The sequence below is a fragment of the Balaenoptera acutorostrata genome, chromosome 7 (genome assembly GCF_949987535.1).
Source record: "Balaenoptera acutorostrata chromosome 7, mBalAcu1.1, whole genome shotgun sequence".
Lineage (NCBI taxonomy): Eukaryota > Metazoa > Chordata > Mammalia > Artiodactyla > Balaenopteridae > Balaenoptera > Balaenoptera acutorostrata.
Window position 1 is genome coordinate 116,294 of NC_080070.1, and position 121,896 is coordinate 238,189.

General features: G+C 48.9%; 1 protein-coding gene across 1 annotated transcript; it reads left to right on the top strand.

Annotated features, from left to right (window-relative positions):
* Window positions 1–51,582: 51,582 nt before the first annotated feature.
* Window positions 51,583–121,687, top strand: VIPR2 (vasoactive intestinal peptide receptor 2). Its single transcript, XM_057550567.1, has 13 exons — window positions 51,583–51,764; window positions 54,147–54,246; window positions 76,974–77,081; window positions 80,928–81,025; window positions 98,654–98,751; window positions 108,668–108,809; window positions 113,080–113,230; window positions 113,878–113,938; window positions 114,869–114,938; window positions 115,495–115,586; window positions 118,934–119,063; window positions 119,143–119,184; window positions 120,377–121,687. Exons 1-13 carry the CDS (start codon window positions 51,702–51,704, stop codon window positions 120,548–120,550), a joined length of 1,329 nt encoding a protein of 442 aa, XP_057406550.1. The 5' UTR covers window positions 51,583–51,701; the 3' UTR covers window positions 120,551–121,687.
* Window positions 121,688–121,896: the final 209 nt, after the last annotated feature.

The following is a 121,896-nucleotide window of genomic DNA, read 5'->3' on the forward strand; positions in this document are numbered from 1 at the left end:
ACAAGATGACCACTAGGCATGTTGCATTAGCATTGTGAAGAAATAGCAGGGTGAAGAGGTTGAGAGACCCAGCTGGGACCAGGGGGTTAAACTGCTCTAAATTCAGTTGTTTCACATATAAAGTGGAATTATTTTTTCAAGGCCTATTTCATAGAATCTTTTCAAATCAAGATGATAAAGCCAAGCAAAAAAATTAATATTGGGATGCTTATTATTAGTGACATAGGTCATTTCTATGTAGGGTAATTGATGGTGTCATGTTTGGACTAAAAATTCCACATGAAATATTAATGGAAACTCATGTTAAAGACAGAAGTGTTTAGGAAGGAGCACGCTACGTGACCTTTTCTGCGGATTCATCACCTTATAGAAGTTTCCGGGAAATACACTGTGAAAATACCGTTTCCTGGTCCCTTTAAAGTGCATCCCGGACAAGCAGCCAAGATGCAAACACTTCAGCTCTTGGAGGGTTTCACCACCCGTCCCCCGCCCCCGCCCTGCAGCTGGGAGGCAGAGAACATACATCTTTGCAGGTGGAGCCTGTGGCCTTAAGTCCCCCCCAGAAGGAAACAAAGTTGTTTAGAAAAACGGCTTCTCCAGGAAGGAGCTTAACCTGCCTTCATTTACAAGATCTTTCAGTGACACTCAGTTCTATATGTGTGACTCGACTTTTGTTGAATTTGACTAACATCTATCCTTCAGTTCCTACAATCCTTTCTGTTTACCTGGCAAGTTGAAGTATTATGTCTCATCATATCACTCATTTTAATTACATTGCATGGTGTGGCCTAATGAGAAGAAATACACATGATAGGGACCTCCCTGGCGGGCCAGTGGTTAAGACTTCGCCTTCCAATGCAGCGGGTATGGGTTTGATCCCTGATTGGGGAGCTAAGATCCCACATGCCTTGCGGCCAAAAAACCAAAACATAAAACAGAAGCAATATTGTAACAAATTCAATGAAGACTTTAAAAAAATTAAAATAAAAAAAAGTACACATGATAGAGCTTGATTTGTAGTAATGGCTGTGACTCATTCTCCTCAACATTAAACTAAGGAAATGTCCTCAGGACCATATTGCTGTTAGAAAGGAAAAAAATCACTGTGCAGGAATGCTCTGTCTAAAACTGCAGACGTTGTCCATATGCAGCTATTGAGAATTTGAAATGTGGCTAATCTGAATTGAGATGGTCTGTAAATATAAAATACATACATTTCAAAGATTCAGTGTGAAAAAAAGATTGTAAAATATCTCAATAATGTTTATATTGATTACATGTTGATGTAATTTGGATGTTTGGATTAAATAAAATGTATTAAAATTTTTTAAAAATGAAAAAAGTAAAACGGCTTCTCTGGGATTTGACTAGTGAGCACCCTTCACAGGGGTGGTCCTCAGCTAAACATCAGAGGCAAATTTATACTCACCTCACACTGTCCCATTGACACTTTTCTGTTTTTCACTGTTTTCCCACTTTTTGATGAACTTTCCCCTGCTTGACTACTTCAATTCCATGGTCTTCTTTTCCTGTTTATTTTCTTCTAGTTGAAACTTCAGTTTCTAACATACTCTCATTATTGTTTATGCAAAGCCTGCTTTTTTAAATTAATTTACTTAAATAATTTAGCAAATACCTATAAAAGAACTATCCAAAATAAAAATGAGGACATTATAAAACTACTACCTCTGCCTAACTAGCCCCCAATCCATTCTGCTCCTTAGACGGCATTATCTTGTGCTACTTGCCTTTCTGTCCATATATTCCTAGCCTATACACATGTTCCTAAAAATCATGTGGCTTCAGTTGTTTTTAATTCTTTGGGGATTTTCATTTAGCAATCAAAATCAAATCACTAGAATTCATACATCTTGTTACATGTAGCTGTGGTTTCTGATTTGGGGTGCTAAAAATAATTTATGTTTGAATATAGGACAATTTACCCATTTTCCTGTTGGTGGTCATTTGGGTTGGTTCCAGACTTTTGCTATCACGTGAAGCATTCTCATTCATGTCTTTTGTGTACACTGGCAGGGAACTACAAATGTTCAAACTGACAGTGTAAGACAAGCTACCTTCCACCCTCACCAGCCATGCGTACAGACCCTGTTGAGCCACATCTTTTCCCGCCTGCGGCATCGTCAGACCCATCACGTCACCTGCTTGAAGGGGAGCAGATAGTGATTTGCATTTTCCTGATATTGAGCCCCTCTTCATTTATCTGTTGGTTAGGTATTTCATTTTCTGTGAAGCATGTGCTGTGGCTTTTGGACAGTAAAAATTTTATTATTAGTCCTTTTCTTATTGATTTATAACAGTTCTTGGAATTCCAGATACTAATCCTTTGTTAATTATGTGTTGCACATATCTGTTCCCGTTTTGTGATATGTTTTCAATTTCCTTAAGGTAACTTGAGTTTCCGTTATCAACAACACTTGTGGACTCATTTAAGAAATCTTTTACTGTCCAGGTCTGGAAGATACTCATCTGTATTTTCTACTGGTGTCTCCCTGTTTTTCACTTTTTTAATAAAACTGAGCAGTACCACCACATGCACAATTTCAGCTGTTCCTCAAGTTGTGCACAACAGCAGCTGACGTGTTAGCTTTACCAAGGTCACCGGCTTTTAAAGCATTTTTCCTAAATGTGGAGTGGAATACCTGAATTCAATCATGTGATTTGACATACCAGCTTGTGGGTGAGAACGCTCTCTCACAGGGTTCCTTGCAATGCTCTTCTGTCTACTTGGGGAAAGAGACAGATTCCTTAGAACGGGCATCCTCAAAATGCACGGGGCACGTGGGTTCCCATGGTGGGTCTTGGGAGCGCTTGGTATGGACTTTATTTCCCTTGCACTAGAAACCTTTTTCTCAGAATTACTAAAACTGAATGATTTTCAATCATCCTACCCTCACTGCTCATGTTCCAAAATCAGCAAAATTCCTTCTTGCTGTGAAGAGCCTTTTAAAATATTAGAAACAAGGCATTATCTTGATTCATCTCAAAACCAAAATTAGTCTACATAGATGCATACCCTAACATTAGTAGTAAGTTTATTACAAAATGCAGGCAATTTGCACTGTGATTCGAAAGGAATAAATTTGGTTTCAGTTAGTCAAAGCTTTCCATTCTAAAAACAGCACACACATTGCTTTACTCACTTCAACCAGAAAAGTAATAAAGGAAAGGAGTCCAACTTAGTATCTGAATCTTCCAAATTCAATGACTGGAAAATGAAGGCAGATGGGTTGCACCTGGGTAAAGTATTCCTCAACCAGCAAACCAGGAAATTCCAGGCTGTGTCAATATTCACAAGATGTAAGCAGGAGTTCAGACAACCATGCTTCCCGGATCTCAGAAACACTTGTCCTCTCCCAAATAACTTAACATTTTTTGAAGTATAACACACATGGGAAAAGTGCATGAAACATAGATGTGCAGTCCAATGAACTATCACAAAGCAAACACCACCCACATAAAAAAATAGGACATTTGCCATATCCTGTGCCCTCGCCCAACCAGTCCTGCTCTGTTCCCCAAAGGGAACTGCTCTCTAATCCTAGCACAACAGTCCAGCTTTGCCTGGCTTTGAACTTTGTGGGACGGAACACCATGCATTCTTTTGGGTCTGGCTTTGTTGGCCCAAGTAGCGTCTGCTGTGATGATCAGCTCGGATCTCCTTCCCTGATTCTTCCAGCAGCTGGAAGGGCTGTCAGCAGGGGGCCCACAGCCATCAGCTCTGCTCAGGGATTGCTTGGCATGTCCAAGGTCACACCTTTTCCCCAGGGCACCTCACAGCCATTGATGGGTCCAGGTGGGGGTCAAAGCCCCAAATGAAGGGCCACTGCAAAGGGTCATCCCAGCCTCAGCATTTTCTGTAGGTTCAGCTGAGGCCTCTTTTGAGACTGTGTCCCAGTTCAGATTTGTCCTTTGCCCAATCCTGCCTTAAGTGAGGTGGAAATACCAGAATTGCCATGGAGAATGGTGAAGGAGGGATTGATGGGCTCAGAGAGGTGGGCTTGCTAGAGTGGAGAAGCACCCAGAGGACACACCACTGACCAAAGCAAAGTGGAATTTGCTGGTGGAGAGAAAAGTGGTGGCCCTCTGTGCAAGCTGGACTGATGGTTGCAGGGGCCGTAACTGGATGGGCTCTCTGATAGCAATGGGGTTACAGGGCCCTAAACAGTACAGACCAGGTGGCTTCACTTCACCTTCAGGAGTCAAGTGCAAGTATCTTAGTCTGTGACGAGGCTGGGGTGGCAGCCAGGAGGAGCCTGACCCGGAGAGGCTGTAGGGGGATTGTGGCAGAAAAGTGTCCCCAAGTGCAAAGTAGACAGGCAGTCAACAAAGGCACTAAACAGTCTGTATAATTGAACCAAGGATGTTCATGACCCCAGTGAATGCTTATGAACTCCAGTTTGGGGACACAAAACCCCACTATTTGAAGGAGTCATCAGGCCCACAACAGGAAGGAACCGGATACACTGTAGCAAGTGTACACGGTACTGATTTCCTTAGTCCTTCCCCCAAAGGAGCTACAGCCAATTACTCAGGTAACCATTCAGTAAGGAAGGATGGACAATGCAAATATTTCAAAGACTGTTGAACACAGCAGTCCAAGTTGACATCGGTACCCAAAGATCTAGAAAGTCATCGTGCCCCTCTGTTAAAATGGGGGTACACAGGGCCAAGTGATGGAGTCCTGGCTCAGGTCCAGCTCAGAGTGGCCCCACCAGATACCTGGACACACTTGTGGTGATTTCACCGTCCCCAGATGTGTTGTTGGAACGGACATTCTCAGGATGTGGTGTAACTTACACGATGGTTCTTTTTCTGCACAACCCTCTTTCTTTCCCTTTCCTTCCACGAATGCTGATACAAAGAATGCTCCCGAATAAAACCCCAGCATGTTCACCTCCAGCTTTTAATTATGGATTAAATTTCTTTAAAACTCTAGAGCTACCCAGGTTTTCTATTTCTTCTTGGGTCGTATTTTCTCAGTTGCACATTTCTAGTAATATGTCCATTCTATCTAAATTGTCATGTTAATCTCATTTATTATTTCTAGTGGCTTTTTAAAGTAAATTCCATGAAATTTCCCATTTAGACCATTACGACTTTTGCAAATAGTGACAGCTTTTTCTCCCTTCCAATCTGTATGCCTTTTACTTATTTTTAATTGCTTTATTGCAGTTACCAGTACTTTCAGTAAAATACTGAATTAGAGTGGTACAGATGGACGTTCTTGTTTTCTTTTCAATATTAGGAGGAAAACAATCGATCTTTCACCATTAAGGTCTTCTGTTCTTTATCAAGCTGAGAGAATTTTCTTCTGTTCCTAGTGTGCAAAGAATTTTTATCCTGAGTGGATATTGAGTTTTATCAAAAGCATTTTCAGCATTTATTGATATGATCATGCAGTTTTTCTTTTTTGTCCATAATACGATGTATTACATTGTTTGGTGCATTACTTTGATTGTAATATAATATGATGCATTACATTGTTTGATTTTTGACTGTTGAACAAGCCTTGTATTTCCGAGATAAACCTAACTTGGTCATCATGTATTATCCCTTTTTAAATATGGATTCAATTTACTGATATTTTGCTGAGGACTTTTGTGTGTATTCACGAGGGATATTAGTCTATAGTTTCATTTTCTTGTAATGCCTTTTTCTCATTTTGGCATCAAGATAATGCTGGCCTCATAAACTGAGCTGGGAACATTTTTCTCCTCTTCGGTTTTCAGGGAAAGAATGTGTAGAGTTGTTTGTTTGCTTGTTTTTCCTTTGAATGTTTGCTACAATTTACCAGTAAAACCATCTATGCCTGGAGGTTTTCTTTCTTGAAAAGTTGATAATTACAAAATTCTTTAGTAATATAGAGCTATTCAGATTATCTGTTTCTTCTTGAATGAGATTTGGTAGTTTGTATCTTTTAAGAAATTGGTCCATTTAATCTAAATTGTCAAATTTATGGGCATAGAGTTGCCTATAGTAGTCCCTTATTTTCCTTTTAATGTCTTCAGTTTCTTTAGTAATATCCCTTTATTAGTTTCTGATAATAATAATTTGTGTCTTTTCTCATTATTTATGGAGCAGTCTGGCTAGGGGTTTATCAATTTTAGTGAACTTTTCTCAAAGTATAAGCTTTTGAGTTCACTGATTTTCTCTACTGTTTTTCTGTTTTTAATATTATTGATTTTTGCTTTCATATTTATTTTTTTCCTTTGTCTTCCTTTGTGTTTAATGTTCTCTTTCTCTAGGTGAAAATTTTTCCTTTTTTACCTAATATGGATATTTAATGCTAGAAAATTTCCCTCTAGCCATTGCTTTAGACAGATCCCACAAGTTTTTACATGTCTTATTTTTATTTTCATTTAATTCAAAATATTTTCTAGTTTTTCAACATATGTTAATCAGGCCTAGTTTATTAAACTATATTCTAATATTTTTGGATTGCTTGTTCTATCAGGTACTGAGAGAGGTACTTGAAAATCTCCCAATATTATTACAGGTTTTGGGGTTTTTTGCTTTTTTGTTTTTGTTTAGTTTTGTATAGTTTTTCTTTATATATTTGAATCTATGTTCTTTGGGGCATACATATTTAGAATTACTAGAGTGTCCAGTGAATTGTTCTTTTATTAAGAAGTCTATCTCTTTATCTCAAGTAACGCATTTTTTCTTAAAGTCTACATTGATATACAGATATATAATCTTTCTTTTGGTTTATGTTTGCATCGTATTTTTTCCCATCCTTTTACTTTCAACCTGTTTTATATTTACATTTTATATGTGTCTCTTAGAAGAAGCATATAAGTTTTGGGTTTTAATTTTATTTTATAATTAAGTATTTGTTCTATTTACATGTAATTATTGATATATTTTAGTTGAAATCTACCAACTTATTATTTGCTGTCAACTTGCCTCATGTGGTTTATATTCTTCTTTTTCTCTATTCATGTTCCATAAGATTGATTATTTTTTGTTCTTTTCCTTTTTCCTTTTAACTATTAGTAGTTATAGATTCTACTACTATTCTCTTTCTGAGACTCTCAGAAAGAGAGAATCTCTTTTTGAGACTACTACAAGCATATTTTAATTAGAAAATTCAATTTTAAATTAGCATTTTTCTTCTTAAAATTTCAAGGAACTTTGAACACATTTAACTTCATTTACCACCTCACAAATCATATGTTGTTTATATCATGTATATTTTTTAAAACTCTCCATACATTATTGTTGTTGTTGTTACTTTATTAAATCCATCTTCATGCAGATTTACCACACATATTCACTCTTTTCATTGTTCTTTATTCCTCCCTGAATTTCTGGGATTCTATTGTCCAGTATCACTGTCCTCCTGCTTAAAATACTTAAACAGACTTTATATATTTCCTTTAGAGAATTAGCCCTTCTTGTAACAAAATCTCTCAGTTTTGCTTATCAAAAATGTTTTAATTTTTATGGGCAGAAGACCTAAATAGACATTTCTCCAAAGAAAATATACAGATTGCCAACAAACACATGAAAGAATGCTCAACATCATTAATCATTAGAGAAATGCAAATCAAAACTACAATGAGATATCATCTCACACCGGTCAGAATGGCCATCATCAAAAAATCTAGAAACAATAAATGCTGGAGAGGGTGTGGAGAAAAGGGAACCCTCTTGCACTATTGGTGGGAATGTAAATTGATACAGCCACTATGGAGAACAGTATGGAGGTTCCTTAAAAAACTAAAAATAGAACTACCATACGACCCAGCAATCCCACTACTGGGCATATACCCTCAGAAAACCATAATTCAAAAAGACTCATGTACCAAAATGTTCATTGCAGCTCTATTTACAATAGCCAGGACATGGAAGCAGCCTAAGTGTCCATCATCGGATGAATGGATAAAGAAGATGTGACACATATATACAATGGAATATTACTCAGCCATAAAAAGAAATGAAATTGAGTTATTTGTAGTGAGGTGGAGGGACCTAGAGTATGTCATACAGAGTGAAGTAAGTCAGAAAGAGAAAAACAAACACAGTATGCTAACACATATATATGGAATCTAAGGGAAAAAAAAAAAAGGTCATGAAGAACCTAGTGGCAAGACGGGAATAAAGACACAGACCTACTAGAGAATGGACTTGAGGATATGGAGAGGGGGAAGGGTAAGCTGTGACAAAGTGAGAGAGTGACATGGACATATATACACTACCAAACGTAAAATAGATAGCTAGTGGGAAGCAACCGCATAGCACAGGGAGATCAGCTCAGTGCTTTGTGACCACCTAGAGTGGTGGGATAGGGAGGGTGGGAGGGAGGGAGATGCAAGAGGGAAGAGATATGGGAACATATGTATATGTATAACTGATTCATTTTGTTATAAAGCAGAAACTAACACACCATTGTAAAGCAATTATACTCCAATAAAGATGTTAAAAAAAGTTTTAATTTTTAAATTTCCTTATTATTAAATAATATTTTTACTGAATATAAAATTTTAACTTGGCGCTGTTATTTCCTTTAGCATTTAGCAATAACATTCTGTTTGTTCTGGACTTTTTTTTACCTGAGAGGTAAAGTATCTTCTAATTATTATTCCATTTAATAATTGTCTGCTTGAAAGATTTTCTTTTTATCATTAGTTTTGACAAGTTATACCATGATATGTGTAAATGTGGTTTGGGGGGGGATTTATAGTGACTCGAATTTGAGGTTTAATGTCTTTTATCATATTTTGAAAATTCTCAGCAATATTTTTTCAGATATTTTTTCTGCTTCATTCTCTCTCCCCTCTCCTTCTGCAATTACAATTATAGCCATGCTAGATTTTTTTCACTATTTCCCCTATGACTCAATCTCTTTTTCTGTATTCCATCCATATTTTTGTTTCTTCATTCTTCATTCTATAAATTTTTTCCTAAACTATCTCCCAATTCCACTAATTGTTTCTTTAGCTCTGTCTCTATTAATCTCATCCATTGAATTTTTAGTTTTGGCTATAGTATTTTTTTGTTCTAGCATTTCCATTTGGTTCTTATGTCTATTTCCATTTCTCTGCCAAAATACCAGCCTTGTCTTTTATTATCATTTTATTAAGAATGGCTATTTTAAACTTGTGGGTCTGTAGCTATTGTCTATTATTTCTTTCATTTTTTTTCAATCACATTACTTGTCTCCTTGAGACAAGGTTTTTTTTTTTTTTACCGATGTATATTTTATATGGAAAAAAACAGAATGTTTAAGACCTAGGATGAAATTGTATTTCTTGAGAGAATTTTGTTTATTTTTAACAGTCAGCTAGGCTAAGAGCTTTAACAGTTCCAGATCACCTTAATGTATTTCTAAGGATTGAGAGGATTTGAATCTGGCTTCAGCCCTTGCAAGGGCTGGTATATTTCTGAATTTCTTTTGTACTAGGTAAATCCCTGATACGTCAGGTCCCTCATTTTCTTGGAAGAAGCTATATTCCAATTTTCATCCCTCTTTCCCTGAAAGGCTATGCTAAGCTTCTGAGCCTTTCATTTGCCTTTGCCTTTTCAGGAATCAGTAAATGTTTCTATAGGAAAAGCATCTTTGGATCACCTCCTTTTTCCCAATCTTGGCCCCATAACTTTGGTAGCTCTCTCAGGCCTTCAAGCAAACGTTTTTATCTTTGTCCAGCTTTTCCAGTTGTCGTCAGTAGCCTTTTTCTGAATTACCTAGTCTACCAATAACAAAAGCGGGATTCCCCCAAAATAACTTTTAAATTTAACTCAGGAAACTTCGAAATGTATTACATATTGATTATGTTAGTTATAAGATTCTGCATTAACCACACTGCAGAGGTGAAAAAATACAATGGACCTTGCCTTTTGTGACAGAGGTAGCCAATATTCATTTGCCCCTTCATTTTCAGGAATAGAACATCTGGCTCTTTTGCTGGGTATATGGCCACCCAAAATATAGCCTAATTTTTCAAGCCTTTCTTATAGCTGAGCATACTTGAGAAATGTTTGGTCAGTGGGATGTGTGTGTGTGATTTCCAGGCAGTGTCCTTAAAGGAAAGAACATGGCTTTCTTCATTTCTTCTGCCATGCTGCTGTCTGGAATGGAGAAGCAATGGCTGGAGCTCCTTTCAGCCACCTTGGATGATGGGACGACCTTGGTGATGGAAGTTCTTCAAGACAACACAACAGAATGGAAGGAGACTGGATCCTTGACACGATAGACCATTGTGCCAATGTTCAAACTGACCACTTCTGGACTTCTGGGATGTTACAGAGAAGTAAAGGTCTGTCTTATTTAAGCTTCTCTTGTTTTCTTTAACTTGTGGCTAGAATGCCCCCAAGGAGCTTATCTACATGCATGAATTAAAAGGAAACCTAATATAAGATAGCATGTGATGTGTGACAAATGGGTGATATAAATCATATGTATTATTAAAACTCACAGGAGGCAATTAGGGTCCTGTAAGTTACTTGAAGGTTTAGTAAGAGAGGAAGAATTTCAGTTTCACCTTGAAAGAGGGATAGGATTTACGTATGCACAAAGGAATGAATACAGTAATGAGCAGACAAAAGACATATTTATGACCAGGTAGCTGACCAAACTGGTAGAACAAACAACAGGATTCTAGCTGGGGAATGTGGCTGGAAGAATTGGTTGGTATGTGATTGGACAGACCCTTGAAAACAAGCCAAAATGACTGGATTCTATTTGCTGAAAACTTACAGACAAAGAACGAGCCTGATAAATATTTAAGTATTCTGAGAATTGAAGTCATCCAAGGACTGGTCCAAGCCATGAAATACCACCTGAGTCACCTTATTCTAGTGTGCTTTGCATTAACACACTTGTCAAGAGTTTGAGAACGGAGATAAAGGATTTCCAGACCATGGTGTGGAAAACTGCTCATAAGAATCCCTTAGAGCTGGAGAATGGCGAGGAAAACAGTCAGTGGAATCTTTGTCTCGGGGGAGTCAGAAACCAAATCAAAATTTTTGATGCAGAGGAAAATTATGATAATTTAAACATTTTTTTTCCATCCCTCCAACAGATTTTATCATTACACTGTCAGATGGGAAAAGTATTTGTTACAAAATTTTGATTTTTTTGCCAAGAAGGATATTTCATGAAGGGAAACCTGGCTTAAGAGATGCAGGCAGAGAATGCTCTGCTTATAAATTTTACTTTTTAGCGTGATGTCTGATTACTAGAGGCAACTGTGAAAATGGGGCCAGAAGAAAGCCAACTCTCCATATAAATATGCTAAATAGTTTCCACAGAAAATTTTCTTGCAGGCACTTTAAAAAAATTAAAAATTCACTAGGGGGCTTCCCTGGTGGCGCAGTGGTTGAGAATCTGCCTGCCAATGCAGGGGACACGGGTTCGAGCCCTGGTCTGGGAAGATCCCACATGCCGCGGAGCAACTGGGCCCGTGAGCCACAATTACTGAGCCTGCGCGTCTGGAGCCTGTGCTCTGCAACGGGAGAGGCCGCGATAGTGAGAGGCCCGCGCACCGCGATGAAGAGTGGCCCCCGCTTGCCGCAACTAGAGAAAGCCCTCGCACAGAAACGAAGATCCAACACAGCCATAAATAAATTAATAAATTAATAAATAAAATTTAAAAAAAATTCACTAGGAAAAAGTGGAATGTTTGTTGTTATAAAAAATATGAAAAAAGGCTGGTATTTGTGAAAAGGCCTATTTTGGAAATTATCACATCAACATAGGTAATGCTATTATTTCAACTGATTAGATTTTTCCCTTCCTCCTTAGGGACTACCTTACAGTTACACACCCAGACCTGCGGGGCTTTGTGTGTTGTGGTGTGGGTCTATGTGACGGAACAGAGCAGAGACCACAGTTATTTTCATGGAATTTTTGACAAGTATACAAAATATGAAAATTTTCACTTGGGTTATGAAGGGAATGTAATTTTGAACTCTATTATGGAAAGCACTACATTTTGAGGTAAACATAAATACCCCATCTTAAACTTACTGCCAACTTCTTCAATAAATCCAACCAAAGCAGTCAGCCGTCAGTTGAGACAGCCCATTTCCACCAGAATTCTCCCCTTCTTTTATTCCAGTGGATTTAACTGAGACTGTAGCTGCCCAGACCCCGTGCAGTCAGGTGTGGCCGTGTGACGGCTGCTTGCTGATGGAACGTGAGCAGAGGTGATGTGAACACCTGTGCCTCTGGTCCTTCACACCCACCCCCGACGCTGCTCCCACCTAGCCCAGCGGCTGCTGGAACAAAGCATCAACTCCACGCTTCCTTTTGCCCAAGCCCCTCACTTAGTGCCATTTGTTCTTCCAGGATCCGGGGCTGGTGGGAGGTTAGCAAGACTTCTTCCAGATGGAAGGAGGCCCCGGCTCCTCTGTGACACCTTCCTCAGGGAAAACGAGACATTGAAAAGGTCAGGCCTGCAAAGAGACCACCATCCAGATGCTTTAGCCTTTTCCTGGATATACAGAGTTCTCCAGAGTTATAACAGGATTTCTCCTCTCACTGGGGGAGCACTAGGGTCTGAAACGGAGGGGAAGGGTAAATCGAACCTAACACAGTTGAAAATGGCTTCATTTACTAAGCAGTATTCATTTCAGTTATTTTCACAAATAAATCTTTTAAAATTGTAAGTACCTGCTATGTTCTCTAGGTCCTATGTTGAACACTGGACATAAAAAGGTGAGTTATGTACGGAGCTGACCTCAAAATAGTAAGGTAGTTCATGACACAGTGTTTGGGGCTTGTTGACATCAGTGGGCGAGGAAGCACGTGTGCTGAGGAAGAGAAGAGACACTCTGGTTCCTCTTTAGAAAGCTCTGTTAGGAAGCTGAGGAGGAAGAGCTTGCAGGCAACTAGGTTGAGAGCACATTTGAGAATGTTTTACACTTGTTTGATGTCTTATTTATTCCCCCTGGGATGTAAATTATTTGAGAACATTAACAGCCTGAGGTAAAGAGCTAAGAGAGAAAGAAATGCTGAAGCCTCAAGAGAGAAGAATAAAATGAAAATGATGCCAGGAGGGAGGGGAGGTTATGGAATAGGTCAAGATTCCCAGCGAGCTCTGCGCACCCCCATCCTCCACGGGCGAGCTCTGCGCACCCCCATCCTCCACGGGCGAGCTCTGCACACCCCCGTCCTCCACGGGCCTCTGAGAGACTCGCTCATCAGCCAACTACAAATCCTGCGAGTTTACAGCCCTTTTGAGAATTGTAAAAATGGGGAAACTTGGAAAATGGAAAGAACTGTAAAAATGGCTGTTCTTTCAAGTTTGGTATCTGTGACCTCTTTCATGTTTACCATTGCTCATGAGATGGGACGGGTTAGCATAGGTAGTAAACAGCAATTCATATATTAATCTGGTTTGCCTGGAAAAATTCAAAAGTCAATGAGAACTTTATGAAAATCCTCCTATTTCAAAACCAAATCAGGGGACTTCCCTGGTGGTCCAGTGGTAAAGAATCTGCCTTCCAATGCAGGGGACGCAGGTTTGATCCCTGGTCAGGGAACTAAGATCCCATATGCCACGGAGCAACTAAGCCCGCACACCACAACTACTGAGTTCACGCGCTTCAACTAGAGAGAAGCCCGTGCACCACGACGAAAGATCCTGCATGCCTCAACAAAGATCCCGCAGGCCGCAACTAAGACCCAATGCAGTGAAAAAAATAAATAAAATAAATATTTTTTAAAAATCAAATCAATACTTGCTCTATATGTCCCTTTTTAGGGGATGGCAGCTTGGACACCCTCTACCACAGAAGGTCGACAAAGAAGGGGGAATGTGGTTGGAAGATACAGTGAAGGCGATACTGAAAGAACACCAGGATCTAAACTACAACCCAAGTTAGTCTCCTTCTGAATCTGGTTGGCTGAACAGCCCTTGTGTTTCATTCAATTTTCCTAACATAAATTTGTCAGGCGGTCTGTTCTCATTTTATTTCAGCCCATATGGTTTAAATAGAAATAGGATTCTCCTTTTTTTCTACATTTCCATCTAAATGAAATTCTATTTTTATTCAAGTGAAAATTTACTGGTGATCAGAGTATGTCTGCTCTAAAGATAGAGTTGACTGCCTAGAGATTCCATTGGTGGTCTCACCTTGGAGTGGAGTCTTCAGCCGCTGTCCACGTGAGACAGTGGGTTTCTGTTGAGGGGTTTCTGAGCCATCCAGGGCTACTCTTCAGTCAGACTTCATGGGTTGTTTCTTTTAAACAATTGGAAAACAAGAGGTCCTGGATTAACAAAACAAAATATTATATTGGGACCACTTGCTTCGTTAACTTTATGTTAACATTGTCTCTATTTTCTGATTCAGCTGTACAGTCAGTTTTCCTTTCAGCAAAAATGCTTTCTGTTTGCCATACAACATTGCATGGGGGATTCTCTGGTGGCGCAGTGGTTAAGAATCCGCCTGCCAATGCAGAGGACACGGGTTAGAGCCCTGGTCCGGGAAGATCCCACATGCCGTGGAGCAACTAAGCCCGTGTGCCACAACTACTGAAGCCCTCACACCTAGAACCCGTGCTCCGCAACAGGAGAAGCCACCGCAATGAGAAACCCGCACACAACAATGAAGAGTATCCCCTGCTCGCCACAACTAGAGAAAGCCTGTGCCCAGCAGCGAAGACCCAATGCAGCCAAAAATAAATAAATAAATAAAATCTATATTTAAAAAATCGCACATATAGTCAACAATAACGTCTTGTGCACTTAAAATTTTCTTAAGAGGGTAGGTCTCATGCTAAGTATTCTTATCACAATAAAATAAAAAACTTTAAATGTTATTTTTTTTCAACTCAACAGGAATTTCTACCCTTCTCTGTCTTTTTAAATTTTTTCAGAGTAAACTCAGGAGCAACACATAGTTTTAGCTTTTTTTTAATATTCTCAAATCTAAATTTTTTAACACTCTCAAATCTAAATTTTTAACTCTATCCTATGACAGTGAGATTTTGTACAATATCTTAATATGACAATTTCTTTAGTTAAGAAACAAGACCTTATTATCATCATTATTAATTTTATAGAATCACTAAGTTTCCTTATCTGCAAGTGAACATGCATTTACTTGGCGATTCCATGATGAGTGCCTTAAAGAAAAGCAACTGAAATTTTATGCCAGATTGGTAGGAAAGAAGAGTTACTTAAATATAAACTGTGCCTTTTGGGCCCATTATTCCTGCAGTATTTTCTATTTTACAAGCTCCATAGAATGCCGAGATGTGAAAGTGGCTGAAATGGGTTAACACAGGCTGAGGACAAGGACTGTCTTCTCCTCATTGTCCTTCAAAAGCCCTGATGCTTCCTACCCCCAAGGAAGCATAAACATAAGTGTATGTATGCAGAATAGGTAATTGGACCACAGGAGATGTTTCAATACTGGGGGGAAATCTATTGGTCCTCCCAAATCCCAATATTACTTATTAAAATAGTTTTTTGGTTAATGACACATAGCCTAATGACCACAACTTACATTTATTCAATTTACTCTGTGCCAGACAAGTTAAAGTTCTTTCACAAGTACTGACTTATTAGTTCTAGTTGAATAGGTAGAGTCCTGATGCCACAGAGTTCTCAAGTGTAGAGATGGAGACAAGACCAGAGGTCTTTCATGCTCTGCATGAAAAATGAGAGAAATGTAGAGAGACCTGAGGTGTTGGGACTGGATGGTGGGAGGGGCCGGGGGAGGTGAAGATGGAGCCCTGTGGGGCAGTGCAGACACAAAGCTCAGCAAAGGGTTTTTCGCTCTCCAGTCTGTGAAATCAGGATTGTTTATTTATGTTAATGGAGTGATCTCAAGGTCTGTTGGGGGGGGGGGGCATCTCGTGCTCACAAGGACCAGAAGTGACCTGTTGTCCAAGGGAGCTGGAGTGGCAGATGGTGGGCCACTTTGAGTTTTAAATGCTCTGGGCTCTTACTGTGCATCTCATATAATAAGCACCTAACAATTATATGCAGATAGAATAAATAAAAAGTAAACAAATCTATGAAAAGACTTAGGAAAATATATATCAAAACATTACAGACATGATCCCTGAAAGATAGAAATGTAGACAGTTTTAATTTTCTTTGAGTCTACCAAGTTTTCTGCAATGAACGTTTATTATTTTCACGATTAGGAAAAAAAAGATTTAAAAACAGCATAAACAACAAACTCATCAAGTGAAAGTAGCATCAGAGTAAGAAATGATGGCAGGCAGGGGGACAGAGGAGGCACTGAACACGCCAGACTTTTGAGCACAGGTGTCCTGAGCGTGCGGAGCTCTCAGGGCAGAAGCTCGTGCTGTGAGGCGACTGCTCCTGGCCAGGTGCAGCTGCTGGGCACTTGAAAATGCAGATGTGCTGTACATGCAAAATACACACCAGGCCTCAAAGAAAAAATGTAAAGTATTGTATTATGATAATTCCATGCGTTTATGCCTTCTTTAATTCTCTCAGCATGCTTTGTAGTTTTCACTGTACAAGTCTTTCACCTACTTGATTAATTCCTAAGTATTTTATTCTTTTTGATGCTATTGTAAATGGATTATTTTGTAATTTCCTTTTTAGTTTTTTAAGGAACCTCCATACTGTTCTCCATAGTGGCTGTATCAATTTACATTCCCACCAACAGTGCAAGAGGGTTCCTTTTCTCCACACCCTCTCCAGCATTTGTAGTTTGTAGATTTTCTGATGATGCCCATTCTAACTGGTGTGAGGTGATATCTCGTGGTAGTTTTGATTTGCATTTCTCTAATAATTAGTGATGCTGAGCAGCTTTTCATGTGCTTCTTGGCCAGCTGTATGTCTTCTTTGGAGAAATGTCTATTTAGGTCTTCTGCCCATTTTTGGATTGAGTTGTTTGTTTTTTTAATATTGAGCTGCATGAGCTGTTTATATATTTTGGAGATTAATCCTTTGTCCATTGATTCATTTGCAAATATTTTCTCCCATTCTGAGGGTTGTCTTTTCGTCTTGTTTATAGTTTCCTTTGCTGTGCAAAAGCTTTTAAGTTTCATTAGGTCCCATTTGTTTATTTTTGTTTTTATTTCCATTACTCTAGGTGGGTCAAAAAAGATCTTGCTGTGATTTATGTCAAAGAGTGTTCTTCCTATGTTTTCCACTAAGAGTTTTATAGTGTCCGATCTTACATTTAGGTCTTTAATCCATTTTGAGTTTATTTTTGTGTATGGTGTTAGGGAGTGTTCTAATTTCATTCTTTTACAAGTAGCCCTCCAGTTTTCCCAGCACCACTTATTGAAGAGACTCTTTTCTCTATTGTATACCCTTGCCTCCTTTCTCATAGATTAGTTGACCATAGGTGCGTGGGTTTATCTCTGGGCTTTCTATCCTGTTCCATTGACCTATATTTCTGTTTTTGTGCCAGTACCATATTGTCTTGATGACTGTAGCTTTGTAGTATAGTCTGAAGTCAGGGAGTCTCATTCCTCCAGCTCCGTTTTTTCACTCAAGATTGCTTTGGCTATTCAGGGTCTTTTGTGTCTCCCCACAAATTTTAAGATATTTTGTTCTAGTTCTGTAAAAAACGCCATTGGTAATTTGACAGGGATTGCATTGAATCTGTAGATTGCTTTGGGTGGTATAGTCATCTTCACAATATTGATTCTTCCAGTCAAGAACATGGTATATCTCTCCATCTGTTTGTGTCATCTTTGATTTCTTTCATCAGTGTCTTATAGTTTTCTGAGTACAGGTCTTTTACCACCTTAGGTAGGTTTATTCCTAGGTATTTTATTCTTTTTGTTGCAGTGGTGAATGGGATTGTTTTCTTAATTTCTCTTTCTGATCTTTTGTTGTTAGTGTATAGGAATGCAAGAGATTTCTGTGCATTAATTTTGTATCCTGCAACTTTACCAAATTCATTGATTAGCTCTAGTAGTTTTCTGGTGGCATCTTTAGGATTATCTATATATAGCATCATGTCATCTGCAAACAGTGACAGTTTTACTTCTTCTTTCCCAGAAGAAGTAAAAGAAAATCTTTTAGGATTTTCTACATATAACATCATAACATCTGCAAACAGAGATAATTTATTTCTTCCTTTCCAATTTGGATGCCTTCTATTTTTTTTTTTTTTCCTTATATAATTGCTGTGGCTAGAACTTCCAGTACCGTTTTGCTCACACATTCTTTTCTTGACTTTCTCCACATCTTCTTTTTGTTCTTTGAGCACCTTTAAGGCAGTTGTTTTAAAGTCTTTTTCTGGTGTATCTGCCATCAGGTAAAGGTACAGTACATTCAGGGATGGTTTCTGTTGATTTTTTTTTTTTCCCTTTGAATGAACCATACTTTCTTGTTTCTTTGTATGTCTTGTGATTTTTTTGTTGAAAATTAATTTGAATCTAATAATCTGGTGACTCTGGAAATCAGATTGTTTTCCCCTTCCCTAAGGTTTGCTTTTTTTGTTACTGTTTTTGTATATTGCTTTTGTTTGGTTTGCTTTGGTTGTTATAGGCTGTCTCAGTGCCAAAGATCAGCCTGAAGTGTAAACGTAAGATCTTCTCAGGTCTCTTCTGAGCCTGCACCTTTCCCAGGCATGTGTGGTCACTTTCTAACTTACCCTATATATGCAATCATTTTTGAATGTCCTAGTCTTAATGTCTGGTTCCCAAAAAGTGAAAAAGAGAAAACTGTTCAAGCCTTCAATAGGCCCAAGATAGTTACATCAGACAGATTCTGCCAGCGCAGCTGTGGTCTAGGTGGGAGAGAGACCCCTGGTGCTCCTGCTCTGCCATTTTCCCAGAATCCTCCTGCAGTCAGCTCTGATGCTTTCTGTCTTCCCAGGAATTTGTTAATTTCACCCGAGTTATCAGTTGCTCTTAGTACTTCCTTGTACTGCCTTTCATTTCATGAGGTCAGTAGTGATGTCCCCTCTTTCATTCTTGGTTTCAGTAACTGGAGTCATCTTTCTTATTCCCCTGGTCAGTCTAGCTAAAGGCTTGTCATATTGATATTTTCAAAGAACTGACTTTTTGGTGTCAGTGATGTTTCTATTGTTGTCCTTTTTTCCATTTCATCTGGTACTGCCTTAATCTTTGTCATTTCCTTCCTTCTGCTTCCTTTGGATTTATTTTCTCTTATTTTCCCAGTGCCTAATGGTGAAAGTCAAGGTTATTGATCTAAGATCCTTCTTCTTTTTTAATATAGACATTTAGAGCTATAAATTTCCTTCTAAGAAGCATTTAGCGGCATCTCATAAATTTTGGTATCTTGTGTTTTCATTTCCATTAATCTCAAAGTATTTCCAAATTTACCCTCTGACTTCTTTCTTGATCCATTGGTTATTTAGAAATGTGCTGTTTCATTTCCACACATTTGTGTGTTTCCCAAATTTCCTTCTGTTATTGATTTCTAATTTGATTCCGTTGTGGTTGGCAAAGATTTTTTGTATAATTCAATACTTTAAAATTTATCGAGGCTTGGTTTGTGGCTGAGCATATGGTCTATCCTGGAGAATGTTCCATGTTCACTTGAGAAGAATGTGTGTTCTGCCGAGGTAAGGTGGAGTGTCTTAAAGATGCTGCTAGGACCCATTGATTTATATTGTTGTTCACGTCTTCTGTTTCCTTGTTGATCTTCTGCCCAGGTATTCTACCTAGTATTTAATGTGGAATACTGAAGTTTCCAACTATTATCCTTGAATTGTCTATTTCTCCCTTTAATTCTATCAGCTTTTGTTTCATGTATGTTTGGAGACATGTTGCTAGGTGCATATATGTTATAATATCTTCCTGGCTGGTTGACATTTTAATCATTATGCAACATTCCTTTTTATCTCTAGTAACTAGTTTCGTTTGTTTTAAAGTTTATTTCATCTAATATTAGTGTAGCTACTCCAGCTCTTTTATGTTTGTTCTTTGCCTGGTATGTTTTTTCCCATTCTTTTACTTGCAATTTGTTTGTATTTTTCAATCTAATGTGTGTTCTTTTGGACAGTACATAATTGGATCTTGTTTGGTTTTTTTTTAATCTAATCTGACAAATTTTGCCTTTCAACTGGATTATTTAATCAATTCAGTTTGAATGCTATCATAATATTGTTGAATTGACATATGCCATTTTGTTTTTTGTTTTTATATGTTTCATATTTTTTGTTCAGGTATTCCTCCCTTATTGCCTTCTTTTGCGTTTAGAGAATATAGTGTAACATTTGAATTCTTTTAATTATTTTTAAATATAATTTTTGTGTTATCATCTTAGTGTTTGCTCTAGGGCTTACAGTATACATCTTAAGTCATCAAAATCTACTTCAGATTTATACTAATTTATTCCAATGATGTATAGAAACTTTATTCCTATATAGCTCCTTTCCCTCCCCTTTTTGTGATATTACTGTTATATATGTTCCAAGTCCAATGATACATTTTATTAATTATTGCTTTATATAATCTTATGTCTTTTATCAAAGCTAAGAAAAGAAAGGAGCATAAGTATGCATTTGTAGCATCTGTCATATTAACCTTTTTAATTAATTCTTTTTGGTTTTCTTAAGTTATTTCTGTGGATTTGAGTTAGTCTGGTGTCATTTCCTTACTCCAATGCACTTTGTTCCCTCCCAGTCCATTGGCCAATATATTACATTTCAGTATGTTATTGGCCCCCAAATGTAATATATACATATTGTTTTATGCAATTATTTTTTAATCAGTCAAAAGAAAAATGGAGAAGAAATGTGCAGTGTTGCTGTATTTTGTAATTAGCTACATAATAATCTTTTCTGGTGCTCCTTTCATGTGTGCATGGATTTGAATTACTGTCTTGTGTCCCTTGTTTTCAGCCTGAAGAACTTATTTCTTGCAGGCAGGTCTTCTAGCAAAAAAGTCCCTCAGTTTTTCTTTATCCAACAAGGTCCTTGTCCTGACTTCATTTTGAAAGATAGTTTTGCTGGACTCTTTTTAGTTTCCACACTTTGGATATGCCATTTTGCCTCCTGTGGCCTCAACTGTTTCGGATGAGAAATCAGCTGTTACTCTGAATGTTTTGGGATGAGTCGGCTTTCTCTTGCTGCTTTCAAGCTTGTGGCTGTCTTCAGCTGTCAACATTTCAGCCATGATGTATCTCTTTGTGGATTTCTTGGCTTTTACCCTTCTTTCTTTTCCTTTAATTATTTTGATGGGTAGATTAATGGTTTTCCTCATGTTTGGGAGGTTACCAGTTATTGTTTCTTTGAATAGTTTTTCATTTTCTTTCTCTTCTCCTCAATTACCTCCTTTGCACATATGTTGTGCACCTAATGGAGCCTCGAATTTGTCTTCAGTTCCCCCCCCTGTTCTGCAGTGTGTGATCTCTACCGATCTTTCTTCAGGTGTGCTGATTCTTTCTTCTGCCAGCTCAGATCTACTGTTAAGCCTCTCTGGTGAAGTTCTGATTTTGCTTATTGTCATTTTCATCTCCAGCATTTTTACTTTATTCTTTTCAATAATTTCTCTCTTTATTAATATTAAATCCTCTGTTTAATGAGACACTGTCATCATACTTGCCTTGAGTTCTTTAGGCATTTAGTTCTTTGAACATCTTTATTATAGCTGCACTGAAGTCTCTGCTAAGTCTACCATTTGGGCCCCTTCAAAGGCAGTTTCTCTTGCCTGCTTTTCTCCCTGTTTATGGATCACACTTTCTTGTTTCTTTGCATAGCTCAGAATTTTTGGTTAAAAACAGGATATTTCAGATAATACATTGTAGCAACTCTGGATACTGATTTTCCCTCCCTGGTGTTGTTTGCTTGGTTGTTTATTTGTTTAGTGCCTTGGCTGACCCAGTTCTCTGAAGTCTATCTCCCCACCAGCTTGCCCCTCTGATAACAGGTGCAACCCCTAATATCTCCAACCAGATTTTCCCCCCATTTATTTTTATTTCTTCTAGTCTGGCTAAGTTTCACCTCCTGGTCAGCACAAGTCACTTTTTTTGTCAAAGGCTGTGTTTAAGCCCCCTTAGTCAGGGAGATTTTTCACCCTTTAACATGTTATGTGTGTGGGGCTTGGAAGCAGCTAACACGGCTCAGAAAGTTTACCTTCTTTGCCTCCTATTCATCCAGACAGCGGTAGCTTGTGTTTTCCCTTTCTGACCTCTCCTGAGAGACACTGCATGAGGCTTGAATACAGTCTTCCTGCTGCCAGGGTTGACTCGCTATTACTTACAGGCCTGGCTCCCTAGGAGTTACCACTGGGTCAGAACAGTTTACTGTTTGCTCAGTTTTGGCCACAAGTCCCTTGTGCCTGTGTGACTCTGCCATGTGTTGATGGTCTGTGTGTGGCTGGGAAGTGTTTTCAAGTCTGCTGTTCTTGACGTGTGCACAGCCTCATGCACGCCCAGAGTTGATGTGAGCCCAGCAGAGCCCCTGCTGCCCCTGGTTGTCTCCACGAAACTTCTGGCTGCTCTGCCATTTTGCTTACAGCATGCAGCTACCAGCCCTCTTCTTAGTTTCTCTCTACCAAGATGTCTATAACTGTTGACAAGGCGCTTGGGCGAGGGGTTCCCGGTGAAGTCAGGCCCTCGGGCAGGCTGCAGAGCTCCTCCAGGTTATGTCCTGCCTTCCTTCTGCACCACTGCCGCAGAGTGGGGTGGGGAGTGGGCCCTCTTTCCCTGGAGTGACACCCCTGCTCTACAAGTGGGTGCCAGGAGGGGAGAGGGGGCAGCCCTGATCTTCTTGCTTGGCTGCCCTCCCAGCATGGAGTCTCTGCCCTCGAGTGGGCTGGGGTGCAGATCATGGGGCTCAGCTGCTGGGGAAGAGCTTTCCTCCTACAGATGGGAACTGAGGAGAGGAGAGGCTGGTCCCCTCGGCTGCACCTGCTTCGGCCACGTGGTGCAGGGGGAGGATGAGAAGTGGCGGCAGCTCGTCCTTCCTAGGATGAAACCACAGCCCCAGCCCGGGAGCCGGAGGACAGGGAGCCCATGCGCTCGGCTGACCCTGCCCAGGATGAAGCCTCCGCAGCACAGAGCCTGGGGCATGGGAGGACTCGGCCTGGTCATGGCTCCGATGTCTCTACATTAACATGGTAAGAAGCGGGCAGAGAAGTTTTAAATCATCGTGGCCAATGCCAGTTGAGGCTCAATCAGAAATCATGATACTAAGTCACTATAGACGCTTGTACCTCAGCAACGAGTGCTTTTGCAGAGCTTTAGTAAGCTAGTCTCAATTTTCTAAGCAGATGAGACTTTTGACAGGCCCCCCAAGAGGCAAGAGGAAACATGCAGGGCAGGGTGGGCTTCCCTCTGGGACAACCCAAGGCCCCCAGGCAGCTCAGTGTGCACAGGGGTCCCAGACAGCTCGGAGAGAAAAGGCAAGAGAGCCAAAAGTCACGATGACCTGCTCAAAACTGTGCCCACAATTGACTCGAATAAATCAAGAGTCTCCTGCATTCTTGGATGGAAAATCTGCAAACTTTAAGAAGCTAGAATTTCTTCTGTCTGGAAAATAAAGTCATAAATCCTGGTCAGGCAGGTCAGTCCACCCACAGGAAGTTCAGAAGCACTTTCTCTGGCTTGGTGTGTAGGAGCTTCTGGCTTAGATGAGGCGTCCAGTAATGTACTGCTTTTCAGGGAAGATGGAAAATAGCAGGCCCAGGCCCCTTGTTCTGTTAATGAGGCCCAGAGAGGTGAAATGATTTGCTGACGATCCCGCAGGCATGAGGGGCCAGTTCCAGCTCCACTCCCTCTACCTGATAGCGGAGAAGCTGGAGGACACAGCATCCCTCCAGCAGCAACTGGGCCAACAGGCTTGAAAGTGGAGACGTCTGCTCTCCCGCAGAGACTGTCGGACTCAGGAGGGCTGGTTGGTAAGAGAGGTTTTCCAAGATTAAAGTGAAATTTTAAAGCTTAACACATTAGCAAGTCTAGCCTCTCCCATCTCCACGTACTTCCTTCATCTTTAATTTTTTAAAACTCACTCCTTTGGGTTAAAGCCTTGGAAGCTGGTATGAAAGGCCAAAAGCAGGTCACCTAAGTGGCTTGCCATTGTGACCGCCATTAACAGCTTGATGTTTAATACTTCATTGGATTGAAGCTTGCCCAGTTGAGGAACGTTTGGGGAAAGGCTCAGTGTGAGGAAGACCCAGGCTGGCCAGTCCACATGGAAGCCCCCGGGCAGCTGGTGAGGACGCAGGTGGGGAGATAGACCAGGGCCGTTAACAGAAGCAAGACCACCACGAGCAACTGCTGACTCCTGCCAGGTCCTTACTCTGTGCCTGGCACCGTTCTTACTTATGCTTCATCTTATTTAGTTTTCACAGCAACCTATGTCAGTGACATTATTATTATCTTCATTTTGCAGCCCTGTACCTCTGCTGCCTTACACACAGCGATAGCATTGGGATAAACTCAGGTTACGCTCCGGGTCAAAATTATGCTCCGCTCCACTGCCAAAGCAAAGCAAACGCGATGGTTTTCCCTAACGCCATCTCCATGGATTATTGTCTCCCGGGGGTAATCTTTATAAATGACTCCCAGTGACATCCCAAGTTACAGCCAATGCCATAGGAAAGGCAAGGTGAAGGAGTACCTGACAATGTGCAAATCCATCTCCACTGCTAGAAAAGTATACCTAAGTACCAGGCTTAGCATCAGATCCCTGGTTTCATTTAGTAAAGGGTATGGAGCTTTATATGTTCCCTCAAAGTTTATTCCAGGATGTGACAATGCCAGTTTCGGAATAGGCAACGGTAACTCTCCCAGGACCAACAACTGCACCTCTGCAGTTTCCAGTCACCCAAACATCTTCTGGAAATTGGCCTGAAAGATGTAAACTTCAGAGCACTTGCTTGTATTTCCTGGTCTTTGCCATTGGTCGGGCTCCTGGCCAGACCTCCTGCAATGAGGGCTGTGCTGTACACAGAGCAGGGTTTTGTGGACTGAACTGAATTCTGGCTGTAAGAGTAAATAGAAAAAAATTTTTTTTAATTTTCGAAGTGTTTCTCTATCCTGGAAATAAATGAAACTTGAGCTTGGGAGGTCTTCACAGAGTCCTAACGGTTTCACCTTGTTGTGCAAAGCACTGGGGACTTCGAGTGGAAGGAAGACCCTGAGGGGAGAGAAGCGGCAGACCGCGCCCCACACCACACACACACACACGCACACACACACACGCACACCACACACACGCACACACCACACACGCACACACACACGCACACACGCACACGCACGCACACACACATGCGCGCACATATGCACACACACACACACGCGCGTAAATGAGGCATTCAGGAAAGGACTTCATTTGCACCGAAATCTTACTTTTTTACATCAGGAGTAGGGAGATATTGCCTGAAATACCTGAGTAATTATCGCCACTTCATTTTAGTTTTAAACACCAAATTTGTGACTTAAGAAAAAGTGATGAAGGTAAAAAGAGGTTTTTTTGTTTTGTTTTTTGATGTGGGCCGTTTTTAAAGTCTTTATTGAATCTGTTACAATACATCTTCTGTTTTATGTTTTGGTTTTTTGGCCGCGAGGCATGTGGGATCTTAGCTCCCCGACCAAGGATCGAACCCGCACCCCCTGCATTGGAAGGTGAAGTCTGCACCACTGGACCGCCAGGGAAGTCCCAAAGGGAGTTTATTTTTATTTTCAGCTGTAACTTAGAAGCAGTTCTGATGTCTGAGCACAGGGTGCATTGGAAACGCTCTCATGACCCCAGCATCCCCATCTCCAGGACATGCCCACCTCAGGCAACCCCAAGCCTCCACCTGGGACACGGGGCGGGGTCAGCCCCAGTGGCACATGAGAACTGGAGGAGAAAGGCCTTGGCATTGGTGCCCCTTGGATGGGACGACCCTGGGGCCCCTCCCGGTCGTCCACAGCAATACTCCGCTTATTAATGATCTTCTCCTCCCCGCGGCCCCACCAGTGACTCAGGGGCCACCTCCCAAATAAACCACTTGCTCAGAGTTAGCTGCAGAGTCATTTGTGACATAGAGAAAAAGCTATAATTTCCTACTGATGGAACCAAGAAGGGCATTGTTAAAAAACAGTGCCTGCTATTTGCTTCAAGAACTGTTTTTGATTGGCTTTTGTAGTATTTTCACTGTCTCTCAAAGCCATGTGAATGTATAAAAATATTCTTTAAATCCAACTAACTGGCTGAAAAGCATTCAAAAAGTTAAATGTTAGAGTTCTCAGTCCTTCTCCAAGTGGACTTGAGTGGACGCCATGATCTGGGCAATGAAGCCCCTTCCCTGTGACGATAAAAATTGCTGCTTCAAATGTCCGGAAACTTCTGGAAAAAAGCACATAAAATGAGCAAATTGTAAGTACATAAGTCAATGAATTTTACACACACATACAACCCCATGTATCCAACCCCCAGATCAACATATAGAACCTTTCTGACACCCTCGCCACTCATGATTCTGCCCTCTATCACCATAGTTAGGATCTTCTGCTCTCAAACCTGGTATCGTTGGGCTCACCCTTTCTAGACTCTTGTGTCTGGTTTCCTTCCCGTTCTGGTTTTCCTGTCCTGAAACGTCTTAGGGTGATAAGCTGACGACGAGCTGCCCTGCGCCTAAACGGTCAGAGCCGCTGAGCCGCTGAGTCCCAGCCACGAGAGTCTGCACGGAAACGACACATGCGGGGCTCAGCCTGGTCCTACAGCGGTGGAGTCTTTGCTCCTGTCATCTGCGTGACTGCAGTGGGTCACGTGGACGTGCAGGCACAGGTTCTCCCTTGCTGAAAGTTCACAGTTCGTGGCTACTGCGCTTCACCTACAGACACGAGCTGGGCATCCAGGTGCCCCCCGCCCCCCTCCCGTCCTTTCTGCCTTCTCAGAAAACAGCCTCGATTCCCATTTCCATAGCACCGTGCTGTCCAAACGCAGCCCCATCATGACTTGATTTATTCCCGTGGTGACCTTTGAGACAGATGACGGGCATGACATGGGTGATCTCCACGGTGAAGCCGAGACAAAAGAAGAGCGGGTTCCCGGCCGACGTGAAGCTGAGGGGCCTGGAGACGGGCCTGTAGAAGGGCCGTGTCACTAACTCTGGCAGCGTCTCGGCCTTGCTCTTCCCTGCCCCGCGCGTCACCAGGTGGCACCCATTCCTCCGGGCACCGCCCGCCAGGTCACAAGCAGGGGAGCCCCGATGCCACCTCCCCTGCCGCTCAGGGGCTGGGAGAGGCCCCAGGTAGGAGAGGCCACTTGGAGAGACAGAGACGCAGACACACGAGTGAGAAGCCGCCTGAGAATTGGCTCCTCCGGCCTCAGCCAAGAGGGTCAGACAGCGGCCCCGTCCTTCCTGCACTGCTGACCCAGAGTCACGTGCAAAAGAAAACAGCTGTTTTAACCCCCTAAGTTTTGCAATAGCTCGTTACAGAGCAATAAATAACCAAAACACACCCTGGTGGGGAGGGGCGCTGCCCACCTATGTGCTCTTCTGAGCTCACAACGCAGCAGGGAGCAAACACCCAACCACTGATTTCATCCCAGAAAAGGCACTAAGGTTTCTGCCTGGGGCTCAGCGACATCGTGTCTTCTGCGCTCTTCCCATCTCGTCTTCAGTGACGTAAACCTCAGGAGTGGACATCGTGGAAGGTGAGAGGGGCCTCCGGTCAGGCAGCCGTGGGCTCTGTCAGCTCCTCCAGCAAAGTGAAGACAGAGGCTCGAGCCTCCTTCCTTAGGAACAGCCGAGCACGTGTGCAGTGAAGGGCTTGGTAAATGACAACCTGGTAACCAATGGCTCTAATTACGGGCGAGTCTTCTCTTTTAACGACTTCTAGCGTGAGGCCTAAGAATAACATCCCTGGGGCTGTGTCTGAATCAGAGGCTGACCGGAAGCCTTCAAGGAAGGTGCTGGGTTTGTGGTCCCAGCTCACCTGGAGGCCCTGTGTTTGTGGCCCGAGCAGGACCCCTCCCTGAGGATCAGGTGAGGAAAGGGATCATCCGTCAAGTTCCTTTTGCAGCTGCAAGATGTTCGACATCACTAGGACCTGTTTCGGCTACTTCTGCAGAACAAATTACTTCAAAACTTAGTGCCTTCAAACCAGCACTTTATTTTACTTTTACACAAAACTGGGGAGCCAGGAATTTGGCAAGAACGTGGCTGTGCAGTTTTCACTTGGGGCCTTTCATGCAGTTGTGGCCCAATATCAGCAGAGGCCACGGTTGTCCAAGAGCCCTGGGGCCGGACACCCACGGGGGTCGGCGAGCTCACTTCTGGGAGCACGGCTGGGCACGGAGCAGAGACCCTCATCCACACGGGTAACTCCTCACACGGCCTCCCACGCTGGCTCTCCCACTGAGTGTCCCAGGAGAACCAGGTGGAAACCATGGTGACCCAGCTTTTAAAAACTGAAAAATTCAGAGTTTATTTTTAAGGACAAATTGGCAGACTATATAAAAATACAGTGAATAAAATAAATTTAAAGAGCAAAATTATTTCATGAACTTTAACTTCAAAAATAAGTTACAATTTCATTGGTTATTAAATTTACTGTGAAATTATTCCTTCTTGTGTGGAGCTTTGCCAAGCTCATCCAGACCTGCCGTAAATGTGTCACTTTACTGGGCTGTAACTGCCTGGGGTGCAGAGGGAGGGCAGACGAGAGCAGAAGCGACGGGGCCAGGTGGGCTTGGTCACTACAGGGTGATTCTGAGTATTACTGAGGAAGGAACAGCGAGGAAGGAATTCCAGCGTGGGAAATGGCTCCAGAGAAGTTGTCCCAGGTGGGAGTTCACTACTTTTTCTTGGACTGAGCAGCGTGGCGGAGCGAGAAGGTAACAAAAATGCATCGTGTAGGGGAGAAGTCAGGAGAAGAGGGAAGAGGCCAGTTCTCGGTGCTGAGCCATGTGGCTCTGGGGAAACACTCAAGGAAGAGCCAGCAGGTCTCCCCAACCCCCGTCCCTCCACCATCACCACACTGACCTCCTGAGTCCCCAGCCTTGGGCTCCAGCTCGAGACATGGCACTTTATTTTTCTATTTGCCTAGGAATTAAATTCTAAGAAGATGGCATTAAAATTGCATTTTCAAAAGAGCATTTCATAAACAGAACTGTAAGGAAATGGGAAATTAAAAGAAACATTTTCTTATTCAAAGGGAAGAGAATGAGAGCAGTGAAACTGCATTAATAAAGGTCACATGGGCCTGTTTCTCATGGATTCTTCAATTTCTTTAATTTGTCCTAACTTACTCTGATTCCCTGTCCAGAAATTAAGGGCTTGCTACAAGCCTTTTGGGTGACTATACACTTTGGTAGTGAAATTAATAATTAAAAAAAAAAAATTCCTCTTCCACCTAAAAAAAAAAAAAGAAAGAAAACGGGTCTACAGTATCTGTGTCAGTGGCTGGGCTGGGCCTTGTCTCCAGCTGCACAAGTCACGTGGCTTCTAAACGATAATGACCGTTTCTGATAACTGAGGTTTCCTTCTTCAGTGAACAAGCAAGGACTCGCGTGTGCAGCCGGGGAATCCTGTTTCCTCCAGGGCAGAGGAGACGGTCGGCAGCGCGGGCCCCCGCCCTGGTCAGCCTGCTGGCTGCGCCGTCCTGATGCTGGGCCTCCCGGCCGGGCTTCCCTCTGGTCCATGAAGGGCAGCGGCTCAGCCGGGGCAGAGTTAAATCGCCAGGTCCTCCTTTCTGAACCCCGGACACGAGGTGCCTCAGGAGGAGGCAGCACGAGGCCGACGTTAGTTACGGGCCCTAAAATCAGACGCTGGGCCTCCCCATCGGGCTCGCCTACGTCACTTCTGCTTCCTTGTCACTGAACCGGGACCGCTCATGACGTTACTCGGTAGGGCTGCGGGGCTTCACTGAGACAGTCCCCGAAAGGGCCTCCCAGTAAATACTCTCGGGCGGCACTGGCCCGGCGGCTGGCAAGGACGCAGCCCTCCCTCGGCAGGGGCGGCCCCGGCCCGGCTCCAGCATCTCCCAGAACCCGCAGCCACACTGAACGCCGGCCCTGGGCTCCCGAGGCCGCTCCCTTCTTCCTGCCCTGACAGAGGCTGGCCATCCAGCGCCGTCCTGCCCTCCGGGCTTGGCCTCCAAATCCTCGCCACGTGGCCTTCCAAGAAGCTTCGACCAGCGGGTCAGACCCACGGCCTAGGAGGCGGGCCTGGGGGGCGGCGGGGCCGCTAAGCATCCCCGCCCGCGGGTGAGGCAGGCCGCCCTCCGCCGGCCCGGGCTGCACACCAGGGCTCCCAACACCCTGGTGGCGCCGAGAAAACACCAGCTGCTGCGGAACCAGCGGGGAAGCTCGCCCGGCGACGACAGCCCGACGTCCGCCGGTCTCACACCAGCCGGTTACAGCCGCCCACACGCGGTGCGGAAGTCGCCTTCGGCGGTCTTCCACGGGCGGGGGCGAGGCGGGGGGCGGAGGCGGGGGGCGGGGGGCGGGGGCGGGGGCGAGGCGGGGGGCGGGGCGGAGGTGGAGGCGGGGGCGGGGGCGGGGGCGGGGCGATGAACCGTCCCGCCCGCACCGCGCCTTTCGGTCTCCTCTTCCGGTTCCCCGCGTTCTCGTACTTCACAGGCTGCGGGGAGAGCGCACTGCGTGAAGAATCAAAGCAGGATGTGAACCTCTGAGGGATGAGCACCTTAAAGCAATCAGCTAAAGTGCCCTCAGTTACAACGAGGCACATTCTCAGGAGGAGCGTGGGTTGCTTTGTGGGTTTAACTGAGCTTCGTTTTCTGCAGTCACATCACGTCCAACTTGGTTGTTGATTCGTAAAGGCATTTGAGTTAAAGCTCAGTGTTTACTTCATGTATAATCATCTGAGTTCTCTGTGATGGGCTGGTTGAGTTTACCGGAACGAAGCACAAGGACGGCACAGCTTTTCCCGTCTCCCAGCAGATGGTAAACCTCCGAGGCCCGTGATAAGTCCCCAGTTCTCAGGGTTGCTTCTCCTCAGAGGTCGAGCACTGCCTTGCGCGCACTGGTTACTGACTTGTTGCTAACCAGTTGGACATTCAGGTTTTCTAAATTGCATGATCTTCCGAAGATGGGCTGGGGGTGGAATGTTGCACATCAATATGCAGCAAATACTGCATATTGAAGGCTCGACCCTCACCGTAGGGGGTGGCAGAAATGTGGGTCACGGCCCGCCCCTGAGGACTTTTCAACCCGGCTGAGAGGGACCGACCTAAAGCAATCAGACAGCTGTGCAGATCAGTGTGTGATTAGCTGTCAAAATGAGTGGGACAGACTCCAGCCATCATCTCTGCTGGACGGTCAGTCAGACCAGGTCCTAACCGTGTTCTCCTCGCTGCCTTGCAGCTTCTGCACAGCTCTATGGGGTGGTGAGATGGGACAGTGGTGGGAGGGGGACCGCGGAGCCCCTGGGTTCTGGAAATGCCCTTGATCTGGTTCCCCAGCTGTTTACATATGCAAAACTCGTCAGCTGGACATTTGTGCGTTGTGCCCGTAGCTGTGTGTGATTTATACCTCAATTTTTTAAAGTAAAGAGGAAAATGGTGTTTTTAAAGTACGGCCACGTGCACCATTTAGCTCAGTCTGGAAACTTGTATATTCCTGCCACACAAAAGCCTCGCTGGCACCTGGCAGTATCCCCGGGGAAGTGACTGGCCACTGCAGTACTTTTTCTCTCAGGTGAAGGGCTGACACCAGATTGCAGGTTGTAGGTCACATCGCACAGTGAGGGTAACACCCTGCTTTGATAACAGGCTGCTTTCTCTGCTTCCAGGTGTGAAAACAGTCCTGAGCTTTTGTCTTTTAAAGATGCATAATAAAATAAATTATAGTAAAGGACATTTTTTTCCAGCTTTGAAAGCACAGAAGGTAAAAAGCCTCATTTTGTTCCTTTAAAGACTATAAATAAATAAGAAAATGCAGCTGAATCTAATTTTAAGTATCGGTTTAGCTTGCTTCCAGTGTTGGAGGTATCCAGAATAACCTCTGAGCCTGTCTACCAGCTCACTGTACAAGTGGGAAGGCTTATGTCCGAGAGGTAAAATGATGATACCATGGTCACGTGGCAGGACCGAGACAAATTTCCTGGATTCCAAGGCCCTTTTTTCTCAGCTACCACGGCTTACTTAGGGATTGGGCAGCTTTGTCCTCAGTGAGAGGGAAGCTTTAAGTAGCCACTAGCAGTACGAGGTCTCGGGAAAGCCCTACGTAGTTGTGGACAGGGACTGACAAAATATTCTGTGTTCAGTGTGTGACTCGCAGGACCCTCTCCCCTCCCTTTTCCGAAGTGCATCTGGAATTATGGAAAGGACCTCATAACAGAAATTAGAGAACAGGAAAAAAGACTAAACAACAGCAAATATACAGCAATATTTTAATGAAAGGAACTAGGACCAAACTTTCCGATATTTTTATTAATACCTCTGGTTTTGTGTGTAAAAGGAGTCAGGGATGGAGAATCATTAGGCAAGAAAATCCTGCACTTTCATGTGGTGCTTCAGATGCTCCTGGGAGAACATTGTTAACCATCCAAAGGGGCCTGAGTCATTAATTATCCTCCACTGTTCACTTTAGAAGCAAACTTTTAAATTTAGTCCCATTTGCCAGTTTACTCCCCAGAGTCTCATTTCTGCTGAATATGCTGTTAAAAACATTTCTTTATTTCGTCTTCCTTTAAACTTACTCATTTTCTTCTCTTCTCCCTAAAAAAAGACAGAAACAAGCCATTCGAAAGGCAGCACCATCTTTCAGATCCTGTGCGTGTGAGGTCTGTCCACGCCGTGGTCAGGGCTGCCCCTGTGAAAGAAACACCAGGCGGGGCCCTTCTCAAAACCTTCCAGCCCTTTGCCCATGGGGCTCAGCAAATCCCACCCCGCGGTGTGGCCCCCAGGTCCTCCAGATCTGCTCCCGGTCCCAGCCCCACGCTCCGCCGCCCCCGGCCCTTCACTGCCCAGTCCCTCATCTCTGCCCTCCCGGTCTCTCCCTTTTCTCCTTCTGACCCTGCTCTCTGTTCCTGTCACCCCGTCGGTGCCCTCTGGGCACCCCCGCCCGTCTCCCCACCAGCCAGCTCTAAGGGAAGGACCCCGATCTTGCACAAAGCGGACACGTGACAAGCCGAGGCTCTACCATGGACGTGGACGGAGTGATGAGCATCCTTCCTCCCCGCCCCCCCAGGGCCCTGCGACCCCCCCAGGGCCCCCCAGATCAAGGGCACTTCCAGGGCCCCAGGGCCCTGGGGCAGGGCGCTCTCTGCCCAGACTTCTTAGACAGGAAGGGTCTGAGTTACCAATTCATGTTAGACGTGGGTGCTTTAACACCTGTCACCTGCGCCCCAAAGCCGGGGCCTGGCGTAGACCACAGCTTCTCCTCGCAAGAGCTGCCGGCTTGGCCTCTGCAGGTCCCGCCCGGCCTGGTGAGGGGGAGCTGGCACAGGGGGCCCTCCCCTGGGCCCCCTCATGCCCAGCTCCCCGCTCTGTTGGGTGAGGATCCCAGCCTGGCCTGGCACTAAACTCTGCTTAGATGGGTGGAGGGTCTCCATTTCTCCCTCAGCAAGGAAAAACAAGATACTTGCCAAGCCTGGGGGTCAGGGCAGCCTCTCCTGTAGCAGGGACACTGGAGCTGAGAAGGGAAGAAGGTGAGGTGCTCACGTGGGGCTCGGTGGGACCGCAGATGGCCCAGTCAGAAGGAGCAGCAAGGCTTGCACGTAGCAGCGTTAGGAAGCCATTGGAGAAGGGGGTGAGGGTAGGGAGGGGCCAGATCACCTGTGGCCTTAAAGGCACGGTGACTGTGGAATAAGTGCAAACCAGGACAGGTCTGCGAATGCAAGGGGCACTGGTAGCAGTGGTGCTGGGGCAGCGGGAGGGGCAGGCGCGGGCTCAGCTTGTGGTGCTGAAAGGTGTGTAGGTGGGCAGCGCAGAAGGGTGCTGGGCAGGGAGGTGTCGTGCGTGGTCACTGCGCATTTTGAAAGTGGGTTTGGCGGGTGTTCAGCAGCGCCTGTGTCTGCAGACCTCCCCCCACCCTCCGCCCCGTCACTGCGAGGAGCTCTTCATCAGGGCTCTCCTTCGAGCTCTGCAGGGACTCCGGGCTCACGTGCCCTCCTGTCACGGCCCCGACCACCTGCGTGCCTCCCTCGGGTCGCACCGTCAGCACCCTGACTCTCACGGTGGCCTCGGGTAAGGTCCCCACGTCACTAGATCTTAGCTTTCTAAGCCGATGATGAGTTTCCGTCGAAGGCTGTGCCTCTCCAGTGGCTTTGCTGACAGTTTTGGAGGGTAGGTCTTCACGGTGAGGAACTGTTTGCTGCATCTCAGGATGCTGGGCCCCCGGCCTCACTGCGCTGACCCTCACAAGCCCCTGCCTTGCTGCACGCACCCTGGGGGGGCGGCTCCGCCCGAGACAGCCAGTGGCCTGCGCCCTGCGCCCCCCTGCCTCACAGCTCGTCATCCTGGCGGCCAGCGAAAGCCGCATCTGCCTCCCAGGTGGACCCTAGAGCTGGGGGCGAGGAAGAGGGTGCGGGGAGGAGGGCGGGCGCGCAGGGCAAGTTCTGCCTGTCAGGACATCAGCTTCCCAAAGGCTGGCCCCGCCCGCGACCCAACGTCCTGGGTAGAAGCGGCCCTGAACCCTCGCCGGCCCCTTTACAGAAATACGTGTGACTCAGGCACCGGAGACGCTGACCGCCGCGGAGAGGCTTGTGGAAGAAGAGCCGAGGAGATGGCGGCTGAACGTGGAAGCAGCTGCCTTGTGCGGCAGTGACCGAGGGGCAGGGGCAGGGGGGGCCCCCGCTGAAGGCTGCCCCAGCCTGGGCAGCTCGGGCGCCAGCAGGCAGCTGCGGGGGCGGTCACGGCACCGTGCGGGGTAATTTAGAGCAACAGGTGACAAGAACACGTCCAGACTGCACAGCGTGCGTCGGAAAGCCAGACTTCGAAGGTGCGTTGGAAGCTTTGCTCTGCTCTCCCCCTTCCCTTCCGCTGGGAACGACGCACAGTCTGCGCAAGTCCTGAGGGTTCGAGCAAACGCGTCAGTGGAGCGGACGCAAAAGGCACCCTTCATTCGAGGTCCCTGCACTCTCCAGGCTCTTAATCTTCAGCTTTTTTTTTTTTAATTTATCAGCTCTGGAAAGTCAGCCTGCCATGTAAAACGTTAAAGCTACGACTACCAAGGCTTTCCTGGTCTTAAAAAAGCACAGAATATCTCCTTGCTTTGTCACTTAATCTGCTGATTGGTTAATCAGTTGATCCGTTTTCTCTGAACTTAACCAAATATTGAGTAAATGTTGGAGTCCATCTGATTTATACTCTGGAAAGTACTTTGAAAGGTAATCCAGTACATTTAGGAAGATGTGCTATATTCCACCCACCTCTGGCTTCCATAGGCTTCCAGTTTCTAATTCGGGGTGTGGGAGCTTGGAAGCCATTGCTCCTACCTTTATAGCAAGAAAAAACTGAACAACCTGGACATCAAAAACTCATCTTAGACACATCAGAAAATTGAGCTCAGAGGGCAAACCACTGGCCCCCCAAACGAGAGACAGACCTGCTGGTACAGAGGACCACAGCTAACCAGACAAAAGCTCAGGTGCAGACACCTTCGTGGGAACCAGGGCTGGGGTGGGAAAACCTAATCTGTAATTTATTAATTGATGAAGGTTCACTGTGGACAAAGTTGAGAGTTAAGAACTCCAGGGGGGGCCCGGTACCAGGGGGGCCTCACACTTTTGTGACTTTTACCTTCCGGAGGGACCAGGTGCTCACAGTGAAAATGCCTTCATGCTTCCAGCAGCGGGTGGAAAGAAGGAATCATTTTTCAATACTCCAGAGCGCCCTGTCCCTAAGAAGGCCTGCCTCTGGGGGGCTGGTTAACCAGAGCCTGACCTACCTGCAGGCAGGGAAACACTCAGCTCCAGCCCCCACTGGCCACCCCACCCTGCTTAAGGGGAAGAAGAAAACTGAGAAACACTTGTGAAGTTCAGTCCAGGGACATGGGCTTCCGTAAAGACTGAGGCCTCTCACAAGCCTGTAAGCCCCCTCCCCACACCTCACCTCTGCCACATCAGTAGGACCCCTGTGCAACAGTGGGGAAATACACTGAAAGACCTGCACACCTCAGACCTTTTTAAAAACAGAAATCTCTAAGGAAAACCAGAGACAACAGAGGAGGAGAAAACCAAGGACACAAGAGGAAATTTTAGCCTCCAATACCTACAGCTATAGCACACAGTAAACATAGCCCAACTCCTAGCCAGATGATCCTAAAAACTAATAACAAAGGCCAGTTTACCTTAGTTTTTTAACCAAGTACATCATGTCGAACTTTTAACCAAAAAATTACAGGACAAACTATAAGACAAAAGTCAAAGTTTGAAGAGGCAAAGCAAGCGTCACTGGAATTATCAAACGTGGAAATTAAGACAACTGTGATTAATATGCTAAGGACTCTAAGAGAGAAGAGGACAACACGCGAGAACACACAGGTAACACAAGCAGAGCATGGAAATTCTGTGAACGAATCAAAAGGAAAGTCTGGAGAATTAAACACCATTAACAGAAACGAATGTTTTTGATGGGCTCATCAGTAGTCTGGACATGGTTGAGAAGGAATCAGTGAGCTTGAAGAAATGTCCATAAAAATGTCCCCAACTGAAATGCAATGAAACAAAAGAATGAAAGAGATGGAACAGAAGCTCCAAGAACTGTGGGGCAATTACAGAAGGTGTAACATGCACATGATGGGAAGAGCAGAAGAAGAAGAAAAGGAAAGAGAGAAATGAACAGGAAATATTTGAAGCAGTTACAACTGAGAATTTTTCCAAACTAATGATGGACACCAAAGATCCAGGAAGCTCAGGAACACCAAGCAGAGCGTGTACCAAAAAGTCTACACACAGACATATCATATTCAACTGCAGAGCGTGCACCAAAAAGTCTCCACACAGACATATCGTATTCAACTGCAGAGCGTGTACCAAAAAGTCTACACACAGACACATCATATTCAACTGCAGACCGTGTACCAAAAAGTCTACACCCAGACATATCATATTCAACTGCAGGACGTGCACCAAAAAGTCTACACACAGACATATCATATTCAACTGCAGAGCGTGCACCAAAAAGGCTACACACAGACATGTCATATTCAACTGCAGAAAATCAAAGACAAAGAAGAAATCTTGAAAGAAGCCACAGGCAAAAGCTCTCTTACATATAGAGCAGCAAAGACAAGAATTACACCTGACACATCTTCAGAAACCATGCAAGGGAAAAAGCTTCCATTGTGGACTCAAATCAAGATGGCAGAGTAGGAGGACATGGAACTCGCCTCCCCCTACAAACACATCAAAAATGCATCTATGTGTGGAACAATTCTCAGTGAAAACTAACTGGAAACCGTACAAGCAAGGCTGCAAGAAAGATCCTCATGGAATCAGGAAGGAAGGGAAGAGGAGCGATCAGGCCAGGACCTGTGCCCCTAGAGAGGCTCAGAGGGAAGGGCAATGACTCAGGCAGAGACCCTCCCTGCGGCGTGAGCACATCAAGCCACATATTGAGCACCTCAGTCCTGGGGTCCGACTAAGGAAAGACAGCCTCCTTGGCTGGTTGGAAGACCAGTGGGACTAACGGGAGGGCCATGGGAAGCCTGGACTCTTGTGAGGAGCTTGTGAGGGGGGGACAGATGCATGCTGGCTCCTGAAGCCGGGGCTGGGGGGTGGGCAGAGAGGGTGGGTTGAAACAGTGGCTAGCTGACTGCCCAGGCGCGTGCCCCAGCCCGAGCCCAGCAAACACTCCAGCACCGCTTGCCTCACATTACAGCTCCACACAGCAAGGGCCGCCATGACCAAGGAAGAAGCCTGGCTGAAAGACGTGGGGGCAGCTCAAACCCTACGCAGCGTCTGGGCAGGAAGGGCGCAGCCATTGCTGGTGTTGGCACAGGCAGTGACCAGAAGCAGACCAGATCAGTGGGCAGACTGCCACAGCCCATGCCCAGACCCTCGCTGAAAACCCACACCAGCCCCTCTTGCTCCAACACTGCTCCCCTCTGGGCTCCCCTCTGGAGCCAGTGCTGGGAGGGGGAGGAGCATACATTTAAAGGAAACTGAGCCAGCTCAGACCTGAACCTCAGGGCTCCTAGGCCAGCAACCTGGAAGCTGACCCTAGCCCTGATGGAGTGGTGATGTCCCTGAGCAGAGGGAGAATGCTGCCACCCGGCCCCAGCCCTGGCCCCTCCTTCTCCAGCCCCGCCTCCCACCAAGGTGACAGCTGCCAGCGCACCAGGAGGAAAGACATGACGTGTTCACATCAGATCCAGCTCTCCCGCCAGAGCCACTGGGCACACGCAGACTCTATGGGGGTGCTCCCGCATAAGGACACCCTTCAAGACTGCCAGAGGAAACTGCTTCTCCTAATTTCACAGAGAGAGAAAGATAAGCCAAATGAGAAGAGAGAGGAATTTGCCTCAACTGAAAGAGCAAGAAAAAAACTCTGAAGAAACAACAAATGAAACAGAAATAAACAATTTACTAGATAAAGAATTCAAAGCATTAGTAAGAAGAATGTTAACTGAATTAGGGAAAAGACTAGATAAACACAATGAGAATTTTAACAAAGAACTAGAAAACATTGGGTTGGCCAAAATGTTTGTTCGAGTTTTTCCATAAGATGTTAAAACCCGAACGAACTTTTTAGCTAACGCAATATTAAAAAGAACCAATCAGGGCTTCCCTGGTGGCGCAGTGGTTGAGAATCTGCCTGCCAATTCAGGGGACACGGGTTCGAGCCCTGGTCTGGGAAGATCCCACATGCCGCGGAGCAACCGGGCCCGTGAGCCACAACTACTGAGCCTGCGCGTCTGGAGCCTGTGCTCCGCAACAGGAGAGGCCGCGATAGTGAGAGGCCCGCGCACCGCAATGAAGAGTGACCCCCGCTTGCCGCAACTAGAGAAAGCCCTCGCACAGAAATGAAGACCCAACACAGCTAAAATAAATAAATAAATAAATTTATTAAAAAAAAAAAAAAAAGAACCAATCAGAAGTGACAAATACAATAACTGAAATGAAAAACACACTAGAAGGAATGAACAGCAGGTCGGGTGATACAGAAGAACATATAAGTGATCTGGAAGAGAGAATAATGAAAATCACACAATCAGAACAGCAGAAAGAAAAACAAGTTTTAAAAAATTAAAAGCTTAAGGGATCATTGGGATAGTATCAAGCATACCAGCATTCACATTATAGGGGTCCCAGAAGGAGAAGAGAGAAGGAGGTCAAAAGTTTATTTAGTGAAATTATAGCTGAAAACTTCCCAAGCTGGAAGGAGGAAACAAATATCCAGGTACAGGAAGCACAGAGGGTCCCAAACAAGATGAACCAAAACAGACCCACACCAAGACATATCATAATTAAAATGGCAAAAGTTAAAGAGAGAATTCTAACGGCAGCAAGAGAAAAACAAAGAGATATACAAGGGAACCCCCATAAGGCTATCAGCTGATTTTTCTGCAGAAACTTTGCAGGCCAGAAGGGAGTGACATGATATACTTAAAGTGCTGAAAGGGAAAAATCTGCAACCTAGGATACTCTACCCAGCATGATTATCATTTAGAAAGGAAGGAGAGATAAAGAACTTTTCAGACAATAAAAAATCTAAAAGATTTCATCAATACCAAACCTATCCTAAAAGAAATGTTAAAGAGTCTTCTCTAAGTGGAAAAGAAAAGGCTATAGGAAGAAGTGTCTACAGGAAAGGAAAAATCCCACCAGTAAAGGCAAGTATATAGTAAAGGCTGAGAATCAACCACTTAAATAAGTTAGTATGAAGATCAAAAGACAAAAAAATGTAAAATCAAGAATAACTACAGGGACTTCCCTGGTGGTCCAGTGGCTAAGGCTCCATGCTCCCAATGCAGGGGGCCTAGATTCAATCCCTGGTCAGGGAACTAGATCCCACATGCATGCCGCAACTAAGAGTTTGCATGCCGCAACTAAGAGTTCACATGCCGCAATGAAACCCTGCACACAGCAATGAAGATACCACGTGCCACAACTAAGACCCGATGCAGCCAAATAAATTTTAAAAAAATAATAATAACTATAAACTGTAAAGGGATAAACATGAAGATGTATAAAATGACATCAAAAACACAAAGTGTGGGGGAAGGGAGTAAAATATATAGATCTTTCAGAATGTGTTTGAACTTAAAGGACTACCTGTTTAAAACAAATAGTTATAGGTCAGGATATATGAACCCCATGGTAACCACAAATCAAAAACCTATAATAGATACGCAAAAACAAGAGAGAAAGGAACACAAGCATACCACTTCACCACCAAACCACAAGAATAAAAACAAAAAAGAAGATAAGAAAAGGGAAAAACAAAAACAACTAGAAAACAACTAACAAAATGGTAATAAGCATATACCTAGAAATAATTACTTTAAATGTTGTCAACTAAAGAAAATGCACAACGTGAGAGGTGTGAGTTAAGTTTTATTTGGGGCAAAATGAGGACTGCAGCCTGGGAGAAAGCATCCCAGATAGCTCTGAGAAACCGCTCCAAAGAGGCAGGGGGAAGGTCAGTATATACGTGATTTTGGTGAAGGGGGAGTACATGCAATCAAGCACATATTTTTTACAGAAGATTTCTGCTAGTCTCGTGCAGGTTACTGCTAGTCACGAGGACCAGGCATCACCATGAAGGATTTTAGTGCTTTTCTAGATATGAGGAGATACAAGAACTGGGCTCATAAAATTGGCTCCTGAAAATATCTATCTGAAGGCCTGTCCTGACAGTTTTTCCCAGAGCACAGAGCACCTCATTCCTGATCTTCACCCTGAACTCCTTTCAGGGAGTGCTGAAAGTCAGCAGCTGCAGCAGCACACGATTTAATCCTTGTAGATTAAGGTGGCAAATGCCAATGGAAAATGTCAATTTGTAGTTGACAATGTCAATGGACTAAATGCACAAATCAAAAGCATAGGGTGGCTGATTGGATTATTATTAGAGAAATGCAAGTCAAAACTAAAACGAGGTACCACCTCACACCAGTCAGAATAGCCATCATCAAAAAGTCTACAAGTAATAAACGCTGGAGAACGTGTGGAGAAAAGGGAACCCTTCTGCACTGCTGGTGGGAATGTAAACTGGTGCAACCATTATGGAGAACAGTATGGAGGTCCCTTAAAAAACTAAAAATAGAACTATCGTATGATCCAGCAATTCTCCTCCTGGGCATATATCCAAAGAAAATGAAAACACTAATTTGAAAAGATACATGCACCCAAATCTTCATAGTAGCATTATTTACAATAGCCAAGGTATGAAAACAACCTAAGTGCCCATCAACAGATGAATGGATAAAGAAGATGTGGTATATATATATGCAATGGACTATTACTCAGTTATTTTTTTAAAAAAATGAAATTCTGCCATTTATAACAATGTTGATGGACCTGGAGAGTATTATGCTTAGTGAAATATGTCAGACAGAGAAAGACAAATATCATATAATATCACTTATATGTGGAACCTAAAAAAGTAAAGCAAATGAATATACATTAAAAAAAAAAAAACAGAAACAGACTCACAGAGATAGAGAACAAACTAGTGGTTACCAGTGGGGAAGGGGAAGTGGGGAGGGGCAATATAGGGGTGGAGATTAGGAGACACAAACTACTAAGTATAAAATATAATAAGCAACAAAGGTATATTGTACAGCACAGGGAAATATAGCAATTATTTTGTAATAACTTTAAATGAAGTATAATTTATAAAAATATTGAATCACTATATTGTACACCTGAAACTAATATGATATTTAAACTATACTTCAATTACAAAAAGAAACCATGCAAGCAAAAAGAAAGTAGAGGGAAATATTTAAAGTTTTGAAAGAAAAAATCCCCATCAAGTGAGAATTCTGTTTCCAGCAAATTAACTTTCAAAAGTAAAGGAGAAATAAAGACTTTCTCAGACAAGCAAAATTGAGGGAGTTTGTTGGAAACAGTCCTGCCTTGCAAGAAATGTTAAAATAAATTCTTCAGAAAAAAGAAAAATATTATAGGTTAGAAATCTGAATCTCCATAAAGAAAAGAATAGTGTTAAAGAAGGAATAACTGAAGGTAAAATAAAATCTTTTATTTATTTTTATTTCTAATTGACCTGACAGGTAACAATTTGCTCAAAATAGTAAAAGAAACAGTGTATTTTGTTATAGCTGATGGATGAGTAAATTGAATGACATATTATAAAGGACAGAAGGATTTATGTGGGATACTTTGTTATAAGGTACTTTTGTTATTTTTGGTTTACTGTTGGTTTTTTTTTTTTATAACTTTGTGAAATAAAACTTACTCAAAAGGACACTTCTATACTTTAACAGTTTCCCCCAAAAGACTTGTTAAAATTTCAAAGTGTTAGAACCAGAGTAGGGCTTGAGAGATTGTCGTGGCCGACTTTCTTATTTTACAGATGGAGACTCCCAGGCCTGAGAGAGAAGGGCGACACAGTAATGCCGGTCCCCATCTGGGATGCAATCCCAAAGCTCTTGACTTCAGTGGGTTTTCTTTCCTTGTGTTTTGACTGTCTTGTGGTTACACCTATGCAGGGATGTGTCCTCTTTCATAATATACCATTATTTGAAAGTGGACTTGAATTAGTTGTAAATGTATATTATATACTCAAGGGCTACCACTAAAAAGTAATTTTAAAAATGTATAATTGACATGCTAAGAGGGGATAAAATGAAACCACATAAAATGCTAAATTAAAACCAGAGAAGAAGAGCATGGAAGACCAAAGAACAAGAACAAACAAACAAACAAACAAACAAAAACACCCCCAAAACGCAAGGAATAGAAAACAGTAACAAAAATGGTTAATCCAACTATATCAATAACCACTTTAAATATCAATGATCTTAATATACACCAGTTAGAAGACAGAGATCGTCAGAGTTGATTAAAAAACAAGGCCCAACTATAGGTTGTGTACAAGAAACTCCCTGGTGGCACCATGCTTAAGAATCCGCCTGCCAATAATGGGTTCAAGCCCTCGTCCAGGTAGATCCCACATGCCGCAGAGCAGCTAAGCCCGTGCGCCACAACTACTGAGCCTGCGCTCTAGAGCCCGCGAGCCACAACGACTGAAGCCCGCGCACCTAGAGCCCGTGCTCTGCAACAAGAGAAGCCACTGCAGTGAGAAGCCCACGCACTGCAACAAAGAGCAGCCCCCGCTCGCTGCAACTGGAGAAAGCCCGTGCGCAGCAACGAAGACCCAATGCAGCCATAAATAAATAAACAAATAAATTTAAAATAAATAAAGATACAGCTAGATTAAAAGGAAAGGAAAGGAGAAAGATACATCATGCTAACACTAATCAAAAGAAAGCTTGAGTAGCTATTTTAATTTCAGACAAAGCAGACTTCAGAACATGGAAAATTATCAAGAATAAAGAGGTGCATTACATAATCATTAAAGGGTAAATTCTGAAAGAATATATAACAATCCTGAATGTGTATGTGCATAGCAGCAAAGCACCAAAATACATCAGGCAAAAACTGATAGAACTGCAAGGCAAAGTAGCTGAATCTATTTCTGTTGGACTTCAATACTCCTCAGTGAGTGGTTGGCAGATCAAGCAGGCAGGTAATCAGTAGAGACATAGTTGATCTGAACAACACCATCCATCAACTGGATCTAATTGACATTTATAGACTATGCCATTCAACAACAGCAGAATACACATTCTTCTCCAGCCTACCTGGAACATTTACCAAGATAGATCACATTCTGGGCCATAAAACACACCTTAACAAATTTAAAATAATAGAAATCATACAATGTGTGCTCTCAGACCACAGTGAAATTAAACTAGAAATCAGTAACAAAAAGATAGTTGGAAAACCCCCAAATCTGGGGAGATTAAACAACATACTTCTAAATAACATGTGGATCTAACAGAAGTTTTGTGAGAAATTTTAAAATATTTTGACCTAAATGAACATAAAATCCAACTAATCAAGTTTTCAAGATACAGGGAAAACAGTGCTTAGAGGGAAATTTACAGCACTGAATGCATACATTAGAAAAGAAGAAATATCTAAAACCGGTCATCTAAGCCTGCACTTTAGGAAACTAGAAAAAGAAGTGCAAATTAAACCCAAAATAAGCACAAGAAAATAAATATAAAAATTAGAGCAAAAATCAAAGAAATGGAATACAGGAAATTGATAGAAAAAAATCAATGAAACCCCAATGCTGTTTTTTTGCAAAGATCAATAAAATTGACAAACTTCTAGGCAAGTTAACTCTGTGAGTTAATTAAAGAGAGAAGATACAAATTACTAATATCAGAAATGAAAGAGGGGCTATCATTATTGATTCCATGGACATTAAAAGGATAACAAATATTATGAACAACTCTGTGCCCACAAGTTTGATAACTTAGATGAGATTAACCAATTTCTTGAAAGACACAATCTATCAAAACTCATATAAAGAGAAATGGATAATCTGAATAGGTCTATAACTATTAAAGAAATTGAATTAATAATTAATACCCTTCCAATACAAAAGCACCAGGTCCAAATGGGTTGATTGGTAAATTCTACCTATCATATAAGGAAGAAAGTATACAAATATTCTACAATCTCTTCCAGAAAATAGAAGTAGAGGAAATATTGCTAACTCATTCTATGAGGCCATCATTACCCTAATAACAAAAGTAGACAAAGACATCGTAAGTAAAGAGAATTACAGACTAATATCGCTCATGAACACAAATGCAAAAATATTCAACAAAATATTAGCAAATCAAATTCAACAATGTATAAAAAGAATTATGCACCACATACAAATGAGATTTATTCCAGGTATGCAAAGCTGGTTCAACATTTGAAAATCAATTAATATAACCTTTCACATCAACAGGCTAAAGTAGAAAAATTATATTCTCACATAAAGTAGATGCCAAAAAAAGCATTTAACAAACCCAACTCCCATTCATGATAAAAACTCTTAACAAAGTAGGAATTGAGGAGATCTTCCTCAATTTAATAAAGAATATCTAGGGGGAAAAAAAGCCTACAGCTAATATTATACTTAATGGTCAGAAACTAGATGCTTTCTTGCTAAGATCAGAAAAAAGGTAAGGATGTCCCCTCTCACCACTCTTATTTAACATCATACTGGAAGTCCTAGCTAATGCAACAAGACAAGAAAAGGTATACAGATTAGGAATGAGGAAATAAAACTGTCTTTTTCACAAATGACATCATTGTCTATGTAGAAAATCCCAAAGAATCAACAAGAAAAATCACTTGAAACCAATAAGTGATTACAGCAAAGTTACAGGAAAGAAGCTTAGTATACAAAAGTCAATTGCTTTCTTATATACCATTAACAAACAACTGAGACTTGAAATTAAAAACACAAAATACCAGTAACATTAGCACAAAAAGTCTTGAACTACTTAGATATAAATATGTAAATCAAACAAAATATGTACAAGATCTATATAAGGAAAACTACTGAATTCTGATGAGTGAAACCAAAGGAGAGCTAAATATCAGCAAACGGAGTGATATCCTATGTCCATGGGTAGAAAGACTCGATATAGTCAAAATGTCAGTTCTTCCCCCACTTGATCTATAGATTCACTGCAATCCCAATTTAAATCCCAGCAAATTATTTTGTGGCTATGGACAAACTGATTCTAACATGTATATGGAGAAGCAAAAGACCCAGAATAACCAACACAATACTGAAAGAGAAGAACCAAATCAGAGGACTAACACCACCAGACTTCACAACTTACGATAAAACTACAGTAATCAAGACCGTATGATACTGACAAAATAATTATCAAATAGATCAGTGGAACAGAATAGAGAACCCAGAAATAGACACTCACAAACACAGTCAGCTGATCTTTGACAGAGGAGCAAAAGCAATTCATGTTAGTCTTTTCAGCAAATGTTGCTGGAACAACTGGACATCCACATGCAAAAAAGTGATTCTAGACACAAATCTTATACCTTTCACAAAAATTAACTCAAAATGGATCATAGACCTAAATGTAAAATGCAAAACTATAAACTCCTAGGAGATAACATAGGAGAAAATCTTGGGGACCTTGGGTTTGGTGATGACTTTTTAGATGTAACACCAAAAGCACAATTCAGGAAAGAAAAAATTGGTAAGTGGAACTTTATTAAAATTAAAAACTTCTGCTCTGAGAAAGACACTGTTAAGAAAATGAGAAGATAAGCCACAGACTAGGAGACAATATTTGCAAACCACTTATCTGGTAAAAGACTAGAATCCAAAATGTACAAAAGATCCTTAAAACTCAGCAATAAGAAAACAAATGACACAATTTTTAAAAATCCATGAAAGATCTGAATAAACACTTCACCAAATTAGATAGACAGATAGCAAATAAGCATATGAAAAAATGTTGCACCTCATGTGTCATCAGGGAAATGCAAATTAAAAGAATGAGACGCCACTGTACAAACATTAGAATGTCCAAAATCCAGAACACTGACACCAACTGCGGGCCAGGCTACGGAGCAGCAGGAACTCTCGTCACTGCTGGCGGGAACGCAAAGGGGTGCAGCCACTTCGGAAGAGTGCGGCAGTTCCTTACAAAACTAAACGTACTCTTACCGTACGATCCAGCGGTTACACCCCCTAGGTTTTACCCAAATGAATTGAAAACTTTTGTCCACGTAAAAACATGCTCACAAATGTTTTTAGCAGCTTTATTCTTTTTTTTTTTTTTTTTTTTGCAGTACAGTTAATCTACAATGTTGTGTTTGTTTCTGGTGTACAGCACAGTGATTCAGTTATACATACATATATATATTCTTTTTCATATTCTTTTCCATTATATTGATAGTTTTTTACAAGATATTGACTATAGTTCCCTGTGCTATACAGTAGGACTTTGTTGTTTATCTTAGCAGCTTCATTCACAATTGGAAGAAACCCAGACGTCCTTCAGTAGGGGAGTGGATAAATAGACTGTGGTCCATCCAGATACTAGAATATTATTCAGTGCTAAAAATAAATGAGCCGTGAAGCCTCCAAAAGACATGGAGAAGACTTAAATGCATTTTATTAAGTGTAAGTAGCCAATGTGAAAAGGCGACACACTGAGTCCAGCTTCATGCCATTGTGGAAAAGGCAAACCTATGGCGACGGTAACCACAGACTTTAGTTAATAATAACATTGGCTCATCAGTTTTAACAACGTGCCACGGTAGAGCAAGATGTTAATAAAGGGAAAATGTGTGTGGAAGGGTGAGGGATATGGGAACTCGGTACTTTCCACTCAGCTTTACTGTGAACACGTAATGCTCTAAAAAATAAAGTCTATTTACAAAACCACAACTTGCCAGATGCGTCTCATACACCACCACCTTGCTTCCTTTCCTCTTGGGAACTCCTGAGGACAGGTCTCTCTCCAGATGTTTCTGAAGGTCTCCGGGCCGCAGGCCTGAGAGTTAATGTAACAGACCTCGGGACAGCTCAGCCAGTTATGTCGGTGTTCAAGCCCAAAGGCCAACACGGTTATGGTCAAGCCCCCCACATCCAATTTGCGGGGCTAGGCCATCAACAGGGTATTGCCAGGAGCGTGACCCCGAGGGTCTGTGAGCTCCAGCTCGGGACCCACCTCCAGGCTGGTTAGGGAAGGCTCTGGCAGGGGGGGATTCTCGGCAGGAAGTGTCCACTGGGCTCAGAATCTCCCTTCTCCATAAAGGTGCTGGGGGTACTTTCCCGCCCTCAAACCAAGTGAAGGGGCCTCAAGATCCATCTGGGGAGCTCGGCCTGAGTCCTCTGCGGGCGGAAGGGATGGCTCTGACTCTGGCCTGGGAGTCTGAAGGAGAGGCCACAGCTGCCGCAGCCCGCTCCCCATTTAGCAAAGCAAAGGATGCGCTTTTCTTCTCATTAACCAGATGCCGACACCGGGGACCATCTGAAGGTCTTCTCCTGAGAGGACCATCTGGGGAGGGAGGCTGATCCCGACGGAAGGGAAACCTCTGGGGGCAGCAGGCGTTCTCCCTCTGCATTGAGGGGCTGCAGGACGCTGGGTCAGGAGAGGCCTGAGGAAGTCACAAAAGCAACCCCAGCTGTACCAGTAAGTAGGGCTTTCTGATGCCTCCCACCGTCCCTCTGACCCTGGAGGACGCCCAGCCTGTGGCAGTGAAGGGGGCAGAGGAGAGATGCCCCACCTCACGCTCACGCCGCTGTCCACAGCTCCTAACCGCAGTTTCAGGGCCTGACGCAGGACTGGGTTGGGGGGGAGAGGCCTTTTACCTTTAAGGAAGTCAAGAGCTTTGCCATCCCTAGTACTGGGCTATTTCGTGTCTGGAAGAAAGACTATCACCAGAAAAGGGCCCAGGACCACCGGGGTCTTGCAGGGTTGCAGCTGTAAGGGAGCTTTGCCCTAATGAATCCGTCTCACTGGACAGGTCGGTGAGAGTTGTAAACAGAAGGGGCTGGAAACCACACAGGGCAGATGAGCAGGTCAAGCGGGTCGCTGACCTTCCTGAGGCTAGAGCCCGGGCTCGGCCTGTGAGCGCCAAGGCGGGCACAGAGCCAGCAGTGGGCCAAGAGGGGCCCATCCCCAAGGCAGCACTTCACATCTGTATACTTTAAAAAATGTTTGTGAAGGCTTTCCATGGCTGGTATTTGATTTTATCTTCATAATCACCTTGAGAAGTAGGCCAAGCACATATTAGGAATTCTGCTCCGCGGCCTGGGGATCTAATTCAGTCTTACGCGACAAGCACACGTGGGACACCAGCTCTGTGCCACAGTGTAGCGCGAGTGCTGGGGCCACCGAGGGGCCAGGATGCCCTGTGCCTATCGGAACCAGGACACAGCCAAAGAAGACGTGCTCTACGTTTGCTTCCAGGAACCCACGAGGCACAAGGCCAGAGTCCAAGCTCAGAAGAGTGCTCCCCTGACCGCCTGCAGATCCCCCCAATCACAGCTGTGAGTGCGCAAAGGACTTAAAGCTCCAACTCCCTTGGCTTTTTTAGGGGGAGGAAGAAGTAAATTTTTCATTGAAGTCTAGTCTCCCAGCTTTCAGAAGACACGAAAAGAGGGACACAGGCAAATGCTGCGTTTCTTCATAGGTACAAGTTAAAAATGTACCTGGGGGTTGTGGGCATGTCCCCTCCCTCCAAGCAGATGTGGCCCCAGAATTACTCATCCAGACAGAGCAGAGCGACCAGGCGAACCTCAGAGAGTCATGTGGGGCTTCTGTCCTCTTTTGGACAAAGTATGAAGTACCAGCGTGGCATTTATTTCTGAAGCGATTTCACTCTCTCCTGATCACGAAGGCCCAAGGCTTCTCTCACTGAATCCATAGGTTTCCAGGCCTCTGACGTGTGGGGTCAGCTTCCACCATCAGAGATTTGGTTCTCTCCCCTCAAAGCTCAGCTTGGAAATCTGGGGAAGCCGCAGGTGTGGGAGCGGAGAGGGGCGAGGGTGTCCAGGCAGGAGGGTGAGGGGGGCAACTGACAAGTGCCTCTCAGGGTCCGCCTCTCCTGGGGCCTCAGAACACAGGCAGGTAGGTGCTGGTGTCCAGGGCCGCGTGGTCCAGGTCAGAAGAGGCCACGGGAGCAGGAGACAGAAGTGGGGTCCTTGTGACCAGAGCCGGGGCAGGGACCCACGCTTCCGCAGGCATCAGCACAGCACAGCCAGGGGGCTGCCATACCTTAGGGGGCCAGTGCCAGAGGTCCAGAGACAAGACCACCAGTCCCACCACATCAGGCACCCACAGAGGAGCCCTTCTCCCAGAAGCCCTGAGGACACACAGACCACACTCCCTGCAAGGGGAAGTGGAAAAATCCCTGGAAGAATGACCACTTACCCAAAAGAAACAGAGTAACCTTTAACTGACAAATATAAGTACCATCCATCCTAACATCCATTCCCAACAAGGAAAGAACAGTCAGACTATAAAGAACCTCGTGCTGTGCATCCACAGTGTGTTAAAATTTCTACTCTCGTATAATTCAGATTTTGCTCTCCATTGAGTGAAGACTGTCTGTCAGGGCCCCAGGCCTCCAGAGTTGACCATCTTTCTTACTCTGATGCTCTCAGCACAATCCTCGTCCCTTGGGCTTCTGTCCACATGCTCCATCTGATTGAGATGCCTTCTCCCTCCGTTCTGATCTCTCACTCTTAACCATTTTTCAGTCCCATTTAGACATTCCCTCCTCCAAGCTCCTCCCAGGAAAAATGGACTTCTCCTCCCCCTCCTCCTCCTCCCCCTCCTCCTCCTCCCCTCCTCCCCCTCCTCCTCCTTCTCCCCCCTCCTCCTCCCCCCCCTCCTCCTCTTCCCCCTTCATCCCTCCTCCTCCCCCTCCTCCTCCTCTTCCCCCTTCATCCCTCCTCCTCCTCCCCTCCTCCCCCTCCTCCTCCCCCTCCTCCTCCTCCCCCTTCATCCCTCCTCCTCCCTCCCCCCACCCCTCCTCCCCCACCCATTTGCCTGTATCTTGTTCTTACCACACTTTTTCTCCACATCACACACCCCCATCTGCTGGACTAGAGCATAGTATTTACGCACGCATAGAGAATCTAGATTCTCACTGCAACCCGACCCTTGAGGTGGGTAGCAGGTGTCACCATTCCCATTTACACAGGCACTTGGCTCAAAGTTCATTGCTTGTCCGGCTTCAAATAGTGAGTAAAAGAAATATTTGTCAAATTGGATCCAGAGTCAATAAGCTTCCAGATCCCAAGCTGCATACCCAGAGCCCAGATCTCACCCCGAGTCCAAAACCTGTCTCTACTAGTGTTCCCCACCAGACAGAAAGACAGATGATAGGTGATAGATGATTAATAGCTGATGAGAGATGACAGACAGATAAAGTTATTGATGGATCTATTGGGGGATGAGTGTGGTCAGAGAGAACACAAATGACAAAGCCAGTGAGGTAAAACTTTAATAGCTGGATCTAAATAAAGGGTGAAAAGATGTCCTTTGTCCTAGTCTTACGTTTCTGTTAGTTTGAAATTATTTTCAAATAAAAAGTTAAAACCACAACAAAATTTCCTGTTTTATTTTTCATTTCCAGCGCTTCTCCTCGTGCCGGATAACAACTGGCTTTTATGCCACACTATCCTTCCGGAGGCTCCGAGGCAGGTGTGCGATGAGGCCGGTCCAAGGCCCCTGCAGCCAGCGCCACCCACGGCCCACCTCTGCAGCAGGGGGAGACACGGGCAGGACTGAAGACCAGCCACCGCGCCGAGTCTGCCCCCACCAAGATGCACTCCACGCGTCTTTTTCTAAGTTTTCGGTTGCCCCAGCCAACTCCAGTGGCTTCCAAGGCAGCCCACATGCTCTTCCTGCCACCTTCTTGGGGGCCTTTAGGTTGTTTAACAAGGACACAAGTAGGGGCCGGTCTCTGATCCCAAAGCGGGTCCCTCCCGAGTCGCTCTCCCTCCGAGCTGTGCGGGCCCAGCACGCCCACCTGTGCGCACCCCTCACCCGCCGCTGAACGGTCGGGGGAGCGAGCCCAGCCCGGGGGTTGCGAGGGAGGGGCCAGGGGCGCGGGGAGGGGGTACCGACGGGGGGCGGTAAGGGAGCGGGGCGGGACGTGGGGCGGATACCCGGCGCCGGGACGGAAGGGGGCGCGGGGGCGGGGGGCGCGGGGCGCGCGGGGCGGGGACGGGGTACCGCGGGGGCGGAGCGGCCGCCTCGGGGCACAACCCGGGCGGGCGGGGGACTCGTCGGGAGCCGCCGGGCGCCGCGCGAGGACCTCGGGAGGCGGGAGCCGCGTCGCTGCGCACGGGCGGCCCGGCCCATGTCCGCGCCGCGGAGCCGGGATGAGGGCGCCCGCGCTGCTGCCGCCCGCGCTGCTGACCTGCTGCGGCTGGCTGCTCGGCCCAGTGAGTGCGACCCCGGCGCCGCCCGCCCTGCCCCGCGCGCCGCCCCCGCCCGCAGGGAGCGCCCCCGCGCCCGGCTGCGCTGCGCTCCCGCGTCCGGCCGCGGGGCTGGGCCGGGGGCGCGGGCAGCGGGGCAGGTCTCGGGGTCCCCACCCGCCCGCCGGGCTCGCGGGAGGGAGCAGGGCCGCCGGGGACGCCCTGGACCCTCCCCGCCGAGCGCGAAGAACCGAGCTCCGCGCCCGGCCGGGTTGGAGACGGGCTGGGAGGTTGCGTTTGCTCTGTCCCCTCCGCCGTCCCGGGTTCGCTGGGAACAGGATCCAGTTTCTTGCTCGACGCCCTTCCCAGCGGAGCGGGTCCGGCCGCGTCCTCCCGGAGGCTGTGGCCGGCGAGGACGGTTCGCGGGTCCAGGGACGCCCGAGTCGGGGGGTGGGTAGGGTTTGGTCACCTCCGCGGCCTCACGTTTCCGAGGGAAATTGGAGTTCGCTTTGTCTTTAACTACTTCCCCTTCCATCTGCTAGTACTGTTGCTGCTTTTTGTCTTGTTTAAGTGTGTGCCAGGGAGACGTGATGCAGCTGCAGAAAGTTGATGTTTTTTTTATCATTATTTAAGAGCACCGGAAGAAACGACATGCTGAATAGAAATTTGTTAAATGAGTGCATTTGTAGATTATTTAATTCTCAGGAATTCCTCCTTTTATTTGAAGACCCTTAAAAAAAACCCCCACAAAAACTGTGAACCCTATTTCCTGCTTCCCTCTCTGCCAGACTGGAGTCAGTGTTGGCGTGTGTACACATTTCGCATTTTATATTGCGGCCAGATCACTGTCTGTATTGACTCATATCCCCTCTTAAGGTTGTGAAGCCAAGGATGGAGCTATTTAGGGAAAGTTGTAATTGCTGAGGGTATTTCGGGTTCCAGGAGGGCATGAACCTAGCCCACCCCTCAGGGTTGCCAAACTCCCTTGTCTGTTGTGAAGACAAACGGAGTCTTTCCTCCCTCAGAGGGATGCTGTGAGGATAAGAACCTCCCTACTAATTTTAGTGCTTTGAAAGAGCTGGTTAAAAGTACCAGGAATTATTATGGTTAATGCTGCTTTAACTTCTAGGATGTCCCAAAATAAGTCATTGCTGTGCATATTCCAAGAATGTCAGATATCATGGTGTCTTTTAATACCTTAACAAAAATCCATTTTTCTTTTTAAGGCAAAATAATTTCCCTAATTCTGAAATTTAAGCTATTGACTTGTTCAGGTATGAAAAATACAGCCTGCTTGAAACCGGGAGTTTGTACAGTGGTGGTTGCCCAGTGATGAGCTGGGGGGAAGGGGGGGAACCCAAGCTTCAGATCTTTAAAAATGAGGGTAAATGTGGCTAAAGTATTCAGCATTAAGTTTCTTCTCTTAATTTTGTTAGGAAATGTTATTCCTGGTTAGAATTCTATTGACTTATTTCAATAGTAGGATAATTAAACATAGATGGCCATAATATACGCAAGAGTATGGTTTTCTTTAATAAAAAGTTTGTTCTTACATGAGAGCGGGGGGCACAGCTCCATCCTACAGTGTGAGTATTTGTGGGTGGTGGGAGGTGGCAATAAAAAAAAGAGAACGTTGGACCTTTGTGAAAATAAAGACCAGAGAATATTACCTTCCAAGACTGAAGCAGTATGTGGCTTTGTCTTTTGCGCACGTTGATGGACAATGTTCGTCACCATTTGTGTCGCATCTTTAGTTCCCGTGATAGAGCCTGACGTGAGGTCCCCCACCTCTTGCTCAGTGGAAGCCTCAGTGCTGTGACTCTCGCCCAGGCCTCTCCCTACTCACCCCTCATCTTTTTGAAAAGCTCCTTCACACCAAATTCTAAAGTTCAGTTTTGAATGTGACCTGCAACCTCTAAAAATAAAGTTGTCCTATTAGGGCTTTCCAGTGAAGGCAGAGCCTGGCCTTAGATGAAGCACGCCGGCGTCTGGGGTTGTGTGCAGTCATTAAGAATGGGCTTATGAGTAAACATGTATTTACTTTGATTAAATCAAGGGCTATGAAATGGAGGACTCGAATATTGAAAGATTATTGGATTAAAGAGCTCTATTGCCACCAAATTAGTACTAACAACATAAAATGTATTACGTTAGTAAGTTTGTTTTCCTGCCCAGAAAAAAAATTCTATCAGGTTTTATATTTGTTTACTAATTCCTTTACAAAGTAAATAGTGAAGCTTTTTTTCAAATAACCATGCCAAAATATGAACGTGATTGCTTTTAAATGAGTGTTAGTTTGGAAGTAGTTTAGAACTGTGAGGTTTTGGGGGCTTTTATGTAGAAATTTTGCTTGACTTTCCCATTATAGTGGAATTTTCAGTTATTTCTATTTCTTTTAACCTTGAGCAGGTGAACAGCATTCACCCGGAATGCCGATTTCATCTGGAAATACAGGAGGAAGAAACAAGATGTGCAGAGATTCTAAGGGCTCAAACAGAAAACTACAAAGGTAAGGCAGATGCCTGGTGAGTGAGACTGTGCCCTGGATGGTGTGGATGAGCTGGCATGCAAGTAGCTTGCACCTCACTCGGAAAACTGGTGTTTAAGGTCACCTGTGTGTTTTTTAAAAAGTCTGCTTCCACTGTTTTTTAATGAACTGCTGGCAAAACTCATAGCATTGTGAGTAATGGGCAGCGGGGTGTGTTTGGGGGGGGATCATTCACACAAACCTATTAAAAGAAAGCCTCACCCTTAACAGTAATAGTTTCCATGGTCTGAGATAATAGCAGCAGTTACTGAAGTAATTTCTTTTTTTTTTTAATCTATTTATGGCTGTGTTGGGTCTTCGTTTCTGTGTGAGGGCTTTCTCTAGTTGCAGCAAGTGGGGGCCACTCTTCATCGCGGTGCGCGGGCCTCTCACTATCGCGGGCTCTCTTGTTGTGGAGCACAGGCTCCAGACGCGCAGGCTCAGTAGTTGTGGCTCACGGGCCCAGCCGCTCCGCGGCATGTGGGATCTTCCCAGACCAGGGCTCGAACCCGTGTCCCCTGCATTGGCAGGCGGACTCTCAACCACTGCGCCACCAGGGAAGCCCTACTAAAGTAATTTAATGGGCGTTGTTACGCTTTGCAAAAGCAACTCCATTTTCCATGGAATGAGTATTTATCCAATTTCTTGCATTTAAAATTCTTAGTTACATCACAGATGATTTTGATCCAGTTAAGAATGGTGGGAATTTATCAGAAATCAAACAGGAAAATGAGACTTTTGCTTTCCTGAAGAACAGACCAGTTATGAGTACAGTGAGCTTGCTGACTTTATTTCTCTACGTCCCAGAGGCAATGCCGGGACAACGTGCACTCACCCTGGGCACCTTCTCACGTCTGTAAACTTTGAAGGTTCTGGGATAACATCCAGATCATAAACAATAGCAAAAACCTCTTGTCCTTCAGTTTTCTTTTTCTCTGTTCTGTCATTATTTTGTTCTCTTCAAGAAAAAAAATTAAAATCAAAGTACAACCATGTGTTAAAAGTCTGGCGTCCTGCAGAGGACCTCAGATGGGAAGTCACAGATGTGGGCGTTGTTCTAGACCAGTGCTGCCCAGTAGAAGCAGGATGCAAGCCTCATGGGTGATCTTGAACTTTCTAGTAGCCACGTTAAAATAAGTGAAGAGAAACATGTGATTTTAATTTTAAAAATATATTTTATTTATCCAAATATATCTGAATCATTATCATTTTAACTTGTAATCAATATAAAATATTGATGAGAAATTTTACTTTTTGGAAAATTAAGTCTTGGAAACTTGGTGTGCATTTTGCACTACGGTGCATCACAATTCGGACCACACATTTCAGGTATTCACAGGTGGCCAGCAGCTCCGGTGTGCCCCTTCCTGTGCCCCTGGAGCCTCCACTCCCTCGGCTGAAAAATGAAGACTCTGGCCCTAGGGTTCCTTCCAGCCTTCAAGGCCTGTGATTCTGCAGTGCACACGAGATCCCGAGAGCCATGTGTTCCAAAAGGTCTGCTCGAACTCTGTGCAGAGGAGGGCAAGCGAGGTGGCTCAAACATGGCCTGAGGATCTGCCCTGTACAAAGCCGCATGTGACCACTAGCCAGCTACTAGGGTCCATGAGGCCGGGTCTTGCCAACCAGGGTCTCAGGACAAGACAGTTGTCATGGCCACTGAGGTCTGTTCCCTTCAGAGAAAATTAAGAGACTTAGGGGAGCTAAATGCTGAGAGGAGACAGGCTGAAACCCTTGGGGGCATCTAGTCAGTGGCAGGGACCAGGTCCCGTCAGCACAGCGCACTGTCCACGAGGCCTCCTGAATCGGGGGGGGGGCACTGTCCGCCACATCCGCAGTGGGTGACCCTTGGCCTCTGTTGGGAGACTCCCAAGGGAGGGGCCTCTGCCCCCTCACGCCATTATTGGGCAGTCAAGTTGCTGGGCTCTGGGGCTGCCCGTAAGCGGCGTCCGCTGACTGGCATGAATTGGGGGCAGCCGTGAACAGAACCCCTTCTTCACGTGGGGCATCTGCGGGCACTGAGCGGGCTCACGGCTCTGCTTCCTCTTCCCGGGGTTGAGTAACCCCAATTCCTACAGCCGTCGCCGGACACGCTGCCAGGCCCTTGGCCACAGGCTCCGGACACACGCAGACACTGGCGAAGCAGGAAGGGCGCAGAACTTTCCCGCTGACATAATGGAAGGCAGACCGAATTGTAGTCAGTTGGTGACTGTTGATAAATCCTCTGCCCACAGCCCTCCTGTCCCTCACTCACCTGGGAACTGCTCGCCTCCCCTCGCCCCTCTCACAACTGCTGTTTTGGGGGAAATCTCCCGAAACACCATCTTAGTGTTTCTTTCTTGTCACTCTTCATTTCCCATCCTCACCAAGAACACTTTGTTAACAAGACTAAACTGACACAGCAGGCGGCAGGGAACACTTAACTTTTAAGGGATGGAGTTTGGCCGTGACTTTGCCTTGGAGGAGACCCCCTCGCGGTGGGTCAGGGTTGACCGGGCATTAGGGGGAGCACTTGCACGTCTGTGTCCACGACTCACCTGGACAGACGCGGCACCTGGAGGAACAGGGCGAGTCCAAGGAGGCTGGTTCCGTCCATTGTGGAGTAGGATGTGTGGTCCTTGATCAGGTTTCTTTGATAAAAAGGCTCTTCCTCTCTGGTTGGCTCAGGTAGATGGAGTGTGGCCTTAATTAGCTCAAAACAGTGCCCTTTTAGTTCTGCTCGTTCCAAGGGCTCGGGTTTTTCCCTGTCCCCGGGCCAGCGGTGCACGAGTGTGAGCTGTGGCGTGTGGCCGGGCAGGGTGACATTTGGCCGCGGGGATGTGGGGAATGTCCCTCACCACCCACTTCTTGCTGTGGAGAAATGCAAGCGCCGAATTGCCCAGCTTCCTATTTTCACAGGACGTCAGAAATGCAAACTTTAGGTAAGCTGTTCCCGTTCTTAAAGTTTGCAACTAGTACTTTTTAAAAAGTTCTGCAGGAGCAGGCAGAACTCCTGTGTGGTCGCCGCCTGAGCTGCCAGGTTGCTCTCTGTGTGGCAGCTGGGCCAGGCGGGCCCCAGCTGGAGAGCCCCTCGCGGTGCACAGACGGGCCGGGATGTTTCAAACGCTCAGTAGGGCTCCCTCGCAGGCTCTGCTGCCTGGCCCAGCGTTCCTCGGGGTGACCTGTATGTGGCCCACACAGACGTGCTGGACAGTGTGGACGGCACAGCCTGGGAAGATCTTGGCATCAGCTTGAGCAGAAAGAACGTCTTAGGTAAAGGCCATCAAACATCTCCCCTGTTTGGAGCTGTGGGGAAAGGTGTCCTTAAGTCTTTGCAATGACAAGTGTCAGTCCTTGGATATTTTCTTATATTGAAGGCTCTTATTTTAATATTAGCTCGACAGCAAAAATACCTGCCCCTGAGCCCTTTGACCTTTGACCCGTGGCAAGAGCTCGCGGATGGCGGCCGCCCTCGGGGAGGAGGTGGCGCTACGGTAGCCGGCCTGGCGCCCTCGGCTTCCTGTAGAAAGGCAACTCGTGCTCTAAATTCCCGTCTTTCTTTTTGCTCTTGGAAATCTGCATGGCTCCAATACCAAGGATATAAATAGTAATGAGTTACCAGAATGAAGATACTGTAGATGAAGTGAAGGCCTTCTAGCTGGATGGGATGAGAGCGATTCGAGGGTCAACAGTGTGCACCTGCTTCACGAAATTGAAAGTGAGATGAGATACTGAGGGTCTGTAGGAGCTACAAGAAATTGGTGTGAAAGAGCACCAAAGACGCCAAAAAACGAGTTTTCAGTTCTACTGAGATAATTTGTATAAGTCTAACAAGGAATTCTTTTTATTACATGTTGAATCCAAAACAAATTCAAACAAACCAACACATAAATCTAGACAAAACCAATTTTAATTCTCAACCCTTTTAAGGGATTCACTTTGTAGAAAAGAAAAGCTTAGGAGGTATTTAGAGCTTTGTGAGTTAATACTGATTCATGGCTAAGACTAACTTAATCCTGCCAATGAGGCAGTCAGGCCACGGATGCCTGAAAATATAGCTCAAGGCAGCTCTGTCCCCGCATGGGGGGTGCTGACCGTGGTGGTAAGCAGTGACTCAGCTCTCCAGCTCTGCCCCGTGTTCCTGCCTGTGCGTGGGTCACATGGGAACTTTCCTGTGACTTTACATCATTTTTGCCCAGATCAGGGCAGGGAGGGGGGGCGGTGGTGGTGGTGGTGGAATGTGGCCTATAGTTCGGAAGGACAAGGAGGTACCTATGCTTCTTGACAGCTCCACAGTCTGGGCCAGGTCCTGAAGGTGCGTGGCTGAGGTGGGTATGACGGTGAACATTAGCTCAAGACCGGGGCCCCGGGAGGTGCTAGACTAAAAAACTTACTTTTCTCTGACGTTTCTTAAACAAAGAATACTGGACTAATTTTGATCCACTCGTCAAGGAGCTGTGGCGGGTTTGGATTTTGCCCCCTTCAAGCTGACAGGTTACCCTGCCACCGTTTCCTGGGTGCCTGCAGAAGGCACAGGCCCTGTCAGCGTCATCAGAGCTAACCTGCTCCTGGCAGAGCGGGCGGTGTGGGCGTCACGTTCCCACTCCTGTGGGTTCCCTTTTCCCCAAGTCCCTCAGGACCTGTGTGGAGAGGCCCACGGTGCATTTTTGTCCTGGCTGAGGAGCCCTGAGCTTGGGAGACCCCAGTGTCACAAGGAGGCTGCTGGTGTCCTGCCCAAACTTCGCTCCAGAGGAAGATGCATTCTTGGTTACTGAGATCAGCCTGAGGGCCGCACTCTCTGTCTGCCAAGGCTGTTGCTCTACAGCCATCCTCAAAAAGAGCCCGGAGCAAAGCTGCCAGTGCCTTTTCCCAAGACACACCCATGCAGTGTCCCCAGCTCCAGGAGGGCGGCTCTCAGTAGGCGTGGACGTCCTGCTTCTCTTCTCCAGGGCGTGCTGTGGCCTCTGGGCCGTAACTCCCCACTCTGTGCTCTTGGTCCCTCTACCACGTTGTCCACTGTCCTTGCAGCCACAAGATCCTGCACAGCACTTAAAAAGGTGTCAAATAAGCTTTTGCTGAACAAATTAATGAAAAACTTCATATTAAAAATCGTGATATATGCACATAGAAAAAATGCCATACATACACAGCATGTGCGTCCGTCCCTCTTAGAATTCACGTGTGCGCAGTGTGTGTGCACCCCTCCCCATTTCACTGTGCAGATGGAAGCCAGCTCTGGTCTGTACTTTGTTTTCCTTTTTTTTTTTAACTTTAGCAATGTATTTGGCAACCGTTCTGAATTGGTTTATACTTTCCTTTTAAGAGCTATGTAGTATTCTAACAGATTTCCTTAGTGTGTCCCAGGCTCCTGGACTTTTAGGTAGCTTACAAGCAATACTCTAGTGACTGCATTTCTTCATGACAATAAAATATTTCACCAGCAATTGAGGGTTGACTTCCAGCCACTATGCATGAAATCGGAACATCCTTCTCATATGACCAAATAACATCATTTTAAGAGACTTGCTTATTTCTGTGATGGTTGTGTCACACGGAATATAACTAATTACATCCCACTTTTCATCTCGTCTTTCCTCCCTGCACCTCTGTGTCACAGAGGAAACTAGGCAGCTTCATGAGCGTGTTCTCTTCAGAAAGTCCCGTGGGAGAATGACCCTTGTCTGCGACTCTTCTCTGACCGCACCACCCCCAGGGGGAATGACCCTTGTCTTCGACTCTTCTCTGACCCCCCCCCCCCCCAGGCAGCGCTGCCTCTGGCCCAAGGGCAGGTGGTGGTGGTTGTCCCTCTCCCTGAAGAGCGTCTATTCCTGGTCCTTAGCTGACCTGCGAGTGGGACGTGTGAGCAGACTTCCCTCCATCTTACATCCTTACATCCATGTGGGTCCGAGGGCGCCTGCTGCCCTTCTGAGGTCAGCGTGATGTGAGGCCCATTATTCCCTTTCAGTTTTCTCTCTGATGTAGGTACGTTCTTGTTCTCGTCCAAATAGCTCTTTGAGCTGATAAGGCAAACAGCCTGATCTGTTTTTTTCCTTAGGGTGAGTCTTTTTGTATGCGATTTCTTCTAATTTCTAAACTCAATAAGATCAGCTACCGGCCTTGGATAGGCCATTTAAATAATAATTACGTATTGGTTTGATTTTCTGAAAGTAATGGCTTTAACTTTACTTTTTATAGGAAACAAATCTCGCTGAAAAAATTCTACTCTGAGTTAAACTTTTATGCTTAAACTCATGAAAGGAATCCTGCGCGAGAAGTCAATTACTAGCAGGTAGAGCGTCAGCACACCTGGAAGCCACAGGTGAGAAGGAGGCTGGGTCACAGGAAGGAGCTTTGTGCCTCTTGGCATTGCTGCTGGTGGGGACCAAGCTACTTCTCCTGCCCATCTTTCTAAGGTGCTGGTGACCCCAAGACGCAGCTCAGCCAGCTGCCCGCGGTCTCCTGCCCCGCGAGCACCTCTCCGCCTTCCCTGCCCCCACTTAGTGTCACGCAGGCCGCGTCCTGAAAATGTCCCGTCACTCTTCCCGCCGGTGGGGCTGGTTCTGAGGCTGCGGCTGCCCCTCCAGGTGAGCCTGCGGTGCAGGTTCCAGCCCGTTGAGTGGTTTCCTGTGGTCCACTGTCTCGCGTCCTGTGATGGGAAAGCACACGGTCCCTTTCTGGGGTGGGAGAGCCTGCTGGAGGCCCCTCGGCACACCGCACTTCAGTCACAAGCGGCCGGTGAAGCCGCTGTCCCGGCTGCCGTCCCCGCCGTCTGGCGCTGGCTCGTGGGCTCGTGGCTGGTGCTGCCACGATGGGGACACAGTTACACGTGTCAGCCACACGCCCCACCCCCAGGTTCCTGGGCATTCAGCTGTGCATGTTTTGGTTGCTTGGGCCGGTCGCAGCCCTTCCCGGGCACCCATTCACTTGCGAGTTTTTGTAGAGTTTTCTGGGTCAAGCATCCATTCCAGTGGTTGTCCCTGAGCCCTCGTAGCCGGGCCTGTTCCTGGGGGGTCTACTTGGATCATGGAGTGGACTGTCGTTGCTGGAGCCTTGGCTGGCTCTGTCGTTCACTGATTTTTCCAGCATGTTCTTACTGAGCAGATACCAGGCTAGAAGGGTGATGAGAAATTGGGCAGGACATGTCATCGCCTCTGGGAACTCCAAATCAAGCCCCCGATGGCGATGCATCGGGTGGGGAGCGGGGATAACAGGGCTTCGAGTCGAAGGACTGAAGGATTTCTGAGGGGAAATCGGAGAATCTGAACATGGAGTAGCATCAGTCTACTCTGAACCAGAAGCTGACCGTGACAGAAAAATGCCTAAGGACTTATTTTATCTCTACTCGGAGATTAAGGCAGAAAAACGGTGAGTGGGGAAACTACCAAGAAGAATGGAAGCTTTTTGATCATAAGCTGATTGGTGGTCAGTACTTTGGTAATTGACTATATAAACTTGCGGTGTGTTCGGGGACCGTGGTCTTGGCGTCCGTGTGTGTCCTGTGCTCGGCCCTGGAGTGGATTCACTCCATGCAGCCCTGTTCCACCCGCAGCTGGTCACCACCACCCGACCCCACCCGCCGCCTGGCCGAGGCCCCCAGCCTCCGTGGCCTCTGCACTTGGTGTTGCCTTCCTCGTGATGACGAGCGCACCCTCTTGTATTCCAGGGTGGGGGCCCATCTAGGTGCCCCTCAGCCTCTGGGCACCAAGGCATCTGCCAAGGACCCTCCTGTCCGGCGTCTGTTGACCCAGGAGCAGACGTGCGGACCCTTCCCGGTGTCCAGGGCAGAGGGAAGGCTCCGAGGGCCCACTCTCAGGACAAGGATGGGAGATGTCCACAGAGCAGGTGTTGGGGGTCCCAATCTTGATGCTGAAAGGTGGTCGTCAGCCCATCAAGGTGAGGAAATGGGAGTGGACTTTCCAGTCTCTCATCCAAGCTGGTGGCAGAGCCCAGCTCCCTGGACCCTAAGTCAAGCACGCTTTTCACAAAGCCATACTTGGCATCTTAGAAAGAGAGGCATGCTTTAGATGAAGGTCTTCTCCCTCTCCAAAGCCTGCTTCAAAGGTGAGGGGCCTCCTCTGAACCCCTACGGCTACAGGAAGATTGACCTCATGTCCACCTAATTGTCTGCACCTCCCACTGATGCTTCCCCTTGGGATGAGGATCCCCACCAGTTTACTCACTTAGTGACATCAGCCCCTTCTCTCCTCCGGCCCACGGCGAGGGCTTTGGGGCCTGGGGCAGCACATTGATTTGGTGAGCCCTCCTCTATTTCCTGGCTGTCAGCTTCCTCACGACACGCCTGGTTCTCTGTGTATCAAAGGAACCATCAGAGGCGGCTGGGGTTCAGCTGCAGGCAGAGGCCCCGCAGTGCAGGACGTTGAATCAGGGCCCAGAGCACCCCAGATGTCTGCACCTTAAACATCGCCCTGGCTGTGACCTGCCCTGGGTAGGGCTCCCGCAGCTCAAGAACTGACACTTTCAAGGCACCTCTTATCCATCCCAGGGAAGGGTTACTACCGCTTTTCAGGCAATCTCTGACTTCTTACAGCTACTTCCTTCTCTACAAGGGAAGGACTGAGGCTTGTGTGAGTGGACACTGAGGGTGAGGCCAGGCCTCCTGGCTGCCCACTGGGCCCCGGTGACAAGGACAGCACGTGCCTCCTGCTGTCCCCCCAGCAAGCGCTGTCGCTCTGCTCCTGCGTGGCCCCGTGCAAGGTACCCGAGCTCACCAAGTTCGGGGGGATGGGGAGCGTTTGCTCCTGGGGCTTCTTCCAGAGCTTGGAGCTGGTGGGCTGGCCGTGCGGGCAGGTAGGAGAGGTGTGTGTCGGCACACAGAGCAGCTGGGTCCAGCCGCCGGGAGGGCTGGGGACGCGAACACGGAATGCGTGGGTGAAGGAAGGAGAGCAGCGTTGACCCGCAGCCTGGAGCTGGGCCCCAGGGGATTCTGAAAAGCGGGGTGTCTGCTATGAGCTGTGTTTCGGGACGGTTCACGGAGCAGACACTTCTGAGAGGAGTTGGGGGGGCCTTGCAAGCGGGTCACGTTGCAGGTGGAGGTGACGCAGGCGTGCTCGACGGAAGAGGACGGGAGGCTGGCGGGCAGGGGCCGGGCTGCAGGGAGATGGTGGCGGAGACGGTCCCACGGCCGCGTGGCGGTGGGGGAGCCACCCCAGGAACGCAGGAGAAAGGAGATGACACGGGAGGAGCTGGGGCCCGGGGAGAGCGCCTTCGGGGGGCATGGTTCTGGGGAGCCTGAGCAGAGGCAGAAGCGGGGGCTGGGAGGGAGGCTGGAGACCGCCCACAAGTGGGACCATCTGGGGCAGCAGGTCCTGGAGGCAGGAGGAGTGGCCACGGGCAGCCCTGAAGGGCTTGGCCCAGAAGGAGGAGGAGGGAGGGGACTGAGGGCCCGGCACAGCTCCCGGGGTGGACGGGGCTGGAGGGGCCAGCACGATGGGACCCAGGGCCCTGAGCTGTGGGCGTGCCAGGGGCCCCGGGCCCCCAGCCCTCGCACACAGCCTGGGAGGATGGTCCCGCACGAGGCCGGTCTTGGCCAGGAGCTGTGGACGCCACAGCCAGGCGTCCTGCCCTGGGGGGTGCGCGCAGCCGTTGGCTGCTGTACTGTATGAGGCCGATCTGTCTTAGCACTGGGAGATGGATGTCCCGGCTCGATCCCGGGACGCCACCCAAGTCCTGCTCATAAATCCACGGAAGATCATCCCGGGAATAACATGGCAGGACTCCCCACGCATCCAGTGCCAGCCTGTCAGCTGAGTCCAGACTTCCCCTGTCGGACGCGGCTCGGCTCTGCCTGCCTGGGAGCTCATGTGGCACCGCCAACAATGCCCCAAGCGGTCGCAGACGTTGGAGGGAAGGTTGTTGAGGATTTGTACAAAGGACAGCAGCAGACATCTCGATGGGTGAAAGGCGCAGCATCTGCGCAAATTTAGCTCCCCATCCGTTTTCCTAAACTGACCCCATTGCAGGCCCTCACCGGGACTCCCGAGGGCCCCCGTTGTACGGATGTCGGGAGAGAGGCGTGAAGGTGCTGGGCCCATCTCGGAGGGACCTGCAGTCAGTTCTCGGGCAGCTGTGCTGGCCGGGACCCCGACCGCAGGCACTAGGTTCACTCAGCTCAGTTTGGAGGACATTTTGATGTTTGGGGTTTATTGGATTCAGCATATTCTTTAAATAGGTTCAAACTGGATCTCTGTATGTTCCTTTGAAAAATTATTTTGTTCAGTTAACAGCTTTGGTTAGTTCTGGGTTTTGAGTCTTAGTTTAATGTTAGTTCAAGTCCCAAAATATGACTCCCACCAATGGAATCTGTCTGAACTGAAGTTAAACTTCGCTACTTCCACATTCAAAGTTCCAGAGTGATTTGATTGAGATGCCATCTGGTGGTATTGTCCCCCCAGATGGTCTTTCCCAGGCCTTGTTTCATAGTTCGCCTCTAGCCCACCAAGGGTGGGATCATTGTAGCACCCTAGCTAGACAGAATATCGGGGTGTCCAGGAGTTGTCTGAAGAATGAGTTCCCGGTAAAATACTCCTTGCAGCCCTCTAAAGGCATTTGGAGTCGGAGCTCTGTCGTGGCGCCTGGGTTTGCCCCTGTGTAAAATCCAGGCTCTCATACAGGGGGCCTAGGAAGCTGCGTGGCCCTGGGCCTCGGTCCACACCCAAAGGCTTGATCTGCTGTGTGGACTCAGTTACAAGCTGGGGGATGTTGAAGAGCCAGCCCACATTGGTGCCCTTGTCGGCTTGTGAACTTGCAGTGTTCCTGCTGCAGGAAGACCTGGTGAGGCCCTCCTGACCCAGGTGCCTGCATCAGGTACCTCGGGCAGCCTCAGACCAGTGGACGCTCGGTGAACATTTGTTGGAGAGACGAATGCTCGCCATTGCAAGTTTTAAGGGGGCATGGCTGCAGCTGGTCCAAACGGTGTGCCGAGTCATGAAGAAAGGACAGTCCGCTGTTTGGAAGATGAATTGTTCCATCTCTGTCTGCACGGGCAGGGGGTTGTTATCAAACTCCCTGAGCTTGTTCTGTGAGTTGCTTTTGAGTCCTGACTGCAGCAGCTCCCCTCCCAGCACGTGGCCGGATTTCACCTGCACTGACTGTCTCTGAGAAGCACGCGTCCCAGACACAGGCTGTTATTAGTTCTGGGGGGTTGTCACTCTGGGCGTTTCCCCTCAAAAGGCTCCTTTCCACCCCGCTTCTGCCACTAGCAAGTACTGTCGTCATGCCTGACTGCAGCATTTCTAAAAAGGCGTTTGGCTCCGTACCCAGCATGGATGTAGCTCTCCTTATCTCACTACACGTATTTTAAGAATAAATGATGTAGATATGCATCCTTAGAGCAACAGAAAGAAAGACCCCTCCATTTGGTAGAGTTTGACCATCACTGTTATTGGTGAGATTAGCTGGGCTCTGTAGGACGCAGAGAAGCAGGATATTTATAATTGGGCACCCGGACCAGGAGCATCAAAGGTGCCCAAAGAGCAAATCCCAAGCTGAGGGCGGGGCTGACGGGGGTGGGGGCCAGCGTTTCGGAGCTTCCAGATCCAGGGGAGGGTTTGCAGCGATCGCGTCACCATCCGCAGGGCTGGGGGTCTGGACCCACTCAGCACCACGTCTGCTTCCTCAGTGAGCACTGAGACGCCGGGACGCAGCCGCTGGAACAGCAGGGCTCCCTGTGCCGCCGCTGCGGGGATAACGTCCACGTCTCGACCCTGCGCACCCTGAGGTCAGGAAACAGACCCCCGGGGTCCTTCCTGTGCTGTGTGGCCAGCTCAGACCGCTGGGGAACCGTGACTTGAGTGTCCAGGAATGGGAGTATTTTGAGGGGTGGTCTCAGCAGAAAGTCAAAGCAAGGTGGTGGTGAGCTTATGGCGAGATTTCTGCCGGTCGTGACTGCAGCTGCCCTTTGAAGGATCCAAACGCAGGACCAGGGCTGAGAGTAGAAGTTGCACACAGCCCCATTTTGGCCGTGGGGCATAGGACAAATGTGACAGTGACCGGAGGCCCCAAGGGGATGGCTGCTCATGGCCGCGCTGTTCTCAGGGCCCTGGGAGAAGTGAGAGGGTCGGGGCTGCCCTGGGCCACCTCTGTGGTCTTTCGAATCGGGGGCGCCCGCTGGTCTGGGGAAGCACGTTCGTTGGTCAGAGTCCCCCTGGCCCCGGGGGCCTCAAAGACTGGCTTGTGTACTTACCTGCAGAAAACAGTAAACTACGTCCCCCTCTGTAAGCCTGAAGCAGGGCCCTCAGACAGGCAGGCGGCTGCAAAGCTGTGTCTGCACAGGCGGCTGCGGTTTTATTTTAACAAATACAGTTAACACCCTGCAGACCAGCCCGGTGGTGAGCACGTCTGTTTTGCTGCCCTGTCAGTTTTTATCTGGTTTAGTATTTCCCTACGAGAACACAGAGCAGAGGCCTCGTCTTCAAGGAATGAAAATAAGTGAGCTGCACGGAAGCGAAAGAGAGCAACTTGCTGGGCGGCGTTTTCGGGGCTCTGAGATTGGTCCCGTCAGAGCACCCCCACGGCCGCATCTCCGCCTCCACCAGGCGTGGCTTGCTTCTGTTTCGTGTGCTCTTTGCTCGTGGCCACAGGGGTCAGCTCGCGAGGCCTGGGGCAGGCAGCTTTCCCTCCCTGGGGGACCCTGGGGCCACCTCCCTCCCGCCCAGGGCCAGGAGTCCATGTTGCGCCCGCTATTCTAGGCCCAGACATGGCTCTGCGGGTCGAACTGTGGCTTCCCCTAATGATCGTAGTGAGCAGTTTTCCAACAGAAAGGTTGCTCCTTTCTGTGTGGTTGAAAATCTGCATGATCAAAATGTTGGAAGGGAGGCGGAGGTGCCACCGCCCAGGTCCAGCAGTTGTCGGCCTCCGGCACTTGCTGTGACAGCTTGTGCAAGACACATTCCGTGGACCGTTGCCGCGGAGCTGCAGTGCCCTGACTCTAGGGTTGCTTCAGACTGTGCCTCTGAAAATTAAGGCAGCAGGTCAGCTACCTCGCAGAGTGCCCCACGTTCTGGGTGCATCTCGGTGTTTCCTTCCGGGTTGGATTCTTCTAGCCCCTGTGTTTCCTTTACGCTGCAGTTTGGACATAAAGGTTTGATTTGACTCAGGTCAAGCCCTTTGGGAAGAAGGCGTGCAGGTTATATGTGTGCTCTGTGGCGTCAACATTCTGGTGCCCATTATGTCCCTCAACATCCCATTATGCTGTTTGGTCACCTGCTTAAAAGTGACCTCCAGAATCTTGAAAATGAAATTCTTTTTTCCCTTTTCAATTGGCAGGTGGTCTGTGGGGCTGCTGGGCTTCCCCAGGCTTTCCCATCTCCTGGCTTTCGTGCCCTGTGGATGATTCATGCTTGAATCAGCCGGTATTTAGGGTCCAAAATGTCAACTTTTAAAATTCTAACCATTCTTTACACATATTAATTAACGTTCTCTGTAAAGAAGAGCTTTTCCTCATCATTTGGGGAAGAATTAAGTTCCTTCCGAAAGAATGGGATAAAAGTCCAAGTACCTTGGGGACACCTATTAAGTACTTAATAACTAGAATTCTGGTCAGACAATTATTTCATCACTGCTATTTATATCACAAGTAAAGTGGGTGTTGGAACATGTAGCCATTAAAAATGATGGCTCATGTCACAAACGACATGAAAAATACAAGATGTCTGTTGTTAAGTGAGAAAGCAAGGAATATGCCAGCATATAGAGTATCCTGTGTTTGTGAGCAGGACGTACATAACGTCTCTGTGTACGTGGTGTATGGGCAGGTGTATAGGATGTCACCAGGCCCTGTAGGGGCAGGAGCCAAACGCCCAGGAGGGGCTGGGGGAGGCCGCTCCGAGGAGGTGTTTCCCCAACACTCTCAGCGTGGAAGGCAAAGGGGGCGGGGGCAGGCCTGTCTGGGGAGAGGGTTTCTCTGGGGAGAGTCCTTGGAATGCTCTGTGATGTCTGCTCCCCTGTGGAGGGGGGGGGGGTCCCCCACCCAGTGAGAGGACTGCCATGCTGCTGGGGGACACAGGGGTGAGAGGTGGCTGGCAGCCGCCTTGGTGCAGCTGGGCAGAGAGGTCCCACCGGGTCTGTAACTGTCCTCTGCTCAGGAGGACAACCACCAGGGCGACGGCCAAGAGGGGTCGGGGCCGCAGCTGGGGGGAGGCGGCCCCTGGTCCATGGGAAGAGGAGGTGCTGGCTTCCACCACGAGCACCTGTGCCAAGACCCCTGAGTGCCTCCAAGCCCCCTGGAGCCCCGAAAACCGCCACCAGCAGATCCAAACCCCAGTCTGCCCTCCACTCCCACTAGCCTGAAATAAGTCAGGTGGAGAAGGCATGTTAACTAAGGAGACCAGCGTGTGCCTTAGACCAGAGTGGTCAGAAACACGAGGGGCCCCACCTGGTTTCCTGCAGGACAGAGACTGTGCCCAGAGCCAGGGGGAAGGGCCCGGCTCCACCTGCAGCACAGGCGTGTCTCCAGGTAGTCCGTAAGCACGAGCGGGGTCACCCGCCGCCGCAGGCTGCACGCGGGCTCGCAGCACGGGCCACTTCTCCTCGTGCCTGGACTGACGCACCAGGCGAATGAACGGTCCGGGGCGTGTGCTGCTTTCGTAGTTTAAGATCGCACGCCTGGAAGAGTCTGTCGAATTTTAAGGGTGTCTCAGTGAGGGGCTCGTATCGTCCCCTCAGGCACTGAGGAGTTCTAAGTGGACAGAGGCTGGTGTAACAGGATGTGGCGAAGGCGCTGATGTGCGTGTAATGGGTCTCAAGGCCTTGGGGGGGTCACTGAGCCTCTTTAGGTGTGGAGCCCCGCTGTGAAGCAGCGTGTTCGCCGAGAGCCAGAAGGTCCTTCCCGACTCTGAAGTTCTGCGGTCTTTCTTTTTTAATTTATTTTATTTTATTTATTTATTTTTGGCCGCGTTGGGTCTTTGTTGCTGCACACGGGCTTTATCTAACTGTGGTGAGCGGGGGCTACTCTTCGTTGCAGTGCGCGGGCTTCTCATTGCGGTGGCTTCTCTTGTTGTGGAGCACGGGCTCTAGGCGCCTGGGCTTCAGTAGTCGTGGCGCACGGGCTTAGTTGCTCTGCGACGTGTGGGATCTTCCCGGACGAGGGCTCGAACCCGTGTCCCCTGCGTTGGCAGGCGGATTCTTAACCACTGCGCCGCCAGGGAAACCCCTCTGTGGTGTTTTTAATGACCTCCCAGCTGGCCCTCTGCCCCAAAGTTCTTGTTCACCAGGCAGAGCCCTGGCACTTATTTAAGGGGCTCACGAGGAGAGTGACAGATGGAGTGAGAAAACGTGACATTCCTTCTTAAAGTGCCTTTTTCCTGTTCAGAGATGTCCAGTAACTAGTGTGGCCTGAATCACCCCAGACGGAAGCGCAGGAAACAAGAGCAGCCGTGACAACAGATCCTGTCCCCGAGGCACCGCGCAGCCGCGCGTGCCCTCTCCATCCTCAGCCCAGCAGCGGGGACAACAGCCCTCACAGGGGCCCCAGGGTCAGGGGCCCTGGGGGCCACACTCCACCCAGGAGCTGCAGGTGGATCGGCGACGTTCCACCGTGCCCACCCCCAGGCCGAGCCACCTGCCCAGTGCTGCCAGGGACGGCCGAGGGCGAAAGCGGCCTGGCTGGGCTGGGCCCCGCCGTGTGTCTGTGCCCCACCCAGCCCAGCCCACAGCACAGAGGCGCTGTGGGCAGGGCTGGGGAGCCTCTGGCAGCTCAGCCACGCTCCGTTCAGTGCCTCGTTTACTCGTCTGTGCGAGGAGACTGGGGACACCCCAGGCCTGTGAGTTTGGGGGATGGAATGAGCTCGTGAGGGCGGCACCCGGCCCCGCTGCTGCTGTCACCGCTCATCCGGGGAGCAGTGCTTTCCCCAGTGGGCTCGCGGGCTGGGCTGGTCATCGGCCCTGCCTTCTGGGTCTGTGGAGGTGCCGGGGGCCGTCGAGTGGAGCATCCAGGGACGCCCGGCCCTTCGGCGGTGGCGTGAGACCGGGAGGCACCCCGCCGGCCAGACGGGCCTCCCTGTGCCAAGCAGGCCCCTGGTGAGCCGCCCGGTTGGCTCACCCGCTCTGCATGGGAGGAAGCCAGGCTTAACGAGGTCGGGGCTGTGGCCTGGCGAGCTGTGGGCTCCGAGCCCAGCCTCCCTCCCGTGCCAGGTGGGGCGTGGCTGCCGTGAGCCCCTGAGCGGCTCAGCACCACCTCAGGGACGGGGGTCAGCCTGGGTCTCTGGCGCAATGGCCCGGGGTGGGGCACGGGAACGTTCTAGCAAGTCCCCGGGGGCTGCTGCTCTGGGGCCCCGTCAGCACCCGCGCTCGTAATCCTCGAGGTCCCGTCTAGCACCTGCACCCCAGGACTGTGGGTCTCAGCCCTGGGTACACGTTGGAACCTCTAAGAATCTTAAAAACTGAGAAGCGCTGTCCGGGAGAATCAAACCAGAACCCTGGATGTGGGTACTAACAGCGGGCCCCGGGGGCGTGTAGGAAGGACCCGGGCACACCCACCACTGCCGCTTGGTTGCTGCATCATCAGCCTGGGCTGAGGGGGCGCTGGCCTGCCCTCTGACGGGGTCGTCCACGGGGCACACGAGGTGCTGCCGGTCACGTGAGCCTTGGAGACCGCGTCGTTCTGGCCACGGCAAATTCTATACGAGGAGTGACCAGGGAGCAAGAAGCGCCATTCCTCTGCTTTCTCTCGAGCAAGGTTAAAAAATAAAAAGCGAATAAAAATGTCCGTAATGAAGGGACTTGGCCTGGAGGGTGTGCTGGTCACGGTGCGGAGGCCAGTCGAGCTGAGCTGGCCCCCAGCTGAGGCCTCTGCATGGCTCTTCCTGCCGTCGGGTAGCAGCTGCTCTTCAGTGTCCCTCGCTGTCTCCCCTGTGTCGGCTGCACACTGACACCTGCACTTGGCCGCCTGCCCACCGGGGTCGGAGCCAGGAGACATGAGAGGCGGTGACGGGCCCTTCTTCCCATCTCGCTGCACCTGTTCTCACCTGTCCGCTGACGCAGGCGTCGCTGATGCACAGAAGCTCCTGGAAACAAGTAAACGGTGTCCAGCGCTGTGTCCGCCACAACCAGGCAGTTGAAAGTCCTCTGACGGGACTGGGCTGGGCTTCCCTGGGGCTCCGGCTTCATCACCGGGGGCAGAGGAAGTGGGGTTGTGAGACCTCCACCCCAGGAGCTGCAGCTTGAGGGGTGTTTACCCGCCCGGTCATGAGGTCCCACCAGCCCATCACAGAGGAGGGCGGATGGACCAGGTCAGCACCTGCTGTCTGCAGGCTGGGGATCCAGTGACCAGCACGGCTCTGGCCTCGGAGCCCGAGAGCACTTCCTGGGCTTCCCTGCAGCTTCCGATTCTGGAAGAAGCTTTGCCACTTATGACTTCAAATTTAAACTAAACTTTTGAATGGAAGGTGTTATTGGTAATGTTAGCTGTTGCCTGGCCTCATACATTAGTGCCAGAAAGAGTTTTATTTCTCCTTTTCCTTTCCCCATGCCCTGCTCCTGCAGCACCTCCCCCACGCTCCGTCTTGAGCAAGGTGACCCAGGGGATGAGGCCTCCTGCCACTGGGTGCCCGGGTGCTGGTCCGCCCACCCTCTCCTCGCAGGCCGGGCCGCAGGAGCAGAGACCCCTCCCTGGAGCTCCTGGTCGCGGTGGGAAGCGCCTCCATCACACTGTGTCCACCGTCGAGAGTCAAGCCTGCCTGGGTACCTCTGCTGTCCCACTGCTGTGCTGTCTCTCTCTGTGCATTGGTGTTGGTAGGGGACTGGCTTTCTCTCTTGGTAAAAACGAGGACAGATCGGAGCACGGCCACTGCTGGGGATGCCCCGGGAACCTCACCCAGAGAGGGCGGGAGACCACGTCAGTCGTGGTCACAGCCTCACCTGAGACGTCAGCCCTGCATTCGCTGGACAAGTGCTCAGAGCCGTCCTTTGTCTGCTTGCACACCTGGATTCGGTTCATGCCTCTGGCTCTGTGTCCAGGGCCTCCATCATAAAACACCTTGAACATGGAAGACTGGAGTGGTAGGAGCACATCTTCCCAGGTCCCAGGAGGTCATGGAGGGCCAGTGGGGACAGTGGTCTTCCAGGGAGAGGGCAGTGACAGCAAGACAGGTTCTGGCCCCAACCTCGCTCTGCGAACCCATGAGCAGGAAACACAGTGTTTGTAAAAGCTCTGCCCTAGATGAAGTGTAACACCTAAGTAGTGAGACTCACCTGATTTTCTTGAAAATTAATTGCTGTTTATATCATTGAAATAATGAGAAAATAAACCCGGGACTCAAAACAACACGTGTACCATCGTCTGTGAGAGTATGACTTGCCCGGGGATGTTTCGGAGAGAAAGTTGGTTTTTCGGGTACAAGTTTCCTTTCCATGGTGGCGGGTTCCTCCCCCTTCATAAGACTGCATCGGGCCAGGTGAACTGCAGCTGTCTCCCCTGAGTTCCAGAATATTGACAGGCACGTGTTCTAATAGCAGCCTTTCCTGAGCACAAGTCATCCGTGTCCCGAGTGCATTCCGTTCAAGTTGCCGTGAAGTTTAAGAAAGGTCTGGAGGCTGCACCGTGCGTAAGACCAGTTTTTCTGAACCTCTTGATCTAGAATGTTCCTTTCAGGGGACTAAGCTGCCTTCCCAAGAGGAACTTAGGAGGCCACCACCGCCGGTTTACGCCGGGCTCCTATGCGCTCTTTCCCTGCGAAGCCTGGCGGTTGGCTCACAGAGGCACCTCGGTCAGGCCCTGGTCGGGGCTCCTCCGCCACCTCCTCTCTGCAGCTTCTGGGACACTTTGCCAAGTTTACAACGTGTCAGTGCCTCCCAAATCTGTTACTCACCCAACTGCTAAATTAAACAGTATGGAAGCTGAGGAGTACAAAAAAAGCACTTGTTTCTGGGAAAACCAATTTGTGTGCTTTGGAAAAATTTAAAAAGTGAGTTGCTAAGCAGCCGTAGGGTTGGAGGTGAGAATGACGGCTAGGATGGAGTCTGGAAATCTAGCTTTGCGGGAGCCTAAGTCAGCCCACTTTCAGTGCTCTGAAGTTGGAAATCAACAATAGGTCAGAGTATGATTTACACAAGAAAAGCAATGAGAAGCCCGGTCAACAAGCCCACACGCAAAGGAAAGGCTTTGGCTGTATGTTCTATGTTTAAGTAATAACACACTTTGTGTTTCAATTAATGGAAGATATTTAAGGCATTAAGCACCTACCGTGCTTTTCAGTTCCCCAAGCCACTGACCCCCACTTTGGATAAGAGACCTCCTCCTCCTTGTTTTGGGTTTTGAAATACAGAGAAGATTTGTGTGATAAGTGATAAATAAATGTTTACCAAAAAATTCTCATTCTCATTTATAATTTATTCATAAAATATTTCAGATGATTTATATGGCCATTTTTAGCTGAAAAACCATGACGTGAAGAAAGTTGCATCTGTTTGGGGTAATTTACCCCCAGCAATAGTTTATGTACGGTAATGATGGGTTTGTTATTTTCTCTCTTTGCTTTGTTTCTTGATAGTTTGTAAGAGTGGCTTTTTGGTTTTATTTTTTGCTCGTTTTAGCTACAGCTCGAGGGTGACGCTGTCCCGGGACAATGGAAGTGTGTGTCTGAGCTGTGAGATGAGCGCCACCAGCCACGTGTGTCTACTGAGCATTAGAAGTGTGGCCACTGCAGCTGAGGAGCTGAATTTTCAATTGCATTTAATTTCAGTCGATTTAGGCTTAAACTGAAACAGCCACGTGTGGTAACCACATTGCAAAGTGCAGTTCTAGGATTTTTTTCCCTTCTTTATTTTAGCGAATCTGCTTAGTTCATTTTATCTATTGTTTTACCTAAAGGGCTAATATATTGTTGAAGCATGATGGTGACAGCAAGTGCCCAGTAGGTTCCTGGTTTGGGTTGTACACTGTGCTTAACCTTTTCTAATAATAGCTACTTCTTTTAACAAATGGTCTTTGCTATGTTAAGGCAGTCTCAGTATTTCATTATTTTATTTAGAGCTTTTAAAAATTAGGAATGGCTGCTGAATTTCGTCAAGTAACTTTTCAGTCTATTGATGTGAACAAAATTTTCCTCTTTTCAGACTGAGCCTTGATTTTATTATCACCATCTCAAATACCTAGGTTGCTACCAGAGTGTAACAAAAATAAATTCTCACGCAGACCCTGGTTGCCTCACCCATGCCACTTTTTCTCATGCAGTCTAGACTATTCACCACTTTTCAAGCAAGCCTTTTCTCCCCAGTTTGTCTCAGCTCCAGCTGATCTCTGTTGGGAGTGAGCCCTGCCTGTCAGCTCTCTCCCCTTTCTCCAAGCTGCCCCCCGCCGCCCCGCCCGCAGAGTCCCATCACGGTTGTGGTTTACGTTATTATGATCACAGTTGACCCTGTAACAGTCTCAGTCTCCTTTCTGGTGTAGCTCTGTGTTATTCCTGGAACTGTAAGTTCGTTTTCCATGTCTCTATCAATAATTAGCATCAAACTTTGTACCAGAACAACGGCAAGACTCTCGCGATGATCTAGTACACAGGGTGGTCACCGAGTGCTGTCCTCAGAGCCACTCCTGCACCCTCCGTCCCGTGCCAGGCGGCCGGGTTGGTCCAGGGCTCCCTGGTGCTCCTCCAGCATAGCTTCCAGAAAATCCCAGCAGGGCAGGGAAGTCTGGAGTTATCAGAGTTCAGAATTCAAACTCGACGTGATTCTCCCAAACATAGGCCACCTGTGCCCTTTAAGTGCGCCCCCATTGCTCACCTCCTGCGGGCTGGGCTGCCTCCCCCTTTGTGCTACCTGAATCTTTTTTTTTTTTTTTTTTTTTTTTTTTTTAAAGATTTATTTTTTTATTGATTAATTGATTGATTGATTGCTATGTTGGGTCTTCGTTTCTGTGCTAGGGCTTTCTCCAGTTGCGGCAAGTGGGGGCCACTCTTCATCGCGGTGCGGGGACCGCTCTTCATCGCGGTGCGCGGGCCTTTCACTATCGCGGCCCCTCCCGTTGCGGGGCACAGGCTCCAGACGCGCAGGCTCAGTAATTGTGGCTCACGGGCCCAGCCGCTCTGCGGCATGTGGGATCTTCCCAGACCAGGGCTCGAACCCGTGTCCCCTGCATTATTGGCAGGCAGATTCTCAACCACTGCGCCACCAGGGAAGCCCGCGCTACCTGAATCTTTAACACACATACATGCTGTCTGTCTTCAGTTTTATGACATCTCTAGGAACTGCCATTTCAAATTTCTCAACTGCCATTTTCATGAGATTTGGGAAATGGAGCGCGAAGCTCATATGTCCCCAGTTGTCTGTCTCTTGCCCTCATCGCATAGGCACGTCCCTCCTTACCACCCTGCTCATCCGAACACTCCCAGGCCTGCAGGCTGCACCGCCCACCCGGCTGGAGGTGTGTTTCTAGTGAGGTCTTTGTCCTTGATGATGGGCTCTAAGTAATTTTTCAAAAAGCAACATTTTCTTTAAATATGTAAGAATGTTAATATAGTATGAATTTATGTACTCAATCTTCGGTATGTAATACAGTTTTTAGGATGAATGTATTTTCATTTTATTTTAAAAAGCCTTTAGAAAGTATTTTCATCTTTTTTAAGGGTTTTCTTTATTTGTTTTTTTAGCCGCACCACGCGGCATGCAGGATCTTAGCTCCCCAACCAGGGATTGAACCCAATCCCCTTGCAGTGGAAGCGTGGAGTCTTAACCACTGGACCACCAGGGAAGTCCCTATTTTCATCTTTTTTTTGCAAAACTTGGTTTGTAGCCAACTTTTCATTACCTCTGTTCTTAGAAGTAAAACATTCCCGTGGTCAAACCAAAAGTGCATAGTTCCATCGACGTGTTTGCGCAGTTACCGTACAGGTGTGGGTGGCGTGTCAGAGAGCAGAACTGTTGTTTCTTTCTTTGTTTGAATTGAGGCTAGCACCCTGCTCCTCCAATACTGAAGTTTAAATGAAGTATAAAAGTTTAGAGGTCACAAAATATAGTAGAAACACCTTGGACTTGTAATAAAAAATTCCTGAGTTCAAATGTGGATTCATTTACCGTCTGTTTAATGTTGAGAGGCCCCTGGACCATTCAAACCGCAGTGCTCTTTGTCAGTGAGATGATTAATACAGTGTTGATATGAATAACCATCGTGGGGTGGTTATTAAACCAAATAAGAGATCTGAAAAATGTTTTAAGCTATAACATTATGCAAGTTAAGTTTTGATAACTCCATGAGGGTAACCTAAGATTTCACCACTAATATGTCGTCTTGACTGCTGAAATCAACTAAATCTTTTCAAATATTTAAATTTGCAAATTGTCCTTGAAGTCAGAATCCATAAACGCGCAAGTGTATGTGCATCTAGGGGACCCTTACCTCTAAGACTTACACAATACCCAGTGTTGCCCATTTTATCACATGGGGGGTGGGGGGGAAGCACTTCAGCAGGAAAAAGTGATGATTCTACTGCAATTCAAAAGTGCGCAGTGCATGCTGGGTTCCTCAGAAACATTCTACCACAGATCTGCTTATTCCTCCAAAGCTGATTACGATGAACCCATGCCAAGTATATTCTCAATAATATCATGGTGCGAGTTTCACAGAAAAATAATTTGCAAGATAATTACCTAATTAACAGGCTTTCTATTTGAGAAGCTTCTGAGCAGATCCGGTCCCACCACCCTGGGCACCCCACGCGTGGCCTGAGGGCGCTGCCCCTGTGGTGGGCAGAGCGCCTTGCTCACCCCCGTCTCCCCTCCAGCCTGCAGCGGCGTCTGGGACAACATCACGTGCTGGCTGCCCGCGGATGTCGGCGAGACTGTCACGGTGCCCTGTCCAAAACTCTTCAGCAATTTTTATAGCAAACCAGGTACTGTCGTCTGTGTTGTTTCTGAGCTTTGCGGGGGGGTGCATACGAGGGGCCGGCTTCTCCATGAAGGCACAAGAAGCAGGGCGTGGGTTTCCTTGGCCCAGTGAGTCAGGGAACAGCTGTGCTGAGCTGGCCTTAGGGGCTGGGAGCACAGAAGGCTTCCTGCCGGGTCGTCCACCCTGCAGCACACACGGTGGGACGGACAGGAGACCCTGAGCAGGAGCCAGACACACAGGCGCCCAGCGCAGACGAGGGGCCGTGGCTCCAGGCAGGGAGAGGATAGAAACACCTGCCGCACGTGGGCACCCGTAACCCTCAGAGAGCGTCCTCCAGGGCGTCCCTTCCCGCCGGGAACGCACTTTCTCCTTCACGGGAATCATCTCCTTTCCTGGACCAACTCTCTGGGTTCTCAGCCCCACCCCCTCCTTCCGGGGCTTGCTCTGCACACAGGCCCTGGAAACCCAGATGTTCGAGGAGAAATAGACCTGTTTTTTATAAAAAGTTGTAGGTGGGAAATTGGGGGTCTCTCCACACATCGGTGCATGTTGTCATGGCAACCAGCACGTTGCTCTGCTGTCCGCATGCGGGTGAGCCCTGGGGCCCACGTGAGGTCCCCCTGAGCCGGGCTAGGACAGGGGATGTGAACAGGCGGGTGGGAGGCTCTACCTCTGTGGGAGGGGAGAGCCGGGGGGCTGGGCAGAGTTCCGAGAGCAGGTCTTTGCAAGGGACAGTATCAAACCATCAGGTGGAGGAGGGCCAGGTTCCAGGACTCGGAGATTTATTCTGACGAATTGGAACCTTAGGGCATCATGGATGCCTTCAAGTATTAGTGTTCCCTCAGCTGGGGAGAAGGCGCCTATGCTCTGCGTCCAACAAAGACACGGCCAGGAGCCCGTGCCCTCAGCCAGGCAGCCCAGTTCTGAGTTCTGCCCCCCCTCCTCTCCAGAAGCCACCTGGCCAGTCCCCAGAGGGCTGCGAGGGTCCTGGCCCGCCCCTGACTCGGAGCCTGAAACGGCCCGCGGTGGGAGCACATCCGGTGGACCGGCCGCAACCTGGAGCCTGCCCATCACCCCTGCCTCGGCCCAAGCCAGGACCCTCCTGGCAGGGTCTGAGCCCAGGTGGCCATGCTCAGGGCCAGACGTGTGACTGTGGCCTTTTCAGGACAGTCACACTCAAACATGCACTTAGGGCCCGAGGACAGGAGTGTGCAATCAGCTCTAGGGAGCTGGGGTGGGGCTGCCTACGCTGCCGTGCTGAGGCCCCAACACTGCAGCTAAACTGGGGCCACGGAGGGGAGCGGCATGGGGATTGCGGGGGTCCTCACAGCAGGCGACCAGACTTCTGAGTCCTAGGCTGTGCCCCACTTTTGCTCTCAGGTCCCTCTCTCACCTCCATGCCTCCCCTCACTTCCCTGCCCTCTCCCTCATCCCCCAGATCCTTCCCTCACCCCCGACCCCTCTCCCTCACCTCCCACACCCTTCTCCCTGAGCTCCTTGGCCCCGCTCTCACCCCTTTGTCCATCTCTCTCCCCCGACCCCTCTCTCACCTCCATGACCCGTCCCTCACCTCCCTGCCCCTCTCTCATCTCACCTCCCTGACCCCTCCATCACCTCCCTGACCCCTCTCTCATCTCACCTCCCTGACCCCTCTCTCACCTCCATGACCCATCCCTCACGTCCCTGCCCCTCTCTCATCTCACCTCCCTGACCCCTCTCTCACCTCCATGACCCATCCCTCACGTCCCTGCCCCTCTCTCATCTCACCTCCCTGACCCCTCTCTCACCTCCATGACCCATCCCTCACGTCCCTGCCCCTCTCTCATCTCACCTCCCTGACCCCTCCATCACCTACCTGACCCCTCTCTCACCTCCCTGACCCCTCTCTCACCTCCCTGACCCCTCTCTCATCTCACCTCCCTGACCCCTCCATCACCTCCCTGACCCCTCTCTCACCTCCATGACCCCCGTCTCACCTCCCCAGCCCCTCTCTTTACTTTACCATCTCAGGCATTTCCTGGAAGCCCACCTTCCACTTTTGCCTAAGGTTTCACTGAGGAGTGTGAAGCCAGGCAAGATGACAACCCTGTGGGCGAATCTCGACTTCATAGGATGAGGTTTATTTAAATGTCTTCTTTAGTGTTTGCCGTATAATAAGTGAGGAATGGCCAGCTCAGCACCCACTCCTTGCCCTTGCACAGAGCTTAGGGTACAGGTCCCGAGAGCAGGTAGGTAGCAGGTGTGATGTGCAGGTGAGGAGCTGACTGCCCAGGTCTGAAACGGGCACCTCGCTTGTAATCTGTGTAGCTTTGGGCGGGTGACCCAGCTTCTTTAAGCCTCAGGTTTCTCATCTATAAAATGGGATCATGAAAGGGCCTCCTCTCGTAGCTGTCAGGATTGCATGAGTTAAATACGGAAGAGCTGGGAGGAGCCGGTGGGCCCCACGCTGCCAACACCACTGTTGTTCTTGTTCTTTCTTGTTCCCGACTCTGACGGGCAGGTCATTCTCTTCTGTGGGCCTCAGTCTCCCATCTGTAAGGTGGGGCAGGGAAGCCAGACCTCAGCAACCTCGCCCCTTTCAGGGCTCTGTCTTGCCCACAGCACTGCAGTCCCTGTGCCCGAGCTGCCCTCAGGCCCCCCAGGAGCTGGAGCAGGAGGTTTCGGGTCTGGAATCAGAGAACCCAGGGGATGGTGGTGTTGGAGTGAGGCTGGGCCAGGCGAGCCCAGGTGATGTTTTCCAGGGGCTTTGCTGAAACCAACCCAACGCACTTCCTCTCCAGTGGATTGGGGTCTGGACTCCCCCAGCCTCTCTCCCCACGGGGAGCAGAGTGGCTTATGCTTATCTTATCTCCTCCCCAGTGTGGACCCACTGTGCTCTTCATCCCACCTGATTCATCAGTCAGAGCAGGTGAACAGGTGGGCTGCCCTGGGGTAGAAGAAATGAGGGATTTTTAATCACAAAACTCAGTTGTCACTGACCCTCAGAGCCTCACTTTTCCATCTATAAAATGGGAACAGTGATGCCACCAAGTGTGCAAATAAAAAGAGATGGTGTGAGGAAACGTTTGCTATTCCGAAAGCCCTGGGCCTGTGGTCGCAGCAGGAAGCGGAGACAGGGCCAAAGTCGCCGCGCCAGCCTGGGTCCGAGCTCCCGAAGCCCACCCAGCAGGTCCGTCCCCTTCCCCTCACCACCCTCTGTGTCATCTGCTAAAGACGCCTCTTCCTGTGCAGGGGACCCTGCATTGCTGAGTCTGACGTGCAAGTTAGGTTCTTAGGAGCAAACAGTGGGGTTGTAAAGTCAAAGCTGCCTTTATCTCACGCCATGCAAATCTGACGTCCACGGTCTTTCCTGCAACCACGGTGACCAGTGGTGCCTGTCCTGGCTGGTCTGGTCACTGTGCCTCGGGGCAGCGAGGTGAGGACTGGCCCAGGGGAGCGGGAAAGCGCAGGGCAGAGCAGGGCAGAGCGGCCAGGGTCTGCCTACGACGCCTCCCATTGGACAGAACAGCCTGTTGGCTTCCGCCCCGCTCCGTAGTGAATAGAGCACACACACCTGCACCTCTATCCCGTCATAACCGCCCCCGACCCCGCGCGCGTGCTTTGGCGCAGAATCCACTCCCTCCAGCCGCCGAGGCCCCGGGGCTGCAGGGGCCGCTGCCCAGGCTTCGTGGGTGAGGAGGCCAAGGAGGGGGACGCACCCTGAGCAGCAGCTGCCCCGGGTTCAGGCCCGGGCCCCTCGCCGGCCCCGAGGGAGAAGAAGCCCCTCAAGCCGGCGTAGGTGCAGGCGGGGGCCCTGGCCACCCAGGCCAGTCCTGACGCGCAGATCAGACACCTGGCCTTTACCTTCCAGGAAACATAAGCAAGAACTGCACCAGTGACGGGTGGTCAGAGACGTTCCCGGATTTCATGGATGCGTGCGGCTACAGTGACCCCGAGGATGAAAGCAAGGTAAGGGCTGCGTGGGCCTCCCTTTCTGGTCGTTTTTCCGAGGTGCCTGGTAAACCGTGACCATTTGCTGCTCCAAGCCTCACTCGGGTGTTCTTCCACTTCTGGCCAAATCCCGCCAGGTCCCTGGTTTCAGTTCAGCTGCCCAGCCTTTGGAATTATGTGCTGGTTCCGTAATTTTGGAGCTGGGAAAGGCTGGTTTTCTCCACCTGCTATGGTGTATCTGGAAGGTGACGCCAAGAGTGGCTCTACCTGCCAAACTGAGCTTAGCCAGTGTCCCTTCTGCCATGAGGGTTTCTTTGTTCCCTTTAAGGTGTTGCCACCCGTGGGCTGTCGAGAAGCCATGCAGTTTTCTTAGCTCTGAGCCAGCAGCGGGGAGGGAACCAAACTCGGAGCATCTCTGCAGACTTAGAGCCCGTGTCGCTGGTGTGGGCTGCCCAGGCTCGGCTGGCCGCTGGTGCCTCTGTCAGGCCGTGGTGGGGACTCAGCGAGGGGCAGGCGTAGTGTGAGGAGAGCCTTTCTCCGGGAACGCAGTCCTTTAAGCGGCGAGCACCCTCAGCCCGGCACCCACACCCGGCCGTGCCCGTGGTGGGGTCTGTTTTGTTTGCCACCAGAAAGCCAGGTCAGTGTCTCCCCTTGAAACCCATTGCTCGCCCTGTGACCCCGTGTGGACAGGTTAGGGCCTTGGGAGCCGGGAGCCGGGCTGTTTCAGACCTGCTCCCTGACGACGGGTGTGAGGCCATGGGGAGTGCCTGCCCCCCACACCTGAGCCCACGCGGTGCGGGCAGACCGTGTCTGTGCTGCCGAGGCCCGCCTCCTGCCCCCCGCCCGTGCCACCTCACCTCCGCTGTCCCTCGGTCCTGCCCCCAAGTGAGGCCCTCAGGAATGCGGCTGTCCCATCACTTTTCCTGGGTAACGAGGGGCTTTCTTTGCTCTCCTCACTAAGAGTTACAATTTAAAGCCGATTCTTTCCCTACCAAATTAGTAAACCCTAGGAAAGGAAGTTCCTTGTATTTTAGCCGGTATCCCTCTAACTGGATGACAAGTGACCTGTGACCGGTGGTCAGTGAGGGTAACCGTGGTGGTGCGGCTCTGAGCCCTGCGTCGTGTGCTTCTTACTGATGGACGTGGTATATATTTAACGTACACGATGTGATGTTCTCACATGTATACAATATGAGATGATTCCCCAGTCCATCGCCTCACAGATTCCCTTTGCTTTTTTTTTTTAAATATAAATTTTATTTATTTATTTTTGGCTGCATTGGGTCATCGTTGCTGTGCGCAGGCTTCCTCTAGTTGCGGCGAGCGGAGGCTACTCTTCGTTGCAGTGCACAGGCTTCTCATTGCGGTGGCTTCTCTTGTTGCAGAGCACAGGCTCTAGGTGCGAGGTCTTCAGTAGTTGTGGCGCACAGGCTTAGTTGCTCCGCGGCATGTGGTATCTTCCTGGGGATCGAACCCGTGCCCCCTGCATTGGCAGGCGGATCCTTAACCACTGCGCCACCAGGGAGGCCCCTCCCTTTGCTTTTGGTGAGACACAGAACCTATTCATCTTATCACTGCAGGTTTGTGCTTGCTGACCGATGCCCCCCCATTTGCCCACCCTTCATCTCATTTAGTCTGGGTGACAACCCACTTTACAGATGGAGAAACTGAGGTTTAGAGAAATGATGTGACATGGCCAAGGGCCCCGCCATTCTGACTAGAGCCAGCCCCTTTGACCCCCTCCTCAGGGGCCGCTCCCAGGCCCCCCGCTCTCCCTACACAGGTGGAAGCAGCAGCAATGGGCCTGGACACACCTGGGCGGGCAGCCAGGCCAGGGCTGTGCTGACCCTTCCCAGCCATTGTCCCTCCCCACCCCCCCCCCCCCCGTGGACTTGTGCCCCTGGGGCATTCTGCACGAATCCCTTTTGTTCTACGGGATCCCACAGAGAAGGCCCAGCCTTTCCCCATGGGCGTGGCCAAGAGGCAGGTCTCACGTGGCCCCCATGACAGCAGCACAAATGGTGAAGCCCCCCCAACGCTGGGCCCGAGGCTTGGGCAGCGTTTAGCCTCCTCCGCCGTCAGCCGTTCCCCTCCCTGCTCCCTGGAGCATGGGCGTAAATGCCACTGCCCACACGCTTGCCGGTGGGCGGGTGCACAGCCAGGTCAGAGGCCACTCGTGGAATCAGGGTCCGAGCACGTTTTCATGGGACAGTGAGGGGATCTCAGGTTCCAGACTCGTAGGAAACTGCTGTTCAGCTACTTAAATGTGTCCAAACCAGGAAGTCGTCTTATTGGTGTCTAAGAATAAGACCTTAAATCGTGTAGAATTTAACCCCAGTTTCAGGGCTGTTTCCATAGAGAAAAGCGTCCCAGGCCTCGTTCTGAAGACCCTGAACTCTGACCAGGGGTGATGACAGCCCGCACGATGGCCGGGACCCTGTCACATCCCAGGGCCCTGCCAGGTGGCCCTGCGGGACGGGGGCAGCGGCTGGAGAGTGTCCAGACTTCTGTAGGGGTGGATGGGGTGGGGTCCCGGCAGCCGCCTTCCATCACCCACGTCTCCCTTCCACCTCGGCAGCCAGCCCAGCATTCGTACCTCCGAGGCCTCAGGACACACGTCAGGGCGAAGAACACAGCGTCCTGAGGCCTCGCCAGCAGCATTTATCCAGAGCCTGTGCTTGTTCCACAAGTAAACATTTCCCGGGAACCGCGACGTTCCGACTCTGTCCTCGGGTTACAGAGAGCCCAAGGTGGTTGTAAAGGGCATCGTCGTGGGAACTATGTCAGCTTGGAGCCCATTGAGGACAGAGCACCTGTGATTTCCTAATGCTTTTCTGTCCGGTGCGAAGAGCTATTTTTGTTCTCAAACATTTCAGAGATTCTGCAGTTATCATGAATGCATATTCCCTGCTAATGGATTAGAAACTCAAAATATTTTAATGTGCGAAGGCGAAGAAAATAATGGCACAAGACCAAAATGAATAATTTTCTTCCTGATTGCAGCTTCCACTGCTCTCACACTTCGAATTCTCGGTCGTTTAAGGAGTCGCTTGGAAGATGAAAACCGCAGCACACTGAGCTGCCCAGAGCGAGGCCGGGACGGGCCTTCCCCGGGTGGAGGGAGGGGGCGGCCCCTCGATCCACGGGGACTCCTGCTTCCACGCCACTCTTCATCTCATCAGCCACTCTCTTTCTTCCCAGTTTTACGATTTTAATTGGATTTCCTGTGCTCGTGCAGCCAAACTCTGCCCTGGGTGCTGTGTGTGCAACCTTTGTTGGTTTCAAAATTAATTAAATTCAAGGGAAAAAATTAGCTTCCACAAAAGCCACATACAGTGAGGGAATTGAGAGACAAAGCAGTCGGGAATGGCAGTCCCGTGAAGGAAAAAAGAGTTTGAAGACCCCAGAGGACCCCTTGGACGACGCGGGAGCCGTGATTGCGAAGCTCTCCTCGTTTGGACCAGGGAAGCCCGCAGAGTCGTGGCGGGGTGGCAGTGGCCCGGGCCTGCGTGTCCTGGTGCAGTGAAACCCTGAGGCCAGCCAGGCTCGGCTCGGGACGCCCCGTCACCGCATCCCGCTTTCCATAAAGCAGGGCCTCCCCAGTCTGTGTCCCTCTCCCAGCAAAACCTGCCTCGGGTGTGCGCATCTTCGTCTTAGGCCTTTCTTCTTTCAATCCTTGGATAAAGGGTTTAATCCCATTAAGAGGCTTTCAGGACCCCCCTGCCAACCCCAGACCCACGGGGGCCACACCGGCATCTCCCCTCCCCCTTTTCCCTTGTCCCAGCCTGCTGAAGCCTGTGGGGAGAGCAGGCCAGCCGGAGACCACGAGCCCCTCTCACTGCCCCCACCCTTACCGTGGGAGCCTAGGGTCTCCCGAGCCAAGGAGGTTGTCCTGGCATCAAGGTCTCAGCCTCAGGCGGGCGGTCGTTCCACCTGGTGTCGTCTGCCTGGTCACCTGCCCCCTCAGGCCCCCTGACCCATCATGCCCCAGACCCGGGGGCTCTCCTGACCCGGTGGCTCGTGCTGCAGCCCGTCGGGTGGACCCTGGTGTCCTGACTTCCTTCCTCCGCCGACGGCTGTCTGGAGGCTTCTGGTCAGAGCGCTCCCTGGCCAGCGTCCCTGCCTCAGTGTCCCACCCGCTGCCCAGTGTTCCCGCCTCTCTGATCTCCCAGGGATGCTGAGAGCTGACAAAACATGAAAAGTGCCAGAAATGAGCACCCATGACAAGTCTCGTGGGCCCAGGGTGGTCTCCTTTTCCCTTTATTGGGAGTCTCCCAGATGAATCTAGAAGGACCCCAGGGCTGTCCCCCCTCCGTGGCCACCACCCGCGACTCAGTCACCACATAAGAGTCTGCGCCCGGCCTGCCGCCCCGCCGCCCTGCCGAAGGACAGCAGCGTCAGTGGCATGCGGCACCCTGTGCTGGGCGGACACACCAGGCAAAGCAGCCCATACGTCTCCTGCATTATATATCTGCTACTATAGTTCTTAAATACAGAGCACTTCTGCTAAATTTAGCCAAGAGAACTGTTTGGCATTTCAACCTTCCCATGCTTCGAGTGAACACATTTCTTCCATGTTATGCCATATTCCTAAAAATATTTTTGCAGTCTCTTCTTAGCTTTCAGACCATTGCAGTAAGTCTTTCCCACTGCCCACTAATGTCATCTCCCCAAGGGTCCCAATCCCTGGCGTGCTCAGTCCTTCCATGTCAGGCGCCCTCGACCTCTCACTCCCAGGCCCTGCAGGACCCCCGATGTCCCCGTGTCAGAGGATGGTGGGCAGGGACATGCTGAGCAGCCTGCGGGAGGTGGAAGCCAGGACTGGACCAGGAGTGGAGCACCCGGGGGTGCAGGAGGGCCTCACACTCACTTCCGGTACGGTGGCCGATTGTGTTCCGCTTCTGGACAAGCACCCAGGGGGTGGCTTCGCTTCATTTTGCATCAAAGGGCGGGAAGGAGCTGCGCCGTGGTTTTCAGGGACACGTGAGGGCCACGCTCCCTCCTGGACCACTCATCAAACGATGGGGAAAATCCGTTTTCCTCTGACCCGTCCCCGCCAACAAAGGAGTGCTCCCCATGGTGACTGAACAGGGGCGGGTTGGGTCAGCGGCAGCAAGGCAGGCAGGGCGGGACCTGGGGGGTCAGGACGGGGAAGCGGTACCAGCGGGGCTGGACGGCAGCCGTAACCAGCGCTACACACCACGCCGCCCGCTGACGGTCCAGGCAGAGATCTGACCGCCGGCAGGAGCGTGATCCGAAGATTCGCGAGACAGACACGATTACTAGCCAGTTTCAACTGAACCTGTAAGCGTGATGCTTAACACTTGCCCGAGAAAGGAGTGAGTCTTTCCAAGGCCAAAGGAGAAACAGGGTGAGGCAGAGGAGGTTAGCCAGGAAATCTACAGAAACAGGGTGGGTGCCTGGCTCCGGGAGGTTCTCCTACAAGAAAGGAGATGAGGGTACAGAAATTAGGGGGGAATAATAGAGAAAAGCTCAGGAGCGCGTAGGAAGCAATACAGGTGTCCAGGGAAATACAGAGAAACAACCCGTCTTCAGGGAAGGAGACGCAGCGTGCCTGCGAGGCAGGCAGCCCCAGCCTTGCAGGGGTGAGGGGGCCGAGCCACGAGCCCACCCCACTGCGGACACCAGGCCATTTCTGTAAGACAACCATGGGGACCAGCTGTGTCCACAGGGCTGGGGCATCAGGCAGGACTCGGGGCTGGGGCCCCGGCAGAGGGCTGGGGGCCCCAGGCCGGTCTCAGCCAGAAACAGGTCTCTGAGGGAGGGTCCGATCTCCCTGATGTCCCCCTCTTCACTGGGCTTGTACATGACAGCCTTGCCTGGGGGAAACAGACATTTGGGGCCCAGGCAGCTGGCAGTCGGCAAAGCTGGGCGCACCGGCCATCCCAGCCAGGCCCTCGTGGTGGGGACGGGAGGGAAGGCACCGTTTCTGGGGCAGGTTGGGGGCAACCAGGACATTCACTGGACAATCCGGTAAGTTTCTCCATGTGACGTGCAAGTTCAGGACTAAAAGTTTGTGGTCCTAAGAGATAATTGAAGAAAATATGGAAATTAGCAATATTTGTTTTACTGGGTACTCGCAATCTCTGTTAAAGACCTAGAGAAAAGAAGACAGAGTTTTGGAAAGGTTCACCTACCAGTTGTCAAGTTGACATCACCTGTCTCATGGGTGTGATGTGGGGAATTCGAGCGGCTGGACATGGGCCTGGAGAGGCCACAAGCCAGGAAATGTGCTGATGAAGGACCAACAGTGGCCTCGTTACTGCGGGTTCCCTTTAACAGTTTGGCTATATTTTCTACTTTCTCAAAAATCAGCAGATACTTTACTCTTGTATTCAAATAAAATCAAATTTTAGGTCCCCCCAAAACACTTAAGTTTATGCTGTTGGACAAATCATTTCTCAGTGACATTTGCTTCCCACCAGGGACCCTGACAGGACAGCGAGGAGACTTCCCTCTGTCGTGCGTTTCCTGAAACCTGCTTTGAGGCGATTTAGTTGCCGGGATGGTGCAGGGGAGCCGACTGGCCGGGGACGCCCTGCGGCCTCCGCGATCTGTGCGCGGGTGTGCGGCGGGCGTGAAGGCGGACGCGGCGCCTGGGCTGCACACGTGCACCCCCTCAGCTAGTGAGCCGCGAGGCTGTCTTTCCTAAAGGAGGTCGTGCTGTGCTGTACCCTCGGCACCGGCGCCAGACCTGGGAGATTCCAAGTTTTACACGGTGTCATCTAACCCGCTGGCTCGGTCCCAGGACGGTTCTCGGGGCACGTCTACCAGCAGAGGCGGCCCTGGCGCGCGTGACCCAGCCTCTTCCCACCCCTCGGCCTTTCTCTGTCTTTCACGTGTCGTGTTTGAAGAACACCGGCCTCGACCTCACAGACCTCACAGGCTCTCTGAGGGGTTTGTCTGATGTTTCTAGAATCACATGCGGGTTATCTGCCCAAGGTGAGGACGCTTGGTAGCAAAACAAAGGCTCCCGATCCCTCTGTCGGTTGCCTTTTCTTTGTCATAAACTCTGTGCTGTAAATAGGTCTCAGTGGGAGAAACTGCTCCAGAATATCTGTGGATGTTTCTTTGCCTCAGAAACGTCGTATTTGGGTTTTTAAAAGAAAATCTGTTTTCCTCTAACACGTTCACACCAACAAAGGAGTGTTCCCCGTAGTGACTGAAAATAGGGGCTCTTTGCCAGCCAGTCACACCGTCCTGGCGACACAGACGCGCACCCCCAGCGCCACCTCCTCTAGATGTCACCGCCGGGCCCCCGGCCGAGCCGCCAGGTCCCCTGCTCCCGGCTACACAGCAGTGCAGCGTCCATGGGAAGTCAGCCCTGTGGCGAGTGGGCATCAGTCATGGTGACCATCTGGACGCCCCCCTCTCCTGCCCCCCCACGAAGCATCAGACACCTTCCCGACGTCTCCACTCGTCCTCAGCAGAGAGGTGATCTCGGGGACAAGGAGAGCGATGTCACCTGTGTGTCACCCAGGCTGGTTGTGACGAGCGCCTGGTTGCTTCCGCCCGGGTCAGTGCTGTCCAGCGCCCTCTGACCTGAGAGCCCAGCGCCCCCCTGGGGTCAGTCCGCTTCCTCAGACGGCCCTGAGGGCCCCAGCGAGGCTGGAGGAGGCCCAGCGCGAAGCCGGCGTGCTTGCGTCTCCCCTTTGGGCTCCTGCAGTGCCTCTGACCACCCTCAGACTGAAGGGGGAGCCGCCGTCAGCAGGAGCTCTGCCTGTCCGCCTGTCCTTCCGTCCACCCGTCCCCTCCCCCTCCCCCGCAGCGCTGGTCAGGGCCGCGCAGGCAGCGGGTACCACGCCGAGCGTAGGGGTGGGGGGCTCCAGGTCCTCTGCGAAGCAGACTGTGTACAAAGGAGGCTTGACTCAGGAGGACTCGGGTCGTTGGACTTAATAACCTTGAAGATCTCTTTCGTCATAAAAATGGTTTTCATTGTGAAATCAAACCACTTAGGGGCATTTACTAAGAGTGTTTACAAGCTCTTTACATGGATTATCTCATTTAATCCCCCGACAAGCCCATGAGGTAATGCGCTGTTTTCAATCATCCTTTTATGGTTGAGGGGAACTAATCCACGGTCTCATCAGTGAACAGAATTTAACCTCGAGCCCCAGAGAGTCCCCAGGCTCCTGTTGGCTGTGGATTTTACTCTTGGTTGCGTTCGTGCAGCTGGATGATACACGGTCTGTGCTTTGGGGTGGAGCATCTTTTCATTTGCCCGTTTGCCATCCGGTCTGTTCTGTGGCGAGGTGCCTGTTAAGGCTTGTGGCCCATTTTTAGTTGGGTTGTTTGTTTTCTTATTGTTGAGCATTAAGAGTTCTTTGTATGTTTTGAATAACAATCCTTATCAGATGTACCTTTTGCAGATATTTTCTCCCAGTCTGTGACTTGTCTTCTCATCCTCTGAATTTCTTTCACAGGGCAGAATTTTTTAATTTTATTGAAGTCCGTCTTATCAATGATTTCTTTCACGAATAGTGGTGCCTTTGGTGTTGTATTTTAAAAAGCATCATCAACTCAAGGTCATCTAGGTTTTCTCCTATGTTATCTTCTAGGAGTTTCATAGTTTTGCAATTTACATTTAGGTCTATGACCCATTCTGAGTTATTTTTTGTAAAAGTGTAAGGTCTGTGTCTAGGTTGATTTTTTGCATGTGGATGTCCAGTTGTTCCAGCAACATGTGTTGAAAAGACTGTCTTTGCCCCACTGTATTACCTTTGCTTTTTTGTCAAAGAGCAGTGACTAGTTACATGGGTCTGTTTCTTTACTCTCTTCTGTTCGTTGACGTGCTTATCTGTCCTTTCGGCCACACCACTGTCTTCATTCCTGCAGCTTAAAAGTCAGTCTCATGACTCTGCTCTGGGAACCCCCAGCTGCTGCTGCCGCCTATCTCCCCACTGTCCTGGGGCAGCTGTTTGTCCTGTGTCCTCCCTTCTCTCGTGGACCCAAGGAGATGGTTGATTTTCCAGTCCTTTCAGAGTTCTACTCATTGTTAGGATGCAGTGGTGCTGTCCACACTCCTTACGTGCAGAACTGACCAATTCCTCTTAAAGGAAGAACGCTGAAACAGACAAGTAACGTCCCCCAGGGAGGGCGCCCTCCGAGGGAGGGGACACTGGGGTGCGGGTGGACTCTCAGCCCTGCGCCTTGGTGGCCTCGTGGTCTTAAGCTGACCTGTCACCCCGGACTCAGGTCCCCCATCTGTGTGAGGGGAACGTGGCAAAAATACTCCGTCTGCCCCTTCACAGGCCGTTGGGAGAAGTGAATGAATTAACTTTTGTGTTATATTTTGTAAATTACAAAGCACCCAGCGCTGTTAGGTTATCATTACAGTCTCCTAAGCAGAATAGGTGGGTCTTAAAAGATGTTTGCCAACGACTTTCAGGCAGAAAAATTCAACTCATAACATTGTTGCAAACGTGACGCTGAGCCTCCCTCACCCTGAATCTGAGATGGGAGTAGCTTTGATGACCTGCGTGCGCTTCGGACCACGTTCCCATGAAAACAGGCTGTCATTTCTGATGGTCTCTAACACATTTGCTTTAAAACAAAGAAGCCTCAGCCTTCCATTTTCAAGGTGAGAACGGGCACCTCCTCGCCCCCGAGACAGAGGCTGTCCCTGGGCTCTGGCGAAGGCTGCCGGTCCCCGGGCTCCGAGATCCTTCCGCAGCCCCGCTCCAAAGCCGCCACGAGAAGAGGCCCCGGACCGGCCACTCTACTCCGCGCGCTCTGCCCGCTCAGCCCTCTGCCTGCTGCCACACGGCACGTGGCGTGTGGGGGCCCCTGCAGCGCCTTCTCGGAGGAGCCCGAAGACCTGGCCGAGGAATCAGAGCTGCGGTGCTGCCCTGGGGAGCCAGGGAGCCGGGGAGAAGCAGAGCGAGTATCACCCGTGACTAACGTCTCCACGGGAGCCCAGACGACCCTGCCGCGCCGGCCGGCGACGTCGCCCGGGTCCCCAGCACCTGGTACATCTCCTCCGGGCCACCCGCCCATCCGTGCTGCCCTTCAGCTGCGAGGCGCCCCTGCCCTCTCCACCACCTGCCCTCCGGCCCCTGCTCACGCCTCGGCCACTCGCTCTGAGTTCAGAGCGAGAGACACGGGTCAGCATGCTTCGGGGTCTGTGTTGGTCTTATTTGCCCAGCAAGACCTCCATACCCCGGAGACAGGGGCTGTGCCTTCTGTTCAAGGGGGGCCCGTCCTTAGACAGATGCTGGGTAGCGGTGGTGGCTTCACTTGCATCCCCTCGGCCCTTCGTGCGAAGGTTAATCGTTACTAAAAGGCCTGGCAGAAGCCACTGTTTCCCAGACAGCGATGCACGTGGCATCAGCAGGTTCAGAAGAGAACACGCAGGGTGCTTCACCTCAGCCGAAGAGTGAGGCGACGGGCCAGGCGAGGTTCTAATCAGAAAGTTTCCTGAACCAGGGGCCTCTGGTCCAGCCAAGGGGCTTTCAACGTTTTTTAATTAAAATCCACAGTTGGAAATGCATTTCACACTGTGACCCAACACAGACATTTCACAAAGCCACATTTTCTGTGCTACCTTCTTTAAATGTTGGTTGTTACCTAGGAAATTGATTGCATGACCCACTACTGGGTTATAAATAGGGTTATCGTATAAAAGGTCGGCCAAACCTGGCCTCTCAAGAGAAAAAGGGGAGCTATTAATAGTCGCTCCGGGACAGCAGACATAAACCAGGCCTGGCCCAGGCAAACGGAGGCTTCAGTCGCCTAGTTATGACTCAGTGTTTGGAAACACTGGCCAGCCCGCAGTGTTCCTTGAGAAGGGCTATGCCGTGTAGCTCCAGGGCAATGTATGATTATGGAAAGTTAGAGCCGGAAGAGGACTTGCACGTCACCCGGTCCCACACACTTGCTGGGGACTAGGAAGCCGCCCTGGGTGACAGCCAGTGGGGAAGGGCCGCCATCTCCTCCCAGGCAGGACCCCCAACGGAAGGCTCAGAGCGGCGGGTCCTGTGCTTGCCCACCACAGGCCCCTCAGAAGCGCTGAGAAAGGGGAGCATTCCTGAACTGTTTTCCTCGCTGCCTGATCATGTGATGATGGCGACACATATTCAAGTACTTTTTTACAAGTAAATCCATTCTCAAACTTGCGATTGTAACGTGTGACTGTTTGAGATCATCTTCCCGGGTAAAACCTCGCGGTGGCAGGAATCCTGGTACGTGGGCATCCGGTGTCAGGGGGTGGGGGGGCTCGTGCCAAATCCCTGGAAATGTGTCCCCCGCCTGCCCCTCGGGCGTCCCACTGGCGACATTCTCAGGCCCACCAGTGTGGACCGGTGTTCGTGGACACCTGTCATTTAATCACCTTCGGGAGCAAGTGCCCCCCACCCAGGTTCTCCTCTGCTCTCCACACCAAGTGAGGCCACACGCCCAGGAATCGTCCTGTGGGCCTCATGCTTAAACAGTATGAGGACTTTCTGTAAGAAAAAGAATACAACCTTAAATACAAAAGTGAATGTTTATGCAGGATAAGGAAGGAGGTGGCAGGTTCCTTTTCATGGACCTCAAGCATAGTGGATGCCCAAAATACTTACAAAGAAAAGAGTTAAAAACTGCAGAGTGTCCTACATGTTCTTTGATCACCCTTTGTTGGCTTAAGGGAAACAAGTCCTTGTAGATGTCTACTCCTAAGACTTCTATAAACTCATAAAGCTCATAAGAATGAGTTTTGGGAGGATGTCATCCTATTATCCTGATAGGGTCAAAAATGAATATTAAATTCAGCCAGACATTTGGAATAAATCTTTTGTGTATCAAAAAATTATTACAATGGAACATTTAAGTAAGTCCCTCACCCGGAAGGGGAGCAGCACATTCTCATCTCAAAGAAATTAGGAGGGGAGAATGAGCCCTGGAATCACTGCGTTTCCCCCAGGGGTTTGCACCTTTAGTTGTTTTGTGAAGTCTGTGGTGCAGATTATGGATGTTACAGGTGACAAAGAAAATAGGTATTTTCTCCCTTAGGGACTTGATAGTAATTTTACCGGGAACTGAAGACTGAAGGCCCTGTTACAAACCTGTGAACAGCCACTGTTCTCGTGTGGTGCGTGCGTAACCTGTTCCCGTTTCTGCCCCTCTGATCATACATGCACTAGTGTGTACAGGAAAGGGGGGACCTTCCAAGAGGAACACGTGAGCAGTACATCACCCCCGTCTCTTCCCCGTTTTTATGTATTTACTTCAAAATTACCATTGTACTTAATGTACACTCTTCTTGTTTTGTTTTATAAAATGTATCATGAACATTTTCTTAAATCAGTCAGTATCCTTCGAAAACAAGATTTTTAAGGGCAGTGTGATATTCTATTTTATGAATATGCTGAATTTACTCAGTTGTTCACAAATTAGGTTTTCTCTAATATCTTGTTATTTTAATCAATAAACAAACCTGTGCACACATCTCAAATTCCTGGTTAAAGGATGTGAAGTAAGACAAGGATATTTTTAATGTTTTTAATTATACTGTCAAACGGCTTTCCAAAAAATGTGCCAATGCATGTTTCCACTAGGAAGAGATGTGATGCCCATTTAGCTAATACCTTCACCAGCAGTTTCATATTGTTTCAGTTATCACCAATTTTATAAAACAAACAAAAATGCTATCTTATTATTTTAGTTGCACCTGGTTCATTGCTAATGGGCGCAGGCTTTTCCTAGGTCATGATTAACTTGTTTCCTTTGCCAGCTCCCCTTTTGGGGTGTCTTCCTTCCCATCTACCGGGCTTTCCCGAGAATCTGTCACGACAGGTGTGCCTTCCTCCAAGTTGGGTTTTCTTGCTGTGCTGCCCACTATGGAAACTCTGAGCTGAGACATCCAGGTAGAGCATTCCTGAACTGGTAGCATCGGGGAGCCTGGCAGATGCAAACACGGGTTCTCCTGGAAGGAAATCCTTGCCCAGGCCTCCCAAATTCCCGTAGATCAACCCCAAAGATGAGCTCACACCTAAATGTACAAACTACACAAAGAACCAGTCAGCAGATGACGAACAGTGAAACTACATCCTCGAAACTGGAGACGATGGATTCATCAGGCAAAGAATACAAATAAGTGCGTTTAAAATGTTTTGTTAGGGCTTCCCTGGTGGCGCAGTGGTTAAGAATCTGCCTGCCAATGCAGGGGACACGGGTTCAAGCCCTGGTCCAGGAAGATTCCACATGCTGTGGAGCAACTAAGCCCGTGCGCCACAACTACTGAGCCTGCGCTCTAGAGCCCATGAGCCACAACTAGTGAGCTTGTGAGCCACAACTGCTGAAGCCTGTGCACCTAGAGCCCGTGTTCTGCAACAAGAGAAGCCACTGCAATGAAAAGCCCACGCACCGCAACGAAGAGTAGCCCCTGCTTGCCACAACTAGAGAAAACCTGTGCACAGCAACGAAGACCCAACACAGCCAAAAATAAAAATAAACAAAATAAATAAATTTTTTTTTTTAATGTTTTTTTAAAAAAAGAAGAAATTGAAAATAACCAAAAATGAGATACTCCTAAAAGGACCTGATCTGGGAGAAAAAATAGACCTTAAAAAAAAAAAAGAAAATTAAAACATACAGAAATCTGTTGCATTTCTTTACAGTAACAATGCAATATCAGAAAGGGAAAGTAGAAAAAAAAAAAGATCCCTTTAAAAATTGCATCAAAAAGAACAAAACACTGAGAAATAAGCCTGACCAAGGAGTTAAAAGACTTAAATGCTGAAAACTATAAAACATTGATAAAGGAAATTACAGATGATTTTAAAAATGGAAAGCTATCCCATACTCTTGGATTGGAAGAATTATTATTGTTAAAATGGCATACTACCCAAAGCAATCTACAGATTTAATGCCATCCCTATCAAATTACCCATGACATTTTTCACAGAACTAGAACAAGTAACCCTAAAAATTATATGGAAGCATAAAAACCCAGAATTGCCAAAGCAATCGTGAGGAAAAAGAACAAAGGGGAGGCATAACCCTCCCAGACTTCAGATGATACTACAAAGCTACAGTAATCAAAACAGCATTGTATTGGCACAAAAACAGACACATGGATCAATGAAACAGAATAGAGAGCACAAAAATAAACACACACACCTACGGTCAATTAATCTTTGGCAAAGGAGGCAAGAATATACAATGGAGAAAAGACAGTCTCTTCAGCAAGTAGTATTGGGAAAGCTGGACAGCTGCATGTAAATTAATGAAGTTAGAACACTCCCTCACACCATACATAAAAATAAACTCAAAATGGCTTAAAGACTTAAATATAAGACAGGACACCATAAACCTCCTAGAAGAGAACATAGGCAAAACATTCTCTCACATAAATCAAATCAGTGTTTTCTTAGGTCAGTCTCGCAAGGCAATAGAAATAAAAGCAAAAATAAACAAATGGGACCTAATCAAGCTTATAAACTTTTGCATAGCAAAGGAAACCATAAACAAAACGAAGAGACAACCTACGGAATAGGAGCAAATATTTGCAAACAAAGCGTCCAACAAAGGCTTACTTTCCAAAATATACCAACAGCTCATACAACTCAATAACAACCAAAAAACCCCAAACAACCCAATCAAAAAAATGGGCAGGGACTTCCCTGGTGGTGCAGTGGTTAAGAATCCGCCTGCCAATGCAGGGGACATGGGTTCGAGCCCTGGTCCAGGAAGATCCCACATGCCACGGAGTAACTAAGCCCGTGTGCCACAACTACTGAGCCTATGCTCTAGAGTTCGCAAGCCACAACTACTGAGCCCCCGTGCCACAACTACTGAGCCCCCATGCCACAACTACTGAAGCCCGTGTGCCAAGAGCCCGTGCTCTGCAACAAGAGAAGCCACCACAATGAGAAGCCCGTGCATCGCAACGAAGAGTAGCCCCTGCTCACCACAACTAGAGGAAGCCCGCGCGCAGCAATGAAGACCCAACGTAGCCAAAAATAAATTAATTAATTTAAAAAAAAAAAGGGCAGAAGACCTAAATAGACATTTCTCCAAAGAAGACATACAGATGGCCAATAAGCGTATGAAAATACGCTCAACATTGCTAATTATCAAAGAAATGCAAATCAAAACTACAATGAGGTATCACCTCACACCGGTCAGAATGGTCATCATTAAAAAAAATCTACAAATAATAAATGCTAGAGAAGGTGTGGAGAAAAGGGAACCCTCCTACGCTGTTGGTGGGAATGTAAATTGATACAGCCACTATGGAAAACAGTATGGAGGTTCCTTAAAAAACTAAAAATAGAATTACCATACAATCCAGCAGTCCCACTCCTGGACATATATCCAAAGGAAACTATAATTTGAAAAGATACATGCACCCCTATGTTCATAGCAGCACTGTTTACAATAGCCAGGACATGGAAGCATCCTAAATGTCCATCGACAGATGAATGGATCAAGAAGATGTGGTACATATATACAATGAAGTACTACTCGGCCATAGAAAAGAATGAAATAATGCCATTTGCAGCAACATGGATGGACCTAGAGATTATCACACTAAGTGAAGTAAGTCAGATAGAGAAAGACAGATATCGTATGATATCTCTTATATGTGGAATCTAAAATATGATACAGATGAACTTATTTACAAAACAGATACAGACTCGCAAACATAGGAAACAAACTTATGGTTACCAAAGGGCAAAGTGGGGGAGGGATAAATTAGGAGTTTGGGACTAAGATATGCACACTGCTATATGTAAAATAGATAACCAACAAGATCCTACTGTATAGCACAGGGAACTATATTCAGTATCTTATAATAACCTATAATGGAAAAGAATCTGAAAAAGAAAATATATATGTGTGTGTGTGTGTATATGTATATATATATATACACACACATATATAACTGAATCACTTTGCTGTACACCTGAAACTAACACAACATTGTAAATCAACTATAATTTTAAAAAATGAAAATCAAGTAGATACATCAAACAGCGAATCAGATACAGATGAAAAGAGAATTCTGGAACAGGGAAGGTAGATCCAAAGAAACTGCCCGAATGCAGCAGAGGGACGAAGGGGTGGGAAATAGAGCAGCTTCTGGGCATCAGGTGGAGGCCCAGCATCAATCTGATCACAGCCTCAGCAGGAGAGACGGAGACCCCGACCACCCCAAGCACCGTGAATAAGAGGAAATCCACAGCCAGGCAACTGTGATGAAACTAGAACATACCAAACTGCGGAGAATCTTAAAGACAGATTGCCCACCCACGGACGCAGCCGCCTCCCACGTGGGGGACTCGTCCTTACTCAGAACCCACCCGCTGAGCTGCTGCTCAGAATTGAAAGAGAAACAAAACCGATGGGTCCACAACCCGCAGACCCCCACTAAACGTACGTAAGGAGTGTGCTTCGGGGGAAAGAAGACACCAGAAGGAAGAACTGAGAAGCAAGAAAAATGTAAGAAAAAAAAGTAAACATGGGGAAACCCAGCAAAGACAATTTAAAGCAATAATAAAGGGCGGGTAGCTAAAAAACAGGGTGAGACGGCGCAGGACAGCACGCAGCGCAGCTGATGAGGGTGGGGGTGCGTGTGCAGAAGAAACCACCCAATAACCCCGTCAAGACCGCAGCACAGACACACGCGTGAAGGTGAAAGGCACACGGGGGGCAGGGTCAAGCCTCGGGGTCAGCGCTGGGCCCCCGTGGTTTTACTCAGTTGCCGGTTTGGTTCTGGCGTCCGTCTGCAGGTGTGTGTGTGGTCGTCACGTTGTTTTCTGTGCTTTGAGTGGGTTTGAAATATTTCATTTTCCAACTGTGTAACCTGAACCGTTGCCACAGGTGACGCAGTGGCAGCTGCTCCGAACACCCCAGTCCTGCCTGTAATCCTGCGTCAGGAGGAGAACAGGAGAGGGACAGAACCTAAAATCAGGGTTTCCGAGGACAGCTCAGAAGCCCAGCTCGCCCTCTGCTTTCTCCCCCGCAGGCTGGAAGCCACGAAGCGACAAATCCCACACACCGACCTGTGAGGCCTCGGACGGGGTCACTCGAGGCAGGATTTGCCGTTTCTTCACGCTTAGCTCCGCCGTCTTCGCTGACTTAAGGCCCAGATCACTCCAGGAATTCACTGGGGAAGCAAGAACACACCCTGCGGGAGGCGGCAGCCCCTATGTGGGGTGCTGTCTTCCTGGTCCAGACCCGCTTGGTTCTAGCGGGAGCTGGCAGGGTGGCCCCGGGGAAGACCGCAGGGCTGGGCCAGCGCCCGCCTCAGCGGGCTGCTCGCTGCCGGAGGTTAAGACGAGCTCGGTGGTTTTTCTCTCTCCCACCTGGAGGGCTGAGCGCGTCCAAGCTGCTGCTTCGGGGCAGCGCCTCGAGGCCTCCTCCGAACGTGGTCCCCACGTCCAGGCGGCTCCCTCCAGGCAGGTTTGCTTTATGGAAACCGTCCCGGGTTGTTCACAATGAATTATAAGGGAACAGGTGGGTGTTTAGGGTGCATTTCTGGCTCAGGGTGGAGGTGGAACTCCAAGACAATGCTGCCTCGTGCATGCCAGCATCAGCCGCCCACAGCCCGACCTGGAGGGAACGCACGGTGGGATCAGGAACCCGGCCCGCTGTCCAGTGCCGGCCGCCAGGAGCTTACAGATGCATTTTCCTCTCTTTCAGATCACGTTTTATATTCTGGTGAAGGCCATTTACACCCTGGGCTACAGTGTCTCTCTGATTTCCCTTACAACCGGAAGCATAATTCTTTGCCTCTTCAGGTAAGTAGCAGAAATGAGCAATCCTGCCAAAAACGTGAGACAGGAAATCATCCATTTAAGCCATCTAGGCCCATCAGAGGAGGGCAGAAACCACTGGCTCCAAGCCCTCCTCTGTGCCGAGCCAACCAAACTCCCTGGGAAAATGCCAGCATGAAATATGATGCTAATGTTGACGTTTGTATTTAAATACTCTGCATTTCTCATATGAAGAGACAATACTGACCATGGATAAGAATGCAGTTCAACTGTTATTTACTAAACAGCAATATGCAAATGCTTTGAAAATACAGAGGCACCCTGGCCTTCCCCTCCCACTCAGAAGCACCCACATCTGGGCCTCACAGTGGGTGCTCTGTTAAGAGACACTGTCATGTGTTCAGGAGCATGAGGACAGGTTCAAATCCTGGGTCAGTCTCTTAGCAGCTGTGTGACCTTGGAAAATTGCTTAACCTCTCTGTGCGTCTACATGGAGGCTGATGGAGCCTACATGGCTTGTGGGAGGTGCTCTCTGAATGGCTCCTGCTTTTCCCCTGCTCCTGGACCCTCGCTAGGTCTCTGGGAGCTAATGACAGACATTGTGCGGCTGGTGGTCAGGGTTCAAGGGGGGAGGTAGACCCTTCTATCTGGGAAAAGGTTCTAGTTTTTAGGACTAAATCCATGTCTTAAGCATCACTAGCCTTAAGTAAAATGGGTCATATCCAGCTTATTTTAACAGGGTTTTGATCACCTGTCAAAAAACAATCTGTAGAGAACAAAGAGCGTTATTTGGGGTCTCAGGAATTGCAATTCGAGAAGCACAGACTCAGGTAAAACTGAGAGGGTTCCAGGGAAGAGAAGGAGTCGGGGGCTTGTAAAGGCAAAAGCCACAGGTTGTTAAAGTTGTCTGGCAAGAGTTAGGATTAGCTCTGATGCAAAAGGAAATATTGTCCTTAAGGGACAGGCTGTCACGAGTTTTTCGGGGGTTGGGATCTGATATGTATCTGAGTTTCTGGAACACTGTGCAGACCTTCTGGACGCCTCATCAGGACAGTGAGTGGTCAGAGCTCAGATCCCGTCCGGCTGAGATATGGTGGCCTCACTTCCTCGCAGCCTCTGGCTCCATCTGGAGGTTCTCTTGGCAACACCAACTCCACTTTTATTTTCCTCCCACATACCGCATATCTTATTTCCCTTTGCTAAAACATAGTTCAAATGCTGGCCAGTCTTCATATAAAATCAGTGATATAACAAATGGAGTGTTTTTAGAACATTAGGAGATCCATACTTGGAAGAAAAATGAGTGAGTGGAGGTGATGGAGCAGGTAGCGGAGATCTCAGCAGACGTTAGCTGGTGCTCCTCTAGTTTCAGGCATCTCGGCTGTGTCAGGTAGTTGATAATTCTCAGGAAGAATGAGGCAATGCCTTTAATCCAGAACTGCACTTTGAAAAGTGTGGGGAAGACCTATCATATTTTATATGATAAGAAAAAGTTCTTAAAAAAACACTGGTATTAATATTTGTTCTGCTATCTTCTGTATTTTATTGTACATTTTTAAATCTTGAAATTGTTAAATATAAAAAAGAAAGGAAACATTTAGGGAGGTAAGCCAGCACAGGGTAACTTGAATTAGAAAAATTTCAGTTTGTTTTTAAAGAGCTCCTATGTTGAGCAATCCATATCCTTGACACAGCAATTTTCCTCAGGTTTGTACTTCATGACATATTTAACTAGCCAGCAATAGCATTTTGGAATTACTGCAAATATGGTCACGATCCATTAAGAGAATCTCAAATGGTTTTATGCATATCACAGTCTTCTTTACGTGGACATCATTCTTCACCTGCAGGTGACACTTCTTAGTTAGAAAAAGGACATGTCTGCATTGGCTGTCATTCTGCTGGTTCAGTGTGTAATGATCCCAGGAAAAAGTGCCCAGAGCCCAGGGCTGGAGTACAGTCCCAGGCTCTGCCTTCAGCTCGGGCACCCTTCCCACTTCCGTCTGCCAATGCCACCTCCCTGGAGAGCTGAGAGACTGAGTTAATTCTAAAATCCATGTTATAAAAATAACACACTCCAGGGGGGGAGGGGAAAAAAAAACACGCTCCATTGTCCTCGTGATTACACCCAGGAAACACAATTCTTTGCAGTCATCGAACATTTTTCTCCAAAATATAGCCCATAAGCTAAGAAAGCATCAAGCAACCATGTTTTTTTTTTTTTAACATCTTTATTGGAGCATAATTGCTTTACAATGTTGTGTTAGTTTCTGCTGTATAACAAAGTGAATCAGCTATATGTATACATATATCCCCATATCTCCTCCCTCTTGCGTCTCCCTCCCTCCCTTCCTATCCCACCCCTCTAGGTGGTCACAAAGCAACGAGCTGATCTCCCTGTGCTATGCGGCTGCTTCCCACTAGCTATCTATTTTACATTTGGTAGTGCATATATGTCAATGCTACTCTCTCACTTCGTCCCAGCTTACCCTTACCCCTCCCCGTGTCCTCAAGTCCATTCTCTACGTCTGTGTCTTTATTCCTGTCCTGCCCCTAGGTTCATCAGAAGCTTTTTTTTTTTTAGATTCCATGTATATAAGTGTTAGCATACGGTGTTTGTTTTTCTCTTTCTGACTTACTTCACTCTGTATGACAGACTCTAGGTCCATCCACCTCACTACAAATAACTCAATTTCGTTTCTTTTTATGGCTGAGTAATATTCCATTGTATATATGTGCCTCATCTTCTTTATCCATTCATCTGTCAATGGACACTTAGGTTCTTACTTTACGGCGGAGAAACGGAGCATCTCATCTCGTCATCTCTTTCTTTCCCGAAGGTCATGCAGACTTGGGTGTCAAACGCAGGGCCTAGTTCTGTGTGGGAGTCGCGGGTGGTCACTGTTGCTGGCACCCTCGAGCGCGGCCTGTGGTCCAGGCACTGACGAGGCAGCCCCGGTCCTCGCAGGCCCAGGAATAGCAGCAGTAATTGCTAACACACCGTGCCACGCTTTTCATGGGGGCTTGTTCATTTGGTCCTTACGACACCTCCACCAGGTAAGTGCTCTCAGGTCCCAGCTTTACCAGTTAGAGAAGGAGGCCTCGGGGGTGCCGTGTGTCCCAGGCTGCTGAGCGGGTGAGCGCAGGGCCCCGGTCCCCCACCGCCTTCACCCCGTTCACCTTCGGGGGTCCATTCACGCCACCATCAGGGGCGGATCCCAGCCTGGCTCATCGGGAGACACACTTTCGGTTACACCCATCATCGGTTAGACCTGTACCTGGAAATGAAACTTTAAATGTGTGGTGAAGACGTCGCTGAGAGACCCGGCAACGTGACGCGTTTGGACAGCTTGCTGACCTGGAGGGGCTGTGCCCACCTGGGGGGCAGCAGCAAACCCCAGCCCCACTCAGTGGAGAGACGCGGTGAGAGGGAGAGGGAGGAGGAGCAGAGAAAAGAAGAAAAGAGAGAAAAGGGTTTGGAGAGATGAGAGCTCCCAGCACGGGAAGCACGTGACGCCGAGGCAGCATCGCGCCTGCAGCCGCTGGACCACAGCGCAGGGTCACTGAGCTTCAGAACCGCTCCCCTGGCGTATTTAATGTCGTCATTACTGAGGTCCGGGGTCGTGTTGAATACACAGAAATAGACTTTTCTGAGTGAAGTGTGCGTGCAGGGACGTGGGCAGGGCTCCATGTGCAGCGCCACGCTTGTCCCCAGAGAGCACAGTGCCCAGGTCGCGATCCAGCAGGGTTGGCACCAGGAGCCGATCTCCAGGCCGCTGCGTGTCCGTCACCACCCGCTTCCCAGAAGGTGACTGTTATTCAGAGTTCTGACACCACACGTTGCTTTTGCCTATTTTAGAATCTCACAGAAGGAACGCCCAAGTCTCCCCAGTTCAGCATTTTGCAGGGAGGTTCATCCGAATTGTTGCGTGTGGTTATCCTGTTCTTTTTTATTGCTGTGTGAAGATAACACAACTCATTTATTCATTCAATGTCCACGGAGACGTGGGTGCCTCTCGGTTTGGGACGACCACAAGCAGCGCCACTGTGAACATTCTTGTGAGTTCTCTCCTGCACGCATGTACACAGTTCTTCAGATGTGTGTGTGTGTGTGCACACTTATATTTATACTCACATTTATGTTACGTTTATATGTCTTTCCTGTCGTAGGCCGTGCACAGGTGTGGTCTCTCTAGGTACTGCACGTGCTCACCTGCCTGGCGGAGATTCCTTCCACTCCACCTCCTACCCCCGTTGTCTGTAATGATATAGAATTGTGTTTTTAATTTGCATTTCCCTGGTGAATAATGATATAATGTGTTTGGAAACTTTTTTTTCTGCAGGACCATTTCAAGTGTTTGCTCATTTTTCTGTACAGCTGTCTCTCTTTTTTTAAGTTAATTTTTTAGGAGTCCTGTAATAGCAGCCTTTCATCAGATATGGGTATCACAGATTTTATCTCCAGCACTGTGGTTCAACTTTACACCCCCCTAATGAGTCTTTTGATAGGCGAAAGTTCTTCATTTTAATGAAGCCTATTGACCATCTGTCTTTATGGTCAGAGCTTCCTGAGCCTGTTTAAAATATCTCTGGCATGGTCTTCTTTGTTATCATCTAGAAATTTTTATTATTTTAACTTCTCATGTATAGGTTTATGATCCACTGGTGATTTATTTTTGTGTATGGTGTGAGGTAGGGGTTAAGGTTCATTTGCTTTCTCTGTATGTGTATTCAGTTTCTCCAGGACCATTACCTGGAAAGCCCACCTGTGCCAGTGCGTTGCAAAGGCATCTTTGTGACTGTGTATCAAGGGGCTGGATGCCCTGTTCTGTCCTATTTCCCTCTTGATCTAACACGTGCCATTTTTACATTGCTGTAATTGCTGTACCTTTATAATAAGCCCTGACTTCCAGCAGTGTAAATCTGTCAGCTCTTCTTTCTCACTAGGAAGAGCTTGGTCATTTGCACTTACATGTGAATTTTTTTAATCAGCTTGTCAGGAGCCATTAAAAAAACTCTTCTGGGATTTCATTTTGGATTGCATTGAATCTGTAGATCAGCTTGGATAGACTGGACATCTTTACAGTTTTGAATCATCCAACCAGTGATTATAGTAGATCCTTCCATTGGTTTGGGTTTTCTTAATTTCTTTCAATAATATTCTGTGGTTCTCTGAGTAAACATCATGGACGTCTTTTGATAGTCATGCTGAGGTATTTGTTTATGCTGTTGTATATATTTGTGTATGCATAACGTTTAGAAAAGGAATTGATTTCTGTATATTGATCTTGCTTCAGCAGACTTGCCAAATTTATTTATGAATTTTATAATTATTCTGTAAATTCATCTGGATTCTTCTTATATGCAACTCATGTTTTTGTGAAGTACAGTATGAATAGAAGTGATGATAGAGGACCACGTTTTCTTATTTTTGAGCTCAGAGTGAAAGTTCTCAATATTTCACTTGTAAGCATGACGTTTGCTGCAGATACTTTGAAGATACTCTTTACCAGATTAAGAGCATTCCTTTCAATTCCCAGTTTTCTGAGTTTTTAATCATGAATGGGTGCTGATTTTTCTGTGTATATTGAGATGAGCAGATGGTTTTTATCATTTGTTCATTTAATGTGAAAAAATTCATAGGTAGATTTTCTGATATTAAATCTACCTTTCATTCCTAAAATTAACCTAGTTGGTTGTGATATATTATCCTTTTACTATATAACTGGGTTTAGTTTACTAATGTCTTGTTGAGGATTTTTGTGTCTACATTCATGAATTTGATATAATTTTCCTTTCTCGTAAAATACGCTTTGGTATGACAGTTGCACTGGTCCAATAAGGTGAATAAGAAATAGCCCCCCTTTCCTATTCTGTGGAATAGTGTGCGTTAGATAAGGTGCTATTTCTTCCGTAGCGTTTGTGGAATTCACCAGTGAAGCCATCTGGGCGGAGAGTTGTCATGTGGGAAGGTTTTCTTTTTAGGTTCAAGTTTTTGAAACAGACATATGACAATTCATATTCTCTGTCTCTCCTTATGTTAGTTATAAGTTGTATTTTTCAAGGAATCTATTCATTTCATCTACATTTCTATATCTCTTATTATATTTTTCATGTATGTAAGAGTTATATCTACTTTTTCATTCCTGGTATTGGTAATTTTTATTTTCCTTCTTTGTATCTTGATGAATCTTACTGTATAAAGCTTTATCAGTTTTATCAGTGTTTTCCAAGAACCAACTTTTGACTTTAATTTTCTCTCCTGTATGCTTGTTTATTAATTTACTGACTTGTGCTCTTATCTTTATTATTTCCTTCCTTCTGCGTTCTCTGGTTTCGATTTGGTATGCTTTTTCTAGCTTCTTAAGTTAGGTGTATGTTCAGCCTTCCTTTGTTTAAAATGCATTTATTTATACCTACACATTTCCCTCTCAGACCTGCTTTAGTTCCATCTTTTAAGTTTAAATATGTGTTTTCCATTATCATTGAGTTCTAATTTTTCTAAACTCTTTTTTTTATTATTTTTTAACTCATAGGCTATAGAAGACTATAGATTAATTTCCAAGCTGAATAGAAAATTAATAACAAGTTGGATTGTGGCTTAATTCATGGTAATCTAGCTTAATTCATGGTAATCGGAGAGCATACCACATGAATTAAATCCTCTAAAATTTGTTGAGACTTGATTTATGACTCAGAATGTGGTCTATTTTAGTAAAAGTTTAATTTTCATTTGAAGACAATATAATTTCCACAGTTATTGGTTTGTATGCTACATATGTCATTTACATAATTTTGTCAATCATGTTATTTAAATATTCTAAATTTTACTATTTGTTTTAACTACTTGTTCTATCAGTTACTGACAGACATGTATTAAAATTTCCAACTATAATTGTGGACTTCTCTATTTCTTCTTTTATTTCTTTCACTGTTTGCTTTATATATTTTAAGGTTATGTTATTAGGGGCATACCCATTTAATGTTTTATTTTCCTATTAAACTGTCCATGTTTAGTAATGTCCCTTGACTTAAAAAAAATCTACTTTTATATTAATGTAGTTATATTAGCTTTCTTTTGTTTGATATTTGCAAGATATATTGTTTTCTGTGCTTTTACTTTGAACTTCCCTGTTTTATATTTAATTTGAGTGTTTTACAAGCTCCATTTATTTTTTTACAAGCTCCATTTAATTGAGATTTGCTTTTTATTTCCAGTCTATTTATATTTTTACATACAGTATTTTACACTCACATTTAGACTAGTTACTGACAACTTGGAGTTTCAATCCACCTTCTATCTCTTTTCTTTCAGTTGTCTCAGCTGCTTCATTGCTCCTGCACTCACTTCGTGTTTCTTTTTTAAATTGTCAAGTATTTTTATTATTCCAATTTTCCCCTTTCAGATTGTTAGTTATATATTCTATTATTCTTCTTCTGGTTTTCACCCCATATTAACAACATGCATCCTTGTCTCATAGGTGTTAACCTCCATTTACTATTTTTACTGCTTCCCAGTCAACTCAAGACTTCACAGCATTTTATAAGTACCACAAGGCATGATTACTGTTGTTGTTTGGAAATCAGTGTTTATTTAGAGTTGCCTGTCTGTCTGTCTGTCCTGGTGCTCTTCATTCCTTCTTAAATTTTCATGTTTCCACCCAGGATCATTTTCCTCCTGCCTGAAGATCTCCCTTTAGTGTTTCCTTCAGCACAGGCCTCCCAGGAGTGAATTCTCATGATTTTTGATTGCCTGAAATCATCTTAATTTTGCCTTCATTTTTGAGGATATTTTTGAGAGTATTGAATTCTTTGTTGGCAGTTATTTTCTTTCCTCACATTAAAGATGTACATCATTAGTTCTTTTGAAAAAGTCAGCTGCCAGTCTCACCATTATTTCACTGAAGGATGAGTCTTCCTCTGGGTGCTTTGAAGACTTTTTTCCTTGTCTTTGGTTTTTAGCAGTTATACTATCATGGGCTTTAGTGTGGTTTTCTTTGTAATCCTCCTTCTTGGAGTTAGTGGAATTTCTTTAATCTGTTATTGTATTTTATCAATTTCAAAAATTCTTGGCTAGTAGCTCTTCAAATACTGCTTCTACCTTATTCTCTCTCTTCTCCTTCTGAAACTCCATTTTCACGTATGTTTAACATTTTCATCATTTCCCATATATTTCCTATTATTTCTTTATATTTTACATTATTTTGTTTCTCTCTACTTTCATCTAGACATATTCTGCTGATCTGTTTTCCAACTTATAATACTCTGATTTACAGTGTCTAATCTAATGTTAGACCCAGGTATTTAATTCTTAATTTCAGGGTTATTTTTTAAGTTTTCAATTTTCCATTTGATTTTTACAATTAATTCCATCCTCTAATAAGGTTCTCCATATCTTCACCAATTTTCTTGGATATATTAATCAGAGTAATTTTACAGTCCATGTCTTAAAATGCCAGCGTCTGGATCTCCTTCTAGTCTCTGTTTATTTTTGTTTTTGTTTTTTCCTTTTTAACTGTATTTGATCCCTTGGTACTGTTTCTAGCATACTTATTAATTTATTGAAATTACATATAATTAAATTGTAGAGACTTTAGATGATCTCTTACTACAGAGAGGATTTAATTTTTCTAGCAAGATGGGCAGACCAGCCTGAGCCAGGCAGGGATTGAGTTGACTTGAGGCCGTATTTCAGGCTCTGTGAAGGCTGATTTGTCATTATTCCTACATCATAGCCTTTTAGGGGTTTCAGATGAAAACCTGGGAATCTTTCTACTCATCCAGCACATGAACACCTTAGGAAATGGAAAAAGGAAAGGAAAACCTCAGTAGATAACTGCCTGCTGAATTTTGGGCTCTCTGTGTTTTCCTTTTCTCCAGAATCATTGCTCCTGGAGTCTGTTAACTTGAAAGCCCTTAACTTCCTTTGCTGTCCATTCCGTCCAGTGGCGATGTTATAAGCTCTGGGCCCCTGCTCTCTAATTGGCTGCTGTGCCCTGAGACATGGGTTAACCAACAGCCCAGGAGACAGGAGGAAGTGGGTGCCCAAAGAGCCTCGGTGCCTCCCTCCTCACCAGGGCCCTGTCCTTCGAGTCCTAGCTGCTTCTGCTGCTCTCCAAAGCTCGTAGGCAACTTTTTAAATCACATTGACCCCTTAGTGGGAGGGAAGTCAGATAAGCTTCTCTTCGTAGCCACAGGTGGAAGTCTATTTTAGTATACATTTTTTAATGTTCTTCAGAATTTTTAAACTTTACTTAAACCTAAAGAGTTAATGTTTAACAATGTTGGAAGTGCATCTGTGTGGAACAGCTTGTTTCTTAAAGACTGCAAACAATTAAAAGTCAGAGTTAAAGCAAATACCCAATTAAGTCTTCTCCAAAGCAGAATTTAAGTGTTGTAAAATAACTATAAACAAAATGTTCTGAGCATTTTTTAGAGAAGCAAAATACCACATAAAGTTAAGTTCAGAGACAGGTCCTTTGATGTGGGTCTTGCCGGAAATTTGCTGCAAAGATGGGTGGTCTGCACATCTATGAAGTGGGGGCATGCCACTGCAGGCTCGACTCAGCACGGCTTTGCTTTATACTTTTATGCTGAAATCCTGATTCTAGGACTCTGATCTAAGGCGCTAAGTCAGAAATAAGGGAAAAGGTTTATGCACAAAAATATTTATCATAATGCAAAGCTGTAAACATCTTAAATATACAATAAGGAATAGTTAAATAAATGATTAACTTCCATAAAAAAGGCCTTAAGGTTAAAGCCACACAGGCAACTATCAAAGTGTGCCCCAAATCAGTGTTTGATTATCTATCTCCTCCCCCTTCCCATCCCCCTCCAATTCCCCTCTGTCCCCATCCACGCCTCCCCCCTCCCCCATCACCCTCTCCCTGCCATTCTACTCCCCTCTGCCCTCCCACCACCGCCTCCCCCTCCGCAGGAAGCTGCACTGCACCAGGAACTACATCCACCTGAACCTGTTCCTCTCCTTCATCCTGCGAGCCATCTCGGTGTTGGTCAAGGACGACGTTCTGTACTCCAGCTCAGGGACTCTGCACTGCCCCGACCAGCCATCCTCCTGGGTAAGGCTATCCCTGTGGGCGGGGTCCTCTCATGGGGGGCGGGTGCCTGTGTGAACTCCAGCCCCACCGACCTCCCTCCCCACCGCCCATCCCTTTGCTCCATCCCCACTTGGCATCGGGAAGAAGTACCAGAGCCAGTGGTCCCCATCAGGGCGCAGGAGCGGGCCTGAGCTCGGAGCAGGCCCACGGTGGCCGGCGACACAAGGTGGGCACGTGGGCACTGCCCGGTGGGAGGTCACGGCCGGAGTGCTGACCCCAGGCAGAGCCGGCCTCCCAGGAGGCCGCTGCCCCGAAACACCAGCGGCAGCTCGAGCCGGACGATCCTGGCACGGGTGGGCATGCACGATGCCGCTTTCTCCGCAAATGTCTGGGATTCTGAGCAGTAGATGCTTCTCCCGACTGCTGGGCGGAAATCACCTGCGCGGTGAGTGCGTCCCGGCAGCGTGTGCTGGGAGCGCAGTGCGCGCCCATGACCCGCGGGCCCAGCTCTTTGCACGAGGATGAATCACCTTAACTGTTAGCAGGCTTGGCTTGTGGTGGACATTAGTGGGCCTTTAGGGCGTAGTTCAGTTTAGTGCGTTTATATTGAGCTCCTCTGAGATCAAGTCCTTCTACCCAGTCTTCCGACACCCAATCGCACCCTCCACCTGGGTTCTACCCATCACCCTAGTCCTGGTCACAGCTCTTCCACACTAGCCGGAATGCTGTTCTCCGCCCGCATCCCAAGCGGATGGATTCATGTGCTGGCACCGTTGCTCTGGACTGAGCTGATTTGAGTCAATGTCGTTTTAACGTAGTAAAAGCCTTTATCACACCGAAGAACTTCAGCTGCTTCTTAGGTCTGCAGGTGCAATAAATATCAATATACTCCTGGGATAATCTTGACCAGGAGGCACGTGGACTGAATATAATAATGAAATTAGCAACAGGGTCCTCCACCTGGCAAGTCCCAGCCGCAGGTGGGAGTGCGGCCCCTGGGCTCTCGTCCCGAGATCGAGCATCCGCTGCACAGCTGGGGGTGCATGCGAGGCCTGGAGCGTGGATACCTGGCTCTCCTCCCGCCGAGGAGCCTTCGGTCCCGTCTCTGTGTGTCTCGAAGCTCTGCTCGAAGCAGCCCTCCTTACTTAGCTCTTCATTAAAGGATGTAGTAGCCCTGGCGGACCCACAGACAGCAGGCCCTTGACCTGGAGCAGTGCTCTCAACCTCCTCCTGCTGTGTAGACGGGGGATCTGGCTGAGGGACGGGCAGCAACAGGGGCCTGAGTCCCACCTGCCTAGGGGTAAACTCGGAGGCCCTGGGCTCTGCAGTGAGGCTGAAGCATCTGAACAGGGATGCACCCGGCCCAAAGCTGAATGCTGACCAGGCTGCACTTGCTGTCCCGGGTGGGTTGGGGGGAGGCGGAGAGCCAGAGACAAGGGCTGGAGGCTGGGCTGGGGGTCTGCACGTTGCAGAGGGTCCTGGGGCCCCTGAGTTGCCATGTAGGCCCTCAGCCCGGGTCAGAATGGCAGAGGGGGCAGGAGAAGGGGAAGTGAGAAGAGCCCATCAACACACACAGGTGCACAAGTGCACACACACGCAGAACACATGCACACAGAGGTGCACAGGCACGCAGAAACACACAGGCGTACGTACGCTCACACAGAGACACAGGTGCACAGACCCAGGCACACACACACCCTCAGACTCTGTCCCATCACGAGTTTGGCTCCATCCCTGGAAAGACGGCTCCAAAGGAAGGGGCTTTGCGTGGTGCTGGGGGAGCCCCTGTCCTCGGGTGTGGAGCAGCTGTGGACAGAGGACGAGTGAAACTGCACACGTGGACGTCACCACGGCCATCACCTCTGCTGCTTGCTGCACAGTGAGGGCTCCAGGCGTCAGACCCACAGAGACACCAAGGCCCATGTCCCCAGCCCCGCAGCTGTCATCTTCACACGTTTAAATAAAATATCCTGCTGACCTGCTCTTAGCCAGCACCTACAGAGGCTGTAAGTCTCCCCAGCACTCTAGGGAAATGCCATCTGTCCCCGTAGAGCCTGAGAGGACACGTATTTCCAGGTGTGACACCTGATTTTGCCTTTGACAACCCTGGTGGTAGGTGCTGTTTTCTCGTCCTTTTCAAGGAGTTGGGCCTCAAAGAAGCCAGTGTCTTTATTGGATCAAAACGTGGACCAGGAGACAGAACCCCTGTCTCCGTCCCCACCAAAGCCAGCCCGCACATGTGTGGGCTCCTCGTTCTCTGCACTTGTTGGTCTGGGTTTCATCTAAACCTGTGGAAACCGTGCTCCAGTCTAGAGAAAATGAGCGACCAGAGGGCCGCCTGAAGCTGACCTTCAGGACCCCCACGGGCAACGGAGATCGGCCCCCTGGACATCTGGCCGTGAGCAGTGATGGAGGCTCCCGAGACAGGGGACGGGGCTGGCCGAGACCCTGCTGGGGTCTGTGCGGGGCGCTGTCCCGGCCACATGGCCATCGGCCTCTCCACGCTAAAGAAGACGAGGTCAGCCGACAGCCCGTCAACCCCCAAAGCCTCCTGTCCTCAGAGTGTGTTGATGGTGGATGAGCAACAGGAAAGAAATGCAGACATGGCGTTTAAACATTTTATCAAGAAAATGGAATTGGAATCATCTTAAACACACTGTGTCCTCTTTCCTCCTCCAACAGGATATCTTGGAAATCCTCGGAGTCTAGCGGTGTCTCAGGGTCTGCTCTGAACCTAGCGTGCAGGTGTGACATCATCTGTGCGACCGTCCCACCAATAACAGGCACACCCTGTTTTTGTATCTTCTGTTCCCCACAAGCGTCAGTGTACGTGTATCTTCGCGCACGAGTGCTCTCACCTCGGTCAGGCGGCTCTGGAGAGAGACTGGAGGGACCAAAGGCCACATGTGTTTAAATTGCAACAAATCGTGCTGGACAGCTTTCCAAAGGCGGAGATGCCACGGGTGCTGCGTGTGCAGGACGTGCCCTGCTGCGCCGGCCGGCAGGGCTCACCACGGATTCCCTCCACCCGTGGGAGTGGGGCTCTTCCTCCTGGGCACCCGGCGCACGCCGCTGTCACTGCTCCGGCCAGGTCTTGGCCTGCTTCTCCCGTCTCCACAGCAGCGTTGTTACGCGCGTCTTTCCACTTACGGCGGCCCAGCCCCGATGTCCAGTGGGCCGCCTCCACATGCAGACCCCCTCCCCGCCCTCAGCACCAGTAAACCGTAACCACCTTAGAAAGAGAAGGAACCACGCTCCACTTAGGCAAGAGAGACCTGGTGCGAGGTTAGGGGCTGGAGCGTCCTGGAGAGCATGGCGCCTCTGTGAGTTAAAGCTCCTCACAACCCCGGGGAGCCAGCTTGAAAGCCTGCCGTGCATTTCCTGCAACTCTGTCCACCCCGTACACGTGTATGAGTATATCCGCATATATATAAGTACAGCCACCCCATCCATCCACATACACATATTAGGGGAGGCGGCTGCAAAGATATAGAAGAATAGAAATAAAAGTACTGTTCTTTTTTTCAGCTCATTTATATAAGCTTAGTGATTTAAAGCCTCAATTTCATGTTCGCTCATGACGTGGAAATACCTGATATGTTTACTTATATGAAGGTCTGAGAGATTTAAAATGTATTTATTTTACGTAATACATAATTTTTCCCTTTCAAAACTCCTGGGGAAATAATTTATTTGGTGAGTTTCTCTTGTTCATTCCTTTATTTTTTCATCTCTTATTAAGAGTGCACAGTGAGGAAGAACAGAGGAGGAAAAGTGGGAGTGAGTGGAGGGTAAGGATGCAGGATGGAGAGGGAGATGCAGGGAGGAGGGGGGAAGCAGGGAGGGTGAGGATGGAGGGAGGAGAGGGGGATGCAGGAGGAGAGGGAGATGCAGGATGGAGAGGGGAATGCAGGAGGAGAGGGGGATGCAGGAGGAGAGGGGGATGCAGGAGGAGAGGGGGATGCAGGAGAGGGAGATGCAGGATGGAGAGGGGGATGCAGGAGGAGAGGGTCAGGAGGAAGGAGAGGGAGGTCAGCCAAGCGTGCCAGGCCCCACGTGGTCACTCTCAAAGTTACATGTCACCCTCAGGGACACTGTGTGCATCTGCCTACCCTCCAGCGGGTTCCAGGGCCTCACCGGAACAGGCACACGTCTCCAGGCAGCGCCTCTGTGTTGGGTATCCATGCGCCTCGTGCAGCACGGGCTCGCGTTGGCACCTGGAGCAGGCTGCCTGCCCGGAAGGTCCTCATCCAAACGCAGTGTGCTCTCTCACTCTGTCTGTGGCATCCAGGTGGGCTGCAAGCTGAGCCTGGTCTTCTTCCAGTACTGCATCATGGCCAACTTCTACTGGCTCCTGGTGGAGGGGCTATACCTCCACACCCTCCTGGTGGCCATCTTCTCCCCCAGCCGGCGCTTTGTGGCCTATCTCCTGATCGGATGGGGTAAGGACTCCCCCGACAGCCCACTGCCACCCCCAAACCCACCAGGTTCCTGATTCCTGTCCTCTCTGACCTATAAATGCAGATGCTTTCAGCTCAGAAAAGCGCTGTGCCGCCCCTGTAGGAAGAGCTTTTCTAGAGCCAACAGCTTAGTGTTTCTGGGAACCGGGACCTGATGTACAACTGCTCTGACTCTCATTCCTGGGGCGAACCCTGATGGTGGGCAAGTCAGAAGGAAGGGGCCTGGGAGGAGAAGGAGCAGGGAGACCGTCCATCATGAGGTCCCACTAACGTGCCCATCAGCAGGGCTCCGCATCAGCTGCGGGAACCCCACCTTCACAGAGAGGGACTCCCCTTCAGGTCATTGCCAAGTCTGAACACAGCCTCTCCAGCACGTTGATACCGACACCCAGAAACACAGAGATGCGTTTCAGGACCGTGAAGCCTTCAAACACATACTCAATTATCTTCACTGCTTAGTAAGGCATGAGCATAAGCCTGTATGTATTTATGAAGAGTTTCCACTTAATCTTTTCATCAGAAAGCCCTTGTCCTTGACCATCAGGCTAGTGAAAGCTCCCACGTGTGCCCCTGCCGGGCTGGTCCAAGTAACCAGCGCGGGGTTGTGGTCACCAGGTGTCTTTCTGCAGGCATCCCCACCATCTGCACAGGTGCGTGGACTGCGGCCAGGCTCTCACTAGAAGACACAGGGTGAGTGCTGTGCCCGTAAAGAGAGATCAAGCAGCACTGACTGAGGTCCTGGCATCACTGGTCTCGGGAAACCAGAGAGAAGCTTCGTATCTGGTCGAAGGCAGCCTTTGGACACCAAGGGGGAGGACGTTGAACTTCATGGGGAGGAACTCGGGTTGGAGTGCTTGGAGAAGAGCCAAGGGACAGGTGGGGCTGAGCTGGGCCTGGAGCTGAGGTTGGGGTCAACCAGGCAGAGACGGAGCAGCCCAGCGAGGAGGCCGGGTTGAGACGGCCAGCTGGGGCACAGCTCTCTGAGGTCGTGCGGTTGGGCCAGGGCCCAGAGCACTTCTGCTTTGTGTGCACAATGAGCCAGACCATGGCCCAGACTCAAGCACCAAGAGCTCCCACCACGGGTGCTGTGCCTCATGCAGGACCCCAGGGTCTACCAGTTGTCCACTACCAGTAACAAACCACCCAAAGCTGGGAGCTCACAGAGTCCCAGTTGATTTGGTGTGTTTCTGTCCCTGGCACTTGGGGCAGTTCTCCTGGCCTCAGCCTGGCTCACTCACGCCACAGGCACCTGCAGGGGCAGCCAGGGCCGTGGGTCTAGACAGCGTACGCTGGGTTCCAAGGACTCCACATCCTGCTGTCAGAACCAGCTAGGATCCAGGACGAGGGTGGGTCTGTGCCCCTGCCGGGAAGGGGTGTGGGTAACGGAGTGAGCCTGAGGCATTTTACAAGCTGCCCACCCCAGCTTCCTGCTGGAGAGAGCACGTGGCAGTTAGGAGGGACCACCGAACACGCCGCGTGAGTGAGAGGGCTCATGGTCGGGGGGCGCTTTGTTTGGCAATCCCCCCTGTAAGGGGTGAGTCTGCAGCGTGCTGATCCTCCTGTGCTTGGTTTGTGGATGGAATTGGTGGTAACGTGATTTTCCTTCTCTCTTTGCAACAGTTGCTGGGATACCAATGACCACAGCGTTCCCTGGTGGGTTATACGAACACCGATTTTAATTTCTATTATAGTAAGTCATTTCTGTATTGAAACGTGAGTTACCTGCCGGGTTGTACACTTGGGCAGAGGGCGAGCCCACTGTCTGGGAGTAAATATAAATGGTCTGTTCTACTAGGTCTTCTGAGACAAGTACCCTGAGGCTGAGCTCTTGCATGGTGGGCTTGGCCCACCTTCAGGACGAAGTCTCAGTGAAGCGGAGGGCAAGAAAGAGACAGTCCTCCAGGGGAACCTCGGGGTGGGGGGGGTCACAGTCAGGTCCCCCAGATGTGCAGCCTTAGAACAGAACTGGATTTCCACCTGTGGATTTCATGTCTCGAAATTAATTTTCTCAACTCAGCTGCCGCAGCCTGGGGTCAGAACGTATGTGATGCAGCAGAGAGACACTGGCTCTGACTCAGGGCAGCAGGGCAGGGAAGAGCAGAACCAGGGGGGCAGGGCCCTGGTGCCTCTGAAACAGCGGTGCCTGGAGCCCCGTTTAGGGCGCGGCTGAGCCACACACGTCCCGGCCACACCACCCCCCTTGCAGGGGGACTTCACACACAAACGTGTCGTCTCTTTTTTTGCAGGTCAATTTCATCCTTTTTGTTAGTATTATACGAATTTTACTGCAGAAGCTGACATCCCCAGATGTCGGCGGCAATGACCAGTCACAGTACAAGTGAGTATTTGTTTAGCTCCAGCTCTGAGCCGCCCGCACCAACCTCAGGCAGCCTGGAAACTTTGAGTATATGTGTAGAGAGCAGAAAAACTGGGGTGCGAGGACCCTGCACATGACCCCAGCTTTTCTCCTTTAGTCGCAGGAGTGTGCTCTTGGCCACTTTACAGGGACCCCCGGAGATGGACTGTCTTGTCCAAGGGCCAGCGTTGCCATGGCAATTATTCAAGCCGTGTTCCTCTCCTTCATTCCAGCATGCATGTCCTCTAGAGAGCTGCTTATTGAAGTGTTCTGCCCACTCTCCTGTTTTGTAATCTGACTTTTTCTCCTTGGCCACACGTTGTTTGTATTTTGTATTCTTTCTTCCCCGTCAGACCACAGGGTCCAGGGGACACCTCATGTCGGGCCTTGTACTTAATAACTCAATTGATGTTTGTTGCCTGAATGGTAACATGAAGATGGTTATCGTCATCTCCCTCATGGGAAAGAGAACAGAAGTTAAGTAAATCATTCACAGTCGTCCAGCTAATTAATAACGATCTGAGAACTCTGTAAAGGAACTTGAAGATCATATAAATTTCTATCAAGAATTTATAAAGAAAAGATAAAGCCCACAACTCAAGTATAAAATAAAGCTAGTTTAGTGTAGAGTGGTTGGTCCAGCTGATAGGAGCCTTGGGTTCAGGCAGATTGGGGTTGGAATTGCAGCTGCAGAAGCTGCGTGACCCTGGGCAGATTACCTGACTGCCCCTGCAGGGTGGGCCCCCCCCGTGGACCCCCCCTCAGCTGTCTCCTTCCCTCCCCTCCTTTAGACAGCAGGGTGGACCTGGGGAGACAGACAGGTGGCATCCCCTGTGGTCAGCAGCCCAATGCTGGGTTATGTACCAGCTGGAGGCCTGGGGGAGGTAACTGCACTGCTCTGCCTCGGTTTCCTCACCTGTGAAGTGGAAATAATTAATAATAATTGTCACAAGGTTATAAGGATTGATAGAGTTAATATTCAAAAGACATTTAGTGGCCGTCACCAGTAAGTGTTGTGATAGAGTTTGGTAAACATATACATATAACTGTGCCCTGAGGTGTGACAGTCTCTGCCCAGCCCACATTAGAGGTCAGGCCTAGAGGTAGGATTCCACGTCTGACCACAAAGACAAAGTGGTTTCAGCCAAACCTTCCAAGTAGCATTTTTACTGCTCAGGTGAGAAGCCGGTTTGGTTCCTGGACTCACCCCATGCCTGCAGCTCAGGCTGCCCTTCAAACTGGACTTTCAGTTTCTGCACGTCTTATTCAGGGCCATGCTGACCTTTCCTTTGGGCTCTCTGGGAGTGTTCCTAAGTGGATCTTAGAGATGGATGCTTTTATTTTGGAAACAAAATAAAGTGGGGATGATAGAATCTATTCTTTTTCCAGGATAACAAAAAGGCAGAGCACATCTTTTCTGTGTATCTGTCTCGTAACAGTAGTGGCAGGTCTCCAGGCACAGGGCCCCAGGGGTCCAGCTTCTAACTCCCTTTTCTAGAGACTAGTACAACAGCAAATTCCAGATGGATCAATAATGAGAATCCAGGCAGGTTCTCTCTACCATTTAACTAAAGGGCAGCTCCCTGCAGAATCCCAGCCTTCACTCACTGGGCTGACAGAGACCCGAGGTGGTGAAGGCAGCAAGTGCACCGTGGGTGTTACAAAGTCAAATGTTCAAAGCTGCACGTGGTGGCGGCTGGGTGGTCAGTGAGGCCTTCCCTGCCCCCCAAGGCCCAGGTCATGCTCACATCTGGTGCAGAGCAGCTGGGCCTCAGAGTTTGTGCAGATCGCCCAGTACAGAGGAAATCTTCTTGTTGTAAATGCCACAGTGCCTCAAAAATATGTAAAGAAAATGGTGACTTTTTTCCAAGTGTGGGCTGGGGTCCACCAAGCAGAGACGGTGGGGGAGGAGCACAGAGGCGCCTCCCGCCTCAGTCCCCACAGCTCAGAGTTGCCAGGATGAGGCTGGTCACTGGAGCGGCTGCTGGTTGCTGGGGTCACCCGGGGGCCTGGACGTGCACACATACCGCCTGGGGGCCACGCCCCTGCATCCTGACCAGCCCCCTGGTGATCCCAATGCTCCAGATCCTCAGAACATGGTGGGCTTGCTGCCTCACATAGGGCCAGGTTGAGTCACCTGGGAAGATGCTGGGCCACCTGCAGAGACCTGATTTAATTGGATGAGGGGCAGCCTGGACTTGAAGAGGGTGAAAAGCCCCCCCAGGTGATTCTCACGTGCGGCCGTGAGAGTCAGAAGTGGCTTACGGAAGTGGTCCTCAAAGTGGGGTTCCAGACAGCAGCCCCAGCGTCTCTGGGCACCTGAGAGAAAAGTGAATTCTCAGGTCTGCGTTTTAACATGACCTCCAGGTGGTTCTGGTGCAGGTGCGGCCTGAGAAGCCCTGACTTAAAAGAATGTGACCTGTACCTGCTCGGGGAGCGGGAGGGGCTTCAAAGCGGGGTCGGGGAGGATTGAGCTATTTTATTTTCAACACCAATGCAGTGAGAAGAAAATCTGCTCTTTGATTAGGGAGGGTAAGAGCTCTTTGATAGGCAGAGAAATTAGATCTGGTCCAGGTTCCCCAATTCCTCAGACTCTGTGCGATCCGGAGCAGGGTCGCCTGCCAGGACCTATAAACAGCCGTCTGTGGGAACACTTCCTGTCACGCTTGTGCTCAGGGGGCCACCCCTGCTGCGTCTGCTGTTTTTTTTGTTTTTAATTTTATTTATTTATTTATTTATTTTTGGCTGTGTTGGGTCTTCGTTTCTGTGCGAGGGCTTTCTCTAGTTGCGGCAAGTGGGGGCCACTCTTCATCGCGGTGCGCGGGCCTCTCACTATCGCGGCCTCTCTTCTGGAGTCTCTTCTGGAGTCTCTCACAGACTCCAGAGGCGCAGGCTCAGTAGTTGTGGCTCACGGGCCCAGTTGCTCCGTGGCATGTGGGATCCTCCCAGACCAGGGCTCAAACCCGTGTCCCCTGCATTGGCAGGCAGACTCTCAACCACTGCGCCACCAGGGAAGCCCCTGCGTCTGCTCTTTTGATCTGAAAGTAAAACTTGCCCCCATGCTCCAAATGCTGGGGATGGGTCTCCGCTATTAAAACCAGTGGCACACGGGGCCGTCGGACCTGCTCAGATGAATGTCATCCTTGGCAAACTCGTCAGGATTTCTTGTAAGAGCTTTGCTGCTTTATGAGGCAAAGCGGCGGTCATCATCGTGTGTGCACACTCTGCCCGTAACGGGGTGGGTGGTATTGAACTTAGGGGCCCCTGGGCTGGCCAGCACGCGGCCGCTGGGTCCCCTCGGCAGCTCAGGCCCTTGCTCTTTGGCGCAGGAGGCTCGCCAAGTCCACCCTGCTGCTCGTGCCTCTCTTTGGGGTCCACTATGTGGTGTTCGCCGTGCTTCCCATCGGGATCTCCTCCAAATACCAGATTCTGTTCGAACTGTGCATCGGCTCCTTCCAGGTGCGTGGGGAGGGGCTGGGCATCCCCGGGGAGGGGTGGGTGTGAGTGCCCTCTGACCCACGGCCCTTCTCGCTTGCAGGGCCTGGTGGTGGCGGTCCTCTACTGCTTTCTGAACAGCGAAGTAAGTCCTTTGACCTCCTCGGGAAGCACAGGTTCTCGGCTTGTGAGGGAGGCCCTGGAACGCTCCTAAAACCCCTGGGGAGGGCCCACCCTGCTGTGGGGTCAGTGCCCTTGCCCGGCGCCCGCGGCGCTCGGCTCCGTCTTCCCGCTCACCTCGACCACCCGCGCCGACCCACACCGTCCCAGAGCCTGTCCACCTGCGAGCTCCCGGCCAGCCCCCTGCGGCCCCCCCCCATAGCCTCGCCTCCCCTGGGCCGTGGCTGCCTTTCCAGCGGCACGCCCGGCGCCTCGCTCGTCTTCCTTCTTGCCCCGCGCGCCCCCCAGGCTCCCCTCCCTCCATCGCTTTCCTCGCCTCCTTCGGGGCTGCCAAGCGGGAGCGCCAGCCAGCGTCAGCGCGGGAGGAACAGGAAACTTCCAGCCGAGGAAAAGCGCCAGCTCTGCTGTTTAAACGTTTCCTCTCCCTAAGCAGCAGCTCCGCACAGGGATCGCTCAGATAGGGGAGGGTCAGCCTGGAGACCCCCGCGCCCAGAGCCCCAGCTCGGGACCGAGGGCGGCGGGGAGGCGGGCAGGGACTCCGGGCTCCCACCTGCCCCCCACCCGCCCCCCCCCGCCCCGGCGCGTCCCAGGTCTCCCGTCGGGCCCCACCCCGCCTGTGTCCAGCCCCTGCTCCCCAGGACATCCCCGCGCGGCTTCCCCAGGCCGAGCCGGCGTCTGCTGTGTGCCGTTCCTCCCTGTCGCGTGTCGTCTGAGCGCCTCCTGCACCTCCCTCCCCTCGTTCTTTCCGACGCCCCTGGCGCCCCCGCCCACCGGGAGCCGGGGGCAGAACCAGGACCGGAGGGCAAAGCGCTGCGGCCCGGCTTCCGCGGGAGGTCTTTTCTGGAAAGCCCAATCCGCCCTCTCGGGTTCTGGGTGTAGCAGCCGCTGCCTCTGGGCTGAAGCCTTGGGCTCCGTAGTCTGACCACCTTTCTCTTGGTCCCTCGTCTGGTCTCGCAGCCTTTTCCGCCTCTTCCTTCCCGAGCCCGTCTGTCCCCGCCCCCCGCCCGTGGATGTCACACCCTCCACACCCAGAAAAGGGCCGAAGGGGAAGCGGTTCGTTCACGGGCGTTCGCTCTAGCGGGAAGCCAGGGTCTCGGTCCCAGCTTGCCCGACCGCCTGACCCCCGCCTGCTCTCGCCCCCCCCCCCCCACCCGCAGGTGCAGAGCGAGCTGAGGAGGGTGGGGCGGAGTCTGTGCCCCAGCCGGCCCTCCGGCCGGGACTACAGGCTGCACAGCTCGTCCATCTCGAGGAACGGCTCGGAGGGCACCTTGCACGTCCCCCGCGGCTCCCGCGCTCTGTCCTTCCTGCAGACGGAGACCTCGGTCATCTAGAGGCGCCACCACACCGCAGCCCGAGCCCCCAGCCAGGAGTGCTGGGGTGAATCAGCTCGGACCCCCTGGAGCTGGGCTTGGCTTATCCCTCCCGTGGAACCGGCTTACCTTGTAACCGCCCGGGGTTTCAATCCAACGATTGTTACACTCCAGCATTTAGATAACTTTGTTCTTTATGTTGTTTGGCCGTGCAGACAGACCCATTTTCAAAGAGACCAGGAAAGGTCAAGGTGGCAGTAGCCCAGGACTTGGGTCCAGCGACTGTGGAAGAAAACGGGGGGTTTTCTGATCTCATTGCCTGTTCTCAGGGGGCACAGGCCTGAGCTGGGACGCTGGCCCTGAGTGGCGTGGTCACCCTTCCTCTGCATGACCTGCATCGCCGGCCTCGGCCCCCAGGTCCCACAAGGCAGCCCCTTGTGTGCAGGACACACAGGCGCCCGCTGAGGGCTTCCGTGGAACCCCCCCGCAAGCCCAGGTGGGCCCCGCCTGCCCCAGTCCTGCTCACGCCGCCATCCGGGCTCTTCTTTCTCTGCCGCGGCACTCAGTTCTCCAACCGCTGTATGATACTGGTCCCCTTCAACAGTGAGGCCACAGAGTCTTCGTCCTGAGGCGTGACAGACCTGAGCACAAGTGCCAGCGATATCCAGGGAGCGGGGCCTGGCAGGCAGGGCCGGGCTGAGGACGCGGGCTGGACGTCCGGGGGCAGGGTGTGGGCGCTGCGAGGCCTGTCACCCTTCAGCGTCCCTTTGGGGTGTGCACCCAGGCCCCCTGTGAGAGGAGCCTGGTCAAAGCGTGGCAGCGTCCACCTGGAGCCCCCAGCAGCCCAGCTCCCCAGCTCAGACGATTTGCTGTGACCAAATCTGCACGACCAACTGAAGAGCCAGCTCCCAGGGTACCCGGGGCCATCGGTGGAGCGCGGGCGTTAGATGTGCAGCTGGACGTCCGCCAGCTGGCGGGAGCCAAGGCCGCGAGCCTGGAACTGGGCGGTCTGGCCTGATTGACAGCAGAGGGGAGAGTGAATGTCACTCACTGTTAGCAGAGGAGGGGGTGACCAAATAAAATGTTGTAAACGTGTGTGGAATGTCCCCAAGCCGCCATGCGTGACCGCTTGAATAAAACCCATTTCTTGTCTGTTCACTGGGTGACTCTGACCAGCAAATCCTGAGACCCCAGGATCTCAAACTGAGGACATTTGGAGGAAATCTTCCCACGTCTAAAGCGGAGCCTGGATGGCATACAGGGTGGGGAGGGGGGCACCTGGCAGCTTGTGGCCTTTGGAAGCAGCCACCTTCCCCAGGGCACTTATGCCGCCTGTCTGGACGTGCTCCTTAGAGCATCCGGTCAGT

Bases quoted from the DNA above. Each gene is read 5' to 3' on its own strand.
- VIPR2 (XM_057550567.1), top strand. From the start codon at position 51,702: ATGAGGGCGCCCGCGCTGCTGCCGCCCGCGCTGCTGACCTGCTGCGGC. The intron at 54,247-76,973 runs GTAAGGCAGATG...TCTCCCCTCCAG, and splicing joins TCAAACAGAAAACTACAAAG to CCTGCAGCGGCGTCTGGGAC. The intron at 108,810-113,079 runs GTAAGGCTATCC...TGTGGCATCCAG, and splicing joins CCGACCAGCCATCCTCCTGG to GTGGGCTGCAAGCTGAGCCT.